The sequence below is a fragment of the Thalia democratica genome, chromosome 5, assembly GCF_965202585.1.
Source record: "Thalia democratica chromosome 5, ktThaDemo2.hap1.1, whole genome shotgun sequence".
NCBI classification, from domain to species: Eukaryota; Metazoa; Chordata; class Thaliacea; order Salpida; family Salpidae; genus Thalia; species Thalia democratica.
In genome coordinates this window covers 72,506,642-72,650,820 of record NC_139169.1, presented here as the reverse complement: position 1 = coordinate 72,650,820, position 144,179 = coordinate 72,506,642, and the positions used below count along the sequence as shown (strand labels likewise).

The window sequence follows — 144,179 nt, the reverse complement described above, 5'->3', positions numbered from 1 at the left end:
ACTAGACCTGGGAAGTTTTTTGATTTTGGTATATTAGTTGTTGTTTCATCTTTTCCTGTATATATAATTACTATTCAAAAAGAACTTTAAAATTTTACTAATCTAGCTATAAAAAAGTTTGCTAACCACAAAAACATGCTACTGAATAAGATAAGTGTTTTTCATCTAGCTTATCAAAAAAGCCTACAGTAGAGTAGAGTCAACGTGAAGAACTGTGAATGGGTTTTTTTTTAGTTTTTCTTTTGTGATCTTCAATTGCTTTTCGTCGTGTGTAATTATGCGAAATGGTTTCGAACAAAACTCTTGAACAATACCATTTATAATCTATAAAATTTATTTAACCATAATACAACTATTTTTTACTTCAGGTTATTGACATATGTTTTATATTTTTACCTTACTGCTACTAATTCTAGGATCTTTCTCTAATTTTCTGATCTCTTGTTTGATTTTTTCTTCAAAACTTGGTTCATTTCTTTGTCTTCTTTTCTTTTCCTGGTACTTTTTGTTAACTATAGTCTTATGCTCAATAAATCCACTCATGTTTCCTATTTATTTAAAGTTACACCAACTAAAATTTTAATTAATAATTATTTTAATTTTCTGCAAAACTTTTGAACAAGGCCATATATGATCTATAACATTTTACTTACAATAGTACAACTAGTTCTATTATTTAGTTTGTTAATAGTTCTATTTTATATAAGTTGTTATTGAACTGAATTTTTGAGATATAATGATTAGAATAAGAACCTGATTTTAGTTTTCTACTGTCATAACTTTGTGACATTTGTATTGCAACATAATCAACATTGGCATTCTTGTCTAGTAGTTGAACAATTTGATCTAAAAAATTATTAATATGAATTAAGCCTAAGTACTTAAAATGTTAAAACAGTCAAAGCTTAATAATCATTACTCATATAACCTGCTTCCTTGCTAGTCAGTTTGTTTCGTTCTTTCATTCTAGTTTCTTTTTCATGGGTTGGTGAGTTAATTCGCTTTAGATGAATTCTTTTTTCATAAATGGTAAGTTTCCAGTGACACTTACAACTTCTTGAAACGGCACAAATAAGTGTCACTTTCAAACACTTTTGTTTAAAGTTATAATAAGTATTTCGTAAACGAAATACAAAACAGTTTTTTATTTTTCCATCTAATAATCTTCTTATAACCTAAAATAATAAAAAAACTCAGTACTAAAATTACAAACTTTTATTTTATAACAAATATGTATAGCATGCAAGTAGTCTACCTATTTTAAAGTTGAATCAGACAGCTGTTGATAGTTTGAAAAAAAAATAAAACTATTAAAAGAAGTGTCTTAACTCTTTCAAACAAATAAACAACAAGAGATATTTCATTTACTAAAAATAAAAAAATGTTTTGAATTATGCTAGAAACTACTTAAGAATAAGTAAATAGATATAAAAAAGTACAAATTGTGAAAATAAAGCAAACTTAGTAAACCAAAACATTTGATTAAAATGTATTTAATTCATTAAATTTTTTTTTTGAAAAAGCATAAGATTAATTGGTGCATAAATAATTTAAGTAGAATAATTTCCTACCTCTTCATATCCGACCATAGTCATTTTATGAGTGTTTCTCAGTTGTATATTGCTTACATTAACTATCTTGTTATATACATCTTCGTCAATACTGAAATTAATATCTGTTGTTTCTTCTACGTTTTTAATAAAGTTTAAACTGTTGTTTTCTTCTAACTGCTTTTTACTATTTTGACTAGGCTCAGCTTCTTTCGTCTGATTTTTTTAGACATAAAGTAATTAAAATTCTTTTTATGTAGTATATTTTAAAGAAATATATGAATAAAAGACTAACTGTTATGTTGCTTGTTATAGTTTCCTCGTGTTGAAGCAGCATAAAATCGTCTTCAGTATTGTTGAGTTCTTGTATCTGTCTTTTATTAATGCTACTTTCACCTTGCCTTGCTTAATTCATTTGAAGTTCTTCCTAAACAATGTAGTTTATTTAATAATTTATTAATGTTTTACATTAATAAGTAAATTAAGGCCATAGGGGGGTGGGGAAGGGGGGGGGAGAAAGTCATGTTTTTTACAAATTGATTTATAAAAGAAATTTTATAGAATTTTTTCTAAGCTTTAAGATGCTATTTATAGTTATAAAAAATTCAAATTAATTTATAAGATATGACCAGTCAAAGTCGGGTCGCATAATAGGTTCCCTATGGGAAGGGAAATCTAAAATAGCAAAAAAAGACTATTTTGTTTAAAATCTATATCCTCCTACATTTTTTAAGCAATCTTCTTCAAGCTTTCACAGTCTAATCTTTATACAATAACAAAAAAAACGTTACCTGTGAATTTAAAAGATTTTAGGTACAAATTTTGTTAAAAAAAAAAAAAAAAAAACTTTTTTTTTATTTTTTGTCATAACTTTTTTTAATTATAAAAATTTATAAGTAATGTTTTTTATCCATGATGTAAGGAACATTTCCTGAAAATTTAAAGAAGATTGCTTAAAAAATGAAGGAGGAGATAGATTATTATTAAAAAAGTGTTTACCCGCCTATGGCCTTAATTACTAACTGTTATGCTTGGTATAGTTTTCTTGTGCTGAGGTAGCATAAAATCATCTTCAAGAAAGTTGTCTTCTTGCAGCTGTCTTTCGTTAATGCTACTTTCACCATGTCCAGCTTCATTCATCAAAAGTTCTTCCTAAAAAGTAATAGTTTAAATAAGACAATGTTTCAGATTAATAAATTAATTAATTACTAACTGTTATGCTTGGTATAGTTTTCTTGTGCTGAGGTAGCATAAAATCATCTTCAAGAAAGTTGTCTTCTTGCAGCTGTCTTTCGTTAATGCTACTTTCACCATGTCCAGCTTCATTCATCAAAAGTTCTTCCTAAAAAGTAATAGTTTAAATAAAACAATGTTTCAGATTAACAAATTAATTAATTACTAACTGTTATGCTTGGTATAGTTTTCTTGTGCTGAGGTAGCATAAAATCATCTTCAAGAAAGTTGTCTTCTTGCAGCTGTCTTTCGTTAATGCTACTTTCACCATGTCCAGCTTCATTCATCAAAAATTCTTCCTAAAAAGTAATAGTTTAAATAAAACAATGTTTCAGATTAACAAATTAATTAATTACTAACTGTTATGCTTGGTATAGTTTTCTTGTGCTGAGGTAGCATAAAATCATCTTCAAGAAAGTTGTCTTCTTGCAGCTGTCTTTCGTTAATGCTACTTTCACCATGTCCAGCTTCATTCATCAAAAATTCTTCCTAAAAAGTAATAGTTTAAATAAAACAATGTTTCAGATTAATAAATTAATTAATTACTAACTGTTATACATGATGTAGTTTTCTTGTGTTTAGGTAGTATAAAATCATCTTCACTGTTGTACTCCTCAATCCCATCTGCTATAGCTATTCCTAAATCTCTTGTCCAATCTTGCTGTTCTTGCTCTCCACTACTAAAAGCTTGCTGAGTTGAAGAACAAGGACTATTGATGTTTACATCTAACAAGCTGTTTTTATACCTATAGGCAACTTTAATAAACTCTTCTTTTATTGAACTATAAGTCTTGTAAGTAAATTTTTTTTTCTTTAAAACCTTAATCATGAAGTTTTTAACTGTAAAAAATGTAGATTTTTCTAAATTTTCATAGAATTTCTGAACATCTTTGATGTTCTCTTTAAAAATTGTTGGGCTTATGAAAGCTTGTTCGATTTGCTCAATTTGATACTTTCGGCTGCTTTTTCTTATTCCACTCATACTTCTATTATATACTTCTGTAGATGGCGATTGATACATAAAAGACTAATTTTTAAATTAAAAATATTAGACAAATTGTAAAGTATACTTAAGGCTAATTTTAATCAAAATAAAAACACACTATACAAACATCTTAAACTATTTTTAGACTGTTTAACTAAAAAAAATATTAAAGTAAGATTCATAAAATTTGGGACACTTTTACTACAACTTCAATTTTTAGTAGACTAAATAGCTGTATACAAAGGCATTCTTAGTGAATATTACTAACACCAAAAGTCGTTTAGCATAAGTATAATCTGGTTTTAAGAAATGATTTTGTTTCCAGTTTATGACTTACTAAATAATCATATGATCAACTTCTTGTATGATTTTGAACTTTATTTCATGTTTTTTTAGTTGTTTAGTTGTTGTAATATAAACTACAGATTTATTATTGAATAGCTAAACTTCATGTGTAACTTGTTTTGGATTAAACTAAATTTTACAGTGTATGTTATTTCATTTTAAGTTAAGTTTATTACACTGAGAAAACTATGTTACTAACTAAGATTTTTTAAATAAGCGAAGTTACATTTGAAAACGCTGTGACTTAATTTTTTGGAAATAGAGACAAAAAATTAAAAATAAATTTTTATATATATTACAAGATTATGCTTGCAAAGTTTTATAGGTTTTTAAGCTTAATTGTAGAAGATAAGTGAAAAACAAGAATATTGATTACTTCTAAAACATTAAAAGCTAAGAAAACTGTGTTTTAAGCTAAGTTTTTTAGGTAAGCAAAGTTATATTTGAAAACGCTGTAACTTAATTTGTTTTCGAGAAAGAGACATAATATTTAAAATGAAGTTTAATATATGATTCAAGATTATGCTTGCAAAGTTTTATAGGTTTTTAAGCTTAATTGTAGAAGATAAGTGAAAAACAAGAACAACGATTACTTCTAAAACAGTAAAAGTTAAGAAAACTGTGTTTTGAACTAAGTTTTCTAGGTAAGCAAAGTTATATTTGAAAACTACTGTAACTTGATTTGTTTACGAGATAGAGACATAATATTTAAAATGAAGTTTAATATATGATTCAAGATTATGCTTGCAAAGTTTTATAGGTTTTTAAGCTTAATTGTAGAAGATAAGTGAAAAACAAGAACAACGATTACTTCTAAAACAGTAAAAGTTAAGAAAACTGTGTTTTGAACTAAGTTTTCTAGGTAAGCAAAGTTATATTTGAAAACTACTGTAACTTGATTTGTTTACGAGATAGAGACATAATATTTAAAATGAAGTTTAATATATGATTAAAGATTATGCTTGCAAAGTTTTATAGGTTTTTAAGCTGAATTGTAGAAGATAAGTGAAAAACAAGAACAACGATTACTTCTAAAACAGTTTTAAGCTAAGTGTTTTAAGCTAAGTTTTCTAGGTAAGCAAAGTTATATTTGAAAACTACTGTAACTTGATTTGTTTACGAGATAGAGACATAATATTTAAAATAAAGTTTAATATATGATTAAAGATTATGCTTGCAAAGTTTTATAGGTTTTTAAGCTGAATTGTAGAAGATAAGTGAAAAACAAGAATATTGATTACTTCTAAAACATTAAAAGCTAAGAAAACTGTGTTTTAAGCTAAGTTTTTTAGGTAAGCAAAGTTATATTTGAAAACGCTGTAACTTAATTTGTTTTCGAGAAAGAGACATAATATTTAAAATGAAGTTTAATATATGATTCAAGATTATGCTTGCAAAGTTTTATAGGTTTTTAAGCTTAATTGTAGAAGATAAGTGAAAAACAAGAACAACGATTACTTCTAAAACAGTAAAAGTTAAGAAAACTGTGTTTTGAACTAAGTTTTCTAGGTAAGCAAAGTTATATTTGAAAACTACTGTAACTTGATTTGTTTACGAGATAGAGACATAATATTTAAAATGAAGTTTAATATATGATTAAAGATTATGCTTGCAAAGTTTTATAGGTTTTTAAGCTGAATTGTAGAAGATAAGTGAAAAACAAGAACAACGATTACTTCTAAAACAGTAAAAGTTAAGAAAACTGTGTTTTGAACTAAGTTTTCTAGGTAAGCAAAGTTATATTTGAAAACTACTGTAACTTGATTTGTTTACGAGATAGAGACATAATATTTAAAATGAAGTTTAATATATGATTAAAGATTATGCTTGCAAAGTTTTATAGGTTTTTAAGCTGAATTGTAGAAGATAAGTGAAAAACAAGAACAACGATTACTTCTAAAACAGTTTTAAGCTAAGTGTTTTAAGCTAAGTTTTCTAGGTAAGCAAAGTTATATTTGAAAACTACTGTAACTTGATTTGTTTACGAGATAGAGACATAATATTTAAAATAAAGTTTAATATATGATTAAAGATTATGCTTGCAAAGTTTTATAGGTTTTTAAGCTGAATTGTAGAAGATAAGTGAAAAACAAGAATATTGATTACTTCTAAAACATTAAAAGCTAAGAAAACTGTGTTTTAAGCTAAGTTTTTTAGGTAAGCAAAGTTATATTTGAAAACGCTGTAACTTAATTTGTTTTCGAGAAAGAGACATAATATTTAAAATGAAGTTTAATATATGATTAAAGATTATGCTTGCAAAGTTTTATAGGTTTTTAAGCTTAATTGTAGAAGATAAGTGAAAAACAAGAACAACGATTACTTCTAAAACAGTAAAAGTTAAGAAAACTGTGTTTTGAACTAAGTTTTCTAGGTAAGCAAAGTTATATTTGAAAACTACTGTAACTTGATTTGTTTACGAGATAGAGACATAATATTTAAAATGAAGTTTAATATATGATTCAAGATTATGCTTGCAAAGTTTTATAGGTTTTTAAGCTGAATTGTAGAAGATAAGTGAAAAACAAGAACAACGATTACTTCTAAAACAGTAAAAGTTAAGAAAACTGTGTTTTGAACTAAGTTTTCTAGGTAAGCAAAGTTATATTTGAAAACTACTGTAACTTGATTTGTTTACGAGATAGAGACATAATATTTAAAATGAAGTTTAATATATGATTAAAGATTATGCTTGCAAAGTTTTATAGGTTTTTAAGCTGAATTGTAGAAGATAAGTGAAAAACAAGAACAACGATTACTTCTAAAACAGTTTTAAGCTAAGTGTTTTAAGCTAAGTTTTCTAGGTAAGCAAAGTTATATTTGAAAACTACTGTAACTTGATTTGTTTACGAGATAGAGACATAATATTTAAAATAAAGTTTAATATATGATTAAAGATTATGCTTGCAAAGTTTTATAGGTTTTTAAGCTGAATTGTAGAAGATAAGTGAAAAACAAGAATATTGATTACTTCTAAAACATTAAAAGCTAAGAAAACTGTGTTTTAAGCTAAGTTTTTTAGGTAAGCAAAGTTATATTTGAAAACGCTGTAACTTAATTTGTTTTCGAGAAAGAGACATAATATTTAAAATGAAGTTTAATATATGATTCAAGATTATGCTTGCAAAGTTTTATAGGTTTTTAAGCTTAATTGTAGAAGATAAGTGAAAAACAAGAACAACGATTACTTCTAAAACAGTAAAAGTTAAGAAAACTGTGTTTTGAACTAAGTTTTCTAGGTAAGCAAAGTTATATTTGAAAACTACTGTAACTTGATTTGTTTACGAGATAGAGACATAATATTTAAAATGAAGTTTAATATATGATTCAAGATTATGCTTGCAAAGTTTTATAGGTTTTTAAGCTGAATTGTAGAAGATAAGTGAAAAACAAGAACAACGATTACTTCTAAAACAGTTTTAAGCTAAGTGTTTTAAGCTAAGTTTTCTAGGTAAGCAAAGTTATATTTGAAAACTACTGTAACTTGATTTGTTTACGAGATAGAGACATAATATTTAAAATGAAGTTTAATATATGATTAAAGATTATGCTTGCAAAGTTTTATAGGTTTTTAAGCTGAATTGTAGAAGATAAGTGAAAAACAAGAACAACGATTACTTCTAAAACAGTTTTAAGCTAAGTGTTTTAAGCTAAGTTTTCTAGGTAAGCAAAGTTTTATTTGAAAACGCTGTAACTTGATTTGTTTACAAGATAGAGACATAATATTTAACATGAAGTTTAATATATGATTCAAGATTATGCTTGCAAAGTTTTATAGGTTTTTAAGCTGAATTGTAGAAGATAAGTGAAAAACAAGAACATTGATTACTTCTAAAACAGTAAAAGTTAAGAAAACTGTATTTTAAGCTAATTTTTTTTAGGTTAGCAAAATTATATTTGAAAACTACTGTAACTTGATTTATTTACGAGATAGAGACATAATATTTAAAATGAAGTTTAATATATGATTCAAGATTATGCTTGCAAAGTTTTATAGGTTTTTAAGCTTAATTGTAGAAGATAAGTGAAAAACAAGAACAACGATTACTTCTAAAACAGTAAAAGTTAAGAAAACTGTGTTTTGAACTAAGTTTTCTAGGTAAGCAAAGTTATATTTGAAAACTACTGTAACTTGATTTGTTTACGAGATAGAGACATAATATTTAAAATGAAGTTTAATATATGATTAAAGATTATGCTTGCAAAGTTTTATAGGTTTTTAAGCTGAATTGTAGAAGATAAGTGAAAAGCAAGAACAACGATTACTTCTAAAACAGTTTTAAGCTAAGTGTTTTAAGCTAAGTTTTCTAGGTAAGCAAAGTTATATTTGAAAACTACTGTAACTTGATTTGTTTACGAGATAGAGACATAATATTTAAAATAAAGTTTAATATATGATTAAAGATTATGCTTGCAAAGTTTTATAGGTTTTTAAGCTTAATTGTAGAAGATAAGTGAAAAACAAGAATATTGATTACTTCTAAAACATTAAAAGCTAAGAAAACTGTGTTTTAAGCTAAGTTTTTTAGGTAAGCAAAGTTATATTTGAAAACGCTGTAACTTAATTTGTTTTCGAGAAAGAGACATAATATTTAAAATGAAGTTTAATATATGATTCAAGATTATGCTTGCAAAGTTTTATAGGTTTTTAAGCTTAATTGTAGAAGATAAGCGAAAAACAAGAACAACGATTACTTCTAAAACAGTAAAAGTTAAGAAAACTGTGTTTTGAACTAAGTTTTCTAGGTAAGCAAAGTTATATTTGAAAACTACTGTAACTTGATTTGTTTACGAGATAGAGACATAATATTTAAAATGAAGTTTAATATATGATTCAAAATTATGCTTGCAAAGTTTTATAGGTTTTTAAGCTGAATTGTAGAAGATAAGTGAAAAACAAGAACAACGATAACTTCTAAAACAGTAAAAGTTAAGAAAACTGTGTTTTGAGCTAAGTTTTTAAGGTAAGTAAAGTTATATTTGAAAACGCTGTAACTTAATTTGTTTTCGAGATAGAGACATAATATTTAAAATAAAGTTTAATATATGATATAAGATTATGCTTGCAAAGTTTTATAGGTTTTTAAGCTGAATTGTAGAAGATAAGTGAAAAACAAGAACAACGATTACTTCTAAAACAGTTTTAAGCTAAGTGTTTTAAGCTAAGTTTTCTAGGTAAGCAAAGTTTTATTTGAAAACGCTGTAACTTGATTTGTTTACGAGATAGAGACATAATATTTAAAATAAAGTTTAATATATGATTAAAGATTATGCTTGCAAAGTTTTATAGGTTTTTAAGCTGAATTGTAGAAGATAAGTGAAAAACAAGAACAACGATTACTTCTAAAACAGTAAAAGTTAAGAAAACTGTATTTTAAGCTAATTTTTTTAGGTTAGCAAAATTATATTTGAAAACTACTGTAACTTGATTTATTTACGAGATAGAGACATAATATTTAAAATGAAGTTTAATATATGATTCAAGATTATGCTTGCAAAGTTTTATAGGTTTTTAAGCTTAATTGTAGAAGATAAGTGAAAAACAAGAACAACGATTACTTCTAAAACAGTTTTAAGCTAAGTGTTTTAAGCTAAGTTTTCTAGGTAAGCAAAGTTTTATTTGAAAACGCTGTAACTTGATTTGTTTACGAGATAGAGACATAATATTTAAAATGAAGTTTAATATATGATTTAAGATTATGCTCGCAAAGTTTTATAGGTTTTTAAGCTTAATTCTAGAAGATAAGTGAAAATTTAGGACAACACTTACTTTTAAAAGCAAACATTTTGAAGAAGTTTCGTAAAACTATGATAGACTGTAACTTGTGTAACTTTCGAAAGTAAGATATAATTTTAGTTATGATTATTAATAAACTATTAAAGGTTATGTTTTAAAAGTTATAGAGTTATTGAAGCGAAATTTCAGAAGATATGTTAAAAACAAAGTTACCCTTTTTTTATATGCAAATATATTAACGAGTTTCCGTAAAGTATGACAAACTATAACTTTTTTTTTTTAGATTTTGACGCAATAGCAATTGAGGTACTTAATGTATAATTCAAGATTAGCGCAAACAAATCCTTTTTTTAATTTTAAAGAATATGAAAGCTAGATTTGCGGAAACTTATTATAATTTATACTATAACTTTTTTATGCTAAGCTTGTAAAAAAGTTTATATTTTGTTTGTTTATTATTAATGGACTACATTTTTATTAATTTATACTTTAGCCAACTTTAGCCAACATTAGCCAAGTTTAACTTTAGCCAGCTACTGTTATTGTAGTTACTCATGCGGAAATTATAGGACTTTTTTTACTTTAGCCAACTTTAGCCAGTTAAGATCACAATGTTTTATGTTATACAAAATCTAACAATTATATCACATGGTGTACTATTTAAAATGAGATAAAAATTTTCTTACTTTAATAACTAATAAAAATTGTTATCATTGTAAAACTAAATAACATTTCTTCATATGTTTTCCTGTATATACTTAACATTTAAGCATCAAACAAAATACTTTTTTTCAGAGGGCAGTTACAGAAAAAAATAAAAAGCTTATATTAAACAAATTTGCCGCAAAAAGTTACTTAAGATAGCTTATGTTTAGCTTAAGACATTTATAAAAACTTTTTTTAATTTAAAGTCAATCCATTCAGAAATTATGACTCAACAATAAATTTATTTGTTAGTCAAGAACAATGGTCGTTTTAATGCTGGACAAAATCTGACTGGACAAAAATTTTCAGCTTGATATTCGACTAAAATTACAAACTTGCTAAAACTTGAACTGGACAATTCCTAACTTAGTAAAAGCTGACTTTTAAAAAAATTTAACTTCCAATTTTAAACTTATAAAAGTAAGTATAATACTTAACAATATTGTAATATAATTAAATATATATAATTAAATACACTTATAACATATTAAAATAATACTAATATATAATGACTTATAAAAATAATTGACAATATTATAACAAAAAATAATAATAAGATATTCTTTTAAACTTAAAAAAACAATTAACAACATTATAACAAAAAATAATAATAACACTGTATAAAATAAATACTAACTAATACTATAACAAAAAAAATTGTTAACACTATATAAATATACTAATTAATATTTGTAAACATTTAAAAGTTTTTTTATAAAATATAATGAGAAAAAAAAAAATTCTCGAAAAGAAATATAAAATCAATTGTGAAAAAATATTTAAAACTAGAAAATATAAAACAAAATATTAAAAAAATTAACAAAAATAAATTATTTGATACAGAGTGATATAAAAGTTTGTCACCATTCTCTTATGAGTTTAGGTTATAGACCTCTTTTTATCAAACTATAATTTATTTACTGTTTCTTCGAAATAAAAATTTTAATCAAAAACTTTAAATATTAAGTACTTGTTTTAGTTATGTTTAAATAAAGCAAAGTTTAAATTATTAAAACGCCTGTTTTGACTTTTAAAACTAACAATTTTAGGTATTGTATTAAAATTTTTACGATCTTCTAAACTTTACCTTAAAAAACACGTACTTTCGCCTTTTCAAACTATATGCCATTACAAAAAACATTTTAACACAAAAAGTTGTTTACAAAATTTGTTGAAAATTTGTACAATTGTTGTTAAATGCATAGTCTAGTAGTTAATTTATTTTTAGTGTTTTAACTTATGTATTAAAAGTTTTACGATCTTCTGAACTTCACCTCTAAAAAACACCTACTTTTGCTTTTTTCGAATATAAGCCATCACTAAAAGCATTTTTAACCAAAAAATTCTTTACAAAAATTGTTTAAATTTCGCACAAATTAATTTAAAGGTATATTCTAGTATATAAATGATTTTTGTTGTTTTTATCTATGTAGTGAAAATTTTACCATCGTCTAAACTTAATCTTCACGAAAACACCTTTACTATTTTATAAACACCTACATTTGCTTTTTTAAACTATATGCCTTTACAAAAAACATTTTAACACAAAAAGTTGTTTACAAAATTTGTTGAAAATTTGTACAATTGTTGTTAAATGCATAGTCTAGTAGTTAATTTTTTTTTAGTGTTTTAACTTTTGTATTAAAAGTTTTACGATCTTCTGAACTTCACCTCTAAAAAACACCTACTTTTGATTTTTTCGATCATAAGCCATCACTAAAAGCATATTTAACCAGAACAATCTTTACAAAAATCGTTCAAATTTCGCACAAAGTTATTTAAAGGTATATTCTAGTATATAAAAGCTTGCTGTAGCAAGAGAAAATCTTCGATTAGATCCACTCACATGTCTGCATGTAGATATTACTGGAAACCTGGTCAACAAGTGGAACGGAAAAGAAGTTTTTAATACTGCATGCATATTTAGAGGAAATGATGAACGGTCAAGAAAGTTCTCTAAAAAGTCAAGTAATCACCCACCCTTGGTGGTCGGAGAAATGATGGGCGTTAGGACAAACAGAGTTACTCTTTGTCATTTTTTAACAAAAATGAATGAATATTTGCTACAAATATCACATTGATCAGCGGTGATAAGACATGTAGAGTGTGACTATAGCCTTCCACTATTAGGAGCAGTTTGTCAAACATTTGACGAAATAAGTCTTAGTTTATACAGAAAAGTTTGCTACGAAGCAATTAATAATAGAGAGCGATGTAATTCAATGAAGGTATTGAATAATTCTATAAAGGCAGTTGTTCCCATTTGTAACAACCACAATCTTCATTCATGGAAGCGATTTTTCGAAAGAAAAGAAGCATCATATTTATTAAAAAATTATTTTATGGGAGCAATGTGCCGCATGATGATGGCCCGGGATTACGAACTAATAAAGAAAACTTTCTACAACTTGGCTGTTATTTCATTAAACCCTAAGTTGACAAAAGCAGTTCAAAAAAGTATTGGTTATATCACTGAAATATGTGAAATAGATGCCGATGCACTTACACTAGTTAATGAAGCCTTAGATAGAGGCCAAGCTACAGAATTTCTAAGTGAAGAAAATATCTGTGATGAGCTTAGCAGTGCAAAATCACCGTTTTTAGAAGATGTTAGGAATATTTACTTACAAGTAAAAAAGGAAATGATTGAAAATACAGAAAAATCGAATGTTAAAAATAAAATGCACTTCGTGATCTATTTCACATATTTCAGTGATATAACCAATACTTTTTTGAACTGCTTTTGTCAACTTAGGGTTTAATGAAATAACAGCCAAGTTGTAGAAAGTTTTCTTTATTAGTTCGTAATCCCGGGCCATCATCATGCGGCACATTGCTCCCATAAAATAATTTTTATTAAGTCACACTCTACATGTCTTATCACCGCTGATCAATGTGATATTTGTAGCAAAACTTCGTTCATTTTTGTTAAAAAATGACAAAGAGTAACTCTGTTTGTCCTAACGCTCATCATTTCTCCGACCACCAAGGGTGGGTGATTACTTGACTTTTTAGAGAACTTTCTTGACCGTTCATCATTTCCTCTAAATATGCATGCAGTATTAAAAACTTCTTTTCCGTTCCACTTGTTGACCAGGTTTCCAGTAATATCTACATGCAGACATGTAATTGGATCAAATCGAAGTTTTTCTCTTGCTACAGCAAGCTTTTATATACTAGAATATACATTAAATTAATTTGTGCGAAATATAAACGATTTTTGTAAAGATTTTTTTGGTTAAATATGTTTTTAGTGATGGCTTATATTCGAAAAAAGCAAAAGTAGGTGTATTTTGGAGGTGAAGTTCAGAAGATCGTAAAACTTTTAATACATAAGTTAAAACACTAAAAAAAAATTAACTACTAGACTATGCATTTAACAACAATTGTACAAATTTTCAACAAATTTTGTAAACAACTTTTTGTGTTAAAATGTTTTTGTAAAGGCATATAGTTTAAAAAAGCAAATGTAGGTGTTTATAAAGTAGTAAAGGTGTTTTCTTGAAGATTAAGTTTAGACAATAGTAAAATTTTTACTACATTGATAAAAACAACAAAAATCATTTATACACTAAAATATACCTTTAAATCAATTTGTGCGAAATTTGAACGATTGTTGTAAAAATTTTTTTGGTTAAATATGCTTTTAGTGATGGCTTTTATACGAAAAAAGCAAAATTAGGTGTTTTTTAGAGGTGAAGTTCAGAAGATCGTAAAACTTTTAATACAAAAGTTAAAACACTAAAAAAAAATTAACTACTAGACTATGCATTTAACAACAATTGTACAAATATTCAACAAATTTTGTAAACAACTTTTTGTGTTGAAATGTTTTTTGTAAAGGCATATAGTTTAAAAAGCAAATGTAGGTGTTTATGAAATAGTAAAGGTGTTTTCGTGAAGATCAAGTTTAGACGATGGTAAAATTTTCACTACATAGATAAAAACAACGAAAATCATTTATATACTAGAATATACCTTTAAATTAATTTTTGCGAAATTTAAACGATTTTTGTAAAGATTTTACTGGTTAAATATGCTTTTAGTGATGGCTTATATTCGAAAAAAGCAAAAGTAGGTGTTTTTTAGAGGTGAAGTTCAGAAGATCGTAAAACTTTTAATACATAAGTTAAAACACTAAAAAAAAATTAACTACTAGACTATGCATTTAACAACAATTGTACAAATTTTCAACAAATTTTGTCAACAACTTTTTGTGTTAAAATGGTTTTTGTAAAGGCATATAGTTTAAAAAAGCAAATGTAGGTGTTTATAAAATAGTAAAGGTGTTTTCGTGAAGATTAAGTTTAGACGATGGTAAAATTTTCACTACATAGATAAAAACAACAAAAATCATTTATATACTAGAATATAACTTTAAATTAATTTGTGCGAAATTTAAACGATTTTTGTAAAGAATTTTTTGGTTAAAAATGCTTTTAGTGATGGCTTATATTCGAAAAAAGTAAAAGTAGGTGGTTTTTAGAGGTGAAGCTCAGAAGATCGTAAAACTTTTAATACATAAGTTAAAACATTAAAAAAAAATTACTACTAGACTATGCATTTAACAACAATTGTACAAATTTTCAACAAATTTTGTAAACAACTTTTTGTGTTAAAATGTTTTTTGTAATGGCATATAGTTTGAAAAGGCGAAAGTACGTGTTTTTTAAGGTAAAGTTTAGAAGATCGTAAAAATTTTAATACAATACCTAAAATTGTTAGTTTTAAAAGTAAAAACAGGCGTTTTAATAATTTAAACTTTGTTTTTTTTAAACATAACTAAAACAAGTACTTAATATTTAAAGTTTTTGATTAAAATTTTTATTTCGAAGAAACAGTAAATAAATTATAGTTTGATAAAAAGAGGTCTATAACCAAAACTCATAAGAGAATGGTGACAAACTTTTATATCACTCTGTATCAAATAATTTATGTTTGTTAATTTTTTTAATCTTTTGTTTTATATTTTCTAGTTTTAAATATTTTTTCACAATTGATTTTATATTTCTTTTCGAGAAAAATATTTTTTCTCATTATATTTTATAAAAAAAACTTTTAAATGTAAACAAATATTAATTAGTATATTTATATAGTGTTAACAATTTTTTTGTTATAGTATTAGTTAGTATTTATTTTATACAGTGTTATTATTATTTTTTGTTATAATGTTGTTAAATATCTTTTTGAATTTAAAAGAATATCTTATTATTATTTTTTGTTATATTATTGTTAATTATTTTTATAAGTTTAAAATAATATTTTATTTTTATATTCTTCATTATATATTAGTATTATTTTAATATGTTATAAGTGTATTTAATTATATATATTTAATTATATTACAATATTGTTAAGTATTATACTTACTTTTATAAGTTTAAAAGAATATTTTTTTATTCTTTATTATATATTAGTATTATACATTATAAATGTATTTTATTATATACATTTAATTATATTTATAATATTATATAAGTTTAAAAGGATAATTTTGGAAGTTAAATTTTTTTAAAAGTCAGCTTTTACTAAGTTAGGAATTGTCCAGTTCAAGTTTTAGCAAGTTTGTAATTTTAGTCGAATATCAAGCTGAAAATTTTTGTCCAGTCAGATTTTGTCCAGCATTAAAACGACCATGATACTTTTTTATATAGTTTTTACTCAGCTACAAAATTCTTTTTACAGATTTAAAAAACTCAAAATAATTTTTGAGATATAGCCGATCAAAGTTGGAGGCAACAATAGGTTCCTTAAGGGAGGCGCAAACTAAATGGGCAAAAATAGACTATTTACCTAAAAATTCTGTCCAAATAAATTTAAAAAATTAAAAATTTTATAACAAAAAACAAAAAAAACTGTTTTTTTTGTTCATTTTTTGTATATATTTTAGTTTTTAAATTTTTTAAAATTTTATTCTGATAGAATTTTCTAAATATATCAAGTAACATTTCCTAAAAATTTGAGGTAGTTATCTCAAAAAACGTAGGATAACATAAATTTTTAGTGATTTCTAGTTATTTGCTGTTTTAGTTTGCGCCTCCTAAGGAACCTATTGTTGCCTCCAATTTTGACCGGCTATATCTCAAAAATTGTTTTGAATTTTAAAACTTTATTTTAAGGGCCCCCACTACAAAAGTAAAACCCCAATCGTATAAAATTAACTGTGAAAAGCAAAGCAAAAGAATGTTCTTTAGAATAAAAAAGTTTCAAGCTAGCATTAAAAAAATTTGAAATGTTAGGTTTTAAAGATATTTCTATAGTTAGCTAAATATTTGCAACCTTAAATTCATATTTATATCCTAAAGCACCAAACCTTAAATTGAGCTTGTATAATTTTAATACTTTATATATGTGTTCTTGTAAGTCGTCTAAACCTTAACTTGAAATTAAAAAAAAAAAAGCATTTCTGAAGTCATAATTGACACTTGAAGACAAAAAAACCGTAAAAACTGTATATCCTAGGGCACCAAACCTTAAATTGAGGTTGTATAGTTTTAATACTTTCTATATGTGTTCTTGTAAGTCGTCTAAAACTTAACTTGAAATTTAAAAAAAAAAAGCATTTCTGACGTCATAATCAACACTTTAAGACAAAAAACCCATAAAAATTGTCCAGTTACGTATATCCTAGGGCACCAAACCTTAAATTGAGGTAGTATAGTTTTAATACTTTATATATGTGTTCTTGTAAGTTGTCTAAACCTTAACTTGAAATTGAAAAAAAAAACAAAAACATTTATGATGTCTAATTGACACTTGAAGACAAAAAACTTGTAAAAACCATCTAGTTACGTATATCTAACAATATTTAAATAAATGAAACTAATATTTTACTGTTCAAAAATAATAATACTATTATTTATATTATACTTATTTAGGTATAATCTAATACAAAAATCAACAACATTTTAAATGTTTGTATACAGCGCTTTTTATATATAAATGTACAGTATATTTTATATTTCTATTTAAACACCAACAAATACACCATAGAAATGCTGAAATAGAAGTTTTATTGTTGTTTAAATAAAAATAAGATAAAAACATGCAACTCTAATACAAAGTAACATTCATGTATTTAGTAACTTTGTGGAAAGACTTAAAACTAGTGTTTTTATGTCCAAAATAACCACAATTTAACAATGTTAAAAGTTGGTTACGCAAATGTGCAATGATAAAAACACCAATGTTTAGTAAAAATTAGTATAAAGTTGATTAAACTTATGGAAAAGACGTTAAAAGGTATCCGTGATATGCCACACAATAACCAAAAGGTTTGTCGTACACCAGGTCCTAGGACCAAATATTTTGAGTGTCTTTTTTTTTTCTTTAAAGATGTTTTTTACAACTCAAACATTTTGAATTATTATGTTAGTTGTTTGTAATATGACAGGTTGTACTTTTTTGTCAAAGTTATGACAGATTATGACATCAGAAATTTTTTTTTAAATTTCAATTTCAAGTTAAGGTTTAGACGACTTACAAGAACACATATATAAAGTATTAAAATTATACAAGCTCAATTTAAGGTTTGGTGCCTTAGGATATAAATATGAATTTAAGGTTGCAAATATTCAGCTAACTATAGAAACGAGTATATATTTATAATTCTATTTAAAGTATAGTTTAAAAAAAAATTGCAAAAAATTCTATGCCAGCTAAGGTAATGCTCGTTGTACAACCCAGTTGTCATCAACCTATTCAAAAGCTGTGCATTATGGTGCATCTGTTGCCCGGACCTTGAAATTTTGCTCAGTAAAGTTGTGTGACGTTGGGAAACCACATGTTTGGAAAGCACAAAAAACTAATTGAAGTCTTTTCAGCTTCAAAAATGCAAATTTTTCACAACTTTTTCGTATGATTTTAGATTTGAAATAAATTAATATAACAATAAAAAAATAACTGAAATTTTTGTGTTAGTTTTAAATAAAATTTTTATTTTTATATATTTTTTAAACTTTGTTTATGCAGAATTTTCTAAATATGGCAAGGTACATTCTCTTTTCATTTCATGTAATTAAAAACTTAAGAAAAATTTTTTTTGTGAAATAGTCTTTTTTCCTTTTATTAAATATACTGATATAAAGCAAAAATTTTATAAGTATTTTGCTCCAACAGGCTTAAATTAGGAAGCTTTTTTTTTGCTGTCTACTTATGTGATTTCCCAACATCAAAAAATTTTACCCAGCGAAATTCCATAAGTTTCATTTTTGAGAGGCAACAGATGCACCCTAGTGAATATGCTAATAAGGGGAGTCTGAACTAATTTATTGAAAATTCAACTAAAAAAAAAAAGTTCAAGTATGATACAGATTTAATTTAAGTAAACTGTGGTACTAATATATGACTATATTTTTTAACTTTTGTGCCTGGAAAAATTTAAGAATACTTTAAAACTAATTTTTAAAATTAAGTTACCCGCTAAAGTCTGTGATAAATATAGCTTGCTTTATGTACAAAAGGTTGCCACATCTAAATCACCCACTAGAGAAATTATCTTATTGTATTTTAAAACATTGAAAAAAAATATCTTAAAATAATAAATCATTATAATCTAATGTAATAAAGATAAAACAGGCAAAAACTAATATTGGTATGTCATAGAAAAATTGCAATACTTTTATTAACATTTTTTTACTTATCCATTTATCCTTTGATCTTTATACTTTGATATTTTTATTTGAAACTGATTTAACTTCTAATGCAAAAGGCATAAATGTTTATGAATTTTTGTTAACTTTACACTTACATTAAAGCAAGTTTCTAAAAGTATCTAACAGTGTCTTTTTTTTTGTGCTTCATGGTTCACTTTTAATGAAACTTATTCTTATAAATATAATGCGTTTGTTTTTATAGATATAACGTTTTTTTTATAAAAAAATATTATTATCTGTTGAATCGAATGGATCCAGATTGTTTTAAAATCAAGTAACAACCAGATACCTGGATTCTGTAGAACTCTACTTATAGTTTCTAACTCAAGCTTACATTCATGAGCTAATGTAAATTTAAGGTTAATTTATTTTAATAAATTAATACCCTCTGATATTTATATATATATATTTATGTAATTACCTCTTAACCCATTTTATAGAAACGTATTGTTTTGTTTGTTGTTTTAATTGTTTTTTTTTTTGCTACTTGACATTAAACATCTAGTGTTAAATAAAAAGAAATACTTCAGTTACTTTCTACTAATAATAAGATTAATTGCTTTTTCAACTAGTTAAAAGCTTGTATATACGTAACAGGTCAATAAAGTACAACCTGATAGTCTAGTTATTTACATAGATTAGTATTTCTTGATGGTAGGTAAAACTATCTTTTTACTTTTTGCAGAATCAGTCACTACACAAGAAGATGTCATTTTATGAGTTATGCAGCTGCCAATTTTGTGCAAAGCATCAAAGCATAAATATACACCTTGCAGGCTTTTCATTCTGAAAAATTAAGATGATTGCATGATAATTGCAGTGGGAACAAAGTATCTTACCAATGGTAAGTTGCATTTAATTTGGATTCTCATTTTTTCAGATAAAAGTTGATTACACTAGACAAAAATTAGTTTTTTAACTATCTTATTAGTTCATATGGACAATGGGGAGGTTAAAAGATTTAAATGAAATAGAAAAATATTGGTCCCTTTTTAAAAGCTTAACAGTATAAGTTAGCACACAGTTAGATTTACCTTTTATAAAAAGTATGATTTGTTTACTTTTGAAATACAGTCAGTTTTGTGAAAATTAAAAAAAAATATATTTGCAGGCGTTTTTGAAACTAGTTTTCTCAAAATTCTAGAATTTCCTTTAGTTTTAAAACTAATAAATGTAAACTCTAAGGAAAATTTTTTTTTAGAGTTTAAAAAAATTTCTTAAAAGAAAATAAAAAAGAATGAATAAAACACTCTAAAACATCTCTAAGAGATTTATTTACTTGAGATTAATAAGTTAACTAAAATTTAACTGAATATTGTAAAAATTGTAAAAACTGTGGGAGTAGGTAGATTTTGATAAAATTGTCATTTTTGCTGCCTAAGATTTTTTTTAAACATACTTTCATCATATATCTCTAAGTTTTAAACGAGGGTGACCACTTAACCTGTAATCCTGTAAAAACCTGAAATTTGATAATTCAGGCTACAAAAACCTGGAATTTTAAATAACTTTAACATGTTAAGTAAAAGATTTTGATTTGACACAAAAATCTATCATATAGATAAACAAATTATTCATTATCAATTTCTTTTTTTTTATAAAAAACACATTTTAAGTAGCTTACTCTTTTCTATTTTGTTATACTGTATAATGTAGTTTTATACCTTAAAGTTAGTTTTAAACTTAAATTAGACCCAATAACATGTACTTTGAAAAACATAGATGAGATTTTTCTAAATTATATATATCTTGAAACGTAATTGAAATGTAAATAATAATAAAAAGTTAGCTTGTTTAAATTCTGAAAAACAAGAAAAAATGTACAAATCTGCCTCACCCAGTATAGCTTTAAACATATTCAGTAATTGTTTTACCAAATATGAGGGTATTATTATTATGATTGAAACAAAATGTGGAATTTTTTTTATTATAAATAAGTGAATTATTGATTCCCTTTTCCTTCTATTTATCCCTAGATTTAGATTATTTTCTGAAGTTTTAGTTGAAACCCTGTGGGTTTATTTGGGATGGCTGATATTTACAGTAGTATTAATATTATAAAATAAACTGTATTAGCTTTAATAACTTCAGTATTTAGTTTCGCAACTTTATCTGAACACAACCTAGAACAATCTAACAGTTTTTATTGAATATGTCTTAAAACATTCATACATTTGTCTTGTTCATTTATGATGTACAGTTTATATTAAGAAGACTTAAGGCCATAGAGAGAGGGTCCAACACTTTTTTAACAAAAAATAATTTTAGTATTTTTATGAAAAAGTACAAGCTAAAAGAACTTGGTTCTTTAAGATTTAAAAAATATTAATTAATTTCTGAGATATGTTATTTATTGTAAAAAGTTTCCAATACAAATGTATGGACTGGAAAATTTTTGGTGTCAATTTTCTTGGAAGGTTTAAAAATCATTAAAAATTGTTCCATCATTTTTCAAGTGATCTTCTTCAAATTTTCAAATTTTTCTTACATTATAAGAAAAAAAATGTTACTTATTAATTTTAATTGTTTTAAAAAATAAAGTTTTATGATACAAATTAAAAAAAGAAGACTTTTTTTTAAAGGTATTTTTACTTAAAATATTTTAAAGTCCAAAATGTTGTTTATTTGTTTTTGTATAAAGATTATACTATGAAAGTTTGGAGGAGATTGCTGGAAAAATGTAGGAGATAGATTTTAAATAAAATAGTCTTTATTTGCTGGTTTAGTTTTCCCTTCTCATAGGGAATATTTTATACGGCACCACTTTGACTGGTCATAACTCAAAAACTAGTTTGATTTTCTTAAAACGGTAAAAAGAAAATTGAAGCTTAGTAAATACTCTATAAAATAGAATCATCTTGTAAAAAACATGGCTTTATAAAACAGAATTAAGTATTATAAAAACTGGTTTAAAAAATTTCCTATGTACTTCTCACACCCATTCACCGTCAGAAGTTTTTTGTAAGTAGTTTACAGTAAGTTTATTTTGAACCAAATAATTATAAATTTTCTATGCATACCAATTACTAGTACAGGGTTACCTGCAATGGTCCATATAGCCTCCTTGGGTTCAATATTGGTAAGTCAGGGGGCAATAAGCTGCAAGGGGTCCAAGGGGAACATGATTATCAAAAGGGCTGTAAATGGGTCTTAGGTAGGCTTCATAATAAATTCAGAACTTAAAATAAATGTTGTGTTGTTAGTTGTGAGTAGAGGCAATATACTTTTTAATTTTCTTCAATACATTCTAATTTTTGTTCATGTTTTTTGAAATTAAATCTATGTTTTTAAAAAAGTTTACTTTCCCTTAATAGATAATTAGTATAAATATACCATAAATGTATTGTTACTAATTCACACCATAAAGCTAAGTTTAAATATTTAGTACTACTTTAGAAGTAAATAATTTGACACCAAAGTTAATTTCAAAATTTATTTATTTTGCGATGCTTCTTCAAAGAAAATGAAAAAATTTCAAAAATACAATATAATTTCCTACAATTGCACAATAAAGGATAACTAATTTTATTCACAGCCTAAAATAAGAAAAAGATAAAATGTAAACATATTAATTTAAAAATTAATACTAAGCTGTAAATTACTAAGTTCAAAACATTTGCTTTTATGAACTTGTTGCAAAAAAAATATGAGCTACTGCGCTAACACCTTAACGCTTCACCACTGAAGCTGTTTTCAGCAATGTGGCAATGAACTTCCTTCTCAGCTCCAAGGCGTCCTTGTAGAACATGAACAGCTTCTCTTGAACATCAGCATGGTCTTCAAGCATTTGTTCTGCAAACTCCATGCAGTACACGCTGCTGTTAGTTCCTTCATCTTGATCATTTATGTTTATGGGCTCCACGCATTGCACTGTCCAGTTGAACCGCTGGAAATCCCAACTTTTAAGCTGGCCAGCTTCTCCCGCCTTTTTCTCGCCAACTTTGCTGTTTGGACCGTGGTGAACCTCAGTGAACCACTGCAGAAGGTTTTCTCCAATTTCTCTCCTGTGTCCGTTCAGCACAGGATCCGCGTCCATACTCCGGTCAACTTTGCCAAGGTCTTTTTCAACTTGGTTGCGCAAAGAATCAGCCAGGTACAAGGTCCTTTTCTTTTTGCACAACATGAAAAGTATGCAGTGGTTTCTTTTGTTGTATTTGTGTTGGTACACCCCGATCGCACATTCTTTGTCTTCTTCAAATGGCTCAATATGTTGTCCGCTTTTTGCTTTTTTAACATACTGGACAGGTAAATCTTTGCATCTGAGGCTGATTATGTAGTCCAAAATTTTTGGAGCGACTACCTTTTTTGGAATAGCCAAACTCCTGAAATCATTGCCAGTGAAGCAGATTTTTTTGTTTGAAAGATTGCATTGGAACATGCGTTTACTGTCAAAAAGCCTTTTAGGATTTATTTCAATGAATTCACTCCAAAATTTTTGCTGACTTTTATCTAAATACTTGTTGTATTTTATGCTGTTAAGAGTGCAATTGTACAGCCAATACTTTAATGTATCATCAAAATAATCAAACGTAACAACAGTTTTATTTGGTATTTTTTCAGGTTGCCTGGATTGGTGCACCCCTTCAATTGTTGCACAATGCTTTTTTCGTCGTCGAGCTGTTTGAATTTTCTTTTCTTTAACTACAAATCTGTTGTCTTCAGTAGTTAGGTTTGTCTTCATGGACGCTGTACATTTGTTTTTGAGCAGTTTAAATGGTTTCTTCACTTTGAATACAAAACTGTTGTTTTTAGTAGTTAGGTTTGTTTTCATAGGCGCTATACAATTGTTGTTGAGCAGTTTGGTTGGTTTCTTTTCTTTAAGTAGAAAACTGTTGTTTTGAGTATTTAGGTTTGTCTTCATAGACACTGTACAATTGTTGTTGAGCAGTTTGGATAGTTTCTTTTCTTTAACTACAAAGCTGTTGTCTGGAGTAGTTAGGTTTGCCTTCATTGCCTCTGTACAATTGTTGTTGAGCAGTTTGAATGATTTCTTTACTTTAAATACAAATCTGTTGTTTTGAGTAGTTAAGTTTGTCTTCATAGTCTCTGTACAATTGTTGTTGAGCAGCTTGGATGGTTTCTTTTCTACAACTACAAAGCTGCTGTCTGGAGTAGTTAGGTTTGTCTTCATAGACACTATACAATTGTTGTTGAGCAGTTTGGATGGTTTCTTTTCTTTAAGTAAAAAACAGTTATTTTGAGTATTTAGGTTTGTCCTAATATTCGCTGTACAATTGTTGTTGAGCAGTTTGGCTGGTTTCTTTTCTTTAACTACAAAGCTGTTGTCTGGAGTAGTTAGGTTTGTCTTGATAGACACTGTACAATTGTTCTTGAGCAGTTTGGATAGTTTCTTTTCTTTGAATACAAATCTGTTGTTTTGAGTAGTTAAGTTTGTCTTCATAATCTCTGTACAATTGTTGTTGAGCAGTTTGGTTGGTTTTATTTCTTTAACTACAAAGCTGTTGTCTGGAGTAGTTAGGTTTGTCTCCATAGCCTCTGTACAATTGTTGTTGAGCAGTTTGGATGGTTTCTTTATGAACGGTACAAAAAGCATTTGTTTCCTGAGCAGACTAGGCGGTATTTTAATGACTCTCACAGTTGGTGTTTTATTCTTGAGTAGTTTGTTTGGTGGCTCTACATTATTTCTACCAATCTCTATGTTTTTTTGTTGAGCAGCTTGATCTGCTACTTTTTCTGTTGTAAAAGCATTGTTTTCAGCTTTTCTCTTCAAAGAGTAGGTTAAGTTTGTAGGGGTCATCATTTTATATTTACTCTAAATCTCCTGTAAATTTTATTTTATCAATCAGAAGTTTCCAGTTCTTAATAAGTATGGGTACAGTAAATTACTAATAAAACTTCTTAGCACACCAGGTTATTTAGTAAACAATTTTATATTTATAACTACAACTAACTATATAACTTTTTAGTTTCAAGGTAATGATGTTGATACACTCAATTCAGTGGTACTACTATGCATAATTATACACTACCTTATTTGATTACAATTTTATTAGTAATAGATTGTATTTGAGACAACTTTATATAAATCAGAAAGAAAGTTTGAACAATGTATCTGTTATATAAAAGAACCACAGAACCACAAAGATATAATTAACTTTATACTTAAAAATAACTTGGAATTTTAAACAATTTTTATATGTTAAGTACTAAAATTGACACAAAAAATTGATCATATAGATCAGTGCTTCTGAATTGGGATTCCGCGGAACCCTAGGGTTCCGCGACGCCTCTCAGGGGTTCCGCGAAGCCTTTTGAAATTTAAAAAAGAACAAATTTTTATGTAAAATTAAAATTAGGGGTTTCGCGGGAAAGTTGAACTTTGGAAAAGGGTTCTGCCATTAGAAAAAGGTTCAGAAGCACTGATATAGATAAAAAATTTCAATAGTACAATAGGTTCTTATTGGTATTTTGTTCATAATTTTTTTTCAACTTTGTTAAAATGTTATATATTTTTTAAAAGCCAGCTTATATTAATATTTGATTCAAAAAAATATAAAACTTTACTACCATCTGGCCTAATAAATTTATTTTTTTAATATAAATTAAAGTTATTTGGGGAGTCCAACATTTTTTTACAAAAATTTACATTGGCTCTTATTTCAAAGTTTATAGTAAAAAGTATAAGATAATTTTCATAGAACAACATAATCTTAATTAACTTTTAAAATATCACCTGTTTTGAAATAAAAACAATATAACGGTAGGAAGAAAAAACAAGTTTTAAAATTTATTTGTCAATTTTCTTTAAACTCAGGGTTGCCACACACTCAGGGAAACTCAGGGAATTTTAAAGTTATAGAAAATCTCAGGGAAACTTCGGGAATTTTGATTCTCTTTTTTTAATTCAGGGAAACTCAAGGCAAATTTTGTTTTTTCTAAAAATTTCAGGGAAATTTTAAGATTTTTAAAAAAATCTCAGGGAATTTTTTTCTAGATTTAGAATGAGATTTAGTTAATCCAGTTTCAATATTTTGTTCATAAAAGTTTATTTTATTCATTTTTAGGTGCTTATTTAAAAATTTTTAGCCTTGCGGCAAGTTCTTCAATATTCTTAGAATAAAAATGGTAATTTTTTAATAAATAAAAGTAATTTAAAGGGTTTGAAAAAAACTCAGGGAAGTTTCTGGTCACTCAGGGAAGATTTTTTGACTCAAAGAGTGGCAAATTAACACGAAAAATTAACTAAAAAATTATCTTGTCCTTTAATTTTAAAGCAAATACTTGAAACTTTTTGGAAATGTTTCTTTTATATTACAAAAAGCTTATAAGAGGAGAATTAAAAAAAGTCAGGCTTAGTAATCTTTTTTACAATTAAAAACAACAGATTTAATATGTTAATTATTTGTTATTATACAGTAAGAAATTATAAAAAATAAAATTTTCACAGTAGAACTGTTTATTGTTTAGTTAAAACTACACTTGATATAATATTTTTTTTATCTTTTTAATTTGTCTATTAACTATAGTCCCACACTTATTTTCAAAAGAACTAAATTCAGCTTGATATTCACATTTGGTATCTCACAAAAATTTCAGCTTGAAATTCGGCAAAATATTTAATTGTTAAATTTATATAAAGTTTTAAGATAAATAACAATTAAAGGTCTCCACTTATTGCTAAAGAGAATGATATAGCCTTAATTATTTTAATATTTTGTTTTCAAAACAATCTTTCACTCCAAAAAATAGAACATCAAATAAAATAAAATTTTATTAATAATCAAATAAGACTTTATTATTAACATATTTTTCCTTTAAAACATTGTTTTGAAAATAAAATATTAAAATGTTTAAAGATATAACATATATGTCATAAATTAAAATTACCACTTAAACAAATAATAAGATATTAATATAAAAGTATATAGCTAAAAGTATGCAAGCATCTACTTTAATGCTACATATTTAAATTGCATTCTTTTTCTTTGTTTAAAAAACTGACTTTTATATCAAAAATCTCAAAAAAAAAACAACCTTATTATAACTGAGATTTCTTATTTCAACTAACAGGCTCTCCAAAAAAACCACAATAACATGATAAATTTTTTAAAGATTAGGAAAAAAATAAAATATGTAAATCCTATAATCCTTGTCACTTTTGAAACAATAAAATGAATAATCAGTAACATTTAAATGGAGACTGAAAACCCTATTAACCTAACAAAAGATATTTTAAATCAGGGTTTCCCAAACTTTTTTTTCAAGTTGCCCCTTTGAAGAAATTAAAACCTTAGTAGAGATGTATAGAAAAAAAATCCAGGTTAGTTCTGAGCTATGCATGTAAGATTTCACTAAACTGAGGTGGTTTGAGGAAAGCCTAACTAAAATAAAATAATTACCTACAAGTATATTTATTTTTTATATTCTCGTAAAAGAAAAGCCAAAATGTTATTTGAACCTACAAGTATATTTATTTTTTATATTCTCGTAGGAGAAAAGCCAAAATGTTATTTGAACCTACAAGTATATTTATTTTTTATATTCTCGTAGGAGAAAAGCCAAAATATTATTTGAACCTACAAGTACATTTATTTTTTATATTCTCGTAGGAGAAAAGCCAAAATGTTATTTGAACCAAAACTTTTCACAATTTTTTGCATTGTAATTTTTCATAATTGTTAATTAAATAAATATCTGATAATGAAGTTAATTATGTACCTGTTTTTAAAAAATAACAATTAAAACAAAAGTATTAAATTAAAAAAATCATGCAACATTAATATTAAAGATTGCTACTTGCCACTTACTGCTAGTAAACCTGAACAAAGTTTATAAAGGTCAAAAATTTGATAAACTACAAACAACTTAGCAGAATTTATATGTTTTAAGCCAAAAAAATAATTTTGACATGTTTTGCACAAAAGGGTTATACTTATAAAATTTTTTGTCCAAATTTAAGTTATTACGAGTGGTGTTTTTATACGTTTAAGTGTTAAAAATATAATAAATCTCTTGATATTTTTAAACGCAATTTGAAATTAAAATAAATTTTTTTTTCTAATTCAATACACCAGCGTAAACGATAACATTTAACTTAAATAATAAAGTTATGAATAATAAATTTAATGTCCTGCATAACTATGAATCGCAAATAATTTTATGTAGGCAGCACTTGCTTATCAACATATAATTAGTTTTGTATAATCGTCCATTTTCTTATTTCGTATTGTTTTAGAGAAGTTGAATAAGTATTTTTAGATACCTGTAACATACATAAGTAATACCAATAGTAATTATACAATATTTTATTAGGTACGCTACAAAGGAGTCGGTTTGTAGTGCGTTATAATCAGCGCTGGAATAATTTATACAAACAAATTGGTGAGTACGGACCTGTGCGGTGTGGATTAGATCATCAAGAACGCAACAACCTACAAAACATGGCCATAAAACAAAGTGCGTAATGCTTTTCAACCAAGTAAGTTTGTTTTTAATGTTTTTTCAGCTTAATGTTCTGTTATGTTTTAGTTGATTAATTTATATTTTAAACAATTTTTTTTTTGTCGAAACAGTTTGTTATTCAAGTCTAGTTTTTGAAACTTAACCAAGTACGTTGGTTATGTTCTACAAATTTGTGAACTAAATATTCTAAAATTGTTCCCATATTGGTGTTTGGTTTATTTGGTTTATACAGCTTCAATAAAAACTTTTGTTTCCTAAGTTTAAAAACGTTTGACCATTTATCATAAGGATCATGGAATATTAAAATTTAGGAAAAAAACCTCTAATTGACACTTTAAGAAAATAGATTTTAACTAATATATAGTCTAAGAAAATTTAAAGCGATAAAGTCTCAATTTTCTAACAAATTTTCTCTCTAACAAACCGAATAGCATTGAGTATTTTATTTTTATGTGACGTATAAATTAGTTTACATGAATTAAATTCTTGTTTTAAAGTTTAATGGAGTTTGTTTTGTTTATTAGCGTTTATTGATAGTTTACTGTCTTTGCATAAATGTTTAATTTTTAACGTTTGTTATTAGTATGAGTTTTTTTAAAGACACTAGTCTCAAACACAGCTTTAGATTAAAGCTTATGCTTTAATACTTTATACTAGTTTAGATATATATAGTTATATTAAAAATATATATGTTATATAGTTAAATTTTTTATAGGATATATATTTTTATGATGTATCAATAAAAAACCTGAGCTTGGGTATTTTAATATTAAAATTTTTAAAAGTTTGAAAATATATACAACAATACCTCATACAAAATAAAGCTTTAGCAATTCATATACAAAGTCTTTGTTTTACTTTATTTTCTATAGGAAAGACTACAGAATTTATTATTCTGACATACATAAGCTTACTTAAACATATTGAAAAATTACTGCATGTATCTTTGAAAGGTTTTACAAGCTTTATTTGATTTAAAAAAATTTAAATATAAGTTTTATGTGTTGATATTTCTTATGAATCCAAAATATTGTGAAATTAGTGTGCAGTACAAAATTAATAAACAAGTGTTATATAAATTTTACTTTCAACTAATACTCAAAAAACTGTAATAAAATTGTTTGATTTTTATTAATCAAACCCTTTCTGTTCTTATAGAAAATAAGGTTCAAAAGTGCAAATTTATATAAAAAACTTAAGAACATTGTCACGTCTCATCAATATGTTAACTTTATAAACAGTAAAAGTTGCTTTTCGCCAGCGGTCTTCGTGGCGCAATCGGTAAGCGCGTTCGACTGTCAATCGAAAGGTTGGTGGTTCAAGCCCACCCGAGGACGTTTTTTTCAGTGTAGTGGTTCATAAATTTTATTAATTTCTTGGTATTTTACGCCTTAAAGAGTGCGTTTCATAGATTTAATACCATATGTTATAAATAGCATACAAATAAAAAATTGATTGAAAATTAAACTTTGTTAATTATATAAGTTTATAAATAAGTTAATTTAGTACATGAAATAAAACGTACAAGTATTGAAACCTTATTTCTCTTAAAATTTAAAAATTTTATTAAAACTTACCAAAAAACAAGTTGTTCGACTGATGTATTAATTAAAGTTTTAAAAGCAATTATTTTGAACTCATGCGTTAAACAACATGTTAAGAAATTTTTTTAAACGTTAATTGAAATTTAACTTAAAGTTAGTTTTGAGTTTTTTCTAACAGCTTTACACACTTACTTAAATGTTTTCACTTAAAAATTTTTAAATTTATTTACTTTATTGCTTTTCAAATAAGTTCGTATTTATTTTATAGATGTTTAAACTTTATAATTCGAACACAAAACAAACTTATTATCTATTGAATTATTTATCAAGCAAAATAAACACAATTAATAGATTATTATACGTAATTCTAATAGTAAAATTTTGAGTTTTCTTCAGAGTTTTTTTTCTTAATTTAAATTGAAGCAAGCTGATATAGTTTTTGTATGAGTAAATTTTACTTGGATATGTTATTTTTGAAAACTTGAATCTATAATAATCACTTTATATGCATTATAAATTGTACTTATTTTTATTATAAGTTTTATTCTATTTCAGTGAGGTTTTTTATTTTGATTTTTTTATTAGTAAAGTTTTTTAATAGTAGGTTTTAATTACTAATTAGCTATTTTTACTAATATAGTCGTACTTTTATTGTGCATTTAAAGTGTAAGAATTTTTCAACGATAATATAGTTTTGTAAAATTTTTTAATAATTTTTTTACGAATAATTCTAAAAAAGCTTACACAGAGTAATAAGTTTCACAATAATCTAGAAAGCAACTTGTTTATTTCAAATGCGTTGTAAGTAACATACTGACGTGGTATGTTAAATTCCGAACAATTTTTCAAACATAGTTTTTACATTTCGTAGTCGTAAAGTATTAAGCAACCCTCCTTATCCATATTTACATTGACATCTGTAATTTGAATTTGAAGCGCAATTAAATTTGTGCCGTTTTTAACATTTAATTATTTGTGAAGCTTGAATTTAGTATGCCACTTGAGTTGTAGTACTGATTAAAATAATTTTCCATCAAATAATGTTTTGTAAAACAATCCTTAGTTTAAAGTATAAGACCGTTTTACTTACTTGTAAATTTCGTTGAGTTTTTGTGTTGTTTTAAGCAACGATTAGTTGTTGCATGATTTTAAAATAAAAGCTTAGTTTTGTTGTTTTTTTTTCTATTGAGATTTTACAATTAAAAGTTGTAATTTATAGTGAAATTTTACAATGTATTTTTTTTCTGTTTCATAACATTTAAAAACATTGAAGTTTTCAATTAGAAATATTTGTAAGCAATTTTTTTTATTATATTGTATTTACCACTGTTGAGTTTCAAGCAGTATTATTTATATAAAACGTTAAAATTTAATTTTTTTTCATAACTTTAAAAAAAGAGTCATTCTGTTAACTCAAGCTTTTGTATCAATTAAAATATTATAATTTTTGCAATCTTACTGCTTCCCAAGCACTGTGAAGCGCTTTATGACGTCACTGGTTAAACTTTCATCAAATTTGTTTTGTCAACACAAATAATAAACAAGTAGTTATGATTAAATACATCTCCATCTTCTCCGTATATTCCATTCAAATTTTGAATATTTTAAGCAGCGATAATTCGTTGCAATATTTGTAAGTTTATATTGTACATATTGAAAATGAATTTACACATAATAAATAAAAAAATTTAAATTGTTGCGAATTGTATAATTATATTGTAAAATGTTTTAAAATTTTACTTTTGATATTAACTTAAATAAAGTTTGCTTGGTTTACATAACATTATAGCTTTAAATATCGCCCAAGGAGCTGTTTGTTTAAAACGGTGCAGTGTAGAACGCATTGTGACGCAGTAAGTAGAGTTTACATTGATTATTTTAGCAAGCACCATTTATAACAAGGTAGTTTTTGTTTGAAAATTGCTTTGGTATTCGCCGTTTAAATTTGAATAATTTGAGGCAACATACATAAGTTGCTTATACTATTTTTTTTACTTAGCAAATTATAATTTTGGTGTTTGAACAAGGTTGTTACATTTTTATACTGCTTTTAATAAATTTAAAATTAATATCAATGTAAAACTCTCAATTAAACAAAATGTTTTAATTTTTTATTTATCAAGCTTCAAATTTTAGTATGGTAACCTTCAAACTAGTTTATTTAAAAGCTATAGTTTGATTTATTTTATATTAACATATATAGTTAGTTTTAAAGTTTTTATAAAATGTATCAGTGTGGTTTTAAAATATAAAATTACAGTAATTTTTACAGTTTTATGTCCCGGAGTCTTTTGTAAAAATTTAAATTAAATTCGTATTATTTGTTTTATTGTTCTGCTGCTTACTTAGTTTATGCCTTTTTGATTTTGAATTTTATAAATTGGTAATGTTAATTTGAATTTTTGAATTTTATTTTGAATGGTTTATTGATTTCTAATATTGTTAAAATTTTAGTATTTAACTACCATTTTGTAATTTATAAGCATTTAAACATAATGAATTCTTTTAATGAAATTAGATTAATTTATAAATTTTGTAAAAATTTTTTTTGTTACAAGTTATATTGTTGAGAGTTTCTTAAATATTTTTTATTGCGCAAGTTATCATTTGAAGTATTAATTCTTTTTGTGTTTAATGTGATAGTTTCTGTTTTATTTTTAAATTATCTAAAGCTGAATTCAATTAAAATAATTTCAAATCAATTTAATGAGTGGCCATGAGGTTATTTTTTGATTTAAATATTAAGTATTGGATGTTATTTCATATAGTTTTATTATATGAAGTAGTTTCATTATATATTTAACTAAATTTAAAAAGTTTATAATTTTAGGTTAAGCTATAGGCCTTAATATTATATAGAAGTATTTGGAAGTTTCAATTTATTACAAGTAAACATGTTACATTATTATTATTTAAAAATAACTATACTACTAAACTTTACCATTTTTTTGTTTTGGTATGCCTTTACTTACAATAATTCATATTACTTGATATGTTTTTTAATATATTTTTTTAAACAGAAAATAAAATATAGTTGCCATTCATTTCAGATTTATGAACTTTTTAAACACTCGCGAGATTTTAACTATATGAATTTAAAAGTTCATTGTAAACTAAAGATATATTTTATTATGTCAATTTAAGTTGTAACATTTTGAAACCATTATTTTTATTGTGAGTAAACGGTTGAAAATGCCACTTTCATATAGGTTATACTTTTGCTAAATTCAAAGTTAAATCATAAATTAGGCTAACTAATTAACTTAAATTTAGCAATAAATAAAGTATTTCGGTCAACAGCTTAAATACATTAATTAAAAAGCATGGAAAACTAAATCAAGATTCATCCTTAATTTATGTTTAATTTTTTGTAAAGATTTTTATAATAAATAGCTTCAACAAAGTGTAAAAATAATTTTTACATTGCCAAAAAACAAGTAGTTTTATAAAAATACATTGTAAATTACTTACAAAGTTATACATAAGTATTAGTGAGGCCATAACGGGGGCCTAACATAGTTAATAAAAAAAAAACATTGATATTTATTTGTAAGCTCAAATTATACAGTATAATTTTCTTTTTGTATAACAAGAAAATTGTAATTAAATTTTGAGGTATAGTCAGTTTAGTAAAAGTTTTGATACTAAAAAAATTCTTCAAATTTTGAAAAATGCTATTCTTTTCATTGATGTTCACATTAACAAAATTATGTTAATTTTCTTATCTAATATAGAAGTGTTAAGAATGTTGAAAATTCTTAAAAATTATTACGAAACTAGCTTCTTAAAACTATGCATTAAACTTAGAACAAACAGTTTTTAATTAATAGTTTACCTTTAAAAAAATTTACAATAAGTATGCTCTATCTATAACAACTATTTATACTTTCGAAGTTTTTAATTTTTTGGTGTCATTCAAATTTAAGACAATTCAAAATCTTAAAAAAATATTTAAGAGGCTATGTCTCAAAAAGTTATATATAATTCATAAAAATTAAAATGCAGTTGTAGGTCTAATTAATACGTACAAACTTTTTTTTTACAAAGATTTCGATTTTTTTTAGATGTTGCTAAAATAAGATTAAAAATGTAGTAATTTTAAAAATTCTTTTTTAATAAACTTTTCAATTTATCTGTACTATCATATTCTTATTAATTTGACCTTCTACACGTTTTATTTTTAATTTTTTTCAAATATCTAGCACTTTTTGAGACATGAACTTTTTTTTATTAAGAACTTTTATTGTCTAAGTTTGATTTTTCATTTAATCTTCCGTGATGTAATTTTTATTTTTTTAGCAGTGAAAGCTGTAAGTAATTAAAGTAGTTGCGCACGAATCAGTTGTTTTAGTTTTGAAGATTAAACGCCTTTTTACGTTGTAACTCGTACTATTTGCAGGTTTTCAGAGACCTGAACCCTGCCTACGTGAGGAAACTTTCCTGAACTTCCAAAGCACAGGGATTTTCACGTTGCGACTTCTACTGGTAGTACTTGAACAAGGAGATTGAATAAAATCTGGACAACTCAAACAAGCGCCTTGTCACAAGTGAAACAAGATTTGACCACATTTACAATTTCGACTTCAGTCATGTTGTAAAACAAGCCATGATATTTCGAGTTGAAGATTCTTGTTGAAAGTACAGCATGAAACCTTTTTTTCTTATGTTTTTAAAGTTTGATTTACTGTAAATTTAATCAAAATTTTAGCGAAGTAAGCTGAAACGTAAACTAGTTTTATTATATTTACAAATACTTTTTGATGCTTTTAAATGGAATTATAAACGAACTGTGTTTTTTATTTATTTAGAATCTAAAACAAAACAAGTGTATTTTAAGGTTTTGTTTTAAATCAATTGAATTTTTAAACTCATTATTTATTAAGTTTGTTGTTCGCAAATCAATTGAAAAATATTAACAGTAAAATTTTGCTGTTTGTGTGCTTAGTTTTTTAATTATGTTTTCAAAAAAAAATTATGCTTGGAAAAAGCAAGTTAAATACCAATAAATATTATTTTTATAATTATTTTGGATAATAAATCAAAGTTTAAGTGTGCATTGGAATAGTGGAATTTATACCTTAGAATGTTCAAATTTTTGACAGGATTAATTTTCTTAAAATTACTTAAATTTGTAGAAAAATGTGATCGCTTTTGAATTGGAAGAAAGTTAAATCTTCAGTTAAGACTTTAAAATAAATTTTCAAAATAAGTTTTCTTGGTATACATTTTTTTGATTTTTTATTATAAATTTTGAAAGTTGATTACGGTAGTAGCATTAACAAATTTATTATTTTTTATAAAGTCTGTTTATATGTAGTTCAAATCTCATTAATCAATATAATTCACAAATAACAAAAACAACACGTAAAGATTGAATTAAAGTACTAATTTTATACATCCCTTACTTATATTGCACGCGTTGCCATATTATTACTTTGAAGTAATTTTGTGTAACATTTTTGGCTAATGACAAACAAAACTTAGTATTAATATTATTTCAAAACAACGTAGACCTTTATAGGTTCAAACTCAAATACGATAACCATAATTTATTATTAGATAAAAAAGCTAAGTTAAAATATGTTTAATCGTGTAACTGATAAGAAGTTCTTCTTAGATATTTTAAGCTTAAAGTTTCTTTGATATTTATCACACATTAGTCTACTAAGAAATGTTTTAACTGTATATTCAGTTGTAAAAACTATTTAAAATTTTTTAAACTTAAATGTAGATTCTAAAAGTGGTATTAAAATAATCACATTAATAAAATCAAAAGAGAAAATGCAACTAAATAGGAAATAAACTCGAATCATTAATCAACTTAATAACGCAGTAAATTTAATTGAAACTAACCAATGCGAAGCCACAATATAAAGCAAACAAAAACTGTGATCACTGAGAAGCTACTCAAGTTTTAGTTGGTACCTTTTGGAACATTTGGTTTTAACTCCGATCCGTTAAGCTTCATTGAATTCAATCAAACCTCTGACTCTAGTATTGTTAGTGGTCGCATTCGAGTATCTGATGTAATTTTCCACACATTTGACATCGTACGTCGGAAACTTCCCTTCAAAAGTTTCCAAAATCCTAACTAAAACTACCCAACTAAAAACAACCCAGGCTACAGGCAGCAGTACTCCTTCCAAGAAGAAATAATAAAGTAGTTTGTGGCAGTGAAAAAGCTCCCCTTCATCGTTGATGGCAGAACAACAGGAAAATAGCCATTGAGGTAAACACGACAACCATTAAGTACAGGTTGCTTCCAAGCCACGTGCCATTGGTCCGATTCGTACTGGAAAGTGACGACCAGAACAAGTATCACAACAATCAGAATGTTGGCGAACAAGCCGGAAAATTCTGTAAACTAGTTCATATGACAATAAGTAACATTATTCGCATTATTAGTTTTGTAAAAAATTCAATGCCATTTCATAAGTAACTTAATCAAATGAACATATTTTATAGATAGTAAAAATTCTGCGAACTTGATTTACTAGTTTGATTTAACCAAACTTATTATCGAAGTAGCTAAATTAGTTTTTTAATTTATTAAAACTAAATCATAGTTTTGAAATAAAACAAACATTACACTGTACCTGAACTAATTATGCTACACTACTTTAACAAGTAAGACTGTGTTCATGAACAACTTTTAGTTTGAGTTTTGTTTTTGTTGTAAAACCTTAGAACATTGCAAGATTACTTAAATTATTAATTTTTGTTGCTATATTAATACCATTACTACTGAAACAAAGAAGAAACTTGATTAAAACTTTTGAGTAAAAAGCATTTTTTTATTGACACCAACCCAGCTATGTAAACTATTGGTTTATGGTTAATATTGTTCATTTTTAGTAACTATGATTGCTAGTAAGTTTTTTAACTTTTATAGTTTAAAGTTTATGCTCTTCAATAAAATTATTTCTGTATAAGATTTTATCGAAACTAGTAAATACTAACTTAAAATATATAAAGAATCTTAAGCTCAAAAAAAAGTAGTATGCTTTTAATTTAATAGCCTTAAAAAAAATTACATAAAAAAAGTTAATAAATTTTTATTACATTTGCACATTTGCAAGTATTTAAAATTTACATTAATGAAACAACTGTTTGTTAATGATACTTGTTTATTAATTATATTTAATAAACGCATTATAAATCTATCATACCTGTTTAAAATATTTAACTTTAAATAAAAACAAATTTACTTTTTAGTTCACTAGGACGTTTCTTATAAAATTCTTCATTAAGTTGTCTGAATAAAATATTTTTGTTTTTAACATACTTAGCTACATAAAACTAACAATAATAAATGATACATAAAAACGAAAAATAATGAGACATTATATACTAGAAATCCAAACAAACAAATTCCGTTGGAAAGTAGAACAACCTATTTTGTACGAAAAGGTTGATCATACCAATTTGATCATCAGGTTTTTGACCTGCAAGTTTTTCGGTTGTGACTGACTAATGAGCCCTAATAAGGTCGAGACCGGTCTCAGTCTACCAAAGCTTGTGGTCTGATGATCTAATTGGTATGATCAACCCTTTTGTTAAACTTGAGCTTGTCTCACGGCATACGAAAGTCCAGACTTCTGCTCTGTAGACTTTCGCCGATGGTTTTTGTACGCAAATACTTTATTAGACGAACAACATTTTGGCGGTCATGAAGTTATTGTATTTTATGATTTATACTATAAATATGAATTTTCTTTCTTTGTACATTACAGGGCCATGCAACAAACATGTGTTTATGTGTTACACATATTTATTATAGCGATTAGTACGTTTGTTGAAAAAAACGAATATACTCAAAAATAATTTTTTTCTAAGGGTCTGGGTGTACGAAAAAACCTTTCGGTCATTGAGTCGTACAATTAAAATAAACATACGCTTTTAATTACAAACAAAAAAGAGAAGTAAAAACTTTGTTCCATATTTAAGTAATAGCTTTTTAAAACAATATTTGACATCGAAAATCAAATGTTAAAAAAAAAACATAAAAAAGTTCATAGCTATTTGGTTAAAAATAACTTTAAAATATCTTTACGATGTTGAGTACTACAAGAGAAGTATAGTTTTTATTCTATAAAGTTTCACAAACCATGTGCAATTTGTGTGGTCGTCTTTTTCAACTTCATTCAATTACGATCCACGTGTGAACTGCTTTTTTGCGAAAATTTCTGGCCATTCGGATTCACTGTCGCATAAAAGAGGAAGAAACTCTAACTTTACACAAATTGAAGTGTTAAACTGATTATTGTTTTTTATTTATACTTTTTTTTAGTTTTAACATATAAACTTTTTTTTTTAATTTATCATTTTGAAACGTTTTGCAATGAACATACGGAAAACAATTAGGATTTTTACTAATTTTTATTGAATAATTTAATGATTTCGTTCAAAACTCACAAAGTTCGTCTTTTACAATTTCATGAACTTCGTTTCTTTGATAACAGTTCGAACTGAAAGATGAGTTTAAAGTGGCAAGGCCAACTAGTTATATAAAATAAAAAAAACAGATTTGCTTTACATAAAAAAAAAACGTATTTATAATATATAAAAATACCAACACCATTTCGATACTACTCTTTTTTACAACTGTTAGTTTTTATAATTTACTAAAAATTGCTTGTGTGATCTCAACTGCTAATAATTATAGACTTTACTAGCTTTAACTTTTTCCTTAATATTGAAGTTTTAACTTTCCTCAAATTGATATTTTTAGCTAATAAAATTATGCAGTTTGAGGATTAAGTCTTTCTTTAATAAATAAACGACGGAATGTTCATTTTTTCAGGGTTAACGCAGGCTCAAAGAAACCACTCTAGACTAGAGTATACTTTGATATAAACTAAGACTTATCAAGTTATTCAAAAAGAAGGCTATAAGAAAAAAAAATACACATATCGTTTTCTGTTTGTATAAGTTTGTAATAAAAATGGGAGCCGATCATTTCTAACCCGCTATCATTTCTAACCCGATCACTTCTACCCCGATCATTTCTAACCCGATCATTTCTAACCCGATCATTTCTAACCCGATCACTTCTAACCCGATCACTTCTAACCCGATCACTTCTAAAACGATCTTTTCTAACCCGATCATTTCTAACCCGATCACTTCTAACCCGATCATTTCTAACCCGATCACTTCTAACCCGATCACTTCTAACACGATCATTTCTAACCCGATCAATTCTAACCCGATCACTTCTAACCCGATCACTTCTAACACGACCATTTCTAACCCGATCACTTCTAACACGATCATTTCTAACCCGATCATTTCTAACCCGATCACTTCTAACCCGATCATTTCTAACAAGATCACTTCTAACCCGATTATTTCTAACCCAGTTTAGCCAGATCATTTCTAACCCGATCATTTCTAACCCGATCATTTCTAACCCGATCACTTCTAACCCGATCACTTCTAACCTGATAACTTCTAGCCTAATCGTTTCTAGTCCGATCGTTTCTAACCTATTTTACTTGTTTATTTACATTTCTTTGTTTTAAGGATTTAATGCAAAAACCAACAAATCTTAATAAAGTAATTAAACCAATAAAAAAATTTCAATTTTTAATTTTTATAACATAATGATTTAATATGTTACGTAAAAAATAATTTTTGTATAATTTTTTATTTTAGTATTAACTTAACATAATATTAATTTACTTTGTTTACCTCATTTTTTGAGTTGTATAAACGAATCTATTAACTTATATTTATAATTAATACATAATGATCGCTAAATAATATACAGTTTTTGTGTTTTTGTAAATCTGTAAAATAATAACTTTTAAGACATATTAAAAAAAATATTAAAGAAGTTTTTACTATTAATCGTGTAAAATTATTTTCGGAATTTTAAATTTCTAAAACTTTTAAATTTTTATTAAAAATGTATATTTATTTTGCTCTATATACAACATATTTTTAAAGAAATATGAAAAATTCAAAATATTAAGTTTTCGACACTTAACTTTTATGTTTAAGTTTATTTTATAATATTTCTTATTTAATCTTTAGATATAATTTACCATTGGCTAAAAGAAAGAAAATTTAATTTAAGTTCTAGTAAATGACAGGGTCTATTTATAAACAAAAAAACGTTTACCTCTACTTTTTACTTTGTGCTATACAGTATACACTTTCGTTTTAAGAACTTATGATTTAATGATAATAATTTTTAATTAAATTACCATACTAATTATGATTACTAAATTTTTTTAACTGTATTATTTTAAGTTTCATATATACTCATACTAATACTCTTAAAAAATGGTATTTCGTTTAAATTTGCCCTAAATTTGAATGCAACTTGCCAGTCTGGTCTCCATACTTAAAATTTATACTAACCATATAGAATCTCTTCAAGAAAAAGTAAAGAATAGTCTTTAACCACTGCAATGCTCATTATATTTCTTACATTGACGACTATCAAAACTTAATATTTAATCTTAAGAATTCAGAAGACTTCTACTTTTCCTAATGCTTTTAAAACTAAAAACTACAGTTAATTTATAATCAGTTTTTGAACTCTATTAAAATAATTAATTACCACGAAAATTACCACAAAGTCATAAATATTTTTCAGTTTAAATGTGGACTTAGCTTTTAAACAAAACTAATCTTTACATAAAGTTGAACAAATTTGATTAAAATAAGATAATTTATATTAAAAACTATCAGTAATTTAACAAATTTTGTACTTCTGAACCATTGATTTAATATGTAGGATTTTGTTCATTCTATAGTTTGATTTTTATTGTAATTGCCTTTCCTATGTAAATAATAGATAATTTTCTAATGTTTCCGATAAATGTTTATTTAAACTTTATTATTAATGTGCTTTGGACTTAAGGTTTTAAATTTAGTGGTTAGTCAATGTATTTAAATTTTTCGATTATGCTTTGGTAAAGCTACAAAAAATGATAAAAAAACAATGAAATACCAAACGGTTGCACAAATGAGCAGAACCTAACTCTAAAAGTTAGGATGTGAAAATCTGGTAGATGTATAAACTAGAATAAGTTTTATTCATAAGTTTTTGTAGTTTGTTTAAATTCTGACACTGTTGTATATTCTAAATGAATTTCATAAACGTAATACTGAACCTTATTTCAATGTAGAAGTGCTTGATTAAGACTACTTTGCTGATTTCTGAACTAAATTCATAGAATAAATTTACTAAATTGTCTCAATATGTATTGCTGAATTTTACAGAGAAGGTTGTTTGTTGAAAAGAAATTAAAGTTAATTCTAAAATGAAAGGTTAAGCAGCTGTGTTTTGTTTTATTGCAACTTACTGATCGTTGAAAAAGTTGATACTTAAGTTGCTTATTATAAAATAAAAACTGAGTTTGTTAAAAAATTTTTTCTTTGAATCATAAGTAACTTAATTAGTCTTATACTAAGTGTTGATTTTTTTTTTGCTGTTAAAAAAAAACTGTAGTTTTTGGTTTTAAAATATATATAAATTTTTGTCTCTTTGTTATGTGTTATTTAGTTTAAGCTGCCCAGATTATTATGTGTGGATCTAGCGTAGGAAAAAATAAACTTCCAATAACAATAAATATCAAAAATAGAATTTTATTAAAGCTATCTAAACATTAAGTTTACTTTAAACAAAATATACTAAATTTCGATAAAAAAAAAACAACTTAGTTGAGATTTTTTTGTTTTTAAAACAAATCTTTAATTTACTTCAATAATACATAAACATATTAAAACAGATCGAATTAATAATAGTCGGGTTAGAAACGATCAAGTTAGAAATGATCGGGTTAGAAATGATCGGGTTAGATATGATCGGGTTAGAAATGATCGGGTTAGAAATGATAGTGTTTAATCGGGTTAGAAGTAATCGGGTTAGAAATGATCGGGTTAGAAATGATCGAGTTAGAAGTGATTGGAATAGAAATGATCGGGTTAGAAGTGATCGGGTTAGAAGTGATCGGGTTAGAAGTGATCGTGTTAGAAGTGATCGGGTTAGAAATGATCAGGTTAGAAGTAATCGGGTTAGAAGTGATCGTGTTAGAAGTGATCGGGTTAGAAATGATCAGGTTAGAAGTAATCGGGTTAGAAGTGATCGGGTTACAAGTGATTGGGTTAGAAGTGATCGGGTTAGAAATGATCGGGTTAGAAGTGATTGGGTTAGAAATGATCAGGTTAGAAATGATCGGGTTAGAAATGATCGGGTTAGAAGTGATCGGGTTAGAAATGATCGGGTTAGAAATGATAGCAAGTTAGAAATGATAGTAAACCAATAAAAATATATAGAAAATATTTATTAAATATGTAGAAACTTTACTAATGTCTAACACAGACCGTTACTTTTGTGTCTAGTCAAGTCTTTAAACTAATCAAACTTCAACTTTAACTTAAAAGCTTATATGCATACCGTGTTTTCTAGAGAGTAAAAAAAACAGTTTTATTTTCACCAGCTGACGTACTAAAAAACTGGTATTTTTTAAACATTTAGAAAACCTCTTAAATAGACTATAAAAGTAAGATATTATTTATAGGTATAGTTTTAATGCTGAATAAACAAAGTATGATATGAGCATCTTAAAAACACAATCAAGAAAATACCGCAAAAATGAACTGCTTCTATAAACTTTAAAATTAAAAATTTTTAGGGTAGACCTAACTTTTTTTTCAAAACTTTAGGGTTGGCTGCAGATTTATTAAAATTCTAAAGTGGTTGTGGTAGTTAAACACTGGATTCGTTTGGCTTACATAAAATCTTTACGCTTAAATTAATATAGCAGTTCTTTTTCAGATGTAGGATGGGCGGATTTTCAGTTTTAAGAACTAACTTAGGGTATTCACCTAAAAATAAATTCCAATATCTAATTCTTAAAGCTATAATCCTTAGATAAGCTTGTGATAACTACAAACATTCACCTAATTTTCTTAAAAATAAAAAGCATGACAATTTTCTTTTGATGAGTGGTTATATCTAAGCTACTGTGATTCACTGATCTATTGGTAGTTGCAAACTCTCCCCAATAATTTTAAATTGTTTAAGTTGAAAATATCAATCTCATTCTTTCCTCTACAACAACCATAGGGTATTTCTAAACAGTAGTCTAACTTTAATTTTTTACTTTTTAGTTATTAATACAGTCATAAACAAAGTATATCTTACTTAATCTGATATCCACATAATGCAGAAAAAACAGGAATTATAAAACATACAACAAGAAAAGTTTTGAATTAACATTTTGTAGGAATTTTGTATGACACTTATACAGAAGTATTTAATGTTACATATTTTTAAGTATATGAAATCTTCTATAAGTAGACAAAATTTATAGCTATTTAGGCTAAGTCTTACCCTAGCTCTTTAAACTAAAAATTAAAAGAATTTTTGTAAACTTTTTGATCTGTAAATTAACATAACTGTAAATCTATAGTTGTCAGTTTTAAATCCTCTTTAAGTGGTTTATAGTGTTTTACAAACTTGCAATTTAGAAGCATCAGTTTAATTTAGCCTATGATTTTTATAAATGTAAGGTTTTTTTGAGTCAAAGCAAGTATATCATATGTTCTAATTTGCACAAACATTTTTTCAAATAGCAGTCAGTAGCACTAGCCCAAACTGATAAGCATTGTTGATTATGTGAATTATACAAACTATAGTAAACTGTTTTAAATGTGCTTCTGTCTAAAAATGTTTCAGTTTCAGCTTTTAAACAACTGCAACTTGAGAGATCTTAAATTTGTCATCCAAATCAACATCCAAAACTATACTTAAGTGTTATATAATAACCACTTTGAAAATGTTGTATGTTTTGTTAAAAGTACGTTTGATCAAAGGGAAAACTTTTATTTTTAAACCTAAAAAGTATACAATTCATTTAAAAAGATTTAGAAAGCCTGCTTTATAACTTACTGTTATTTAAATAAACTTCTGAAATATTTTTTAATATGTATTTGATAATTGAACTAAAAACTTTAATTTAAGAAATCATTAGTGTGCTTTTTGACAAAATAGACAATATTAGAACAAAAACTACCATTTGCCTTTGACCTGCTTATTTGAATGTCATTTAAAAACTAAGTAATCTGTTCTTGTTAACATAATATTAAACTTTTTTTTTTCAATTTAAAACTCTTAATATAAGTATGCAATTAAATAAGTACACAGTATATAATAGATAATTTTAGAAGAGCAAAAATAAAAAAAATAATTAAAAACTTTGATGCTTACTAGATTTAGTAATAATTTATGACAATGCCTTATCTTCCTTAAAATAACTTGTGTGATATAAACACTAAACACTACAGACACTGTTTATTTAATTTACTGCTTTATTAAATTAAAAAAGCTTACTTAGAGGCATTTAGATTTTTTCAAGTTTTATTTTTTTACAGGAAATTGTCTACATACTAGTGTTTATTATTTGTTTGAATATAATTTAGCAAAATAAAAAGGAAATGGTAAATTTTTTTTTAGGTTGTCAAAACTTTACATTTTTTAAAGCATAAAATTCTTTAATATCATGGCTCCTAAAATAACATTTGAATTGAATAATGGACAAACAATGTTTTATGCCGGTTCAGTTGTTGCTGGATTTGTCACAATCGAATTGTTTGAAGACTTGTCTAATGTCTCAGGTTTTATATATACATATATTTTTAAATTTTTAAATTAATATTTTACTAAATTTATTGTTATTTTATATTATTCTACAATTTGAAGAAGTCCTAGTAAATATTATGCAGTAGTTTTAAATGAGTGAAGTTATAAATACAAACAAACTTAAGTTAATTTATTTCAAACTGTAAATTAATACAGTAAAGTGCTTCCTTGCTTATCTGGTCCCTCACTTATCCTGCCGGTTTCAGTTGAGAAGTAGATTTAATTAATTCAACTAAATCAATGTTTTACTACAAACGCATGTCTGATAAAATTTTCACAATTGAGCAAACATTTACTTACAAATAGTTATGTCATGATTATATTGTTTCTTTTAATTTGATGTTATAAATAATATAAAGTTTTTTGTGCTTAGTAAATAAAAACGTGTTTTATTAATCATTTTAAACTTTTCTGCTTTCGCTAAGTAAGTTACATACTTTTGACACAGTCAACACAAATGGTTTAAAAAATTGTTAAGACAGCAAACTTTTGTTATGTTTATTTTTTCTGTTTTAATTTTTTGGTTTGTTGAAGAAAACTAAATAATGTAGATCAAAAAAAAAGTAAAAATTCAATTTCAAAAACATGCATAGCATAAAAGATATAGATTATTTTGTAAAGATTGTAATTTTGTTGTTATCTAGCTAAAGACTAATTAATTTAAAGCTTGCCCAACATGACCGGTTAAGGGAAAAAGCACTGTAATTACTTGGTACCTTTTGAAACTTTTTGTATGTATACTTTACTTGAAGTTTTAAATCAATAAACATTGTTAATAATTTGTACTATTACTTTTTAAGTTATGAAACACTTTTGAAGCATGTTTTTTTAAAGAACTAAGTTAAGGAATAAAAATATCTTGTTTTTAAAACTGAATTGTACTTGACAGAAGTGATTGTTCAAATATCTGGAAAAGCCTATCTGCGGTGGTCAGAAAGAAGAAACAAACGCACTTATAATTATTCCAACAAAGAGAATTACTTCAAATCTCCTGTGACTCTGCTACAAAGTACTTTTAGCGATTTCAAAACTTTAGAATTTTAGTATTTTGATGTTATATGTTTTACAGATTTACAAGATGACAAACTGAGAAGAGGCCAGCACAAATTTCCATTTTCATTCATGATACCCCCTAACATACCAGCTTCTTTTTATTGTTAGTTTTTTTTTTTGTGAATTCATCTTTTAATTCTTATGATACTTTGTAGCTATTTTGATTTTATTACGTTTAATCAGGTTGAACAGTTAAAATTTGCAAAAAATTTAAAAATTTTTAAGTATTAATATGCTTAGCTTAGTACTTTCTGTTTATTAACAGTGATCAAAATTTTGATGCTTCAAATCTTATTTTATAGACAGTTTGTATACACAAAATAGAATGTTTAATAAATATCTTTAAAATTTTTGATACTAACTAAGTAACAATTTTGTAAATTCTAATTGCTTTCTTGGTATTGGTTTAAAGTTTAATGATTAAATTATATGACAAATGTATAGTTTTATTAATAAAAAAAAGTTAATTAAAATATAGTAATAACTCAATTTATTTTAAACTTAAATAACTGTAAATTGCTGTTAAAATACATCACACAATTTTACTTAGTATTGAAATGGGTTGCATGTTTTCTGTGTATTTTTTATTTTGAATATATCATTTTAATAAGTTTGTTTACAACTTGTTATGGCCAAACATTTTATATTAAAAAATGTTTTTCGCGCCAAATGTATGGAATCACTGCCAATATTAGCTACACTTGTTACATTTATTTAGTCTCAAAAAAACAAAAATTTGTAGTAGTTAAAAGGCTCAGAGTTTATTAAACTTATTTAGTTTGAGTGAAAGACCAAACTTTGAAAATAAAAATTAAGTATAGTTTAAAAACTTGAAAATAAATTGTGCAAAATAAAGAAAAACAAAAAAAATTACCTATAATAAATAAAATAGTTAAAAGTGAATTTTAAAGAAAACAAATACTTAATGTTATTTAAATACTATTGAGTTCATATATAAAAAGTAAATTATAGCTAGTACTTGTGTTAAGTTTTACGATCTAGTTTTTTTATAGATTTTTATTTCATATTATATTAAAAAAGGTTGGAATTTTTTTTCAATAGTGTAATGAATTTGTTTTTAAGATTTTCTTCCAAGTTAAAAGTAGTTTTCAACAATAAGTAATGATACTAGTTTAAAGGTAATTATTGAAAGTTACTAGAAAACGTTAAGTATTATCAACTTTAAATCGAAAATTGCTATGATAAATTATAGATAATATTTTAAGTAGTTAAAGTTTATATTTTCATGCATAAGTAAGTTTTAAATAACATTAATGATAAGCAACATTGTTCAGTACAGTTAACTTTTTTATTAATGTTTGACAAAGTTGGATTTTTTTCCTCCAAAACCTGATAATAAATAAAATAGTTAATCTCTATTTAGTTATTATTCGAATTTTAAACTGTTATATATTAAAAGTTGTCATATTTTTTAAAAAATGGTTTTTATTACAAACGTGTTTTAATAAAATTTACTAGTTGTGTTTAATGTTGTTATTTTTAACAACTGTTTATTATATTTTTTTGAGTGTATTAGGTAAATAAGTCTGGTTTTAACAGCTTGTCTTAGTATTTTGTCCACAATAATGTAAGAATTAGAAAAAATGTATTTACTTATGTGTTATAGATAAAGCACTACAGTTTATTTCATATTTATTTATACATTTATATGTACATAAAATGATTAAAGAAAACAAAAGTTTATTTTTTTAATTAATAGCTATATATATTATGTTGCTTTACTTAACAAAAAAGTAGCTAAATTTATAATTAAATTTTTCCTTTTATTTAATACAATTGTAGCGTTGCTTTTTCGTTTAGTTTATTACATTTCAAAGCCAAGTGTGTTTTACAATATTTAGTAATTTATGCTGTATTATAGTTTAGAACAGTGTTTCCCAAGCTATGCTGAGTGACCCCCTTGGGGGCCATTACAGAAGTTTAGGAGGCCATGAGCAGTAAAGGGGCCACAGTGGGTCATGAGTTCATAAATTAGTAATTGATGATGAAGAGTAAAATAAAGAAGGTCATAGGCGTTTTTTGTAGTAGTTTTAAAGCTTTTACTAGATGTTATAAAAAAAGTTTAGGAGGACATATGCCATTAAAGGAGCCAGTAGCTTTTTGAGAAATTTTGCTGGAGAAGGCCACAGCTATTTTAATTTCTTTAAGAGGGCCTTTTGAAAAAAAGTTTTTAAAACCCTGCAGTAGACAGTTTGTAGTATAATTTGTTCAAAGTATCTAATTTTAATAATTTTTTTTACTAATTTTTTAAGCATAAAACTTTTTATTGCTTATTTACAGCTTTGTTTGTCAAGTACATGTTGTTTGCAAGCCTTCATAACATTCATCATTGTAAACAATTTCCTTTTTATTATTTCTTGATACCTTTAATACAAAAATACTTTAAAAATAGCATGAGTTTTTGTTTTCATCTAATGAGCTAATGTATGTTTTTTATTAATAAATAATATATAAAGTTTTTATATTAATTATAAGTTAAGTTTATTTTTGAGTTTTATAAGTTTATTTATTTATAATAGATATTATGTAACTGTCATTCTAGTTGTATTGAAAAAATTGTCTAAAGTAATTTATTTATTGCTTTAATTTACAGTTTACTAATTGACCATGACAGCAAAACTTGATTTATATGTTTTAAAATATAGTAATAAAATGTTTGAATTTTTTTCTTTAATATCCATTCATTATTCAAGTTTTGTTAATATATTTAATAGATTATAGTAAGTTTCCATGTTATATGGAGCAAAAACCAAAAGTATTATAATAATTTATATACCATTTGCAACTTAATATTAACAGATTACTCATTTTGTTTTGTACTTTATTTCACAAAGCTTTTCAAAACTATACTAGTTCCATTTTCAAGTGGTAAATGTTAAATGAATTTGAAAAAATCTTTTGGTTAGTAAACAGTTGAAAAATTACTTTAAATTATGGCGTATTAATAAATTCAAATAAATACAAACTTTAGAGATTTAGCAAGTAAAACTAAAGTAAAGATATGTTTATTAATTATATCTTATTAATTATGTTAATATTTTTGCTTTTCCATTTAATGCTATTTGCGTGTTTAGGTCTCTCTTCTTCAATCCATATTGATTCCAGGCTGTAGAGTTCACTTTGTTTACATCTTTTTAAAACTTTAAAATCTGGAATAATATTGATTCAAGAAGAGCGACCTAAGTTAATTACGCAAATGGCATTAAATTGAAAAGCAAAGTTACTAACAATTTATCAATAAACATATTTTTACTTTAGTTTTACTTGCTAAATCTCTGAAGTTTGTATTTATTTGAATTAATTCATACGTCATAATTTAGTTAAGTTAATTGTTTTTCTATAAAGTTTCAAGTTTTTCTATGAAATATCAGTTCGGTTAAAATATCGTTTTCAAAATTTAACCTGTTTTATAAATAGCTGTAAATCAGAAGTATTATAAAGCTTTTCTTCAATTACTTAATTTGGTCTTTTTATTTAAAGTTTCAAATCATTGCACTGCATATGTGTACTACGGTTTGTCAGCAAAGATCAAGCGTCACGGTCTGCACTTCAATGTGAAGGAAAAACACCAGATCACTGTTCTCGGTAACACACCACTGTCTGACTGCCCCACAAATCCTATGGTTTGTTTTTTAAGTACTTTTTTCATCTAAATTCAAAAAGTTTTTTTTTTTGTTTCTGTAGTTCCTTTTTTGTATTACTTTTATTTGTACCATATGAATATGTTTTTTTAAGTTATTTTAATCATATTTTCTCTTATTAGTTATATTATACCCTTTTTTTGATAAAAAAAAATGTTTATAAAAAATAAGGTTTTTTCAAAAGTACAGTTTTATAGAAGCAAATTTGTCTAACAGAAAATATTTTTCTAACGGTAATTTAAAAAATTAAATCTTTTTAGCTGAACTGTTAGAAAAATAAAGTGTTACGTTCAAAAGATTTTTCATGAGTGTTGAAATTTAATTTACATAGCTCGTAAAAAGTTTGTAATATAATGTAACAATTTCAAGATTAACTATTTGTAGGCGTATACAGTAATGCTTTAGGCAAGTACATTTCTTTTGTTACTTACTTACAAGTTTTTTACATTTTTTAGATCGTTTGATGGTCATATTAACGTAAAACCGCAAATTATATACGCTCGTGCATTCCAATACAATTAAGTTGTTTAAACAGTTTAATATTTCTAAACCTTATTTCCTTAATATTTTCTAAAAGTTACTTTGCATGTAAGATGTAAAATTTTTGATAAACATTATGCATTTTTTTTCATTGTTTTTAGAAAAATAACTAAAATAATAATAAAACATTCTATAAATATTTTATACATGCTTCAAAATACGGATTTAATAAGTCAAAAACAAATTTGTAAACTGATTTATCTTTATTTAAAATATAGATATAGTTTAAAAAAATCCCTTTCGTACCAAATAAATAGTTGAAAAACACAGAGTAATAACCATTTTTACTTTACTTAAAATAGCAATAAATTAGCAACTTCATCAAAATCTTTCAATCATAAATTTTTAAATTTAGTTTGCATACTACATAAATTTTATTTGAAGAATATTAGAATTTAGTCATTTAATTTCTAAAGGCGTGACAGAGTGCTTTAGGCAAAAATTTTGAATTTTTTAAATTTTCCGCGTTCCCAAATACAATCTATGGTCATCTTAAGGTCAGACCACAAATATATACGCTCAATTTAATAGAATCAACAAAAAATATCGGCGAAAGTCTGCAGAACTGAAGTCCGGACTTTCGTTTGCCGTGAGACAAGCTCAACTTTAACAAAAGGGTTGATCATGCCAATTCGAATTGGCATGATCAACCCTTTTGCTCAATTTAATAGTTGATTACTTTTAATAAATGTGTTCTTTTACTTATTGATTCATAAATAAGTAGTTAAGCTATTACAAGTTTTATTTAAAGCTGTTTTATAGCTGAAAGTTTTTCTAATAAGACAATAATAAATATTTTAGATTTATACTTAAAATGTTTTAATTAAATTACAACATAGGAACCAGTAGTTGCCAGGGAAACGAAGTTTATATGTTGTTGGTGCTGCAAAACTGGACCAATCACCGCTGAGATACAACTCAATAAAACTGGATTCGTTCCCGGTGAAACGGTGTACTGCAATATCAACATCGAAAATTTGAGGTTTTTTTCAAAAAATTGTTTTTGGCTCCTTCTGACATTTGTACAGGCTCAAAAACTTTGTATTTAAGTTTTCTAAAGCTCAAATAATAAATTTAAAACTCCAATAGCTTTTCAAAGGCTGGTTTGTTTATTTTCTTTCAACTTGCAAGCTTTAAATATTCATGAAGTTCATTTCTGCTCTATTAGTGTTTTTGGTATTGTTATTTATAAAAAAAGTTTGTGTTTAGTACGCGAAATTTTTTACCACTTTGGTATTTTTAAAACAACGAATGTTAATTTTTTGGATTTAAATTTCAATAAAATTAAAATTTCCATACCACTAATTTTAAATTGGGTCATACTCAATACATCATAGAGCGAGTTTTATTTTCACCATACTAGTTTTGTCTTTAAACAAACAAACATGTATTTATGTAATCACAGCACCACAGAACTGATTGTTACCAGGCTAAATCTGAAGAGAAGCGTATTTCTTCAGTCCCATACAAAAGGCAGGACTTGGAGTGACATCCCTGTTAAACTGGATCAACCCGGATGTAAGAGCAGAAAGACCCTGGTGCTAAACAACGTCCCTTTTCAGGTTGGTTATTATAGTTAATGTTATTATCATTTCATGTACATGTATATTATAAATCATGTTATTATCATTATCATCTTATATTACTATCATTTCATGAATATTATAAGTCATATATGTGTTTTAATAGTTTTAAATGCTATAATTTAAGTTCTATGTTTTTTATTTTAACTTTCAAAAATAGTTCACATTTAAAGTAAGTTGAAAAATGTATAAATTTCATTTACGATATCGGATAATTTAAAGAAGTAACAAAATTTTAAAGAATTTTTTTTTTTTGATATTTTTTTTCAGTTTTTACATTTTGAATACGATTTTTTAAGTAGTTATAATCTTATGCATTCTAATAAATGACAATAGTTTAGAATAAAGTTTATTTTTTTTTTTAAACTGCTACTTGCTTTGTAAATTATTTGACCAAATTTTAAACTTTTTTTTATGTTTAAGAACTTTAAATCTATTTATAAACTTATTTTAAATATATAATTTGGTTTAAAAGCTATAAATTTAATTAACTGGAATAAAGTATTTTAGCAAATACTACTAATTATTAATATAAGTTTGTTTAGCAATATATAAATATCAATAGCAGATTTTCACAAAGCTTTCTTGTAAGTTTAAGTTCTTTAACACATAATCAAGTAAATAGAGTAGGGGTGGGCAACGTACGGACCGGAGTCAAAATGACCGGCCCCCAAACCTTTTATAAATTTAAATGGAATCCGGCCCGCGGACAAAATTCATCCGGCCCGCGAGTGGATGATCCGGCCCGCTAGGCATTTTCAAAATTTATATGAAATTCTACAAGCCAATGTAAATATTACAAAATTTGTACAAAACCTTTTTTAAATTATTTTCACTAAATAAACTGAAAGACTTTAACCTGAAAACGTTTTTAAAAATGGCTTTTAATTTTTGTAGTAATAAAAACACTATTTTGTTATAGTACCTTGTTCTGTTTCAAGTCAATTGAATTAATTCTTTCTCAAATTATCCAAAAAAAATTTTGCTGAACTAACTTTGATGATCTTACCTTTCATAATGATTTTCATAAAAAATGACATGTAAAAAATTAATGTCTTTCCCAGATGTAGAGTGAGTTGTTTTTATAAATGTTAAGAAAAGTAGTTTTTAATAACATTGACACCTATTTTAAGTAAAACTGCTTAACTTTACATTTTAGTAGAATATTCCAAGTTGAGACTACAGTTTGCACTTATTTCTGCTATTGATATTTCAACTAAGAATTTTTGATTAATTAAATGGTTAAGTTTAATGATTACCAACTAATGACAATATTTCCAAACTATATGTCATTAACTTGAAGTATGATTTGTTTAGGAAATTTAATTGTGTATCTTTGTAATACCAGTTTACAATCTAACAAAATTTTAATGAATCTTTGTAAGCTTTTTTAAAATAAAAGATAGTAGTTTGATAATGTGATGATTTAACTTCTGAATAATATTATTAATGTAGCCTCGAGCCAAGGATTACCAAAACTAGATAATTTTGAGTAGTTAAACATTTTTAATATTTTAGTTTGAAATCTTAGACTCGAGTAACTTTTAGTAAGTAAATTATTGTTTTTATAAAACTAACTTGTATTAATTCGGTTGTAATAAATATAGAATTATTAGTACTTAATAAAAATTAACTTAACATTTTATACTTAAGAACCTTAGTAATTAATAAATTGATTATTCAAAAGATTCAAAATTTTAAAACACCAGATCAATTAACATCCAGCCGGATCCAAGTCTTTTGAAATTAGTTCTATTCGGATTCGAAACCTTGTCTAAAATTAACATTTAGCCGGATCCGGACAATATTTTTGAATAAAGATCCAGATCTAAAAAAGGATCCAACTGAATCCGTTAGATCACTTACTCGAAATGCTCCGGCCCGCTGAGGACTATTTTATTTTGGATCCGGCCCGTTAATTGTTTACGTTGCCCACCCCTAAAATAGAGTCTACTTAGATCTTGAACATGTATTTTACAAAAAATTAAAATACACTATTTACAGTTATTTAGTTTACTTAATTGATCTTTATTGTCCGTACCTCAGTATTTGTGATTTTACACACTTCTGTAACAAAGTAATAAATTATTTAACATAGTTTTTTTGGTCAAAGTAGAATTATGTAATAAGTTAAAACTTATATTTACTTAAATAAACTTTTAAAGCACAAAAAAGCAACAAAAAATTTTTTTGACTCAATGTTTGTGGGCATTTTTGTGATTAATGATGAAAGCATTCAAAGGTTAAACTTTTTTTTAATTTATACTTGACACATTTTGTTTTTGTTAATTATAAAAAAATAGCAAAACATTATTGTTAATTTATCAACTAAATAAAGTATATGTGTAAAAATTATCAGACTAAGTTTTGAATCATATAGGTTTTTTAAAATTTTCTAAGCTAAAAGTAGAAAGTTTTACTTGTTTTTCTCTTATTTTTTATACTCTAATGTTTTATAAAACTGAAATATTTTTTTACCATATACTAATAACGAGTTAAAAAAAAAACAATTTTCTTATCTTACTTATATGAACATTGGTAGCTAAACCATTCTGTTGTACCTTTTAAAACAGTAAGTGTAAGTTAGAGTAGTGATTTTAAACTAAATGAATATAAAGGTAGGAAAAATATTTAACTAATTATTGTAGTTTTAAACTGAATAAAAGTCAATGCTTAAGGTAGACTTGAATTCATATCGAATGCAGGTTTTGATTTTTTACTTTAGTTAATTTTCTTTCGTAAATTGTTATCTAACCTTTTTGTTAGTTATTGCACCTTAATAAAAATTAAAGTAGTTTTTGAAATAAACTGGGTTAGCGTTGCAAACTTCAATAGTTTCTCTATGTGAAGTGCAAAATAAAAAGGAGAAAAAAGAACACATAATTAAAAATTTATATCCTATAGTTATTAAACAGTTTTTTTTTTCCTAAAAATATTTAAGTGTTTAACTAGTTTTTAAATCACTTCGTCTATCAAACTTTTTAGAAATAAAATGTACCTGTTTTTGAAGATTTGGCTAAGTTTTTTTTAATTTCTCTGCTTCTTTCATGTAGATTCTAAAGCTATTTAAACAAAAATATTTCCATAACATTTAATGACCCTAGATAAGTTTAAAAATAGTTTAAAATTGTAGAGATAAATTTTAGTAGGTTATAAGTATATATACTGCATATGTAATTGATATATATAATTTATTACATAATATTTAAAGAATTTGTATTATTAAAAAATTCAATTGTGGTTAATAAAATAGATTTCATAAAACAGCCAATATTATTCCTGAAAAAAAGTTACTTGTTTTTTTTTTTCACTTACTAAATGTTTAAAACTAATGGTGTTTATAGTTAACTTTGATCTTTTTATATGGATTTTATAGTGCATAAATCATTCAAATCTTTTAACAAAATAATGACTAAAAAAAACTTATAACATTTAATATTCTCCAACTTACATTTAATCAGACAACAAGTTACACTATTACTTATAAAAAAAATTGTACAAAGACTTAGGTAAAACTTTCAGTAATTTTTTTAATTTAAATTAACATCAGTTTCATAACCTGTTTATTACAGATTACTGTTACAAGTTTTATAATTTTTTATCTAAAGTATATACAATTTTTAAATAGCTGCATACAGATTAAAGTAAAAAAATAAGTTAAAGTTTATATTTAATAGTTATGTCAAGCTGAATAACGTGATTTACATATTACGATATCATTTTATTATATATACAGGGTTGCCACTTTACCTAGAATTCTGGAAAAACCTGGAATTTGGAAAATTTTGAAAAAAAAAACCTAGAAAAACCTAGAATTTGAACGAAATCACTAAAAAAACTGGAAAAACCTGGAATTCTAACAGTTTTCACATGTTCAATAGTAAAATATCGGTTTGACTCAAAAAATCAATCATAAAATTTAAAAAATTTTGTCATCATAATTTTTTTTAATTAAAATGCATATTTAAAGTAGCTATACAGTATCTTTTTAATGTTTATATACTATTTAACACCGTTTCTAACCTTAAACTTAACTTTTAAACTAAAAATTGAACCAAAAGTGTGTACTTTTAAAAACCCGGAAGAAATTTGGAAAACCTGGAAAAAAAATAAAAAAAAGCGAGTGGCAACCCTGTTTATAGTAGATATAATAAAGTAATAAACTTAGATAAATAGTACAGAGTTTTTAATCAGATAGCCTGTCACATAGTGAATTTGGTATATGAAATATTTCTCTGTTTAGTATTATAAAATTCAATAAATAATTGCAGTTACCAGTAGATCTTGCTCCTTCAATGCTTCCATTTTGTGGTATAATAAAACCGAACTATTTCCTTGAGGTTAGATTGAAATATATATAATTTATCTTATATGCTTTGTCATTTCAAGGTCTTTTAATGAATGTATGTTTACTGGAGCTAAAAAATTAGTTAATATTTTTCCAGTTAACATTTCGTTTAAAGAAGAAAAAAATATCAATAAAATTAATATAACATCATAAAGTTGACACATTTTAATACTTTTAACATTTTTTGTTGTTATATTCTGTTTAAAACTTTAACTTTTTAAATCTTAAAAGTTTCAAGTCAAGTTGTTTATGTTTTTTAGTACAGGTTAATAATATTAATAACTCTTCATATAAAAAGAAATTATAACAAAAACTTAGTAAATTGTTACAATTTCACAGAACTATCGCATTGTTTTTTTAATTTAGCGTATATTTTTTTAAAGATTCATAATACTTTTCCAAACTTGAATCAAAACTATTATTAAACTTTATTTCATTATTACTATAGATTTTTGAAATGCTTTACTGCTAATTTATTTTTTTTAATAATTTAAGTTTTAGTTATGTTATAGATTAAAACTATCATTTCCAAAAAATGTTTAGATTCATTAAATTTAGATCAAAATAAACTTACTTATATGTTAGTTTATTATATTTTTAACATGAACTGATATTTAATAATACTTATCATTTGATACTAACCAATAAAGTTGTTCTTTCTAAGTTGAATTTTTCTTTAAATACTGACATTAATTTTAAAACAAATTATGTATAAAAAACGTGTTTCAACTGTTTATATACAAACATATCACAAATAACCTATTGTTATTGTGATGTAGTCAAAACATATTCACAAATAGCTTATTGTTATTGTGATGTAGTCAAAACATATTCACAAATAGCTTATTGTTGTTGTGATGTAGAAAAAACACATTCACAAGCAAATCCTTTAAAATACTTTTTGTATCATAAAGTGTTTTCATAGTTAGTTTAAGCTCTTTGAATTGAAGGCCTTTGTTTAAATCTATATAGTGGCAACTGTAGTATTTTATTAAATTACTTTGATAAGACAAACATTTCTGGTATATGCAGTTCCTTTTATCTTATAATGTTGTCTTTTCGCGTTTTTTTAAACTACAACATGTTTTTATTGATTGATATAAAATTTCATCCAGCATTTTCCATTTAGAGTTATAATGTTTAGTTGTTGCTTTTAGATCATAAAGCAACAATATAGAGTTGTTATGTTACTTTTAGATCATGTTCTGTAATGTATCGTTTTAGTTTGCTATTGATTTTTGTTTTGTTATTTCTGTATTTTTATAAGTGTTTATTGATCCGACGAGTGTTTTTGATCTGCAGTTTTAGCTGTTGTTTTGTAAACTAATTAGATGCTAAGATTTTTTTTTCCTTTGATGGACGTGATCTTGATTTAGATTTTTTATTTTAAAAAGATAAAGCATATTTTGTAAAATTCTTAGTCCTAAAGTAAGAAATCAACTAAAATATTTAATTTACTAAAAAATACTATAACAATTTTTAGTACTTAACTGTTTTCTTAACTTGGTAATAAGTAAAAGGGTTTTTTAGATTTATATTACAATAACTTTTAATTGATTTAAGATTCATATTTTATCTCATAATTATCAGAAAGTTGTTTAGATTTTTGTATTAATTGATTTTGTTAGGTATAATTGTTTAAAATATTAAAACTAGATGTATACTGTTGTGGTTATGGAAATATAGATAAATATTATCAATAATCCTTCAATTATTTATTTATAAATTTTCCTACAGTTTATTGTTCACAAAATTTTCTAATAGTTTTGTTTTTTTTACTAATAAGGGGTTGTTAATTTGACTGCAATTTCAGTCATAAGATAATTATAAACAAAAAATCAGTTGGAAAATCACTCTTGAAATTTTATTAGTTATGTTCTTACATATAAAGCAATGTTATTTAATACAGTAAGTTTAAATTTGTTTGGAGACTAATTTGTTGGGCTTTTGAAAAACTTCGAGCTAAATAATATCAGAGCTATTTTTTTGGAAAAACAAGTTTAAGTGGTTTAAGTTTGTATAAATAAAAGTTCTGTTAATCTTAATACTTATGTGGTTTGTTTTTGTAACTTATTAAGTCTAGCTTTTGTTTTAAACTCCTTTATGTGTTTTAAGCTTAAATAAGACTGGTTAACCAAAAAAAACGTACTGGTCAGTACCTGCCTACAAATAAATTTGTTATTTACTTCTTTAACTAAACATTATATTAAAAATAATAAATAAACAAATATACAGCTGGAGGGAGAAATAGACGGTTGTCACATCAACTTGAGGGCTCCTTGTCAATTGTTTGTTGCTGGTGTAGCGCCTACTGGACGTTAGTTGTTTTGTACTGGAATTTGTTATCATTTTATTTAAATTTGTTAATATTTGTATCTGGAAAGTAAAAAATAAGACTAATAGGTTTAATTATCAATTAGCTATCTGTTGGCTAGCTATTTTGCATTTGTTAAGTTTCAACTTTAAAAAACTTTGATACTTTATTTTACTTAACACTAGCTAAAATTACTAATGACTATAATTGTTAATTAAAAGTTATTTTTTATAACGTTTTTTAGGCTGTTTATTACCTTTATCTCTAAATTTAATCTAGTTTTTTAATACTTATAGCAACCAGCAAAAAAAAGACAGATTTACAAGTTTTTCGAAACCACAAAAAATTTTAAACACCATTTGTTTCACAGCTGGTTATGCGCAACCAGTAGCAAGCGACCAACCACCAAACTACCAACCATTAGCTCAACCATCTGCACCAGGTTACCAACCAACTGGTTACCAACCAACTGCACCACCAACCAATGGTGGCTATTACGACTGGAACAAGCCACCTCAGCCCAATTAGAATTTAATGTAAATATTTATTTGTTTGATCAATTTGAACTCGTTAACGTCTTTTTCTTTTTGTTTGTAAAATACTAACTGCCTCTAAACTTAAAGAGTAAGTTACATCTGTTTGAATATTGTTAAAATTTCATTAGGATAATAATAATTGCACTTTTTACACCGCTCTATCAAGTGTTTGTGTCTTTAAAAAAATTATTACGTCGTTTTGCGTAAATGAATTACACGTGAATAAATTGTGTAAAATTATTAGAAATCAAGAATTTTATTAATTGTTTTGTCAAGTTCATGGTTCGTTTTTGATCAAAAATCGCTTTTTTGTTTCAGAGATACTTGTACAGTACACATGTTGTATATACTATCTTTCAAAAATTTCAAACGCTTAATTTTCAGTTTCTTTTTAAAACTAACCAAAGTGTTTAATTTATTTAAATTTAAGTTCTTAATTTTCCAACATTTAAAAAACTAACCAAAATATTAAGTTACTAAATTTAGGTTTTCTTATTTTTTTTAGGTGTACTAAAATTAAAGTTTTTACGTTTTGTTTTGTAAGATACTTTCTAGGAACTTTTATTTTATTATTCTTACACAAACAAGTTTTAAGATTGCCATAAACCGTAAGGTTTATTGTTTTGTTTTAAGTTGCTGATGAATAAAAAGAAAAGGTAATTTTGTTGTCTAAAATGTTATTACTTACATAAAATATATCATGAAAAGTTTTTTTTTTTGGTTTAATTCAGATTTTTTTTTCTTATAAACTCTTAAAGTAGCATTACAGTATAATTTTAATATATAATATCAAAGTTAGTTTCTTTTGCTTTAAATTTATACTAAAAATTGACAAAAATAGTTTGAACTTTTAAAATTTTGAATAAACTCAGAAAAAATTTAAAAAGCTACAAAATTCCTTTGCCAACTCTAATCAAAATAACATATAAAACTTAATTAAAAACTAAAACTGTTTTAAAACTGCTACAGACTTATTACGGTAACCTTCCTCTGAGTAAGCACTTTTTTAAACAACATTTATTTTTGTTCAAAATGCAATTTTTGGTTTACACTGGTTCTTGCTAGCAGTGGTGTCAGAATTTAATGAGCTTACTTACATACACTGCATTTTTTATATTGAAAAGATTAAACATATTTTGAGATAGTTTAAGCTGCTCGCACCACCTATGGCGTCATAATGCGTCGCCCACTTTTTGAATATATTATATTTAACTTTAATACGTATCTACAGCCTTTGAAAAAGACTTGATGGTTAAATATAGTGGAACAAACATGGAAATTTTTAAGATATGGTTGCAAAACTACGGCCCGATTGAAATTTTGCCCACCAAATAAAAACCTCAAATCTTCGGCATTTTTTATTTATTTAGATTGACTTGTGCTGCGAACTTAACCAATACCTATTTCGGCCGTCATCAACAGAGTTGAGATGTTTTAAAACTGATCAAACGAGCATAGACTATAATCTCATACATAAGCTGACAATGCCTGAGACGTTATGCTGTGAATGATTTAGATGTGTCAATTTTTTCAACTTAACTCACAAACGGTCGCTTCAGTGCTACGTACTTAAGCCCGCTTGGTTAATATCACAACAGCGATTTCTCGCGACTATGCCTCCCTGATGACTCCCAATAAGAATGGACCCGGTCGTAGGTTGTCTCGGATGTCGTTGTTTGTTGTGTGAAGTTCATTATTTATCGTGCAAATTTAGAAAGACTCAGCTTTTTTTGAAGTTTTTATTTTAAAATTTATTAATCATGTTCCAGAAAAAGTATGTGATTTGTCGTTGCCCTCATTTTTGATAGATTTATGCTATAATTTTTAATTAGGTTGTATTTCACTAAATCAATTTCATTAATTTTTTTTAATAAATAAATTATTATCTAAAATATATACTTTTACCTACGGGCTGGCAAGCGGTCATTGATCATCTTAGTGATTGAAAATCAAACCAATTATTTTATTTTTTATTTTAAAAACTGTATTTGGTTCTATTTTGCTTTAAATATACTAACAATTACGTAAGCTTAACTTTAGCAAATTTTTGCTGTTTCGAAGTTAAAAAATAGCTCGAAAAAAGCTAAAATTTATTTCAAAATTAAGGCCTACAGCAACTGCTAATCAGTACTATTAAAGCATTTATACAATTAACTTTTTTATGTTATTTTTTTTGGTTTAGTGTTACTTAAAAAAACTCAAAATTATTTAAGTATTAAAAACATATTATTTCCCTTAAAAAAAGTTGCTATTCCATCCGAATTTCCTCAGGTGTTTTTCAGGTAACATAAAGTAGTTTAAAGGAATAAATTATTAAAAACACTCGTCACAGACAACTCTGAATTTTATTAGGTTTTATAAACTATAAAAAGGAGTTTATATAAAAACTGACAAATATGTTTCTTAATTGGAATATAACTGTTTCTAGGTAATTTTGCAAGTAAACATGACTTTAGTGAGTTAGTCAATTCTTTTTTTTTCTAATCTTAGTCGTAAAGTTTCATTAAAATAAAATTTTTGAAATAAAAACTAACCATATTCTATTTGTAACACTAAGTGTAACTTAAAGTTGCATGATAGTGGTTTTTGTGACAGTTTTATGTCAACGGCCGCTTAAACCAAACTTTTTTTATAAATTGCTAGTAAATATTATTTGTTAATATATAAGTCTTAAGTAGTTGTCCATTCACAAAATGGATTAAGGTTAACAAACTTAAAAAAACAAAAATCTTATTTTCTCATTTTTTTAACATTGAATTATCATTACTTAAGCTAAAACATTTGAAACTAAATACTAAAACATTAAATTGACTTAACATCTTAGATTTAAAACAACGTAAAATATTACATTCATTAAGCAGAAAAAATTATCAACAGTAAAGTAGACGTGAAAAAAATCTTCATTCAACCGATATAGTATTCTACTTACTCATGCGAACATTTCTTGTCTGCTTGTATTTTCTTCTTGTTTCTAAAAAACAATATAGTTTTAAGTTTTTCATTGTAGTAAGCTACTGCAATTCGTTTAAGTGGCTAGATGTTTTTCAATTTGGTTGTTGATTTCTACATCAAATACATTTTTCTATAAAAAAAACAAAAAAAGTAGGACAAGCTATCAATTATTACATGTAACTATATAAGTTTAAGCGTTTGCTAATAAAGATAATACCTAGATAACACGTTAACACAGAAACATGTGTTTGTTTAGTTAAGAAAAAAATACTGTTTAAATTTGTTATTATTAAGTAAATGTATTGATTATATCCTTATTGCTTAGAATCTATGTTCTAATTTATTGTATAATTAGTTCCCAGATCCATTTTGTTAGGTTTTAATCAGCTTACACACTGGAAATATAGTTATTGAGAAATTATACAAATTTTATCTAAATTTAAAACTTACTAGTTTGTACTGACATTTTATTTAGAATTCAAAGTATTTTAACTGAAGTAAGATAGTAAGATATTTAGTCAAACAATCTCAAATAATTAAATTATAACAAGAGTTTTCTTTGGAGTAATACATACAAATAAGTTGAAAAGTTCGTGTGAGACAACAAAGTATATACAAACTACTAGTTGCGACGTGAGGTATTTTTATAGGGGATGCAGAAATTTTACAATTAACAAAAACTTATTACCTATTTAGTAAGACAAAACAACACTACAATCAGAAAAGAACTTGTGCAAAAAAAAGTTCATTTAAAAGGAATATTTTTAACAGTTATATAAATCTATAGTAGTATTTTTATTTTTTTAGGCGAACATCTGTTTTAATGCTCCATCCCACGCGACGCTATTGCAAGTTACTTGTAATTGTAAATAGCAGGTGAAACTATTTCACCATACTACGTTTATTTATTTTTATCATTCACCTTTTAATATTAAAATACTTTTTTTTGTGTGTAAAAAGAAATGTTTCTTACTATTTAAATTTCTATTTACAAAAAGTTTTGTAGAAAGTTGACAACTAATATGTTTTTTAATTATTTACGTGATAAATACTAAAATAAAAATAAATTCTACTATATTGTCCTATTTACTTTCTAAATGGTAGATAACACTGCTTTTATTTATAAAATATTGAAGTTTTTTAATAAAAAATGTAGTTTTTTTAACAATTTTTTTGGTTTTTTAATAAACTAACGATCTATTGTTTTTATTGTAGCCTAATAAGTTTTAGTAATTTGCACAAACTCAACAACTGCCTTCATAACTTTAAGGTCAAGTACTAATGATGTACATCTTGTAAGTTTACAATTTAAGATTTTTGAAATAAGTAAAAAGCTAATTTGTATACAAAATTAAAGTTTTTTATTAAAATATAGAAATTAAAAAATTATTGATTATAAAGCGATCAAGTTTAGTATGACCCAGTTTAAAATGACAGAGTTTAATATAATCGAGTTTAAAATGGTCAAGTTAAAGATATGGTTTAAAATTACAAAGTTTAAAATGACCGTAAGAACTGATCAGCTTCTTCAATATGTAGTTAATTCTAAAAGTTTTTAAAACGCCATAAAAATCCAAAAAACTTGCTTTCAATTTTAATAAAGATGTTGCTAGACAAGCAATCCAAGCAAAGAAATAAATATTAAAAATTAAAACTGATTTAACAAAGGTATGTATATATAGTATCCAACATTTATATAAAATATTTTCTACATATTTATATGTATTTTTATAAATTTTACAATATGTTTATCAATTTTTGCAAGGCTTGTCATTTTTTTATATGTTTTTTGATAATCTGGTAACTGTCTAAATTTGTAACAAACATATTTTAGAAAATAGTTACATTCTATGTTTTGAATTACAAAACTGGTTATCCAGTATAAAAATTTCATCCAAAATAAAGATAAACTATTACTTACAGTGTTACAAAAAAAGTTACATACTTTTTTATATTTGATAACTTAAAAACTAACTTAGTTTAACTAGTTTCACTTGCTTGGGGAGTTGAACTTCATAGTTTTTCAACATTTTGTGGTTTTTATTGTTTATATTATAGCCTTATAAGTCTTCTTCAAATTGTGTTTCACCAAGTTTGTTGTTTAAAAGATTTTTTTTTTGCTTGATTAAAAGTGAAATATTAGTGGGACAGGTAAACTTACACAAAATTTAACACACTTACTTATCCCCAGAAAACGTTTATAGTTAAAAGGGCTATAGTTTTTGACTGATGATTTTATGGTTTTTCATCATAAAAAAGCTATTAAGGCAATAGGGAATTGAAAAAAAAATAAAGAAATTAATATTATACCTTCTAAAAGCTCAAGTTATAATGCACATCTTATCAAGGGATAGTTAGAGGATAAATAAAGGATAGTTCTGAATAATACGTGTTGCGTAGCAACACGTATTATTTAGACACAACTTTTTTGTACAATTTTTTGAAACAAATAATTAGTGGAAATTTACACAAAAAAACGAGAGAATACAAAAAAGTTTTCCAAAACGAGAGAGACTACTAAAAATTACTTTTTATAAGCAATTTTAACTCATATTTTCTCTTAACTTACTAATTAAATAGTATATTGTTGAATGTAAATGTAAATTTTAACTTAGAAAAAACAGATTTTTACTTAAATAAATTTTAATTTTATATACAACATTCAAAGCAATATTAAATTTTTATTTAAAATAACTATATTAAATATTACAACATTATTACATTCAAATATTTGAATAATTTTACACACTGTATAACAAAAAAAATTAATCTAACTATCAAAATAAAATAAAAAAGTACTAATTATTAGAAATTTTTTAGTTACTTTTAATAAAACATAATAATACTTCCATCCATCTTATTTTTAGCAGAGTAAGATTAAGGTAGATTTTTTCAGCTGCTCTTTACACATTAAGACTTTTTTTTTCTTAGATTGGTTGTCTTCAGACCTTGAAATGGTTGGTTCTTTCTTGTAAGATTCCAAGAAATCAACTTCTAGCCATTTAGTATCATATATCATCTGTAATAATGTTTACATGTTTGGCTTGTAAACATTAGATTTAAAGACTTAGAAACACTATAAAACATTTCAAAAACAGTTTAAAACCACGGAGTAAAACAATACCAGGGACAAATTATGAAACGTTAAAAAGATGTTTTTATGATTGCATATAATAATAATGATAATAATAATAATAATAATAATAATAATAATAATAATAATAATAATAATAATAATAATAATAATAATAATAATAATAATAATAATAATAATAATAATAATAATAATAATAATAATAATAATAATAATAATAATAATATGAATAATATTAATAATAATAATAATAATAATAATAATAATAATAATAATAATAATAATAATAATAATAATAATAATAATAATAATAATAATAATAATAATAATAATAATTTTTAATAACAACGATAAAGTTAATGTTAAATAATAATATTATCGACAAATATTTTAATAGCAACGTTTATTATCAAAAATAAAAAGTAAAACGATTTTTAAGTAATGATAATAAAAGTTTTAAAACAAAAATAAAAATTATTATCAGAAAAAACATAAGAAACTTAAAATGCAAATAATAATATATAAATAGTAATAAAATAACAATAGTAATTACTGTAAAAATAATAGTGTCGATATTATTATTCCTAATCACTAGTGTTTGTTTTTCTACTATCGTCAATTTCGAAAACAAAAACTATTTTTTTATTATTATTAGTTTTAACTAAAGCGGACTTTAAAAAAAATACATACTAAAATTATAAAAACGAATAGTCAGCCTGTTTTTTCCGATATTCGTAATAAAAACTTTAATTGTAGTAAAATATTGCTAATTATAGATATAGTTATATATATAGTAATATATAAAATGATTTTTTGCTATTCCTTTTAGATAATGAAAATACTAATAATAAAAATGTTATAAATGAACGACAAAGACGATATCGCAGTTATAGTAGTTATATTGCTTAACATTATAATTGTCGGCAATTTTTCTATTACTATCGTTAATTCGATAAAAAGAACAAAATTTCTAATTGCGATAGAATTCATAATAGTTGATTTAAATGTAATAAAAGAAAGTTAAAAACGATATCGCAGTTATAAAAAAAATGTGTAAGATTTAAATTATCGGCTTTTTTTTCTTTTACTATCGTTAATTCGATAAACAGAACACAAAATCTATCAGCAACAAATTCATAATAGCCGATTCAAAAGAATAATTCTATTTTTTTTTTATAACAGTTATATTAAACTATTAACAAAAATCTTAATATACGTAAGAATAAATTTTAAACTACGTAAGAGTTAAGTTATCGACATTTTTTCTTCTATTATCTATAATTCGATACTAAAAACTTAATTTTTATTAGTTATTAGTTAATAGACATGTGTTAACATTGCTTAAATTCTAAATGGTTCCTTCATAAAATATTTAGAGCGCTGTTTTTAACGTTCAATAAATAATACTAAATTTGATTTACGAAATTCTTCTAAACGTTTGAACAAAAATAGTTTAAACCAAAGTTTAAGATAATATAGTTACAGTCTTAATGTTACTTTGATTCTGTTAAAAAAGCGATTATTATGTGACGTCATAATTACTTAACGGATCGCCTTAAAAAATTTTCTTAGAAATATTTAGGTCGTCATTAGTAAGTGTACGAATTTTCATTTCCATACATGCAGTAACTTCGTCACACGAACTTCATTCTGCTTAAAACGCAATTTCGGTGTGACGTCATAGTTACTCAACGGATCGCCTTAAAAAAAATTAATTTACAGATTTAGGTCATCATTAGTAAGTGTACGAAATTTCATTTCCATACATGCAGTAACTTCGTCACACGAACTTTATGGTCAACTATCCTTTGATAAGAGATCCATTCAAGTTATATACTATAACATACTTTCTATAAAAAATTAAAATGTAATTTTATTTTAAGATATGATTTTCCAATTAGTAAAATAAATCCAAAATATATATATTGAGTAGAAATTATTTTTTGCTATTTATTTAAATTTTGCAAAACTGATGGCATGTGGTCTAATGGTGTAGGGGTCCTAATAACAGCTTTAAAAACTCACTGAGTTAAACGTTACAAGATCAAAACCAAGTGGTTGACACATATAAAAAAATACCAAAAGTCTTTTAACCTTAAACATTCAAGAAAAGTTCCTTGCATTATAAGAATAAATGTAAAGTAACAAATCTTATAAAATAAATATGCATTTTATGACTTAAGTAAAGATATATATTTTTTTAATTTACTCAAAAATATTCTGTATCTTTATTTTTTATTATTATTCTAAGATTAGACTGTTAAAGTTTTAGAATAGGTGGTTAAAAACCATAGGAAATGATGTATTTTTAATGTGACAGTCTTTTTTATTTTATCTTTCAATAAAAAATCTATTAAACTCTACCTTTGTACTCTTTTATGTCTAAAACTAATTAAAAAAAACTGTATTAATATTTGTTTTTTAAGTCAATCTTTAAAGTGAGGTCAACATCAATTTGTTGTAAAAAAATTACCCCTTGTTGTATTAGTTAAAATAAATTTACTTTTTTAGAAAACATTGTTTTCAGTGCAATAACATAGTTTTGTATTTTCATAAGGTTTACAGGTTAAACAATGACTATTTTTATTAAAAAAAAAGATTATTGTTCAAGATGTAATTTTATCTGAATTTTTTTTCAAACATATAGAAATTTTTAAAAACTACTGGTTTTTCCATGGTTTTTCTTAAAAATTCTAGATTTTTTGCCTAAACTTTCAAAATCTTGTATTTTCCAGATGTTTCTCAGTTTATGATAAAGTGGCTACTGTGTAATTAGTTTTTGTCATTATACACAGTTAAATGTTTGAGTTTCAAAACATTTTTTATACGTTTAGGTAAGAGCTTTTTAATTATTAGTTTCATGCTTTATACTTTTTTATAAGATTTCAAGTTACTTTACATATTAAGTTATTGTTGTATGATAAATGTCTACAACATTAAATAACTTCTTTAGAAAATTTATTATAGTTGAACTTTATTATTGCTAGTACTATTTTTACCAACTATTGAAAACTAATTTAGTGTAAAATGTGAACTACTAAATGACTAAAACAAAAACTACCACTTGCTTTAGACCTGCTTATTTGAATGTTACTTAAAAACTAAGCAATGTGCTGAGAGCATAATTTTTTTTTTTTTAATAAACAGTAAATATATCTGTTTATATGATTAAGCAATTAAACAAGCACACAAGATAAAAATAAAATAAAAAACAAGAAAAAAAAAGCTCAGATTCAAAGTTTAAATGCTTTCTAAAATTTAGTAATAATTTAGGGCATTGCCTTTTTTTTCTAAAAGTAATTTGATATGAAGTAAATACTAACTACTATAGACAGTCTTTAAACTTTATAAAAAATCTTAAATAATCAAGAAATAGTAATGTTTACTTAAAGGCATTGAAGTATTGCCAAGTTAGATTTTTTACAAGATCTTGTCTACATCCCAATATGTATTTGTAGTTTTAATATTATTTAGCAAAAAAAAAATTATATAATTTCATCAGATTTTGAATACTTAATATTTTTTAAAGCAAAAACAACTTTACTATCATGGCTCCTAAAATAAAATTTGAACTGAATAATGGACAAACAATGTTTTATGCTGGTTCTGTTGTTGCTGGATTTGTCACAATCGAATTGCTTGAAGACTTGTCTAATGTCTTAGGTTACTTTTTAAATATTTTTAACAAATTTAAGATCTAGTGAAATTTATTTTTTCATATACTTTATAGTAACTATTGTGCAGTATTTTTCAATGAGTAAAGCTATTTAAAAAACATACATTACAAAACTTAAGTTAGTTTATTTTTAACTTTACTAGATAAATTAATAGAATTAGTATTTTTTGAAAGTTTTGTGTGTATAATTTACTGAAAGTTTATACTATTAAATATTAATACTATTTTTCCTATTGCTTTATTAGTTATGAAATATGTTTCACCAAATTTTTCTAATGAACTTTGTTAAGAAAACATTATACTTAGTGTTTTAAGCTTAGTTGCATTTAACAGCAGTGACTGTTGAAATATATGGAAAAGCTTATCTACGCTGGATAGAGAAAAGAACCAGTTCTTCAAATAAATATAGTAGTCCTACCTACGAAATAAATTTTATTTCAATAAGGAGAATTACTACAAACCACTTGTTACTCTATTACCAAGTACATTAGGTATACAAGACAACAAATTGAGAGAAGGCAAACACAAATTTCCATTTTCGTTCATGATACCCCCTAACATACCAGCTTCTTTTTGTTGTTAGTTGTTTTATAAAGTTTTGAGTAAATTCTAATGATACTTTGTAGATATTATTATTTTATTACAGGTTGAAATTTACAAAACATTAAAACAGTTTTTAAGTATTAATATGATGAGCTAAGTACTTTCTGTTTTAAAACAGTGATCAATAGTTTAATATTGTAAATCTGGTTTTATAAATTAATGGTCTTTATACACGAAATAGAATATTTTGTAACTATCATTAAAATTTTTGATACTAACAAAGTACTAATTTTGTAAATTTTAATTGCCTAATTTGTATTGGTTTAAAGGTAAAAGATTAAATTATATGACTAAGGTATAGTTTTATTAATAAAAAAAAGTTTTTTGAAATATAGTAATAACTCAATTTATTTTAAACTTAGATAACTGTATACATTACAGTTAAAATACATCACACAATTTTACTTAGTATTGAAATAGGTTGCATGTTTTCTGTGTATTTTTTGTTTTAAATATATCATTTTAATAAGTTTGTTTACAGCTTGTTATGGCCAAAAACTTTTATATTAAAAAAAGTTTTTTGCGCCAAATGTATTTAATCACTGCCAATATTAGCTACACTTGCTACAAACATTTAGTCTCAAAGAAACAAATTTTATAGTAATTAAAAGGCTCAATGTTTATTAACTTAATTTAATTTGAGTGAAAGATAAAGTTGAGAAAATAAAAAGTAAGTGTAGTTTAAAAGCTTGAAAATAAATTATACAAAGCATTCAAAATCAGACAAAGTTTACCTAAACAAAAAAACATAGTTAAAAGTTGATTATAAAGAAAACGAATACAATATATTTTTTAAATACCATTGTGTTGATACATAAAATGTAAAATAGAGCTAGTACTTGTGTTAAGTTTTTCGATCTAACTTGTGCAGGTTTTTAAATTATATATTAATAAAAATTGATTGAAATATATTTCAATGGTATAGTGAATTGAATAAGTTTTTTATAATTCTCTACTAAGTTAAAAGTAGTTTGAAGCAATCAGTGGTCATAATTTATCATACCATGACAACAAAACTAGGTCTATATGTTTTAAAATATACTTTAAAAATGTTCTTAATTCTTCCTTTGATACTATTTTTATTATTCAAACATGGATTATATATTTTATTGAACATAGTTAGTTTTCATATTTTATGAAGCAAAAAGCAAAAATATTTTGATAATAATATATAACTTGCTAATTAAATTAATATATTTGTAATTATTCAAATGGATTATGTCTAGTCATTTTCATTTTAAAAAAGAACTGTTAGTGTCATAAGTTTCAAATATAATAAGATTAATTTTTCCCAAAATTTGCTCTATATTTGTTGTAAAACAGATAAAACTTTGTTTGTTGTTTTATTTTAATTAAAATATTCAATTAAATTTTTAAAAATGACGTTTTCAGAATTTAATTTGGTTTTTAGAGTTAAATACTACAATAACTATAATTAGTTAAAAGTACATAAAACATTTCTTTAAATAACTTTTTTTTTAAGTTGATTTTTTTTTCAAGTTTAAAAGGGAACTTTTTTTTTAGAAACTACCGTAAAATTATTTTTTGAAAACTCGGTTGACAATAATCAAAACAAAAAGTTTTTCAGTTAAAGTTTCAAATCATTGCACTGCATATGTGTACTACGGACTTTCAGCGAAGATCAAGATCAAGCGTCACGGTCTGCACTTCAATGTGAAGGAAAAACACCAGATCACTGTTCTCGGTAACACGCCACTGTCTGAATGTCCCACAAATCCTATGGTTTGTTTTTTAACTACCTTTTTTCATCTAAATTCAAGAAGTTTTTGTTTTCGTAATTCCTTTATTATAATACTTTTATTTGTACCATTTGATTATGTTTTTTTAACACATTTTAATCATATTTTCTCTTATTAGTTATATTATACCCTTTTTTTGATAAAAAAAAGTTGTTTATAAAAAATAAGCCTTTTCAAAAGTACAGTTTTATAAAAGCAAATTTGTCTAACAGAACATATTTTTCTAAAGGTAATTAAAAAAATTAAATCTTTTTTGCTGAACTTGTTAGAAAAATAAAGTGTTACGTTCAAAAGACTTTTCATGAGTGTTGAAATTTAATTTACATAGTTCGTAAAAAGTTGTAATATAATGTAACAATTTCAAGATTAACTATTTTTAGGCGTATACAGTAATGCTTTAGGCAAGTAAATTTCTTTTTCTTACTTACTTAATTTTTTTTACATTCTTTAGATCGTTTGATGGTCATATTAACGTAAAACCGCAAACTATATACGCTCGTGCATTCCAATACAATTAAGTTATTTAAACAGTTTAATATTTTTAAACCTTATTTCCTTAATATTTTCTAAAAGTTACTTTGCATGTAATATGTAAAATTGTTGATAAACATTATGCATTTGATTTTCATTGTTTTTAGAATTTAAATAAAATAATAATAAAACATTCTATAAATATTTTATACATGCTTCAAAATACGGATTTAATAAGTCAAAAACAAATTTGTAAACTGATTTATCTTTATTTAAAATATAAATATATTATAGTTATAAATTATATTATAAAATAAATATAGTTTAAAAAATCCCTTTCGTACCAAATAAATAGTTGAAAAACACAGAGTAATAACCATTTTTACTTTACTTAAAATAGTAATAAATTAGCAACTTCATCAAAATCTTTCCATCATAAATTTTTAGATTTAGTTTGCATACTACATAAATTTAATTTAAAGAATATTAGAATTTAGTCATTTAATATTAAAGGCGTGACAGAAAGTTTTAGGCAAAAAGCTTACGTTTCTTAAATTTTTCGCATTCCCAAATACTATCTATGGTCATCTTAAGGTCTGACCACAAATATATACGCTCAATTTAATAATTGATTACTTTTAATAAATGTGTTCTTTTACTTATTGATTCATAAATAAGTATTTAAGCTATTATAAGTTTTATTTAAAGTAGTTTTATAGCTGAAAGTTAATAAGACAAAAAAAAATGTTTTAGATTTATACTTAAAATGTTTTAATTAAATTACAACATAGGAACCAGTAGTTGCCAGGGAAACGAAGTTTATATGTTGTTGGTGCTGCAAAACTGGACCAATCACCGCTGAGATACAACTCAATAAAACTGGATTCGTTCCCGGTGAAACGGTGTACTGCAATATCAACATCGAAAATTTGAGGTTTTAATTTTTTTTTCAAAAGATTGTTTTTAGCTCCCTCTGACATTTGTTAAGGCTCAAAAACTTTGTATTTAAGTTTTCTAAAGCTTAAATAATAAATTTAAAACTTCAATAGCTTTTCAAAGACTGGTTTGTTTATTCTCTTTCAATTTCCAAGCTTTAAATATTTATGAAGTTCATTTCTGCTCTATTAGTGTTTTTGGTATTGTTACTTATAAAAAAAGTTTATGTTTAGTACGCGAAATTTTTTACCACTTTGGTGTTTTTAAAAACAACGAATGTTAATTTTTTGGATTTGAATTTCAATAAAATTAAAATTTCCATTACAGTAACTTTAAATTGGGTCATACTCAATACATCATAGAGCGAGTTTTATTTTCACCATACTAGTTTTGTCTTTAAACAAACTAACATGTATTTATAATCACAGCACCACGGAACTGATTGTAACGAGGCTGAATCTGAAGAGAAGCGTATTTCTTCAGTCCCATACGAAAGGCAGAACTTGGAGTGACATCCCTGTTTATCTGGACCAACCCGGATGTAAGAGCAGAAAGACCCTCGTGTTAAACAACGTCCCTTTTCAGGTTGGTTATTATTATTATAATTTCATGTACATGTATATTATAAATCATGTTATTATCATTATCATCTTATATTACTATCATTTCATGAATATTATAAGTCATATATGTATTTGAATAATTTTAGATGCTAAAATTTAAGTTCTATGTTTTTTATTGTAACTTTCAAAAAAAGTTCACATTTAGAATAACTTGAAAAATGTATAAATTTCATATACGGTACCGGATAATTTAAAGAAGCAACAAAATGTTAAAGATGAGGTTTTTTCTTTTGATATTTTTTTCAGTTTTTACATTTTGAATACGATTTCTTTAGTAATTATAATCTTACGCAAATAAAATAACAAAAGTTTAGAATAAAGTTTTTTATTTTTATTTTAAAACTACTACTTGCTTTATAAACTATTTGACCAAACTTTAAACTTTTTTATGTTTGAAAACTGTAGATCTGTTTATAAACTTGTTTTAAATATATAATTTGGTTTAAAATCTATAAATTTAATTAACTGTAATTAAATATTTTAGCAAATGAAACTAATCAATAACATAAATTTGTTTAGCAGTATATAAATATAAGTAACAGATTTTCACAAAGCTTTCTTGTAAATTTAATTTATTTTTCACATAATCAAGTAAATAGAGCCTACTTAGACCTTGAAGTCTGGCTACAAAAATTAAAATACACTGTTTACATTTATCTAATTTACTTAACAGTAAGAATATTTTAGTTTTAAGTGTCTCAAATCTTCCCTTGGTTGTGTGAAGTTCTTTGTGATTTTTTTGCCTTTATCGATCGTTTTAAATAAAAAAGTTATTTTTATTTAACAAAAAAAATCTACAAATTTATTAGTAAACGTTATATTGTCTAAAGTACTTTCAAAATCTTCTTCAGTAGACAATTAGAACTGATTAATTAATGATTAAGATTTTGAATTAATCAGTTCTAATTGTCTACTGAAGAAGATTTTGAAAGTACTTTAGACAATATAACGTTTACTAATAAATTTGTAGATTTTTTTGTTAAATAAAAATAACTTTTTTATTTAAAAATAATTTACTTAATTGATACCTTGGTAATGTTTGTTGTCCGTACCCTAGTATTTGTGATTTTATACTTTTCTGTAACATAGTAATAAACTATTTAACATAGTTTTTTTTTGGTCAAAATAAAATATTTATTAAGTTGAAGTTTGTATTTAGTGAAATAAATTTTTAAAACACAAAAAAGTTTTTATTTTTGTTTTAGATGTTTGTGGGCGATTAAAAGCATTCAAAGGTTGAACTTCTTTTTATTTATACTTGACGCATTTTGTTTTGTTAATTATAAAAAATAGCAAAACAGTATTGTTAATTTATCATTTTAATAAAGTATATGTGTTAAAATTAACAGACCAAGTTTTGAATCATTAAGTTTTATATATCTTTTAATTTTTAATTTGAAGTAGAAAGTTTTACTTGTTTTTCTATTTTTTTCATACTCTATTGTTTTATAAAACTAAAACATTTATTTTATAAAATACTAATAACAAATTAAAAAAGAAATAATTTTCTTATCTTACTTATATGAACATTGGTAGCTAAACCATTCTGTTGTACCTTTTAAAACAATTAGTGTAAGTTAGAGTAGTGATTTTAAACTTAATAAATATATAGGTGGGAAAAATATTTAACTAATTATTGTAGTTTTAAACTAAATAAAACTCAATGCATAAGGTATACTTGAATTCATATTGAATGCAGGTTTTGATTTTTTACTTAAGTTAATTTTCTTTCGTAAATTGTTATCTAACCTTTTTAATAGTTATTGAACCTTGATAAAAATTTGAGTAGCTTTTGAAATAAACTGGGCTAGTGTTGCAAAGTTCAATAGTTTCCCTATGTGAAGTGCAAAATAAAAAGGAGAAAAAAGAACACATAATTAAAAATTTATTACCTATAGTTTTTAAACAATATTTTTTTTACTAAATATATTTAAATGTTTAACTAGTTTTTAAATCACTTCGTCTATCAAAAATTTTAGAAATAATATGTTACTGTTTTTGAAGTTTTGGTTAAGCTTTTAAATCGCTTCGTCTATCAAACTTTTTAGAAACAAAAAGTTCCTGTTTTTGAAGTTTTATAATTTCTCTGCTTCTTTCATGTACATTCTAAAGCTATTTAATCAAAAATATTTCCATAACATTTAATGACCCTAGATAAGTTTAAAAGTAGTTTGAAATTTTGAGATAAATTTTAGTAGGTTTTAAGTATATATACTGCATATATAATTGATATATATATATCTAATTTATAAAATAATATTTAAAGAATTTGTATTATTAAAAAATTCAATTATAGTTTATAAAATAGATTTCATAAAACTGTCAATATTATTGCCGAAAAAAAATTACTTGTTTTTTTTTTCACTTACTAAATGTTTAATACTAATGGTGCTTATAATTAACTTTGATCTTTTTATATAGATTTTATAGTGCATAAATCATTTAAATCTTTTAACAAAATAATGACTATAAAAACTTATAACATTTAATATTCTCCAAATTACATTTAATCAGACAAAAAGTTACGCTATTACTTATAAAAAAGTTTGTACAAAGACTTAGGTAAAACTTTCAGTAATTTTTTAAACTTAAATTAACATCAGTTTCATAACCTGTTTGTTACAGATTACTGTTACAAGTTTTATAATTTTTAATCTAAAGTTTATACAATTTTCAAATAGCTGCATACAGATAAAAGAAAAAAAAATAAGTTAAAATTTATATTTAATAATTATGTCAAACTGAATAATGTGATTTATATATTACAACATAATTTTATTGTATATGCAGGGTTGCCACTTTACCTGGAATTCTGGAAAAACCTGGAATTTGACAATTTAGGCAAAAATAACTGGAAAAACCTGGAATTTGGGAAATTTAGAAAAAAAATCAAAAAAACCTGGAATTTTAACAATTATCACATGTTCAGTAGTAAAATTTTGATTTGACTCAAAAATTCCATCATATAAATAAACATTTTTTGTCATCATCACAATTTTTTTATTAAAAAACATTTTTAAAGTAGCTTTACAGTATCTTTTCAATGTTTTTATACTATTTAACACAGTTTATAACCTTAAACTTAACTTTAAACTAAAAATAGACCCAAAAGTGTGTACTTTTAAATCCTGGAAGAAATTTGGAAAACCTGGAAAAATTTTAAAAAAGCGAGTGGCAACCCTGTATATAGTTGATATAATAATGTAATAAACTTAGATAAATAGTACTGAGTTTTTTATCAGATACATTTGTGAAGACATAGTGAATTTGGTATATGAAATATGTTTTTGTTTAGTATTATAAAAAATAATTCAATAAATAATTGCAGTTACCTGTAGATCTTGCACCTTCGATGCTACCATTCTGTGGTATAATCAAACCGAACTATTTCCTTGAGGTTAGATTGAAATATATATAATTTATCTTATATGCTTTGTCATTTCAAGGTCTTTTAATGAATGTATGTTTACTGGAGCTAAAAAATTAGTTAATATTTTTCCAGTTAACATTTCGTTTAAACAAGAAAATTTATCAATGAAATTAGTATAACTTCATAAAGTTGATACAATTTAATACTTTTTAACATTTTTTGTTGTTATATTCTGTTTAAAACTTTAACTTTTTAAATCTTAAAAGTTTCAAGTCAAGTTGTTTATGTTTTTTAGTACAGGTTAATAATATTAATAACTCTTCATATAAAAAGAAATTATAACAAAAACTTAGTAAATTGTTACAATTTCACAGAACTATCGCATTGTTTTTTTAATTTAGCGTATATTTTTTTAAAGATTCATAATACTTTTCCAAACTTGAATCAAAACTATTATTAAACTTTATTTCATTATTACTATACATTTTTGAAATGCTTTACTGCTAATTTATTTTTTTAAATAATTTAAGTTTTAGTTATGTTATAGATTAAAACTATCATTTCCAAAAAATGTTTAGATTCATTAAATTTAGATCAAAATAAACTTACTTATAAGTTAGTTTATTATATTTTTAACATGAACTGATATTTAATAATACTTATCATTTGATACTAACGAATAAAGTTGTTCTTTCTAAGTTGAATTTTTCTTTAAATACTGACATTAATTTTAAAACAAATTATGTATAAAAAACGTGTTTCAACTGTTTATATACAAACATATCACAAATAACCTATTGTTATTGTGATGTAGTCAAAACATATTCACAAATAGCTTATTGTTATTGTGATGTAGTCAAAACATATTCACAAATAGCTTATTGTTGTTGTGATGTAGAAAAAACACATTCACAAGCAAACCCTTTAAAATACTTTTTGTATCATAAAGTGTTTTCATAGTTAGTTTAAGCTCTTTGAATTGAAGGCCTTTGTTTAAATCTATATAGTGGCAACTGTAGTATTTTATTAAATTACTTTGATAAGACAAACATTTCTGGTATATGTAGTTCCTTTTATCTTATAATGTTGTCTTTTTCGCGTTTTTTTAAACTACAACATGTTTTTATTGATTGATATAAAATTTCATCCAGCATTTTCCATTTAGAGTTATAATATTTAGTTGTTGCTTTTAGATCATAAAGCAACAATATAGAGTTGTTATGTTACTTTTAGATCATGTTCTGTAATGTATCGTTTTAGTTTGCTATTGATTTTTGTTTTGTTATTTCTGTATTTTTATAAGTGTTTATTGATCCGACGAGTGTTTTTGATCTGCAGTTTTAGCTGTTGTTTTGTAAACTATTTAGATGCTAAGAATTTTTTTCCTTTGATGGACGTGATCTTGATTTAGATTTTTTATTTTAAAAAGATAAAGCATATTTTGTAAAATTCTTAGTCCTAAAGTTAGAAATCAACTAAAATATTTAATTTACTAAAAAATACTATAACAATTTTTAGTACTTAACTGTTTTCTTAACTTGGTAATAAGTAAAAGGGTTTTTTAGATTTATATTACAATAACTTTTAATTGATTTAAGATTCATATTTTATCTCATAATTATCAGAAAGTTGTTTAGATTTTTGTATTGATTGATTTTGCTAGGTATAATTGTTTAAAATATTAAAACTAGATGTATACTGTTGTGGTTATGGAAATATAGATAAATATTATCAATAATCCTTCAATTATTTATTTATAAATTTTCCTACAGTTTATTGTTCACAAAATTTTCTAATAGTTTTGTTTTTTTTACTAATAAGGGGTTGTTAATTTGACTGCAATTTCAGTCATAAGATAATTATAAACAAAAAATCAGTTGGAAAATCACTCTTGAAATTTTATTAGTTATGTTCTTACATATAAAGCAATGTTATTTAATACAGTAAGTTTAAATTTGTTTGGAGACTAATTTGTTGGGCTTTTGAAAAACTTCGAGCTAAATAATATCAGAGCTATTTTTTTGGAAAAACAAGTTTAAGTGGTTTAAGTTTGTATAAATAAAAGTTCTGTTAATCTTAATGCTTATGTGGTTTGTTTTTGTAACTTATTAAGTCTAGCTTTTGTTTTAAACTCCTTTATGTGTTTTAAGCTTAAATAAGACTGGTTAACCAAAAAAAAGTACTGGTCAGTACCTGCCTACAAACAAATTTGTTATTTACTTCTTTAACTAAACATTATATTAAAAGTAATAAACAAATATACAGCTGGAGGGAGAAATAGACGGTTGTCACATCAACTTGAGGGCTCCTTGTCAATTGTTTGTTGCTGGTGTAGCCCCTACTGGACGTTAGTTGTTTTATACTGGATTTTATTATCATTTTATTTAAATTTGTTAATATTTGTATCTAGAAATTAAAAAATAAGGAAAATAAGTTTAATTATCAATTTAGCAAGATATCTGTTGGCTAGTTATTTTGCATTTGTTAAGTTTCAACTTTAAAAAACTTTGTTACTTTATTTTACTTAACACTAATTATGATTAGTGAGTTGATGACAAAAATGAACGACTTTTCTTATATCTTTCGTATAATTATTGACTAAAAGTTGTTTTATATAACGTTTTTTAGGCTATTTATAACTTTTATCTCTAATTTTAATCTAGTTTTTTAATGCTCATTATATCCAGCAAAATAAATCAGATTAATGACTTTGATAATCAAATAATTATTTTTTAATTTTTTCAAAACCACAAAAAATTTTAAACACCATTTGTTTCATAGCTGGTTACGCGCAACCAGTAGCAAGCGACCAACCACCAAACTACCAACCATTAGCTCAACCATCTGCACCAGGTTACCAACCATCTGGTTACCAGCCATCTGGTTACCAACCAACTGCACCACCAACCAATGGTGGCTATTACGACTGGAACAAGCCACCTCAGCCCAATTAGAATTTAATGTAAATATTTATTTGTTTGATCAATTTGAACCTGTTAACGTCTTTTTCTTTTTGTTTGTAAAATACTAACTGCCTCTAAACTTAAAGATTAAGTTACATCTGTTTGATATTGTTAAATTGTCATTAGGATAATTAAAATTGCGCTTTTCACACCGCTCTATCAAGTGTTTGTGTCTTTAAAAAAAATTATTACGTCATATTGCGTAAATGAATTACACATCATCTAGTTTTTAATTGTGTGGAATATTTTTTAAATCAAGAATTTTAATAATTGTTTGTCATGTTCATGGTTCATTTTTGATCAAAAATCGCTTTTTTGTTTCAGTTTATTTTAGAGATACTTGTACAGTACATGTTGTATATACTGTCTTTCAAAAATATTTAAACGCTTAAGTTTCAGTATCTTTTTAAAACTCACCAAGCTGTTTAATTTGTTTAAATTTAAGTTTTTAATTTTCCCACATTCAAAATACTAACCAAAATATTAAGTTAACCAAATTAAAGTTTTTTTTTTAGTTGTACCAAAATTAAAGTTTCTTTGTTTTGTTTTGTAAGATACTTTCTAGGAACTTTTATTTTATTATTTTTACACAAACAGTTCTCAAAATTGCCATAAACCGTAAGGTTTATTGTTTTGTTTTTAGTTGCTGATGAATAAAAAGAAAAGGTAATTTTGTTGTCTAAAATGTTATTACTTACATAAAATATATCATGAAAAGTTTTTTTTTTTTGGTTTAATTCAGATTTTTTTTGTTATAAACTCTTAAAGTAGCATTACAGTGTAATTTTAATATATATATAGTATCAAAGTCAGTTTCTTTTGCTTTAAATTTATACTAAAAGTTGACAAAAATAGTTTGAACTTTTTAAAATTTTGAATAAACTCAGAAAAAATTTAAAAAGCTACAAAATTCCTTTGCCAACTCTAATCAAAATAACATATAAAACTTAATTAAAAACTAAAACTGTTTTAAAACTGCTACAGACTTATTACGGTAACCTTCCTCTGAGTAAGCACTTTTTTAAACAACATTTATTTTTGTTCAAAATGCAAGTTTTGGTTTACACTGGTCCTTGTTAGCAGTGGTGTCAGAATTTAGTTAGCTGACATACACTACATTTTTTATATTGAAAATATTAAATATCTTTTGAGATGGTTTAAGCTGCTCGCACCACCTATGACGCCACAATGCGTCGCCCACTTTTTGAATATATTATATTTAACTTTAATAAGTATCTACAGCCTATGAAAAAGACTTGATGGTTAAATATAGTTGAACAAACATGGAAATTTTTAAGATATGGTTGCAAAACTACGGCCCGATTGAAATTTTGCCAACCAAATAAAAACCTCAAATCTTCGGCATTTTTTTTATATTTATTTAGATTGACTTGTGCTGCGAACTTAACCAATATCTATTTCGGCCGTCATCAACAGAGTTGAGATGTTTTAAAACTGATCAAACGAGCACAGACTATAATCTCATACATAAGCTGACAATGCCTGAGACGTTATGCTGTGAATGATTTAGATGTGTCAATTTTTTCAACTTAATTTACAAACGGTCGCTTCAGTACTTTGTACTTAATTCCGCATGGTAAGATCTCAAGAACGGTTTCTCGCGACTATGCCTACCTGATGAGTCCTAATTAAGACGAAACCGGTCGTAGGTTGATTTGGATGCTGTTGTTGTTGGTTGTGTGAAGTTTATTATTTATCGTGCAAATTTAGAAAGACTCAGCTTTTTTATAAGTTTTTATTTTAAAATGTGTTAATCACGGTGAAAAAAATATATGTGGTTTGTCGTTGCCCTCATTAAAGATAGATTTATGCTATAATTTTCAATTAGTTTGTATTTCACTAGCATTAATCTCTTTAATAAATAAATTATTATTTAAAATTTATCCAATTAGCTACGGGCCGGCAAGCGGCCTTTGATCATTTTAGTGAATAAAAAAATCAAAGCAAATGTTTTATTTCATTTTTTAGAAATGGTTTTATTCTTTTAAAAACTGTGATTGCTTTAAATATGCCAAAAGCTACGTAAGCTTAAGTTTAGCAGTTTGTTTCTTAATTGGAATATAACTTGTTTAGGTAATTTTGCGAGTATTCACGACTTTCATGAGTTAGTCAATTTATTTTTTCTCATCTTAGTCGTAAAGTTTCATTTAAGTTTAAAACATTGTTATTTTTGAAATAACAACAAACCATATTCTATTTGTAACACTAAGTGTAACTTAAATTGCATGATAGTGGTTTTTGTGACGGTTGTATGTCAACGGCCGCTTAACCCCCTTTTCATCTCCCTGTGCGAATGTTTTTTTTTAATTGCCCGAAAGGTTCTTTTTCAAAATATAAATTTTAAGTAGTTATCCACTCACTTGGTTTACTAAATTAAAAAAAAAAGCTTGTTTTTTAACGTTAAATTATTGTTACCCAAGCTAAAAAACTTGAAACAAAAACAAATTAAATTAATATGTTTAATTTAAAAAACGTAATTAAGCAGGAAAAAATTATCAACAGAAAAGTAGTTGTACGAAAAATTTCATCATTCAACCGATATATATAGTCTTCTACCAACTTATGCGAACATTGCTTGGTCTGCTTGATTTTTTTCTTGTTTTTTTTTTTAATAATATAGTTTTAAGTTTTTCAGTTTAATAAGCTACTGTAATTCATTTAAACATGATCGTAATAAGGTACTGCAAACACGATCAATCCTTTTGTTAAATTTGAACTTGTCTCACGGCAAACGAAAGTCCGGACTTCTGTTCTGCAGACTTTCACCGATGTTTTTTATTGGCAATTCATTTACGTGACTAGATGTTTTTCAATTTGTTTGTTGATATCGATATCAAATACACTTTTCTATAAAAAAATAAAAAAGAAGGAAGTACCATTAATAATACATGTAACTATTCAATATATAAGTTTAAGAAAATAACTTTTGCTATTAAAGATCCGAGCGAAACAAGTTCACTAGAATGTATTATTATAACAAATTTAAACAGTACTCTTTCTTTATTAAACTAACACATGTTTCTGTGTTTTAATAAGTTAACAAACTTCAACGGAGCTATGAAAGTTCAAGAAATTACTCTATAGCTCCTTTGAAGTTTGTTAACTTGTTAAAATGCAGAAATATGTGTAAGTTTAATAAAGGAAGAGTACTGTTTAAATGTGCTATAATGAAGCACATGTATTCTGTATATCCTAATTGTTTAGAACCTATGTCCTCCTTTATTGTATGTTAAGTTCCCAGATCTATTTTGTAAGGTTTTGATCAGCTAAAAAACAAACTAAAAACATTGTTTTTGAGGAATTATATAAATTTTATCTAAATTTAAAACTTACTATTTTGTGTTCACATTTTTATTAAAATTCAAGGTATTTTAGTTGTTTTAATAAAAAGCTTTAAATAGTATAAAAATTGATAAAACATAAATTTATTAGAAGAAGTGACTTGGAAGTCAACGCGAAAAAGCAGTAGAAAGTTGTTTTAAACTAGAGATATAAATAATATAATTAGTTAAGCTAAAAATAACTAAAATATAATTTTATATAATTTTAAGTACATAATTTTACATAATAAGCAATACCTCTCTTTTGACGATTTTAAAAAGTTAGTCATTAGGATAAGAAAGGTGTTATTAAATTCTTTTTTTAAGTAAAGTTTTACTAAACTTCTGTTTTTTCTTTAGAAGTAAGATAGTGAGATATTTAGTCAAACAAACTTAAGCAATTAAAATTATGGAAAGAGCTTTCTTTGGACTTTTGGAGTAAGACCTACATATAAGTTCAAAAGTTCGTATGAGACAACAAAATGTATACACACAAGCTACCAGTGGCGACGCGTGATATATTTGTTTGGAAATGCAGAAATTTTACAAGTAACCAAAAATATTTTAGTTCAATATCTTTTAAAGAAAAGCTGGTATGATAAAACAGTACTTTAATCAGAAAAACTTTTGCAAACAAAAATTCAGTTAAAAGTAATAATTTTATTAGATATATAGTTCTATAGTACTAATTTAGGCGAACACCTGTTTTAATGCTCCATCCCATGCGACGCTATTGCAAGCTATTTGTAATTGTAAATAGCAGGTGAAACTATTTCACCATACTGCATTTATTTATTTCTATCATTCAATTTTAAATATTAAACTACTTTTTTTGTGTTAAAAGAAAGTTTTCTTATTATTTCAATTTTTATTTACAAAAATTTTTGTAGAAATTATAATATGTTTTCTTATTACTTACGTGATAAATACTAAAATAGTAATAAATTTTATTACATTGTCCTATTTACTTTTTTGTGGTGAATAATACTGCTCTTCTTTTGATTTATTGAAGTTTTTTAACAAAAATAATAGTTGTTTTAACAAATTTTTGTTTTTAATAAACTAACGATCTATTGTTTTTATTGTAGCCTAATAAGGTTTAGTAATTTGCATAAACTCAACAACTGCCCAGCATAATTTTTTAGTCAGGTACTACTAATGTACATCTTATAAGGTTACAATTTAAGATTTTTGAAATAATTAAAAAATAAAAAGCTAATTTGTAAATGTAATCATAGTTTTTTATACAAATATAGAAAGTTAAAAATGGTTGATTTTAAAGCGATCAAGTTTAGTATGACCCAGTTTAAAGTTACCGAGTTTAATTTGGTTGAGTTTAATTTGGTTGAGTTTAATATGAGCGAGTTTAAAATAATGGTTTAAAATGACAAAGTTTAAAATGATAGCAAGAAATGATCGGCTTCTTTAATATATAGTTAATTCTTAAAGTTATTAAAACGCCATAAAAATCCAAAATAACTTGCTTTCAGTTTTAGTGAAGATGTTGCTAGTGAAGCAACCCAAGCAAAGACATAAATATTAAAAATGTGGTTAAAACTGATTTAACAAAATTATATATATATATAGTATCCAAAAATTAATATAATATTTTGTTCTATACATATATTTGTATGTTTATAAATTTAACAATATGTTTTATAGCTTGTCAGTTTCAAGGCTTGTCCTTTTATAACATTTTTTACAGAAACTTGTTTGATAATCTGGTTACTGTCTATATTTGTAACAAACATATTTCAAATAATAAATACATTTTTGTTACCAATTACAAAACAGGTTATCCAGTATAAAAATGACTATTCCAATAAAACAAAAGTATTACTTTAATTGTTACAAAAAAAGTAACATACTTTTATGATTTGAGTAACTTGCAAACTTACTTAGTCTAGCTAGTTTCACTTGCTTAAAGAGTTGAACTTCAATATTTTTCCACACTTTGTGGTTTTTATTGTTTATATTATAGCCTTATAAGTCTTCTACAAATGGTGTGTCACCAAGGTTTTTTTCTTTAAAAGATAGTTTTTTTATTTTGCTTGATTAAAAGTGAAATATTAATGGGACAGGTAAAGTTACACAGGTGTAACAAATTTACTTTTCCCCAGAAAACTTTTATAGTTGCAATGGGTAAAGTTTGTCACTGATGGTTTTATGGTTTTTCATCATAAAAAATTTTATTAAGGCAATAGAGAATTGCAACATTTTTTAAAAAGAAGTTAGCATTGACCCTTTTTTTAAAAGCTCAAATTGTATACTATTGCATACTTTCTATAAAAAATATTATTTTCCTATTAGTAAAAAAATTCCAAAATATACGTATTGAGTAGAAATTATTCTTTGCCATCATTTTTAGAAATTTGTAAAACTGATGGCATGTGGTCTGATGGTGTAAGCAGGGTTGCCAAAAAACCTTAAAACTTTTGTTTAAATAACCTGAAAAACCTGGAATTTTAAAAAAATGTTGATATGTTTAGTATTAAAATTTTGACTTGGCTCAAATAATCTATCTTTTCATCATCAATTTTTTTTTATTATAAAAAAAAACATTTAAAGTAGCTTTACAGTATCTTTTTAATGTTTTTATACTATTTAACACAGTTTTTACCTTAAGCTTAACATTAAAATAAAAATAGACCCAAAAATGTGTACTTTTAAAAACCTAGAAAAAAATATTTAAACCTGGAGAAAATTTGCCAAAAATGTATAGCAACCCTGTGTATGGGTCCTAATAACAGCTTTAAAACTCACTGAGTTAAACGTTGCAAGATCAAAACCCAATGGTTGACACATAAAAAAATACCAAAAGTCTTTTAACCTTAAACATTCAAGAAGTGTTCCTTGCATTATAAGAAAAAAGTGTAAAGTAAAAAATCTTACAAAATTGATAAATATGCATTTTATGACCTATGTTAAGATGTTTTTTTTTACTCAAAAAAATCCTACATCTTTATTTTCTAATATTATTTCAAAAACATTCTGGTGAAGTGAAAGAATAGTTGCTTAAAAACTATAACAAATGATATATTTTTTATTTAATTTTACTTTTATCCTTCAATAAAAAACTCTATGTTCATACTCTTGTATCTCAAAATCTAATTTCAATAGCCACAAGGATAAATATAGCTTTTTAAGTTAATCTTTAAAGTGAGGCCAACATCAATTTGTTAAAAAACATTACCCTTGTGGTATTAGTTGAAATAAGTTTACTTTTTTAAAGAATATTGTTTCCAGTGCAATAACATAGTTTTGTATTTTAATAAGGTTTACAGGTTAAAAAATTAGTATTTTAATACGAAAATTATTCCATTTCTAGATGTAATTTGATCTGAGTTTTGTATCAAACATAAAAAATTGTTATAAATTACAGGTTTTTCCATGATTTTTGTTAAAAATTCTAGATTTTTTGCTTAAACATTCAAAATTTTGTATTTTCCAGATATTTCTGAGTTTAAGATAAAGTGCATACTCTGTAGTTAGTTGTAGTCATTATATACAGTTAAATGTTCGAATTTCAAAAAAAAATAATACTTTAGTTAAGAGCTCTTTAATTATTAATTGTACACTTTATACATTTTTAAAAATTTCAATTTACTTAAAAAATTAAGTTATTGTTGTGTAATATATGTCTACAACCTTAAATAACTTTAAAAAATTTAAGTGCTTAAGTTGAACTTTGTTATTACTACTACTACTATTTCGACAAAGTATTGAAAACAATTTTAGTATACAATGTGAACTACTAAATGACTAAAACAAAAACTACCATTTGCTTTAGACCTGCTTATTTGAATGTTACTTAAAAAGTAAGTAATCTGCTGACAGCATAATTTGATATTTACTATTTTATTTCTAAATAGTGAATATATCTGTTTGTATGAGTAAGCAATTAAGCAAGCACACAAGATAAAAATTTGATAAAAAAACAACAAAAGCATAAACTTTGATTCGAAGTTTAAATGCTTACTAAAGTTTAGTAATAATTTAAGACATTGCCTTTTTTTCTAAAAGTAATTTGATGTGAAGTAAATACTAACTACTATAGACAGTTTTTAAACTTTATAAAAAATCTTAAATAATCAAGAAATAATAATGTTTACTTAAAGGCATTGAAGTATTGCCAAGTTAGATTTTTTACAAGATGTTGTCTACATCCCAATATATATATTTGTAGTTTTAATAATATTTAGCAAAAAAAAATTGTATAGTTTCATCAGATTTTGAATACTTAATATTTTTTAAAACAAAAACAGCTTTACTATCATGGCTCCTAAAATAAAATTTGAACTGAATAATGGACAAACAATGTTTTATACTGGTTCAGTTGTTGCTGGATTTGTCACAATCGAATTGTTTGAAGACTTGTCTAATGTCTCAGGTTACTTTTTAAATATTTTTAACAAACTTAAGATCTAGTTAAAATGTTTTTTTTTTTTCTATATTTTATTTTATTTAAAAGTATCTACTGTGCAGTATTTTTTAATGAGTAAAGTTATTTAAGAAAATAATCTGTAAAAAATTCAAGTTGTGTTATATTTAACTTTAGTTGATAAATTAATACAGTAACTACTTGTTATTAATTGGTATTTTTTGAAAGTTTTCTATGTATAATTTACTAAAAGTTTGTATCAATGATCATTAAAAACATTTCGTCCTATTGCTTTATGATTTATAGATACATTTGATTAACTTTTTTTATTAACTAAATTAATTATATATAATATTTTAAACCTAGTTGTATTTAACAGAAGTGACTGTTAAAATATCTGGAAATGCTTATCTGCGGTGGACAGAGACAAAAAGCAGTTCTTCAAATGGACATACTGGAAATACCTCACAACATAAAGTTTATTCCAATAAGGAAAAATACTTCAAAACACCTGTTACTCTATTACAAAGTACATAAAAGAATTCAGTTTTTTAGAACTTGTATTATAAAATAAAACAACTTGTAGATATACAAGACAACAAATTGAGAAAAGGCAAACACAAATTTCCATTTTCGTTCATGATACCCCCTAACATACCAGCTTCTTTTTATTGTTAGTTGTTTTATAAAGTTTTGAGTAAATTCTAATGAAACTTTGTAGATATTATTATTTTATTACAGGTTAAAATTTACAAAACATTAAAACAGTTTTTAAGTATTAATATGATGAGCTAAGTACTTTCTGTTTTAAAAAATAGATCAGTAGTTTAATATTGTCAATCTGGTTTTATAAATTAATGGTCTTTATACACGAAATAGAATATTTTGTAAATATCATTAAAATTTTTGATACTAAAAAGTACTAATTTTGTAAATTTTATTTGCTTTATTTGTATTGGTTTAAAGGTAAAAGATTAAATTATATGACAAAGGTATAGTTTCATTAATAAAAAAAAAGTTTGTTAAAATATAGTAATAACTCAATTTATTTTAAACTTAGATAACTATGTATACATTATAGTTAGAATACATCACACAATTTTACTTAGTATTGAAATAGGTTGCATGTTTTCTGTGTATTTTTTGTTTTAAATATATCATTTTAATAAGTTTGTTTACAACTTATTATGGCCAAACATTTTTATATTAAAAAAAGTTTTTTGCTTAAATGTATGTAATCACTGCCAATATTAGCTACACTTGTTACAAACATTTAGTCTCAAAGAAACAAAATGTATAGTAGTTAAAAGGCTCAATGTTTATTAACTTAATTTAATTTGAGTGAAAGATAAAGTTGAGAAAATAAAAACTAAGTGTAGTTTAAAAGCTTGAAAACAAATTATACAAAGCATTCAAAATCAGACAAAGTTTACCTAAACAAAAAAACATAGTTAAAAGTTGATTATAAAGAAAACGAATACAATATATTTTCTAAATACCATTGTGTTGATACATAAAATGTAAAATAGAGCTAGTACTTGTGTTAAGTTTTTCGATCTAACTTGTGCAGGTTTTTAAATTGTATATTAATAAAAATTGATTGAAGTATATTTCAATGGTATAGTGAATTGAATAAGTTTTTATAATTCTCTACTAAGTTAAAAGTAGTCTGAAGCAATAAGTGATCATACTTAATCATACCATGACAAAAAACTAGTTTTATATGTTTTAAAATATACTTTTAAAATATTCTTAATTCTTCCATTAATACTATTTTTGTTATTCAAATATTGTTTATATATTTTATGGAACATAGTAAGTTTTCATGTTTTATGGAGCAAAAAGCAAGTATGTTTTAACAATAATATTTAACTTGCTAACTAAATTAATATATTTGTAATTATTCAAATGGATTATATTTAGTCAGTTTCTTTTTAAAAAAGAATTGTTAGTGTCATAAGTTTCAAATATAATAAGATCTATTTTTTCTCAAAATTTGCTCTATACTGTTGTAAAAAAGATAAAATTTTGTTTGATGTTTTATTTTAATTAAAATATTCAATTAAATTTTTAAAGTTGACGTTTTCAAAATTTAATTTGGTTTTTTTTTAGAGTGAAATACTACAATAACTATAATTAATTAAAAGTACATAAAACATTTCTTTAAATACTTTTTTAATAAAGTTGATTTTTTTTTCAAGTTTAAAAGGGAACTTTTTTTTTGAAACTGTCTCGATAAGAGATGCCTTCGTGTTGTCTAATGTAACCAATCTATGTAATAAGGGTAATTAAATGGGGATAGATATTTTTAGATAAGATAAATACATCTAAGATACTTAAAAGTCAACAAAAGTTTATTTATAAATATAAAATAGTCACACGACACACTAACTAAAAATACAGTTGAACACAAGTAACAAGAAGTATCTTATACTAAAGAATATGAAGTATTTCAGACTTAAACTTAAACATTTTATAATACAACATTTCGAGCTTTACCAAACACCTGATACTGCTACTGCAAGTAAATGCAAGTAAAATTCCGTTTTATAAGCACTGAAATAAATGTAACTCCTTTAAGTAAACAATATTGTTTATTGTTTTAGAAAATTGTTTTAAGAGTTATAAAAATTGTTTTGGAAAAGCTTGTTTTGAAAATAATGAAAAATGTTTTGGAAAAGCTTTTATTGTTACAAAAAATTCCATATTTATTCACAAGCTTTAAAATACTAAAATGCAATGTTAGTTTCATTACAAAACTACCGTAAAGTTGTTTTTTGAATACTCCGTTGACAATAATCAAAACAAAAAGTTTTTCAGTTAAAGTTTCAAATGCTGCTCCCACTGTTTCGAATCATTGCACTGCATATGTGTACTACGGACTTTCAGCAAAGATCAAGCGTCACGGCCTGCACTTCAATGTGAAGGAAAAACACCAGATCACTGTTCTCGGTAATACACCTCTGTCTGACTGTCCCACAAATCCTTTGGTTTGTTTTTAGTTTAAATTTCACTGTTATTTTTACATTATATCTCAAGTAATTTTTAAAGCTTTATTCATTCAATACATTACCAATTTTTATTGAAAAACTGTTTTGGTAAATACTGCTTTGACTAAAAACAGTAAATCAAATACTTTTCAGCTCTAAAATGTTTTAGGCTTGATTTAAAGTACTGATTTAGTAAAATATTAAGTACGTTGATCGTAAATATTGATTAAAGAACTTTATCCACTACAGGGGTTGGCAGGTCGAAAAAGGAATAGCTTAAAAAATCATATTTAACTAACTTTTTTTAACGAAATAAGAATAATGCAATATATTGTTTCTTAAGATAACTTTTTTTTTATGTTTTAAAACAATACTACAGTTGCCTCTCGCGAATAACGCACATTGTGTCCACGGCAACAGTGCGTAAATAAACGGGAAATGTAACTAAATAAGAGGTAGTAAATCTACCTACTATAATGACTGTTTTTCTTATAATGCATTTGATTAATTTGGTTTAGAGACTTATTTTGTTTACAAACATGGTTTTCATTCAAGTTCTACAATGTATGTGAAAAGTTTTTAATAAATTTTTATGTGTGTACAAACTTTTTTTTTCTACTTTGTTTTTTACTTGCCTAAAAATGAACTCGTGTTGTGTAATATTAGAGAAATATTTTTCTCTAAAACCATGCAAGACAAGTTTAATCTTAGTTTGACAAGGAAAAAATTAGATAAAAATATGAGATTTATTGATTTAGAATAAAAGTTTATGCGTTTATTTCGATGAATTAAAAGTTGTACCTTGTTTGATTTAAAGGTATAAATGGGGACTAAGACACCTAAAATTTAAACAGCAAAGCCATAGAGCTCAATAGATGTCTTACAGAAGACACAAACTTAAAGTGCAAAAGTATCAATTTTATTAAAAACTATCTCTTCCAAGTTCCTATGTTTTTGAGCACAATTACTTTAAATTTTTTTAAAATGTTCTATTCATTGTTTTTTTCAAAAAACCTGAAATGCTATCAAACATTGGAAATGCCCTAAATTTAAAACAATATTAGTTAGTTTTCAAATTTTGTTTTGATAACTCTAAAATGCGTAACTAAATTAGAGTGGGTGGATTCGCTAGATATGACTATATAACAAATAGTTGAAACAAAGTTTTGTTTGTGGCGTGCAGGCCGCAGTTTGCCGACCGCTGATCCATAACAAATTTTATTTGAAAATATTTTGTGTCTAAAATTATTTTAAGTAGCATTAAATAACATGATTAAGTTATATTGTTCCTCAAACTAACCTAACAACGTAGGAACCACTGGTTGCCAGGGCAACGAAGTTCATATGTTGTTGGTGCTGCAAAACTGGACCAATCACCGCTGAGATACAACTCAATAAAACTGGATTTGTTGCTGGTGAAACGGTGTACTGCAATATCAACATCGAAAATTTGAGGTTTTTAAACTTTACATTTAGTTTATTTTTAATTTCAACAAAATGTTTCACTTATCAACTAAAATTTCACTGTACAAGCTACAAATCTTTAGAGTAGTGGTAAAAATATTTACGTATGTTTAATTTTTCAAAGATTTTCAGCAATTTGATCTGATTTTTATTTAAGCTTGAACTATATGTATATTGTATTCCTAACATGTAATTAAACATTTTAAATATGAATAGTTTTAAAAGTTAGTTTGTTTATTCTCTTTCAAATGGCAAAGTTAAATATTCATTAAGTTATTTTCTGTTTTTTGGTGTTCTCGCTATTCTTATTGACAAGAAACTATTCACAATTAATTCTTTAGAACTGTTATTTTTTAAAGACATAGCACCTTTGAGTGTAGTTTTTATTTTACATTAACTTTCAAGTAAAAACGAGTTTTCATTATAAATTAAATAAATTTATAATTACAGCACCACAAAACTGATTGTTACCAGGCTGAATCTGAAGAGGACTGTATTTCTTCAGTCCAAAACAAAAGGAAGAACTTGGAGTGACATCCCTGTTAAACTGGACCAACCCGGATGTAAGAGCAGAAAGACCCTGGTGCTAAACAATGTCCCTTTTCAGGTTGGTTGTTATAGTTTATATAGTAAATTAAATTAATATGTTTCAAATAACTTTATAGTTGAATATTATGTTATAAAAACAATATATATATATATATATATATATATATATATGTGTGTGTGTGTGTTTTGCATGCTCTTGAAAGCTGAATTTTATTTCAAATTAACCTTGTTACAAATGTTGAGTAACAGCTAAAGTTTTAGTTAGTTTTGAGAAAAAAATCTAAAAGTTAGGTTATTGATTTAAAATGTGTTCATTTTGTTTCATGTTTTAAAGTGATAAAGTTTTTTAAATTAATTAAATTTTGTTTTAAACTTATGAAAGTAAAATATTAACTTAATTTGCTCAAATTTTTTTTTTGAGCAAATACTTACTAAAGAATGATACAGACTTACTAAGGAAAATAAAACAAAAATGACAGGTTTTTACAACGCTGTATTATAACTAGTGATTTACCGGACTCACTATCCGGGTCCGGGTCCGGCCGGATATTGCCATTTTTGTCTGGTATCCGGATCCGGCCGGATTCTAATTTGAAAAAAAAGTCCGGATCCGGTTCCGGCCGGATTCTAATTTGAAAAAAAAGTCCGGGTCCGGTTCCGGCCGGATTCTAATTTGAAAAAAAAAGTCCGGATCCGGTTCCGGCCGGATCCTAACAGAGATCCGGCCGAACCCGGATATAGTTAGTAAAAAAAAGCATACTGAAAAGTATTTTTTTCAAAAACAAGCCCTGTGTAAATTGTTAAGAGTCATTTTCGTCAGTTAAAATTAAACACCCTACCGTGATTGGCTCATTTTGTACACGTGACTAATTTACATTTGTTTACATTTAAACAATGAAATAAACATTTTATGAAATACAACTCTTTACGTATGTTGTAAAATTGAAAACTTTGGAATGAATACTTGCATTATTTATTGTTTAAAGTTGAGCTCAGAGAATATTTAGAGTTAATACGGTTGAATGTACGAGCCAATGAGAATCATATGACGAAATGTTTCAAACTAAATACTGATGCAACAAAACATCAGAACATGACTGGCAATTTATATGTAAGCAGTTAGTTAGTTTGGTGTGTAGCTTGAAGCAACAAAATATCTTGAACGTTTTTGTGAATGCTTATTGTAAGTAGTGTTTTGTTTTAAAAGTGAATATTACAACAGGTGTTTAATTGTTTAAATATTTAAGCAAGGTTTTTAGTCTAATAGTTAATTAAAAATATTACAGTTTCTTGTTTACTAAAAGTTTTATTTAATTTTCAGGTTTTTGTTTTAAGTCTTTTGATATAGAATTAAACAGTTTCCAGTTTTTAAAATCTTACCAAAGTAATTAATAATTTTGTATATGCTAGTATTTCTTGTTGTGTTTTATATAAAAGATTCATCACTTAAAACTGTCGTGTCTGATTATAGAAAGTAGTCTCAGTTAGATTCGAGTATTTGTTAGATATTAATTAAATAAGGTAGGATTTAATTATGATGGTAGTACTAATAAGTTAAGTGCACCACAATCAGTCCACAACTTTACTACCAAATTGTCAACCTTTGCTAGCTGTTCTACTGATTATTAGATTAAAGAATTTTTTCAGTTTTTAAAAACCTCATTCTGACTCAGGCTTGTTTATACTCACTCTAGCTAGTTTTATTGACTTAAACAGTGGCAACCCTGCTAGTTTGAAAATTTTTGGGAATTTTAGAAAATTTTGAACTGCCTCAGGCTAGTTTAGTTTTTTATAAAAATTCAGGCTAGTTTTTTTAGACTTTGAATGAGTTTAAGCTGATCCAATTTTCAATATTTTGTAATTTTCTAGTGTATTTTGTTCAAGCACTTGATTTCAGATTTTTAATTGTAAATAACACATAAATTTGGAAACCTTGTGGCTAGCTGTTCTACTTATTATTAGATTAAAGTTCTTTTTTTTTTTCAGTTTTTAAAACCTCATTCTGACTCAGGCTAGTTTATTCTAGTGATGTACCGGACTCTCTATCCGGGTCCGGCCGGATATTGCCATTTTTGTCTAATATCCGGATCCGGCCGGATTCTAATTTGAAAAAAAAGTCCGGATCCGGTTCCGGCCGGACTCTAATTTGAAAAAAAAGTCCGGGTCCAGTTCCGGCCGGATTCTAATTTGAAAAAAAAGTCCGGATCCGGTTCCGGCCGGATTCTAATTTGAAAAATAAGTCCGGATCCGGGTCCGGCCAGACCCGAAATTGTGGGTCCGGTACATCACTAATTATAATTAGTTAAATTCCTTACATATTGTATTTCGAAAAAAAAGAAAAAAGTTGTCTTTTATGAAAATGAAAAGTTACCATTTAGATTTATACTACATTGAATAAGTTTTACTTTGTTAATCTCCGTCGCCTGTTATTTTTGACAACTTACTTTTTGTATAACATATTTATTAATAATCAAACAAAAAATTAAGTAGAATATTTAATGAGTTAAAGTTTATAGTTTTAAAAAGGAACAACGTTTATTAAAATTTATTACCATTAATAAAACTATTTTATAGACTTATATAACATATCATTTTATAGATTTTATGATTTTTGATATTTGTTTTTCAAAGCCGAAACCTCTTTAGCTGTTTTACTATATATTATTTATGGTATTTTTTTATAAAAAATAATTAAAAGTAGTACTGTCATTTAATATCATTTAAAAAGTTGTAAAAATTTTCAGACTAAATTTTAAATCATAAGTTTAACATACTTAATTTAATGGTAATTTAGAAGTTGCTAGGCTAAGTGTAGGATATTGTTCTAGTTTTTCTTTATTTCTTATAACTTGTCATACTATATATTTAATAAAATTATTTTTTTACTAGTGATAAATTCAAATAAAGTTATCTATTTTTTACCTAACTTGTATGTAACATTGATTGCCTAAACCATCAACTTTCATACTTTTCAAAACTGTTAATGTATAATTAATGATTGTAAATTCAAATTAAAGAAAATTTAATGCTTAAGGTAGGTTTAATGTGCTATTGGATGCAAATTTTGATTCTTTTTCAAATTAATTATGCCTTTTAGATTTTTATTGTATCATATTTAAACTTTTTAACCTTAGTGAGTTTTATATATGATTTGAGATTAACTGGGTAGTTTTGTAGTTTAAAAGATTGCCTATGTAACTTGTAATTTTTAGAATTTTTTTTTTGAAGTTTTGATTGGTTTTGTTTACTATTTATTTCCTAAGTTTTATTGTTTAAAAGTGTTGAGATGTTTTAAGTATATTACCTAAATATTTAAGGTTAGAAAGTTGTTTAAGTAATAGAATAGTTAAGCTTAGAAACTACTAGAAAGTTGTTTATGGAGATAAATTTTGGTAAAAGTTTAAATATTCTATAATTTTTTATTTGATATGTTGTTATAAAATAGCTTTGTAAAAAAAATATGACCAAAATCTACAATGAAATTAGTGATTCAATATAACTTATCAAATATCATTATATTTTGTAAAAATTTGTTCTTTAATTCACTAATCAAATGTTTTTATGTGTGCGAATTACTTTGATATAATTTTCATTATCCAAAAATCGTTCTTCAATGCTCAAACTAATAATAATATATTTATAAACTATAATTTTATGACTTGCAATTTATCAGACGAAAAGATTTATTTGATACTTAGATATATTTTTTTAGCTTCAACTAATATCATTGTAATAACCTTTTATTGCAGGTAACTGCTGATTTAAATTTTGATTTTAGCTAAAATATAAATAATATTTACATATACGCATACGGATAAAACAAACGATTTACATATTAGAATACGAAAAAAATTATACAAGGAAGTTAAAGTGAATTAACAATTTAATTTATATAAGTTAAATTAAATAGAAAAAGTGGTATTTAATATCATATATATAAAAGTTTGTTATAATTTGACTCTATGAAATATTCTTCTGTTTAGTGTTATTAGAAAATTAATAACATTAAAAAACAATAAAGGTATAAAGAATTTGTGTTGTTTAATAATTTAATTAAAGTTAATATTATAGATTTTATAAAACAGTCAATATTATTCTTCGAAAAAATTTACTTGTTTTAACTTAAAGTATTTTTTCACTTACTAAATGTTTTTTACTAATAGTGCGTATGAATCACTTCGAATTTTTGATATTTTTTATACTTCACTGATTCAAAATTTTTATCAAAATAATGATTAAAAAAACTGATAAAAGTTAATATTCTCTAACTTACATTTAATCAGACAAAAAGTTACATCGTTACACAAGAAAAACTTTTTATACAAAGACTTAGGTAAAAAAAATCAGTGACTTATAAAATTTTAATTAATATCAATGTAATAACCTATTTATTAAAGATTTATGCTAAAAGTGTTTTTAACTGTTCATAGAATAAAGATGATTTTTAATAAATTCATACAGATATAACAAAAGATTTACACATTAATCTAAAAAAAGTTTTTTTAACGAAACAAACTGAATTTTAGATGGTATAAAAAATATGAAGATATACAGAATTTTTATTTATATAAGTTTGTTATATAGTTAGTTTGACAGTATTAAACATTTTTATATCAATTGTTATGAAATATAACTGATAATTTAATAAATAATTACAGTTACCAGTTGATCTTGCACCTTCAACGCTACCATACTGTTCTATAATCAAACCGAACTATACTCTTGAGGTTAGATTGAAATATATACATAATTTATCTTATATGCTTTGTCATTTCAAGGTCTTTTAATGAATGTTATTATCGGAGCATGACAAGCGCAAAAACATGTTTTCTGTTAAATTGTGATTAAACTAAGAAAAACTAGTTTTTAATGAAGTTATTAAAACTTTATAGCTGGGTTTCCAAATTTTTTTTTTTAATTCAAAAGCCATGACACCCCCTCCAACAAGATTACTCAAAAAACCACCATAAAAAAACCTAAGAATTTTTTTGTTTTTTATGCTTTTATTCATCAACTCCAGAATATCTAGTGTAAGTTTCAAAACTACAATTAAAAACACCTGAGACCTTTTTGTTTTGCTCTTCATCAACAACTCCGGAATATCTAGTGTAATTTTCAAATTATGGCCTCATGGCCCCTGTGTTGGCTCCTTTGCTGCTCATGGCCCCCTAAGTTTCTGTCTTGGCCCATTTTGGGAAACCCTGCTTATAGTGATAAATATTTCTTTTTGTATAGTAGGACGTAATAGTACTTACAATTATTCATACTACATGTAACTGTAGCAAAAAAGATCAATATTTTTTTTATAACTTCTTACAGTATTAGTACACTCTAATGCATTTAAACATAACCTTTTGTAATGTTTGATAAAATATTTTTAATTGGAATTCAAGCTATTTTAATCATTATTGATACATTAAAAAAAATTGTCAAAAACTTTTACAGATAATTTAATTTTTATTTTATTTATAAAGTTAGATAATTTTAATTAATAAAACTATTACTTCAAAAACATGTTTAGATTTACATAAATTTAGAACGAAATAAAACTATATCTTAGTTATTTAATTAGAACATCAGAAGAAATAAATTACAGCTCTCATTTTCCACTGTTAAAATATAGTTAATTTGTCTACCTTGGGAAAAAATTTATTTTAACATTTACATGAATACTAAAACAAATTATGTAAAAAAAGGTGTATTTCTACAGTTTACAATCTTTTCATTGCTTTTGTAACTTATCAAAACAGTGATAAGTTCTTTACAGTAAAAAAATAAATAATGTGATCTATTGTTGTGCAGTAAAATAAAGTCTATACAATAATAGACGAAATGTTTTTGCAAGCACTCCTTTAAAACACACATTGTGTTATAGCCTGTTGTCATAGTTTTCTAAGTGGATAAAATTTTGTTTTTTTTTAAATATCTGTTACCTACTGTTACGTTTTATCAAAAGAAATGTTTTACTTTTGTTTCACTCTTTTGCACCTTATAAAAACAGTTCTTTAAAGTAATAAAACAAACAAACACAAAGTTTTTCTTGTTGTGATGTAGATAAATCATTTTCACAAGCCTTTTTAAAAATACACATAGTAAAATCATTATAATGTGTTTTCATAGTTAAAAAGTATATAACATAAAGGTTTTGTTTTTGAATATTTGTTAGCCACTATTACGTTTAATTTAAATGTTTTGCTTATACTAACAAGTATATTTGAGGGCTGCCAAAAACCTTGAATCTTGGAAAAACCTAGAATTTGAGAAATTTTGAACATAAACCACTATAACCTAGAATTTTAAACAATTTGAACATATGAAGTAATAAAATTTCGATTTGACACAATAAATCTGTCATATAGACTTTTTTGTTTTTATCAACTTTTTTATTATAAAATGTATTTAAAGTAGCTTTCAATGTTGTTTTACTAATTAAGAAAGTATTTTATCTTTAATTAAATTATACTAAAAATAGACCAAAAAACTTGTACTTTCGAAAATAATGGAAGAAATTTCTGAAAAACCTTTGGCAATCCTGATATTCTCTTTCTTTCCTTTTACTTAATTACTACTTGTTTTTATAATTTTATTTCAAGCTTTTCTAAACTGCAACATGTATTTATTGATAGGTTTAAAATTTCGTCCAGCAAAATATTTTTAATTTAGAATCGTAAGTTTTATTTGTTTTTTTTTAATTCACATGCATTGTTAAGTATGAAACAGTATATTAAATACTGTTTCGTTTTAGTTTATATTGGTTTTCGTTTTGTTATTTTTCTGTCTTTCTCATAAGTGTTGTTCCTACATATTTCTTTAAGTGATTTGCTTATTGATTCGGTGTATGTTTTTTATTTCCATTTTTCACTGTTGTAATGTAAATTACTTAAAGGCTTAAATTTTTTCTTTAGTTGAATTTTAAGTTTTAAAAGTTAAATCATATTTTGAAATTTTTTTACCTTAAAATTCTGAATGTATCAAAAAAACCTATTTAAAAATACATTATCTTTTATTACGTAACTGTATTCTTAACTTGTTAGTAGCTAATTTTTTTTTATTCTTAAAAAGCTTGACTTTTGTTGTTTTAAGATATATTTTTACAGTTATCCTCATTATTATCAGAAAAATATTCAATATTTTGTATTAGTTGATTGTATTAGGTATTAATATTCAATTTATAAATTGTAGATGTGTACTGTTGTGGCTATGGATATATAAATAAATATAAGCAATAATTCTTTAAATATTTTTTGTCTATAAGTAAATACATACTTGAACCGATGTCTCCTAAAGTGTTTACCAAAGTTTATTGTGCACAAAATTTTCTTTTCTCACAAATCAGGGTCTAAACTTCTTTTTGTAGTATAATCTCAAATACTGGTGTAACCTCAAGTAAACAAAACATCCTATAGACGACTTTATCAGTCCTGCCTACAAATAAACTTGTTACTTGATTTTAAAACTGAACATTTTATTAAAAATAATAAACAAATATACAGCTGGAGGGAGAAATAGACGGCTGTCACATCAACTTGAGGGCTTCTTGTCAATTATTTATTGCTGGTGTCGCGCCTACTGGACGTTAGTTGTTTTTTAATTATTGGAATTTATTATCATTTTATTTAAATTTGTTACAGTAACCTCTCGCTTATTTACGCACATTGTGTCCACAGAAAAAGTGCGTAAAGATACGAGAGATCGTAAAGATATGAGAGGTACCAAATATACTTACTATAATGGCTGTTTTTTGAAATTGCTTTTATTTAAAAGCAGACTGAGGACTTTTCCACTTTTAACAATTTGTTTACTTAATTTATAATTATGAAAACAAAAGATAAAACTGTACATATAAAAAAAGGATTTAATTTTATATAAAATATTAATAGTTGTAGAAAAATTTGATAATTTAATAATAAGTAGATCTTATCTTTGTCTTTACTTATATCTGATTTCTTTGATACTTAACATTTATATTCTATTCTATATAGAATATTGCTGTGCAAGGTAAGTGTTACAGAAGAAGAACTTAAACTAAACTAAACGTTAAATGAAAATTAGTTATATATTTACTAAAAAGAAACAATTGAGACCTGTGTTAAGTGTAAGCTCTATATTTATTAAGTATAACTGATACTTTTTGCTAAGAAGTTTCAATAGATTTCTTTTATAGATGTTTTTTCATATTTGTATTATCTATTTGTGTTACAAACTCTCATTATTTTATTATACTTTCATTATTTAACACAGTCATATTTCTTTCTGAATTTAAATTTAATCTGTTATTGTTAACAAAATTTCTGATATACTGAGGTATAACTTAATGTTTATCAATAAGTCAAGGAACATAAGTTTACAAAGTATAAAGATATAAAGAGGTGAGTTAGTATTTAGAAACATATTTTACATTAAAAGTATACAATAAACCTAATTCGTGCGATATCAAAGAAAACTAAAATTTTCATTGTTTTAATATTTTAGAATTCTAAACGAGAGTGCGTAAGGTCGTGAGTGCGTAAAGATGCGAGAGGTTACTGTAATATTTGTATCTAGAAAGTAAAAAACTAAGACTAGTAAGTTTAATAATAATTTTAGCTATCTGGCTTCTAGTTGTTTTGCATTTGTTTAGTTCTAACTTAAAAAAACTTTTATATTTTATTTTACTTAACACTAATTATAATTAGTGAATTGAAAACAAAAAAGAACTTTCTCTTATCTTTCGTATAATTTTTAACTATAAGTTTTTTTGTATAACATAATAAGGCTATTTAATACCTTATCTCTAAATTTAACCTAGTTTTTAATACTTGTAATTACCAGCACAGAAAAAAAAAAAATTAACGAGTTTGATAATATTATTTATTTTTTAAAGTTTTTCAAATCCACAAATTTTTAAACAACATTTGTTTCAACAGCTGGTTACGCGCAACCAGTAGCAAGCGACCAGCCACCAGACTACCAACCATTAGCTCAACCATCTGCACCAAATTATCAACCATCTGCACCAAATTACCAACCAACTGCACCAAATTATCAACCATCCGCACCAAACTACTGCACCAAATTATAAACCGTCTGCACCAAATTACCAACCAACTGAATCAGCTCCAGCGTACCAAGCATCGACACCAGAACCACTAACTAATGGTGGCTATTACGACTGGAACAAGCCACCACAGCCCAATTAAAGTTTAATGTAAAAGTATTTTTGATCAATTTTAACTCGTTAACGTGTCTTTTTTGTTTGTAAAATTTAAACTGCCTATAAAAAACTCTAAGAGTTACTTACATCTGTTTGAACACTGTTGAGATTCATTAGGATAAATAGAATTGCACTTTTTACACCGCTCTATCAAGTTTCTGTGTCTGTGAAGTAGATATAAAGTCATATGAAGTCAATGAATTACACGTCATTTAGTTTTTAATCGTGTGGAATTATTAGAAATCAAGATTTTTTAGAATATTTGTTTTGCAAAGTGTTTTATTAATTTTTGATCACGAATCGCTCTTTTGTTTTATTTTGTTTAAATCAACTAGTTGTACTGTATAGATATTGTATATAGTAATTATCAAAAATATCTTAATTCTTAAGTTTTAGTATCTTTTAAAAACAAACCAAAGTGTATTTATTTAGTCAACCAAAATATTAATTTTACTTGAATTAGGTATCTGATTTTTTTTTTCTTTAGTTTTACTAAATTAGAGTTTTTATGTTTTTTTTATTGTAAAATATTTTTAAGGAACTTAGTTTTTTTACAAAAACAAATCTAAAGATTGCAGTAAATCGTAAGGTTTATTGTTTTGTTTTAGTTGCATATAAATAAAAGTAATAGGAACTTTTGTTGTTTATTTACTGATAAAATGTAAAATTATAAAAATTGGTTTGTTCACAAACTTTATTTTTATAAAATATATAAATTTGTTTTGTTATTAAAATATAACAACTTATGCTATACGAACGTCTTACAATGTGTTATAAAATCTGATACAATATTTTAACAACAAATTACTTATTTTCAATTATGCTTACAGGTGTTCATGAATTAGTTCGGAAAGTTTCACAGTTTGGTTTATTTTAAAATTTATTTGAAGCTTCGGTTTAATATCTAGTAAAATTAATTAAAAAAACAGTAAAACTCTCATAGAAACAAAAAAAATTAATTAAAAAACCCAATAGTAAACTTTAAAGCAAAGGGTAATATAAAGTAGCTAAATAAATTAGACAGGTACTTATAAAATGGGTATAAAAACTGTATTTTGTACACAAATGTTTAAACAAATAACTTACATATGTGTAACAAAAATTACATTTTTATACTTCATTTCACTTTCAGTAAGTTGTTATAAAACGTTTGATATATTGTCAAAAAGAGCATTAAATCAGTAGAGATACTTCTAATAAAAATATCTAGCCTCAGAAACTTTTCTTTCCACCACCAACAGTGTCGGTTTTTCTAATTTTTGAAAATAATGAAAATTTCTAAGTTAAGGTCGCAAAACCAATTGCCAGCTTTCACTCATAAAAGTCTCAGGTCTGCTGCATTTTTTTCTGCTTGTAAAACTTTTACAAGTTTACAAGAGCTCTAAGCTTTGTTGTAACTTATGTTTTTAAATGTGCTTATCACGTCACAAGACTTTAAAAATATGTAGTTTGCCCAAATATATGAGTGATTTATGCTATAATTTTTATTAATTTATGTTGTAAGTAATGTTTTTTAACTATCATTAATCTATTATAGTAGAAAACTAATGTCTAAAATAGTGCTTCTGAAATGGGGTTCCACGAAACCCTCGGATTCCGCGACGCCTCTCAGGGGTTCCGCGAAGCCTTTCGAAATTTAAAAAAGAACATTTATTTAATTTAACATTTTATGTAAAATTAAAATTAGGGACTCCGCGGAAAAGTTGAACTTTAGAAAAGGGTTCCGCCACTAGAAAAAGGTTCAGAAGCACTGGTCTAAAACATTTACAATTAATTATGGGCTGTCAAGCGGCCATTCATCATTTTAGTTATTAAAAATCAAACCAATTATTTTATTTAACTTTTTCTTTTAAACTGTGTTTGCTTTTGTTCTGTTTTATTATATTAAAAGTTCGTAAGCTTAAGTGTAGCAAGTTTTTGAAATTTTAAAATAACTCGTAAAATCTAAAACTTCTCTAAAAGTTAAAACTAACAGCAATTGCTAAAAAGTACCTCAATAGCTTTAATACATATATATATTTACGTTTTTTGTTTTAACTTAATAAATAAAGTTCAAAACTCTTGAATATTTAAAAAGTAAATTATATTATTTTTTATTGAAAAACTGCTATTCTATTCGAAAACTTATTGTGTTTTTCGGGCAATTTAAGGTACTATAAAGAGTTAAATCTTTAAAAATACCCGTCACAGAAAACTCAGATTTTTTTTCGGTATTAGCAAATGTGACACTGAACCTATAAACAAATTAAATAAAAATTATCGGAATAAAGCTATTTTTAGGTTTAAGGTGTTTTGGGAGTAGATGTGACTCTTTTTAGTTAATAAACTTTTTTTTCTCTTTTTTTTTCTAAAGTTTAATCATAAATTAAAACTTTGAACATGAATATACAAACCATATAAAGCTTCATTCTGTTTGTAACACTAAGTGTAGGTTTAAATTTTTTTAATTGTGCCTTTTGTAAAAATTATAGGTCAACGGCTGCTTGACCTTCCTTCCCAGCGCACTGTGTTTTTTTTTTTCAAATTGCCATTAAAGTGCCAATTGTTGCTCTTTCCTCTTTAGTAATTGTGCATTCAATTGGTTAACCAATTCAAGAAAAAATATCTTGTTTTCTTACTTTTTTAACACTTAATTATTTTTATACAAGCTAAATCATTAAAAACTGAAATAACTCGACTAAATATGTTTAACTTTATAATGTATTAAGCGCGAAAAAGATTACCAACAGTAAAACAGATGTGTAAAAGTTTCTTTTTTTATGCAATATATTGTCCTTTACTTGCTCATGCAAACATTGCTTTTATTTTCTTCTTGTTTATAATTTTTAACCATAAAACTTTAATTTTTTGACGAAAAGTTATCAAATGCAAGGTGGATGTAGGAAAACTTTCTCCACTTAACTGATATATTGTCTTTTAATTGGTCATACTAACAATTCTTGACCTCCTTGTAATTTCTTCAAAAAAAAAACAATATAGTTTTATTGATAGAATGTAAAATTAATAGAACTTATGAGTTGGAAATCGAAATGAAAAAACAGGTATTAATCTAAATCAAAAACGTAAATAAATCACATGTAATATAAATAAAAAAGTTATAGATTGTTTTATATATATATACTGTTTATTAAACGACAAAAAAAAACGCTCAAATTATTTGGTTCTAGGACTTGGTGCACGAAAAAACATTTCGGTTATCAAGTCGCACACCACCGATTCATCCCGTCCAGGACTTACATACTCTTAAGTATATGATTTTACAAAGCAAGCAATCCCTTTGAACGGTTTTAGCCTGTCAGTAGGTAGAAACTGTTTATTACGATAACAAAGTTGTTATTAAATTCATAATTAATGACTATTTTATGTTGTTAAGCTTCTGTTTTTAATTTAAAATCATTAAATTAAAATTTTTAGTCGATTAAAGTTAAATAATTAAAAATAGTGCAAAAGTTTTTTCGAAAAATAGCGACAATGAGTTCAAAAACTCGTGTGAGACTACAAAAATAAATAAGCTAATTGTATTTGCAAACAACAGATAAAACTATTTTACTGTACTAAATTTATTTGTTTTGATCTACCAACTTTTAAATTTTAAATATAATTTTTTAAAAACTTAAAAATAGTTTTCTTATTAATTCAATTTTACTTTACAACATTTCAGTAGAAAAATTTTTATCAATAACTGACTTAAAAATTACTAAATGAAAAATGAAAAAATTGTAAAATATTGTAAGTACTTTTTTAAGTAATGTTGCTTTAAATTATAAAAGCCAAAATTTTCTTCTTTTCTTTGTGGCCTTAACAAAAAACCGACAAACCCTAAATAAAAAAGCATTACGTATTTTAGCAATAAAATTCTGTATAAAATAAAGCTTAATAAAACAAATGTTTAAGCACTGCTTTGGTTTATTACCGGTTTCGGTGGGCCTTAGCCGACCTTTTCAAATAATTTCAAAACAGTAAATAACATTTAGACATTGGCAGTAATGTGAATCTGAACTCATTGATGCGTAAAAAATAAATAAACATTAACTATTCAAATTTTAATGAAAAATGCATAATTAGGTGAACTAAATATTGGTATTAATTAATAAATAAAAATAAAAGAAATTAAAAAACTAAATGCAGTAATATAAACGAAAACACAACAAATTCTTAACAAAATTCTGAAAAAACTAACGGATGATTAAAATGCTAAAAATATTTAAATTATTAGGTTTTAGACTCATTCCAATAGAATAATAAAAATTTGTTTCTGTGCCTGCAAGAGCTCATTACTTCTGATCTTTTATTAATACAGTTCTTATCTGCTTGTAGGATCTTTAATGCTTCTTTCAAGCACAACCTGCATGTCTCGATTCTCGGTCTTGATTCATATTCTTTTTCCAGTATTGTCCAAGTCAATTCATAATTCTTATTTTCGTTCTTCAATGTGTGGATGTATTTTGATAGCTCAGTTGCTTGTTTGTATTGAATATAATTTCTATCTTCTGGGTTGCTATTTATTGTCGTTCTGTGGGTTGCCACTCTTTTTTTAAATTGGTTGGCGCTTAGACCAATATATGATTTAGTTGCATTGTCAGTTTTTACTGTGGCCTGGTATATGACATTTTTTGCCCTACAGTTACCGCCTTTCAAAGGACATTTCTCTTTGTTTCTACAGTTACATGTTTCATCTTCATCATTCTTGTTGCAGTTTGTGAGCTTCTTGTTATGATTCTTTATGATTGTCTCAATGTTTGGCAAACAGCTGTAACTTAATTTGATGTTGTTCTTATTCAAGTATTTTTTGAATTTACTGTCTACTCCGAAGTATTTGTTTATTATTTGGAGAAATTTCTTGCCAATGTTTGTTTTTATTGATTTGCAGTATGGTGGATTAAACCATATTATTTTTCTTTTTCTTTTTCTAGGCTGTTTCTTTTCATCATCTTCATCTTTGAACTTTATTTTGTAATTATAGCCACTTAACTTTATTGCGTCATTGTAATCTTTACTTATTTCATTGAATAGATTTTCATTGCTAGAATTTTTGGAAAGTCTTTCTTCTATCATTTTTGGGATTTGTTTCAGTATAGCTGGAGGGTGGTTGGACTTTGAATTAATATATATAATTTTGCTGTTTTCTTTTCTATATGGTTGGAATGTGTGGTTGTATAGATTGAAGCTTAAGTCTAGATAGTTAATTTTACGTGAAGGATTTTCAATATCTAACTTTATTCCCATTTCTTTTGATATGTTGTGCATGGATTTTTTAATTTTCTCTATATCAACATTACTTTTGTTTTTTTCTATGACCATTAAGCCATCGTCGCGGTACAATCCTGTTGTTAGGTTTGGGAGCGCATTCCTGAGTTTATGTAGTATATAGAGACCTACTAGTTCGCATATTTCCGCTCCATGCTTACCTCCCATGGTGATGTCGAAAAGTTCATTCTCTTCTGTGTTACTCTTTCTTTTTACCCATACTTCTTCTTTATTATGTAATACAGATTTAGATGCGTTTAAGATGATCTTAATTTCTTGTTCGCTTACTTTTGTACTTTCTTTTGCAAAAGCTAAGGCTTTACTTAATAGTTTTTCTGATATAGATGGGTAAAACTCCACAATATCAAACTTCATGAACTTGTATTTGTGTTTTTTTAATTTTTTGTACCAGTTTAAGACTTCTTGGGAAATTAAAATAAAGCTTAAAAACAAAAATTGAAGAATTTGTTATGTGTTGAAGTTGTTAAGTCAATAAATTTCCCAATACTTTTTTTTATTTCAGAATTTTTGTCGTCATGTACATATTTTGAAAGTTAAACATTCAATATTTTAAAAATTAGTAAAAATAACAAGCAAATTAGTTAATATAGTTTTAGATATATTTTACAAAGGTAGTCTAAAATAAATGATCTAACTTTTATTAAATTTAATATGATCGATCTGGTGGTGTACGACTAGATAACCAAAAGGTCTTTTCGTACACCAGGTCCTTAGGCTTAGGCCAAACTTTTTGAGCGTTTTTTTATTGTTCAATAAACAAGTATGATCGAGTTTAGTATTATCGAGTTTAAAATGATGGAGTTTAATTTGGCCGAGTTTAATATAATCCAGTTTAATACGATTGAGTTCAATATACTCGATTTTGATATGATCGATTTTTAAATGATCAAGTTAGAAAAGTAAAAGTTTAAAATGATTGCGGGTTAAAAATTTAGAAATAATTGGTTTGGCTCCCATGATACTTAGTTTATTTTAAAGTTTTTAAAACGCCATAAAAATCCAAAATAACTTGCTTTCATTTTTAGTGAAGATGTTGCTAGTAAAGCTACCCAAGCAAAGAAATAAATATTAAAAAACTGGTTAAAACTGATTTAACAAAGGAATATATATAGTATTGAAAAGTTTTTACAACATTTTTGTTCTACACTTTTTTATTAGAAATTTAGCTATTATTGTATTTAATTCTTTCATAGCTTATCATTTTTTACAGAATTTCAGTTTGATTATCAGATGAAACTCGGTAAGTGTCTTCTAGTAACTGAAATTAAATATTTTCTAGTAATATTATTGTATATTGTATGTTACTGATTACAAAACTGGATTTTCAAGTCATAAACAATTATGCAAAACAATACAAGTATTACTATTAGAGTTACAAAAAAAAATAAATATGTTTTATGTTTAGTAACTTAAAAAATAACTTAGTTTAAGTAGTTCCACTTACTTGGGTATTTGAGCTTTATAATTTTCCCACACTTTATTGTTTTTTTTTTTATTTTAGCCTTGTCAGTGTTCTCCAAATGGCATGTAACCAAGGGTTTGTAAGTGTTTTTAAAATTGTTTACTTTTTTTGGTTAACTAAAACACTTTTTAATATTTCAAAATTTTTAAATACTTTTTAAAATTTCATCTTATTTTCTACATAATTCAATAAGCTAAGTGTTATTTACTACCGCTTGTTAGGGTTAAAAGTAATTTTTAGATGTAAACGACCAAAGTTAAAGAGCTCAATAGGTCTTTATGTGAGGTGCAAACTAAAAGGCCAGAAATAGACTATTTTACCAAAAATTTATCTTCATCAGTTTTTGAACAATTGTTTTAAACTTTCTCAGAGTAATCTTTATTAAATTTTAAATAAACAAAAAAATATTTTATTTATTTTTGGTCATAAATATTTTTATGTCATTTTTTCAAAAATCCACCTCCTACCACTGTTGTTGGTAATATTGAAAAGAAAATTTCCAGAAAATTAGAAATATTTTTTACAATGAAGGAGGAGATTGGTTTTAAAAAGCTTTTCATAATATGACAAAATTAGCCTTGATAATTTTTAATGCCATGCAGTAGTATCAGAATTTTTTTACAAAACTTGTTATATCTAAAAATTAAGTTCAGTTTTTTTTTGTTTTATGAAAATAATTATATCCTATGTTTTCTAAACTTTTTAATAAGAGAAAATGTTAATTTTTGTAAAAAAAATTTTGGACACCTCTATGCCCTTAAGTTACACTGTCTAATATGTATGTATAGCCTTATATGCCCAAAAAGAGGTGATTTCATCCTATTGGGAAACTCTTATTTACATACTAAATTATCATAAAGTATTATAACTTTGAAAATGTTAAAGAAAATGTAATGAGTTTTTAAAATAAAAATGGATGATATTTGGTCTACCACAGCAGAAGACAACATTTTGTTCAGTAAAATTGGAAACACTAAAAGGTACTCAGAAGAACAAGTAAAAAATGTTAGTTGTTTTTTTTTGATGTTGAATTAAGTCTTGTTTTTGCTCGGGTAGAGATGGATTTATGACTTATAATAGCATATTTCTTAAACTTAATTATTTCTTGATACCAAATAAAACAATTTTCCAGACTCTTTCCTAAGTTTCATAAATATGTGGAAATAAATAATATATACATATGCCTTGTTGTTTAAAAAGAGCAAGAAAATATTTTTTGTTCTCCTAAGTAAATGTCTAGAAAAGTACTGACTATAATTTAATGTACAATCACTAAATTAATTTAAACTCATTTCAAAAGTTTAAAGCGCCATAAGATGCAAAGAGGCCAAAAGTACTAAAAGGGTCATAGTGGGCCATGAGACCATAATTTAAAACTTACACCAGATATTCTAGAGTGAATGACAAAGAGCAAAAAGATAAAAGGGTCTTAGGCGTAGTTAAGGGTTTTGTTTTTTTGAGAAATCTTGCTGGAGAGGGCCATAACAAGTTTTATTTCTTTAAAAGTGGCCTTTATAATTTTTTTAGAAAACTCTGATTTAAACTGTTTATTTAGTCCATAAAATATTTTTTTTTAATGTAATTAAAAGTGTATGATTGGTTTAAACCAGGGTTTCTCAAAGTGGGAGGTACCGCCCCCCTGAGGGCCATTTTAGTAAGTTGGGGGGAAATAATTAGCAAAGAGGCAAAAAAAGGGGGGGGGGGAGGCAATTAATTTTAAAACTTACATTAAATATTCTTGAGTTGCAGATGAAGAGCAGAAAAAAAGTCTTAGGTGTTTTAAATGGTAGTCTTGTTGGAGGGGCAAAATTCTTTTTAATTTCTTCAAAGGGGGCAACTTGAAAAAAAAAGTTTGGGAAACCCTGGTCTAAACTTTATCAGCTTAGCTTTTAAATGTTGTTTTATTGTAGCATAAGCTTTAAAGTATGAGCTAAAATTTATACAAGATGAAAAGTAAAACATATAAAAATATATTTAGCAAATAAACATAAAAAAAAATTTTTTGTGTATACTTTTATTTAAAATGTAAACATTTATGCGTAAAAGATTCTCATTATTTTACAAAGATAAAACTGAAATAGCTTTAAAACTATTAATCTAAAAACTTTAGGAGGAGATAGACTTTTTATAAAATAGTCTTTTTTTTTGCTCTTTTGGTTTAAGCTTTTTATAACGAACCTATTGAACGCTAGTTATTTATGTCTCAAAAGTGAGTTTGAATTGAAAATAAAAATAAGTGGCAATCAGAAGCTTAGTTGATAAAGTTAAACATTAAGGCTAACTTAAAAAACTCTTCCAATGACCTTTTAAAAGTTTTTAGTAATATTTTAAACATCAACATGTTAATATAAATGTACTAGTTTGTTTGTAGTATACTCAGAATTTTCTTTCTAAATAAGATGTGAACAATTTAAAAAAATGATGGCTAAAAGTAAAAACAATATTTTATGATTAAAATGTATTAAAGTTTTAATCACAAAACTTACATTTAAATGTATAATAACATTATAACAGGCCCACTATCAGCCAAAATTAGCTATAATAAATGTACTCAAGTTGTACACACTACTAAAAAAATATATATAGAGTAATCTAATGAAATAACATATTAATTAGAAATAAATCAATTAAGTATTAAAGGGGAATCAAAATTAAGTTAACAAACATACAATAATTTTTAGGTATAATGTATAATAACGAGTTTAAAGTTTGTATAACCATAGCAAAAAAAAAATTGAACTGTAAATGTTTTAAATAAATTTTTTTTATAGTTTTTTCACTAGTATTTAGTTAAAATTAGTTAGTTAATAAAAATAAGTTCTGAATTTGTAAACAATGTATATTTTTTTAGGAAAAAACAGTGAACTTGACGGAAATATCTATGGTACAATTTCAAAGCAACAATAACAACTATGCTGTCAACTCTAACTTTTCAAACTCAGTAAGTATCAAAAAGTGTTAGTATTATATATTAGCTTTGTTTTAAAGTAATTAACTTTATTTTCTTCTAATCTAGCAAATAAGATTATTTAGGTATTGTTTATATATTAAGTATGAATAATCTGTTATAAGTTTCTTTTAGACAATTTTTTTGTTGAACAACAACAAAATAAATGCATGTAAATTTGTTTTAAGGACTAACAAAAAAAAACATTCAAAACATACATTAAGGGTAAAGTTTTATTGTCTTTTCCACGACATAATAATACATAACATAATGTGAAGCAAGTCAAAAGATAAAAAATAAGCTGAAATAGCAATATGTACTAAAAATTTTCAAACAAATGTTTTATGTAAAAGAAAAATAAAAAGGTAGAGTTATTTTTTTAAAATTAGATACACAATCTTAACAAAAAAATCTTTGGGCATAAGAGTTAAAATTGAAACAGCATTGCTACTTAGTAAGATAAAAAGCAGGCCATCTTGAAACACTTTTAGACCATTTTAAAATAATTTCAATTTTGAAAAATATTTAAATGTGAAGCTGTTTTGATTTTTTTGCTATAAATTGCTTACTTAAATTGCTACAAGCTACAGACAGCAATATTTTGCTTCATATTAAAAGATAATTTTACAAAGAAGTTTGAAATTAAGTTTCAAACAACCTTTGTTAAAAGAGTTTAACTCTCATAAAAACTTTAAAACTAGAGTATCTATTGCTTCAGAAGTTGGCAACTCATAGATAAAATTTTACAATTGATAAAGCTCTTCGCAAAATCTAGTTTTAAATTTTTAATTTTAAAAACATTTTTATTTAAACAGTTGTTGTAAAACTATTACACTTCTCACTTTTTGTGTCAAACATTAAATTGTTGCATTCAATCTTAAAAAATTTGTCATTAATAAGTTTAAAGTTAACTATTACTCACCAAAATTCTTAAGTTTCTTATGTTTTCTAGGTACTGAATTTCTAGGTATAATATTAAGATATATTAATGTTTTTATGAACAAAATTTTATTAAATTTTATTTAAAAACTTTTTTTTATTAGCAAAATTTAGTTAAGAATTCTAAAAATTGCATTGCTTTAATCAATGTGGAAAAAAAAGTTCTAAAAAAATGTGTTCGATTTAACCTATTTTTATATTCATTTAGGAAACTTTAGTAATTCTGTTTAATTGAGATGAAATTTTAGTTGTGAATATTTTTATAACATATTTTTTTACAAGGCTGATCTTAAATAGTCTATTTTTTTAATCAAAGTTTTGACAGTTTTATAATATTTGTGACAATAAGTTGTTTGAACAAAATTATATTTTCTATCAGCTAGTTAGAAAATTATCAGTTGAATTTTTGAATCAATAATTCGGAAGTGGTTGAAAAAAAATACTGTTTTACTCTTAAACAATGTAGGTACTAAATCATTTGATGTAATTTTTGTTTGTAATAAAAGTTAAAGTTTAAAAAAAATTCCAAACCATTGTAGCAACTTTATAAGCGAAAAAATAGTTTCCACTTAGGCAGGAAGCTCATAGCATTTCCTTTCATTCTTGACTAAGTGGTAATAAAATACGTACATAATGGATTTTTCTAGAAATGTTGGAATTTTTTTTTCTTCACCATAACTAACACTAAAACACATAGTAGCTTAAGTACTTGCAAATTTTAATTTTAGTTACAAAGTACAGTTTCAATTGACCATAAACAAGTCTCTTCGTTTTCTTGTTAGATCATAGTTTATTAACATTGACAATTTTTAGACATATCTTAATAAAATAAACAAATAAAACATATTAATATATCTTTATCGTTTTTTATATAATGCTTGATCAAAACCTATTTGAATAAAACATAAGAACTTTAAAGAAGCAATTTTTTTTAAACAGTATGTAAACTTTAATCTATTTACTGAATGTGTACTAAATACACACCTATAAAAAGAATAATAATTTATTACATATGAGTGTTCTTTTATTTGTTTCAAAAACTTTTGATTGTACTTAAATAATTTATAATGCCCAATTTATCCCACATTGCTCTGAATTTTTAAACAATTTTGCTAATATTACAAAACTATAACATAAGTAGGTTATTAAAAAGTATGGTTAAAAGTTTTTTGCCACAAAATTGCCTTTTCAAACTTATTTTTCAGAAACTATATATTTTTAAAACAATATTATAATAATCAAAAGTCATTTTTAATACACTTTTCTAACAGTATGTTTATCTATTTGTGTACAGTATGATATATCAGTTAAATTAGATTAGTTTGTTGCCTAAAACTTTTAAGATTTTCTAAAAATTCACAACTATATTTTTTGAAAAACTATTAACAAAAATACCCTAAAGTTATCTTACTGTATTAAGTTTATCAAGTTTTGAATAAAACTTACTAATGCTTAAAGGAAGCTAGTGTGATAATTATCATTGTTTTACTTTACAAACTGAAACTAAAATTATAATGTTAAGTTATTTGTGTCTAAAAATTAATATGAGATTATGTGTTTACATACAGAAACTATAAATTTATGATTTAAATTTTAACATAGAAATGCTACATAAAATTAAGATTATTGTTTTTTAATTGCAGAACAACAAGTGTATAGAAGGTAAAGAAGAGACCACTGAAATAGGTGAATTGATTATTTATGATATTAAGTTTTGTACTAGTTGTTTGTATTTTAAAGTATTATTGTAAGTGAAAATGCCTTGATTTTTTTGAGTAATCAAATTATCTTATATAGTTTCACTGCATTACCGGTTTTGTTACTAAAACAGTTTCAAGTTTTTAATAAAGTGTGTAGGCAGGTTTATGATAATTTATTGTCCGATTTTCAAAAGTTTTTTTTAACTTTTTACTAAGAAAAATTCAAAAAAAATAAGAAAGCTTACTGGTTTTTAATGTTAAACCAGAAAAATATATATTACCTTTGATTTAGAAAAATTTCAAACCAAAAGTATGATAAGTAAGTGAAAGTTATAAAAGTTTAAAGGTTTGTTACTTGATATTTTAGCTGTTATTAAATTTAACCTTAATTTTAAATATTTATAAAACCTAAAGCCATAGTCTATTTCTCGTAGAAATATCAAAAAAGAAAAGTTATGGAGTTGAGGAGCCCACTTGTGATATGGTGAAAGCAAATAAGTACAGAAAATACGCAATTGCTGTTTCATGGCTCTCCATACTCACCACACTGGCTGTTTGTGTGATTGAGTTCAGTTAGTAATTTCAAATGATTTTTTTATTAAGTATACGTACAAAGATGTGAAGTTTTGGCCAGTATTATTATTCATTTCTAAGTTGATGCTTTAATATTATTGATTACTTGCATAAAGTTTAATAGCATTGCATACAAGTCATATTAAGTAGTTTTTTGTGAAAAATATGTTTTTATGATTTTAGTTGTAAGTATCTTTAAAACTATTTGTTTTATCAAGAATATTTTTTGTTTATTTAATCAAAAAACTTCTTTTTGCTTATCATATATAAGCTAATGTTAGTTTCTTACAAACTTGAATAATTTTTTAATATTTTCAAATATTCAAAATGTAACATTTGAACCCGTTTTAATGGCAATTTAGTGCACTTTTGAAAAGCACTTAATAAATATTTATCTTTTGTTAAAGAACTTGTTTTTGAGAACACTTAAGTTAAGCCTATTAATATAAAAAACTTGTAACTAAGATTTTTTATTATATATATTAAAAGTTTTAAGTTGTTTTGGCGGAATAAAAATATAAGCATGCTAAATATTTCTATGCAAAAGTCGCTCACAAAGGAAGTGACAAAAAATAGTGTTTATTACATCACATTTTTAAAACACGTATTCATGAGTTTACCTACTTTTGATAAATGATAATAAACATTTTTGTTACTTTGATTGATAATAACATACACTTCTTTAAATTGATTTTTTAAACGTTCTACAAAAATTGGTCTGCAATTAATACTTTTTATCAAGTTCAATAAAAACCTTTGTTGGTTAATTTACACATGTAAAAATTTATAGCCTGCAGCAAGTTTCATCGTTTTAAAGCGTGTAAAATGCTAAATTTACATTAGCAGTTATTTTTTTTATCAAGAAACTAACTAGTTGTACAGCTTACAAAAATATTCAAACTTATTTCCTAAAAAATAGTTGTTGGTGTGTTTAATTAAATATGCTGTCTTATATACTATTTTAAGTAAACTATGTTATAAGTTTTATTGTTTTTTAAAACTCTCTAGTCATTTTTTTGCAAAGTTGACTCTAGAAACATTAATTATGTATATTGTATCCTACAGTATTTAATTTCTTATTATTATTTATAGTTTAAGTAATACATAATATTTAATATTATTTTATAGTTGTTGCCTGGTCAGAAAATAGTACTGCAGCATTTGGGTTAGCAGTAAGTTTGCTTGATTAACTTTCATTAAAAAAAATATACTTTTAAAAGTCTTTATATATCATAATTCATTTCCATTCAAGTAAGTTGTCATAAAAGTTTAGTTCATTATTAAAAAAATTGAATAATTTTACTAATTGGAAAATATCAGGTAGTTAAATACACGTGTAAGTTTCTGCGTAAAATTTATACATAACATGTTGTAAATACATTTGAATAAATCATGCACGTATTGTTTCTTGTAATATTCTTTTTAAATTTAAAAAATATATTTTTTGTTTTTTGTTGATTTGCAACTACCCTTAATTAGTCAAATACTGCTTTCTTTAGATTAAATTACTAGCAAAGAAATTTTTCTAATTATAACTAAAAATGTATTGCTAGATAGTAGATACTAAAGTCTATGTTGTAATGAGTTTAAAAAAAATTTAGTGATTGTTTTTTAACAATTTTAATCGTCTAAAACTCTTAAATATCTGTAAAGCATAAGTAATCTATTTTTATTGTATTAAATACTTAAAACTATATACTACTAAAATATGTTCTATTTACTTAGATAACTTTAATTATAGTCTGTATATTTTGCTAAAATTCAGTTATTGTTTTAATTACACACTTCATGACAGAAATTTCACAAGCTAGATATTCCATAACGTTTTTCTTCATATAAAAAACATGTTGTAATTGTTTTGCATAGTTTTAAATACTAATTGTTTCTCTTGTAATTATATAAACCTAAAATAATTAAGTTTTTACTTTTCTTAAAATCTGTTATAGTTTGTTTGATTGTCATTTGCTAGAAATAATTTGTAAATGTAGTGTTAACCTATATGAATACCTAAAAGATAAACTTAATTAAATCGAAAATCTACACCAGGTTAAATTTCAAAACGTTTATCTGAATAATTAACTTTATTTTTAAAAAAAATATTTTGAGAAAAGTTTTAATATATTTTATTTACAATATTTTTGAAGCACTTTTGTTTAACAGATTTATAGTTGTTATTCTTTTAAAACTCAAAACATGAGAAAATTTGTATGCTTTTATTTTAGATTTTTATAAAAAATAAATATTAACATGTGTTAATAAGGATTTTTTTTTTTTAATTAAAAACCAAAAAATATTTTATATAACACAACTAACTATAACAGTTTAGTGCAGTATTGGACATGGTCAGCTCAATTGTAGTGTTGTGGAGATTCTACAAAGCTTATGACACTTTTTCTGCACACAGGGAAGACATGTTTGTTTATTTCATATTGATATCCTTTTTAGTATTTAAGTGATTTTTTTTGAAATATATTTTATAATAAAATATATCATTTGAATTTTTCTTACTTCATTACTTTTACTAACAAATTTTAAAAGTATAACACTTTTTAATGTTTAAGATATTTTTTATCAGTATAAAAAATTGTGTTTACACTAGTCTACATAAAAGTAATTAACTAATTGAGTTTTATTTCATTTTTTAGATGCTTACTAACAAAAACGTTGATGTTTAAGTATTTCAGTTAAAAATAAGGTATTTCTTAAGTCAGGTAAACGCAAAGATTTTAAAAATAAGAAAAAATATAATATTAAAAACACAAGTTTAAAGTTTTGGTAGGTAGTTAGCATTAGTCATTCTTTATTTCCGCTATAAAATGTTTAATGTTATATTACAAAATATTTTCTATTACTCATTTTGTTATTTCTACTCTATGCTGTACATAACTCAAAAATAAAAATAAAAACCTTTAATGTTACAGTCACGAAAATGTTTTAACTAGAAAGATAAAAAACTTAAACTGGAAATAACATTATAAAGTTACTATTAGCAGTAAACAATTTTAATTGAATATATGATATAAGAAACTTGTTGCATAACATAAATTTTTTTAATAAATAAATTTCAGGGCTTCTGAGAAATAAAAAAGCTTTATGTTACGGTTACGAAAATATTTTTCTAACAAATAAAAAAGCTAATACTAGAAATAGCATTATAAAACCACTATTAACAGTAAGCAGTTTTAATTAAATTTGTGAAGTTCTTGTATAAAATCTTCTTTTTTTTTTCATTTAGCTTGTTATTATTTTATACTAATTTCAGGGCATGCGGTTTTCTAGGAACACTGTTTATAATATCAGCAATCACAATCGGAGTGAAAGCAGTTTACAACATTTACGATGGAAGCGAGCCGGATTATTCAGTTGGTGTTTGATTGTTAAATTAGTCAAAATTAAGTTCTGTTTGTATGTTGACAGTTTGTTTCTTCTTCTAAAATTTTGATTCAGACGCGTTTCGCATACTTCTAGCTAAATACTGAGGGCTTTAATTTTTTTTAAAGTTTTACTTTTAACTATCGATTGTTTTTTCTAATGTCAAGTTTTTTTATTTGGTAGACGGTTTGCATATTTTTATTCTATTTTAGAGTGATTAAGGTTCAAATATATTAATAATATATTAAGTTCGTCTACCTCTGAAGAGCAGAATAATTTTTTCATACTTCCAATTAAATATTAAGATTTAGAATTTTGTCTTGCATTTTTAGTGTTTACACTCATTTGATTTTTTAAATATCAAATGCTTTTTAATAGACTGACGGTTTACATAAGCTTCTGACTACTTCAATATTTTCGTCATTACTATGCTTTCTGCTTATGATCGTTAAAATTGCACTTTCAAGAAAACTGTCATCAAGGACACTTTTAACTGATGGTTGTTTTTGTTGTTTCATTTGCTCATAATATAATATTTTATTTATATTTTATATTTATATTATATATTTTTATTAATATATTAACTTAGAAATTTGACGTTTTCTAGCAAACTTGATAGACTTTGTGATAAGTATTTTACTATGAAAATTTTTACTGTAGGTTTATAAAACGATGAAATGATCAGGTGAAAATATATTAAGAGGCTGGGGATTTTTTCAATCACTTAGGCTATACTTGAGCGAGCATTGTATAGAAAACTTTATAAAGTTTATAGTAAAGTTTTTAAACACAAGATAAAAAACTGAAATAAGTATAACTTCTTATTATTTCTGTATTTTAGAAAGTTTTTATTTCACCTTTGAATTCATTTTTTGCATTGTTTCAGTCCTTGCAACCTTATACATCCATATCGAATATATATACAGGTTTGCCTAAAAACCTAAAAAATACCTGGAATTTGACAACTTGGGCAAAAAAAACTGAAAACACCGAAAATTTTGAATAATTTAACATTATTAACTTTATATGAGATACAAAAAATCTTTCAAACACAAGTTTTTTTTTGTATTGATCAGATTTTTTTGTTTAGAAACACATTTAAAGTAGTATTATAGTATTTTTTATATCATTTAAAACAGTTTTTACCTTAAATTTAATTGAATACTAAAAATTGACTAACAAATTGTATTTTCAAAAAACTTGGAAGAAATTCATAAAACCTGTATAAAATTTTCAAAAAATCTTGTATGTATATGAAGTTTTTATAAGATAAACGAATAAGCAAAAGATTTTTTGAGATCTAAAATAAATAACAGATAGTATTTATTTTATATTTATTCAAACTCTAATAAACATTTGCCGCAATAAACGAACAACATTTCTTAACGTTAAAATTATTATTATCATGTGTTAATCTTTTACAAATATTTCTAATAACATTTATAGAAAATATTTTGTTCTTACAACGCACATAAAACTTTCTACCCTTCCAAAAAGTTTTTTTTTTGCTCTCCTACACATCTGCAGAGTTTTTATTTTCAATTTTGTCCGCTCGTGCAATTTTGACACCAACCCATAAAAAATATATCTTTTTATAACAAAAACTTACATTTTACTATTCATTCTCCTAACTTCTACTTTAAAATCTATCTGTTTATCACATACTTTTATTTTCTCTTCCACACAGCAATGAACTCGTTAGCAGCTGCGGTGATCGCCATGTCGATAGTGGTAACAGCTGAGGTCAACAAGAAGACGCAAGACCTCTGGTTCCTCGACTCCGCGGTTGGTCTGGTCGTCAGCTTGTTCCTACTCGCCTATGGGGGATGGTTAGTTGGTTGTAAATTAAATTTTAATATTTGAAAACTACAAAGTATGCTTATCAAATCAACTTGTGTGAAATAAGTTTTACTTTTATTTGTCAGCTAAAATTTTAAGTTTTTAGTCTATGTATGTTTCGAAATACATGAATTTGTAAATATATATTATTTTGAATAAAGTTGTGTAAAAATTAGTATAGAGTTATAGAATTACTAACAAAAAAATGCATTGAAGAATTACTCGAAAATAATTGTAAGTAAATGTTTTTAAAGTACTTGTTCAGTTTTAAAATAAAATTATGTAATGATTTGTATAGAGTTATAAAATTACTATTGAAAAAATACATTAAAGAATTACTTGAAAAAATAAATATATATCTATGACAATTTTTTATTTATAGGTTACTTAAAAATCACTTGCCTGATCTAGTAAAGAAGCGTTGACAAAAATATCTGCAATATTTTGAGAGATTTTAGAAAAAGTAAAGCAATTTTTTATAATCAAAAAAAACAAATATATATATACATATTATATTATTAAAGACAAAAGTAGTACTTCTTTGTAAATTGTTTTATTGGAAATGTTTTAATTTTCATTTTTTTTTCATAATTTCCTAAATTTTACACCAAAGTTTTTTTCTTGCCATTACCTATCTTATACTTTGTAAACATTTTCTGTGAATTATATCATTAGTGTCTTATTCTATTACTGACCTAAAAAATTTCAATAAACTATCGTTTTTCATGCGTTTGCTCAATTAAAACTTTTTTCAAGATAAACTTACTGTGTGAAAATTTTAAAGTAGGCTTGCATAAAAAGATGCTCATTAATTATATTTTGGACCAAATATTTTGAGCGCTTTTTTTTTGCTCAATAAACTATGTATTTTAAGAATTTGAATTGTCCAAATTTGAATTCTTATGTAAATAACTTTTTTAAAGTTAAATAAATTCTTTAAGTTTTACGATTTTTTATACTTAATAATCTTAAAGCTTAAATAATCTTGTTTTTTTCTCTGTAGTAAATATCATTTTGTAAATTGGGGTCAAATTTTGTAACGACTTTCGAACAATGGGTAAAACATGAAAATAAGGTCAAGAACCGCAGCATTAGATGGTACCAACAAATTGTTTAATGTTAAACAAGTTTTTGTTATTGATTATAATTTTTTTGTCAAAAACAGTTATTTTATGCTTCAAGAATTAGTAGATTATGTTTAGTGAAGCATACTAGTATACAAAACTTTATTTGATTTTTAGTTATTACCTTTTTATCACCTTTTCAATTAAAATGTGAAGTAAAAATGTATATACCCTTAATTTTATTTAGTTTGTTAAACATTAAAAGTGTTGAGATCTTCCTTATATATTTCTTTATATATTCAAAGTTCGTTTCTGAAGTACTACGTTCAAACACCCTCTTAACTATCAATTTTTATCAAGCTGACTATATTTATCGTATTATTTTTCTTTATCATTTATTGTTCTTAAGTTTAGTATTTTACAAGTATTTATTTTTAAAGCGTAAAAAGCGCTCTAAACTACTTCAAAACCAACCTACGGAGCTTATTTTTTAGGCTAATTTTTAAGCTGAGTTTTTGTTTGTTGTTGACACCTTTATTTTAAATATTAGCAAGGAGTAAAGTTATAATGTTTAACACAAAAGTACAAATTACAATACGAGCTTTACAAAAACATATTTTTTAAAACTATAAATACTTAGCAAACTATTTTAAAATGTTTCATTTAAGTTTTTAACTATCAAAGATTGAATTTTTTTTAGTTATTGAATTTTTAAAATATAAATAATATGTATGGGAAATAGTATGTCTTTTATGAAACCTAAAAGTCATTAGGGTATTGTAAAATGTGCATTTGAAAATGTGGTAGAAAGTTATCTTGCATTTCTACGAAACATTGCTTATGTAGTTAACAAAAAAACTTACAAATGATGTAAAGAATGAAGAAAAGCATTTTGTCACTGTTAAAATGGAGCTTTCAATGTTTTTATATGATCACAAAAACTTCTACCAACTTAAATATGTCAATATTATGTCGGTAGAAGATTTTGTGAAACATTCATTAAAAGTAGGCAATTACGACGGTTGCAAACAAGTGATCGAAACTACTAATTGTAAAGCCTTTTACGAAAAGTTTATAAGATATAAAAAACTTGCAACAACTCAATGCGAAATTGACGCAGCAGAAAAGGGGTGGCTAAAAAAATCAGATCAAAAAAAGAAAATTGGTATTATCTAAGAAAGATTTTTAGATGACAATCGTTTAGTATGCAATGACAACATTGAAAGCTTGAATTATAATGATCTCCAAGTAACCGTTAAGAGTAGAATTGAAAAACATCTAAATGAAAAACATAAATACTCTTTTTATAACAGATGATGTCTTAGGTGTAGTTAAGAGTTACTTTTATTTTATAATGTGTATTTTATAAACAATCAGTGGAGCAGATTGTGATGTAGATAAGAAAAAAAGAAAGTTTAAGGCTGTCAAAAAAGAACTGTTTGACTTTTTATCGAATCACAGCAAATACTTTGACTTTAGTCCACTTTACTTTGTATCAAATGGTAGTCTAGTATTTACAATAGACATAAACATTCTAGATAATTTTGAAACTTTTCTAATTTTAGGAGAGGTCTCAAAGTTTGTTGACCTAGTAAAATGTAAACTAATGTGTCAAATAATGTCTTGTAAAATTGACTTGAAAGCAAACGAAGTTTTAAAGAAATTGAACGAGGGAAATCTACAATCACAAATGAAGACATACTGCAATTTTTAGTGAACAGTTTTCTAATCGATAAAACAGTGTTAAAAGTAAATGCAACAACTACAAACAGGTCAACGCCAACCTTGGAAATAGAACTGAAAGTTATAGAAAACAAGAAACTAGCATCGAGCTAATTGATCATTTAGCTTTCAGATTGCAAGAATTACCAAACGAGTTTACTGATGAGAAGTCTTGTGCAGTGTGCTTGGAGGATTATGAAGCAGGTCAAGAACTGTGTCCTTTACCATGCAACCACATGTGCTGTAGGTGTTGTACAGAAAAAATATTTGTAATTTCCGGACATGGCTCAACGGTGAGCGTCAAGTGTCCAGTTTGTTGTGATGACTGTACTAAGTTTTTTATATTGAAACTTCCAGAACAAGAACTAAGTTAAGGCTAAAATTTGTGTCGTTTTGTTCATTTTGAAAAGGTTTAACTTTTAAGGTATTTAAATAGCGTTTTATATACTAACTTGATTTTTTTTAATACTCATTATATGCTACTTAATAAGGTTTAGTACACGCATAGTCCACTCATTTGACAACTTAGTTAAAATAATTTAGATACCTAGTTTTTAAAGGTTTCACTGAAACCTACGGATGTTAATGGCTCTTTACATAAAGGTTCACTTTTTGTCTAATTGACTTTTTGAGACCAGATTTTCTCGAAAACCCTTTACCGTCTCTGTTGTAAATGGGTTGTCCAATTAGGGTGGGGACGGGCAACAACTTTAGTATGTGGGCTATACTTAGATAAATTTGGTCAAGGTTTGACGGGGTATCTAAAGTCCTTGAGATTCACAAAAATAACTTAAACTTCAAACTTTTAAGTTAGCGTTTGCTAATTTATGAATTCTATATTTCTGTCAATCCTGGTCACATTAAATTTTTTAACAGAAATCTTAGCACGCCACAGTATTTGCTTATATTAGTATAGTGAGATTTTAATTAAATGTTTACCAATACACAACAGCTAAAACTAATTATAAATTAAAAAAACTCCTTTTGGTTGTTTATAAAATTGTTTACAAACACCTAATTGTTCTTTTATAATAAGTTGTATGCTTTACAACTAGTAATTTGAAATCATCACATTTGCTTTTTTTACGAGTGTTTATATGTTTTTCGGAATAAATGGTTGAAATGGATTTGAAATAAGACCTACTTTTAATTTGATAAAATGTTTTATCATATAGGGCTGAAAATGTGATAATAAAAACATTGTTATACAAAGTAGCGCATACAGCTCAGATAGTTTTTAAAAATATTGCACACTATTTCATTTCTTACGCTAACAACATTTTGATTAATAATTTATTTCCTAAAAGTGAGTCAAATATAAACTAAGTTTCTTACTACACTAATGTTCCTAAATGATATGGTTTAACTTAACTCATTTTTTATATACAAGCTCATATATTTGCTTATTACTTCTAGTATTGTAAGATACTTTTACTCAGTGACTTAAAAGTCAAGTAAAGAAAAAAGTATACTAACTTTTTTTTTTTGAATTTTTGTTTAAAAACTTTTTATAACCACAATTATTTTTGACCAAAACTTTTCAACAACGGTTTCTACATCATGCTAAACAAACTTTTAGTTATATAAACTATTACTTATTCATAATCTATTTTTCAATTTCTACTCTAAAAGTTTTTTTCGGTTAAAATCATGCTTTAAAAGTTTTTTTATTTATATGAATATCAGTTATTAACTTAGTAAAAAATATAATAAAGCTTCTGATTAATTATTTTTTAAATATTAAATTCATGAAATAATTCTTAACACAAAAGTATAAGTAAAAAGATAGTTATTTAAAAAAAACTCTAGTTAAGTTTTTTAATAGATGAAACCTATCATAAAATTCAACTTTCTAGTTATAAAAGTATTTTTATGAAACGTTGTTGGTTTTGCTATTTTAAAAATTAATCTGTAGTCAACAAAAAGAAATAAACAAAAGTGTGAACGCTCACAAGTTAAGTAAATAAATTGGTTTGGATAAATCTTTTAGTCGTCGATATACGTTTATTATATACGATATACGATATATATTCTTGTAAACAATATTTCAGCTACTTCAATTTTTGCAGTAGTGAAATAAAACCTTAAATATTGAATTTAAAAAAAAAGCTATGATATATACCTTTTTTCAAATGTGTAGTAAAACTCAGAGGCGGTTAAAGTTTTCTAGTATTAGATACTTCTTTACAACTTTAATATAATGACTAAGAATAAAACTTTCTACGTTTTTGTTTTATAAAATTGAAGTAGTATACATTTACGTAAAATTTAAATAGCTTTTATCAATGACACTGACTGCAGTAATTGCTCTAATTGATGAATTAAGATTCATTTGTTAAAGGTTAATTTACCTACTTTATTAGAAATTCTTGTGTTGAAATATACTTCTAATCATACCCATAAGCCAAGTTAATAAAAAAAAATAATTATTTTCTTTAATTTTTACCGTAAGTTTTTGATAGAATTATATTTCTCATAAGCTTATTTGTCTATTTATACCTTAGAAACACTCTAGTTAAAAAATAGACTGTTTATATCTCAATGTTACATTAGCTTTTTGCTAATACAAGTTACTATTTGTTTAAAACTAAATAGTATAATTTAAAAAATATTTCAACATCTATAAGTATACACATGAGTACTATCATTAGAAAATATTTATACAGTTTTTTTGTGTGAAGTTTTTTAACTAAAGAAATCCATGGTACGTTTTTATTTTAATGGGCGAAAAAATAACAGACATAATTGCGAGCTCACAATCTCAAAAACATTTAAAACGTAAAAAAGTATGCGAAACAGAGAAAAAGTTTATTGCGTCTAACACAGCAGAAAGAAATGAAAATAGGCAACAAGAAACTACCACAAAAACAACCACTCGAACCAACCAACCACCAATTAGCCCGAGTGAAAAAACAACAACATAAATGGATGCGTAGACTCGACTTGTGTCTCTTCAAAACAGCATGCACGTTTTAGTGTTTCCAAACAAAATTCTCCAATTTTCACAAACAGTTTAACTGTCAGGGTAGACCATGAGGCTGGCCTCGCAGGTGGCCTCCCCTGTCGGGTTCTTGGCGATGCACCTGTACTTGCCGCAGTCCCTCGCCCTGCAGTTGTTGATGATGAGGGAGCACACTCCAAGCTCGTTCTTCATCGAGTACTTGTTGTTCGCCTTGATCTTGTTGTTGTCTGGATGAAAAATGTTAGTGTTTGTTCAAAATCAGACTGGGTTTGTTGAAACGAAAACTGTTATTTTGTTTAAACAAAGTTTGATAAGCCGTTAAAAAGCAGAAAAGGCTTGTAAATTTTTTCAAAAACAAATTTCTTTGAGTATGTATAAACCAAAAATTTACTAGATACATTTTAGAAAATTAGTTTGATACCATCAAAACTTAAGCTCATGACGTCAAAATTTGTGCGGTATATAATTTTTAACCTAACGAAAGTATAGACTTAAAAGTACTTTCAAAAAAGACTTATAACTAAATGTCCTAGTAAAAACTGCTTTAGCAGTGTTATGGATATTAGAAAAGAGCTTAGTCTTTCAAGCAACAAGCACTTTTCCAAAAACTCAGCAGCGAACTGACCTTTGAACCACTCGATTTCAGGCTCGGGCCTTCCGATGACCGCGCAAGTGAACTTGGCCGACCTTCTCTCCTTGATCTGGATCTGCTTCAGCATCAAGCTGAACCCGGCCGGCTTGCTCGTGTCCATGCGGTTCCATTTCGGACGTGATATGTACACAGGCTCTGAAATTTAATTTAGTTAATTAAAATAACTGTTGTTTTTTATAATTTTTTAAAAAGTAAAACACCTTTTAACAATACAGTCATTGAATTTGAAGTAGTTGTTTTTTATGAATGTGTAATTTTTTTTTTCCTAATAAGTTAGGTAAATTGTAACTTTTGCACTAAAATGACTCTGACATACGTTTTTTATTGTAAAATTATAGATTCTAAGATACAACCTTGTACAATTTTATTGAACAAAAAAACGGTAAAAAATTTGTTGTAAAACTTCCAAACATCTTATCTTTTAAACTAAAGCTACGTTTTATGTTTTTGAAAAAAAAACAAGCCGTAGTTAAACAATATGTCTGCGCACACAACTTTTCGTAATTAAGTGTTACTACTGCAAAAAACAAAGTGTGCACATCTCACCGCATTTTTGCACGACAGTCAGCAGATTGGACTGGGCGTACTCCCCTCTGCCATGCTCGTTTTCAGCGTACACCCTGAAGTAGTACGTCGCTCCCGGTCGCAAGTCCTTCACCATGCACTGGTTCATCGCCGCCTTGTCTTGAACCGTTTGGAACTTCAAGTACGCATCGCTCATCTGATTGAATTAAAATTTAGAATTGCATTAGATTGAACACTTTTATTTATAAGTAAATTCGTGTAATTAATACAATTATTATTATTATTATTATTAAGTTTATTGTCCAACAAAGGATTATCTATGTTTATTTTTTTTTTTGGGTAACTAATATGTTCTTCTGTACAAATAACTTAAACAGTCAAAAATATTCTAACAGAAGTTTAATTTGTTCAGTAGTTTTGTTGAAATACTGGAGTCTTTAAGCGTAGTTTTTATCTGCTCAGTTGTTTTAGCAAGCAGAATTTTTTATTTTTATACAAGATTAAAATGCTTACCTGCACACAGTAGTGTTTCACAGGGGCTCCACCGTCGTTTGCTGGAGGATCCCATTTGAGGAGAAGGTTTCCATCCGAGTTCATGTCTCCCAACTGGATGTTGGATGGTGGGTCTGGAGTGTCTGTGAAATTGTTTAGCAATTTTAGTTTAAATTAGAGAGATTTTTGAGGTTTATACGTTTAATAAACTTTTAAATCAAGTTTTTATCAGTTTTATTTTAAATAACTTACGACAAAAAGTTTGAAACAATTCTATAACTGCTTTTTATTGACAGTTATTTTAAAATAGTCATCAAAGAAGTTCTTATCTCCTCTTAAACTAATAGCTTAGTAGTTGTTTTTCTTCAATTGCAATAAAAAACAAAGTTTTAAAACTTAAACTCTTCTTAAAACATAAGCAATTAACTTAATTTTATTCAACAGTGCTTCGCCTAAAAAACAAGGCTCACCAGAACTTACAAGCATATTGATACTAAATCGAGCAAACTAGTTCTCATAGCTTATTTTTAAATCGTAAACAAAATTACTTTCTGATTATCACCTTTGATAAACTTTTACATGATTATTTATTTTTTTACTCACGCAATACGTCACAAAAGAACAATCGAACCGTGCATTAATTGCACAAAAGATAAAGTTTTAAAACTTTAACTCTTCTTAAAACATAAGCAACTTACTTAATTTCATTAAACCTAAAAAACTTGGCTCACCAGAACTTACAAGCAGTATAATACTAAATTGAGCAAACTAGTTCTCATAGTTTGTTTTTGAATCATAAACAAAAATACTCTTGAATATCACCTTTGATAAACTTTTACATGGTTATTTATTTTTTTTAATTCGCGCAATACGTCACAAAAGAACAAACGAACCGTGCACGATGACCTTGATCTCCTTCCTGACCGTGCCGCTCTTGTTGGCGGCCGTGAGCACGAACGTTCCCGTATCCTCCTTGCTCAGGTACCGCACGTTGAGGTGGGCGATCCCGTCGGCGTACCTCGTCGCTCCCCTCCTCTCCTGGTCGATCTTGTCCTTCTTCCACTTGATCTGCGGCTGCGGCTTGCCCTGTGGAGAGCGGTTTGGAAAAAATAGTTTTAATGGAAGTTTTAGTAAAGTTATGATAAATATTATCTTTAAAACTAATTCGTATGCACTGAATGATTCTTAACATGCATTGAAATAAATGAAATAATAACAAAGTAATTGATGGCCGTAAAAAATCGTTTGTCTATGAAACCCTACAAATAATTTTAAGATTTTTTAGTGAAAAATAATTTCAAGCAGGTAAAAAGTATGCTAAATTTTTTGAACTAGTTTACTTAGTTATTTACAATAAAATTAATATACACGTTTAATCGCAAATAAATCGTTTTTTATGAAAATCAAATGATAACTCACTGAAACAAAAGCAGACAATCTAAGAGTTCCTCCGGCGCTGACATGAACAACTGGATCAGTTTTCAACTCAACAACAGGCATAACTGTATATTATATAAAAAAATAAGTTCTATTAAAGCCTATTGGTTTAAAATTTAAACTATTAGGTTTAGCTCCGTATCATATTTTTTACATATCAAAACATAAAATTGAATTTATATAATACAGTCTGGGTTGGTTTTTTTAATTAAAATGCACAACAAAAACTTATGTAAGAATGTATGTTCTTTAAACAGCATACTTATACCTTGATTTTAATTTTTTTTTTAAATACGTTAACTACCGTTGTTTTTTTAATCAAAATAACTCTAATATATAAATAAAAATTTTACTATCAATAAATACAATCTACTACCAATAATTATGGACGAACATTGTTTTTATTTTAAATACTAAAACACAGTTTGTTGTAAATAATATATTTTAAAGATATTGTGAAAAATTAAGTTGTTTTAAATAATCTAATTTAATAACAAAACAAACAGTGTTGCTGGCGAATTTCGACGAGGTCCGGAATTTCACAGAAACCTCCCAATCCTCCTTCGTTCAACGCTGAGATGCGGAACTTGAACTTTTCTCCTGTCCTGAACTCAGTCAACTGTGGCGAAGAATTAAAAAATATAAAAATTAGTTTAACAAAAAAAATTTATTTAGTGAAAAAAACTAGTGTTCAGGCTATAAAAATGTTTACTTTAACTAAAGTATTTTGATTAGTTTATTGTTCATGTTTACAACAGTTTTTTTAATTAACTTGGTTTTTTTTATAAAAATCTGTTTGATATACTTACTTTACAATGAGTAAAAGTATGGAAAAACTACATCTAACACTAAAATTATATGTTAGTTACTCTTACTTATAAAAACTAAAGTTTAAACTAACCCAAGCGCGATTGCCCCTGATTGGTACGCGGTTGCACGTGACCCACTTCTCCTCCCTTTCTCCCAACCTCTGGATGACGTATCCGTGGAGCTTGTCCCTCTCGAGACCTTCTCCGTCCTTCCACGTGAACGTGATCGTGCGGTCCGTGATGTCTTCGATCACGAAGTCGGTCGGCGTCGGTGCCGGAGCTGTAATGACAAACACAAGTTGTAAGATTGAAGTTATTTGACGTTTGGCTTTTTTTTAAGTTTTATTAAGGTATGTTTACACATATGTATCGCTCTATATATGTTTCAAGTTTATATTTTGACATCAAACTTTAAATTAATGTAAAGTAGTGTTTAAATTTATAATAAACATGTTTCGTTCGCTTAGTAGTTAAGCATCGAGTACTACAGTACCAAGTTTAACAAATATCATAAAAACTTTTACATAGTTCTTTATTTTGCTTTGTTTATATGATTCAAAAAGTTTTTTTTTATTTTTGACATTTATACCACAAATCTCACTTACGGATAGGCTCGAGCGCGATGATCACCCGGCTCTCTGCTCCGGGCCTCCCGAACCCAGCCTCGTTGGCGGCGATCACCCTGAACACGTACTCGACTCCCTTGTGCAGGTTCTTGATCATGCACTTGGTCACCTCCTCGACCAGCCTCCCGTTGAACTCCTTCACCCAGTTGCGCCTGCCCACCCTCTTCGACTCGACCATGTAACCTGGTTGTATGAATTATGTGTAAGAAACATAAGAGAAAAAAGTGGTGTAAATTTGAACGTTTTGACTGACTCGACCATGTAGTCGTAGAACATATAAATACATAAGGCACATCCGGTAAAACAGTAACGGACCTTGACCTTGAAGAACTTTTTTGAACAACTTTTTCGATTTAAAAATTTTTTTAATTTCATTGTAAACATATATTAAAAAGTTAAGTATATAGAAAGTTTTGTAGAATCTAACATTTTTTGTTTTAGTAGTTTTATTTTGTTCAAGTAGCACAAATGAAGAGTCTTAAAAACTGTTTTTTAACACACAGTACAAAAGTCTTATTTTAGAATAATTTTCTTACAAAAGTAAATTTAACTCCTTTAATAAAAAATATTTAATAAAAAATATACCATAGATAGGACTGCCGTTGTCGTTGGGATGAGTCCAGTTGAGCACGCAGGATTTGCTGGTAACTTCTGATACTTCCGGTGCTGCCGCTGCTGCTGGTGGCTCTGTTTAATTAAATTAATATCAAGCATCATAAAAAAATACAGCTAAGTTGTTTATTTTTAACTACTTTCAATACAGCTTACTGTAAGCTGGTCTTTAGTTTTTAAAGAATAATCAGGAGAAATGTCTAAGTCTAAAGAAACTAATTGTATATGTTTTGTTATTGTCTCTAAAATAAATTTCTAGTATAAAACCAACTGAATTTGTCGTCGGCAAGAATGGCTTCAGTGGTGGCAGCTGGTGATGTACCGAGCATGTTTATTGCGTAAACACGGAAGATGTACGAATTTCCCTTCTTCACATCGTACGAAGACTTCAGATCTTCACCCGGGAACACTTTGTTCAACTGTGTTATAAATGATATTCATCAAAAATTTTGTTAAAAAAGGTTATTTCATGTTTAAGCTTTTTAATTAATTCAATACTTATTTGTGTTGTACATGATATATTTTATTCTATAAAATGACTTCGTTTAACTAAACAATGACTTGGTTTAAGTCTTTTTTAAAACACGAAAAATTTAAACTTCTTTCAACTTTATGATAAATGTTTGAGTTAAAGTTTTCGTTAAAAAGCTACACTTTTTTTTAAGTTATTTGAACATTTATTTGCATTACACATGTTAATTTTTAGTGAGTAAACTGTACTTATTTTACTTGTTATAAGTGATAATTCAAGTTCTGTTTTATTTTTTAATGAAAATTTTTATAATCTTATATAAGTTCTCTATTCTAGTTTTTAATTACTGCAGTAAATTTTTTATTATAAATTTCACAAACTTTAATCCACTCATGGGCTTCATCTTGCACGCACTGAACTTCAATCGCATAAGCGGTGAGAGTAGATTCACCATCGTCCTTGGGTGGCTGCCATCCGACAGTTATGTTCTTGGACGATGTCTTGAAAGCCTTCAGTGACTGAACCTCGGTTGGAACATCTGTATTTTGGTTTAAAGATGTTCAAAATGGTTTTTATAAGTATGTTTTCAAGAACTGTTCGTACATAACTTGTGCAAATACAACTTTTTTTGTAGACAGAGGTATACGTATATCAGCTTTATATCAATCATTATTAATATCAAGGTTTAGATAACTGTTACCTCATATGAATCTTAGAAACTAAATATATAAAAGGTTAAACTTTAATAACCGAAAATGAAAAACAAAGTTTTAAAACAAGAACAATATTAAAAACAAATTATTATAAACTTTAAGCAAGTAATTACAAATAAATAAACTGTTATTTAACCTGTACGTGTTGAGAATTTAAAAAGGTAATACCAATAGATACAATTGACTGTTTTTTGTAAGTAAAAATTTATTATGACAAGTTTAAATACCTACAAGTTTTGGTTTACTAACACGCATCAAAAACTATTTCTTAAAGCTGTTTAGGCTTCAATTTTAGCTTTAAAAAAGGTTACAGACTTCTGAAACTCATTATCTAGGTAAATCAATACCCAAATGATCATTTTTTACTAACCAAGAACTTTAAGGTTGACACTCATTGTTTCTTTGCCTTCAGAGTTCTCGATAAGAACGTTGTAAGTTCCTGAGTCGCTCCTCTTCAGCTCCTCGAGCTTGAGCAACACGTATCCCTTTTCAGCTGAGGTAGATGCTCTTGCGTCTAAAATTTTAAAGTTATACTATCAAAATTAAACTTTTATAATTTAAATACTGGTATCTAATTTAAATATTTCTTAAAAGTAAAATTTATAAAATAAGTTGTATGTTTCTATAAAAGTTAAATACAAATATAAATATTTATACAAAAATTAAAGTTTCTGTTTCAGTTAATTTGCGAAACTCTAACTTATGGCTGTTTTTATTATGCACATCTTTTTAAATTAATATTTCTGCTAATTATAAAAACATTAATAATGTCATAAAATTACCAGTTATCTCGTCCTTTCCATATGTCCAGCTTGCGGTGGGTCTTGGGATACCAGTGCAGGGGAGTTTCAACACGAGGTCTTCCCCGGCGTTGAGACTGATCGGTTCGCTGTACTGAATTCGGCACTGGTTGTCAAGCACTGGTGGCTCTGTTGAAATATTATTATTCATGTTAATATTTTTATTAATTTTCTTTAAAATATTAAGTTTACATAAAAAAACTTTGACTTAAAAGTTAAAGTAGTAATATTGTTAGGACTTTTTACAAATTTTAAGAATGAGCTGCACTTAATCATACTAAAGACCATTAAACCAATTGCTAAAACTATTCTGACTATAAAGCTAAGAACTTAGTTAAACTCAGACCTTTTTGTCAAATTATATATATTTCCCTCTTTTTGAAGAAACCAATTCAAAAAAGTTTTCAACAAACAAACTAAAAATAGTAACCTAAATATGATTAACTTTAAAAATTATAAAATATAACACATAACTCGCAAATAAACTTTTGAACCGACAGTTTAAATTACAAACTATTTTAATTGAAACTGAGACCTTTAACTTTTACTATGCCTATCTGCCAAATCCAATTAACAATTTAAATTAATTAAGTGTTTTGACTTGGAAACTCATGAATTTTGAATTTGGTACAATAATTTCAGACTACTTGCAGGCGTGATTACGAAACAAAGTGCTGCAGTAATAATTGAGTTTAATAGCTTTAAAAACAATAAAACCAGATATGATTAAATTTATCACATTTTTCCTACTTTTCAGAACCGATTTTGAAACAAGTATACCTTAAGAAAAAAAACATTTAAGATGTATTTTTTAAAACCACAACAAAACCAAACCTGGTGCATCCATGGCCATGGTAGGAGCCGACTCGCAGTATTTTCCCTTACCAGCTGAGTTCTTGGCACAAACTCTGCACTCGTACACACTTTCCTCGTGAAGGTCTTTCAACGTGGCGGTGAGACCATCAATGTAGTCTTTCATGACCTAAAAAATGTGATAATTTAATGAAAGTAAATATAATTTTTGATAATTAAAGTTTTTCTTCTAAGTAAAACAATGGTTACAAATCATCTAATTTAATCATTCAATGAACAGGTAATATATAACGTTGTGTCAGAGCTTAAATGCTTCTTAAATATCATCATAAACAATCAAAAAAAGTTTAATTAATTTCAAATACCTGTACTAGAAAGATAAGAATGTATAATTTTCATTTTTAATAATAACTTATAAGACTCATGTAGCCAACTAATGTTTTTTAAGCTAATAGTTTTAAGCATAAAAGTGAACACAATTATGATGACAAAAATTTTTGAATTTTATGAGTGATCAATAACAGTGAAGTTTTTAACTTTCTCAGTAATCTGTTATAACCAATCAATTCGAAACAAACCAGCATCCAGTCTCCCTGGTTCTCGCGGTACTCCACACCGTAACCGGTGATCTCGTTTCCTCCGTCGTTCTCCGGCACCGTCCAGGTGAACTTCATCCCCTTCGAGGTGATGTCGGCTGCCTTGGGGGTTCCGCAAGGTCCCGGCGGTCCTATTTTGTTTTTTTGATAGTAAACTAATGTTTTGTCTGTTTTTTAAGTTTCAGGTTACATCATACAAACAGTAACAGATGATTCTGAGTTTAAAATGATTAATTAAATCTTAAGTTTTCTCAATAAAAAGCGTATGATTTGTTTCAAAACCTTTTGAATTACCAGTTTCAACGTACATGTTATATGTTAAATAAAGTGTTATATATAAAAGACATGCAAGTTTTAAAAAAAACTGTTTATAAACGTTTTCAAGTACAATTTTATCGTCTTACCGCTGGCGACGGTTGGTGAAGACGTCAGGGCCTTACTCTCACCTTCCTCGTTCACTGCTCTCACCCTGAACGAATACTTTCCTCCTTTCACGAGCTGAGGCACCGTGTAAGTTGTCACTTCTCCTTCAACCTGCGTGATGACTCAGTTATAACATGCATAGGAATTTATAAATAAAATTTAAATGTTTATCGAAAACTTATAAAGGTTTTCGTTTAGTAATTATACAATGCTAATGGGCTTAACTAATAAAAAGTTTACATTTATTTTTCTTTAGCAACTCCAATCCTTCTATTTTTTCTTTATGAATAACCGCAGTTTTAGATTAATTTTTATTAGTTAATTGTCTTTTTTTTTAAGTCTATTAATTTGATTCTGTTTACTCAAAAAATGAATTGTCTATGTGCTTATGTAAAATGCTATAAACTCATAACCAAGTTGCAAAAAAAAAAACACAAAACTTATTGGAAATAGTAAGTTATTTGAGTTTAAATCCAATTTGATTATTAGTTTTGTATTGCAGTTTGAAAATTAATATTTGCAAAACTTTCATCAGAAGGTTTTTAGAAGCATGTTAAGTAAAAATTATACTTAAAATGAATCTAGAAACCGCTAAGTGCAGTAAAAATACTTAAAACCTATGTCACCAAATCTCATAAATTAAACATTAATTATGCTACAAGCCAATATTTTAATAAAGGTTTTTCTAATAAATCAGCGCTTTTTTTGTTATTACGTCACTACAAAGTGCACGTGCAGTTTTTATTTTCTTAATTTGAAAACCGCTCTGTCCAGTTTATAATATTTCTTTCAAAGAAAGAAATAGCTTTAGTTTAAACAAGATATTTGTGTTTTGATTTTAAAGTAAGGTGCTAACATCACTTAGAGTGCTAAAACAAAAACAAACTTCAAAGCTTTTTAACTTTTGTTTTACATTCTTACTTTAGCAACTGGGCTCCAGTCCTTCTGCTTTTCTTCTTTCTTGTCGACGATGTACTGCACAATGGGCTTGCCACCGTCGTGTCTCGGCGGTTGCCACGTGATCGTCATCTCAGATCCTGAAATGTCAGAGATTTCCATCGGTCCTTGTGGCTGTCCGGGAACGTCTGCGAGACAAAATTCCATAGAAAGTGTTCAAACTTCGTAAACTATTTTATATCACTTGTTTTGTATTAAGATAACTTTAAGTGCTGGTCATTTTTCTACATTTTATGTAGAATCTAACTTTTTTTACTGAGTATATAACAAAATTATTTTTTACTTATATAAACTTGCTTAGATAAACCTCTGCGACACTTAAATTTGTTAAGTTAAAATTTTTGCTGATTTTCAATCAGCTGCTCACAAAGTACCTAGAAAAAAGATAAAAATAATATATGATAACATTAACTTTAAATTTCTGTAAACACTTTAAACAACATGGTTGTACTGCAATAAGTAATAAATCTTATAATAATAGGCCTAGAAATAATTTTGAAACGAAAAAGTCTTGCAATGTCTTCGTGACAAATTAAGACAGCTTTAAGATAAATCAGTAGTTATCTATCAGTAACAATACTCGATGAAACTGTGTATTAACAATTTTTCATAACTAATAAAAATTATTTATAATATAAAGTAAAATGGGTGTGTGCTAAACTTAATACGAACAGTTCAAATTTTATTCCAATATACACTGTACAGTTTACGCAAACTAAAAACTGAATAGTTGCACGTAATAGTGTGACACAGTAAAACAAACAAAACTTTATGTCATGACAACGTTTTCCGTTCGACTCACCGACGACGATGAGCTTGAAGGTGTGGCTGCTGGCCCCCTCCTTGTTCTTGAGGTTGAGCACGTACTCGCCGGAGTCCTCCCCCGTCAGCTTGGACACCTTGAACGCGGTCTCCTTCTCCGTCGTGTTCGCCTGGTACCTGCCCTTGATCGCCATCTTCTTGCCGTTCTTCGTCCACGCCGCCACCGGCTGCGGTGATCCTTTGAAGGGAATCTGTGAAAGAGGTTTTAAATTTATTTTCAAAATCTGAATTGTTTTTCTCAGAACTTTTACAGCTTAAAAGTAGTAAACAGTATTTAATAATAGTTTTATTTAAAACTGTTTGTAATGAAAACTGTATTTATATTGATAAATACACTACTTGATTTATGATCAAAAAACTTCGTTGTTGTTCCTTTTCTCTCCTTATGCTGTTTAGAACAATAATCCATAATGAGAGTTTGTTTATAATGTTTATGTGGTAAAAGCATACAGTTTTTCTTTTTTTGAAAACTTTTGTGATATTTTTATAATAATTTAAAAACCGCTGATCGAATACATAAAAAACGGAAAACTATCAAACAAAACATGTAAGGTTAATACTTAAATCATATTAAACATGTCATAAACACTCACCTTGAGGCTGAGTTCCTTTCCGGCCTTCAACCTGATCTCGTTTCCGATCTTCTTGAGAGCTGCCGCGTCCAGCACCGGGGGATCTCCCGCCTTCTGCACGGTGATCGATCGCGACTCCAATGCTTCCGACTCTCCCAGCTCGTTGATCGCCTTGATGCGGAACGTCAGCTTCTCGCCGGCTTTTAAGTTCTTGATCTGGACGGACTTGGCCTCGTCGGGCATGAAGAGGGCGCACTGTTGTTTCAGTTTATTTTGTTTAGAATTTGTTAGTTAGTGGAGGTCTGGTGCATAAACTTGGTTTTTATTTGCTATTTCTATATGAAGGTTTTTTTTTAATTTGAGATTGGTTTGTAAATTTTGCTTCAGTTTAATGTTTTAATCAACTTTTATCGTTTTGTAAGAGTTTTCAAACCTTTTTGCATCACACAGAAAACATGTAAGTTAATTTTGTTGGTTTAAAGAGTTTTTTATAGTTGATAAACGATCCTGCATACCTGCATCCAGCTGTCTTTACCGTCGTACTTCTTCTCAACGCAGTAGTTTTCCACTCCCTCGGGCGTGCCAGTCATCATGAGACCGATGCTGAACTTGTTCTCGGACATGCTGTTGAACTTGATGTTGCCAGCCGGTTTCGATGGTGGTTCAGTCACTGGAAATATATATTTTTTTATTTAAACTCTTCGACAACTAACTAAAAGTACGCTAGTTATTTTCACTGTTAAAAAGTATATGAGTTTAACCAACAAAGTTTAATACTTTTTTTATTGATAACTCGAACTGTTACTTCTTACAAGCGTTGAAAATTTCAACCTTGTTTTGTTTGAAACACTTTTTGTCAAATTTATTCATGTTTAATTTTAGTTTAAGTGTATCTATAAAAACTATTTTGAATGGTAAGGTTTAAAATTTTCCTAAAGAATAAGTTATACAGCTTTTTTAAACAGTTAAAACGCTTTATAGAATATTGTATAAAGAAAGATATGTAATAGTTTTTCTATTACAATGGTTTAAGAAAAGTTCAGCTGTTGACTAAAAACATTCTTTACCTTTCATTTCAACAGTGGTAGTTTTTTCAATAGTTTCTCCGGGTACCTAAAGAATAACTTTGTTTGATATTTATGTCATTGTAAAAAATGTGTTTTTCAATCAGATGTTTTTTTTTCTTAAAACTCTTATTTCACACATAAACAGCTTGAAAAATCTAACTATTTTTACTCAGTTTGCTTAAACTCCAATTGTTTTTAAAACTTAGTTAAGGCAAAAATATTTTTTTAGTTTTTGAATGTAAGAACCTGAACAACTTCATAGTTCACCTGAGAAGACTCGGAAAGGGAGACATCTACCGGAATTTTCAGGGTTCCGAACTCGTTTTGAAGGGTAACCTGTTGTAATTTACTTGTTGTAAACTTAAATTGAAAAACATATACTTTTGAGTTTGTTAGTTTATAACAATATAGTAATAAATTTATTTAAATGAAATAATTGTTGTAAATAAGAAGTAATTTAAACTTTTTTTTATTTTAAACTAACAGGAATATTGTTGAACAGTTATTCGTTCATAGTAATAAAAGTAATTTTTTATCAACTTAAAAGCTAGTTTTTCGTATAAATATCGAAATGCCGACAAGAAATAATACCTGCTCATATTTTCTTCTTACTTTAAAGTATAATTTAACAAACAAACGTTATGTAAACTTAGTGTAAGCACTAAATAACTTTTTTTTAATATAAGCACATTATGATAATATTTTTGCTTTAACCTCGACACAACTGACCTGATAACAACGATAAACAATTTTCATCAATACAACTGACCTCGAACTTTCCGCAGTCGGTGTTCTGAAAGTTGTCCACGACCAGAGTGGTCAGGGTTTCGGTTGATTCTATCTTGTAGTGGTCGCCGCTGCTTATCTCCGCGTCATTGAACTTCCACGTCACTGTGATCGGTGACGCGCCGCTGAACGGCACTTTCAACGTGGCTGGGCTTCCTTTACAATAGAATAAAAACGTTTATTAAAAAAAGTGTGATGCTATAACTTGTTAAATTACACTATTCATCACAATTCATTACAGTAGTTATAAATTAGAGCAAAAAGTTTTTGTTGACCTTAAATTTGTTGTGTAAGTTTATAAGCTTTGAATTAAAAAGATTTAATCCGATAGAAACATTTAGCAGTGTAAAGCGTAAACTTTCAAGCATGAAATAAGTTTTTTATCGTCTTAAAAAGTTAAAATGTATTTAAAGAATGTAATCTTCAACAAGTCAACAGAAAGTTTAAGATTAAAGTTTTTCTTAGATAACTTATAAATTTAAATCTTGATAGTTACAATATTAATGACATCATACTTCAACTACTAAAGCACAGTAAGAAGATTAGTGAGATTTTTAAATAATTAATAAACATTTTAGAAAGTTTAATTTAGGTAGAATTTAAAATACCAGTTACTAATTATTTAAATCATTTTAACATATAAATGTAAACTTTCTTTGACAAACTACATTTTGAATAATATAAGCTTTATAATTAGTAAACTATTAACAAACCGATTGCAATAGCTCCAAGTGATTTTCCACATTCTTCAAATTCAGCTGGGTCAACTGATGGTGGCTCTGTTGAATATTGTTTGTAAAATCTACTTGTAGTTTTAAGAAATCTATAGTAGTTATAAAGAAAAGTAATATGTATGAATAAATCACTAATTTACAAAACTAAAAGTTTTTATATAACTGTACGTTGATTTTCGCTTGTTCTAAACACAATAGTGTTCACTTAAAATTTTAAACTTGGTGAGGTGGTTCGTTTTAAGTGATAAAATTTAAACAAAACTTTTTTAATAATTAGTTTATTTTATCAATTTTTTTTAACTACGTCGAAATTGTTAAGAGTTTAAGTTTGAAGTCTCGATATTTAGAATGTTTAAAATGTCTTAATGATTTTTTTCTGTTAATCTGTATTAAAAAAAAAGTTATACACTTTAGTGTAACTTACAAGTGATACTTTTGGTTTAACACCTTAATTTCTCTTTAAAAGAGATGTTTTTACAAAACAAGTTGTTACATAAGCTTTATATAATAGTCATTCTACTTAGTTGAAATATTTTACCAGTAACTGTAAGAGTGAAGTCCAGCTCAAAATCTCCCTTGTCACTTTTGAACTTGATGACCCCCTCATCCGACTTCAGTGTAGTCTTCAGAACCAAGGTGTGTTCCTTGCCGTTTTGAGCAATTTCGATTCTATCGCTGTTAGCTAGCTCAGTTCCATTCTAACGAGTTTTGATAGTTAATAAAAACAAAACTACTTGTGTACATTACAGAGCTTAACAAAATTATGATAACTTATTAACCTTTCAAAACAACTGCTTGAAACCGATATACTTTAGTTTTATATAAACTTTAAACAGATAAAAAAACTAATAAATGTTTAATAGGAAAAATGTGCACTTTATTTTTCAATATTAGTCAAAGTCTAAAAAAACTAATTAAAAGACTTTGAAGTTGACTAAGAAACATACATTAGACGAATTTAATCAGTTTAAAAAGTACACTTAAAAAATAAAAAAGAAGTACTAAGCTTTTTTTGTTTTGAAATCGTAAATTAATCGAAACTATAACTTAAAGTTGTAAAGTATTGTAAATATGTTATGATAGTTCATATAATGAAATTGTAAACGTTAAAAATAAGACTGTCTCAAAAAAGTAATTTTCAAAGGTAATTAAATTTTATCTAAATTTTAAGTTATTAACTTTTAATACCTATACGAAAATTATACCAACCTGAATCCAGGTACCCTTGTAGGTGTCATCAGGCATCTCACAAGTGAGAGTGGCCTGGCCATTCTTGGCCACTGAGATCTCTGACATCAGACCTCCTTATATGGTGAGAGAATATTTACAAGAAAACTAATTGAACTTAAGCTACTTAGAAGTTATACAGCAGCCCTATAAAAAGTTATAACTAGTTTAGTACTGGTTTTAATAAATTTTGTTTTTAAAGTTTTTTTAATTTCAAACACTATTTTAATCTAAATACAATTATTATAAACTTTGATTGATAGTTTTTCACTTAATATAACTTAAACATACTGTATATTTATAAAACAATTAAACAACTTTTACTCGACTTTTTACTCAAAAGTAAAATTTGCTATTTCTTTAAATATGTGAACTGTTTAAATAACGTGTGTACATGTATTTAATATTTTGTGTATAGTTAACATGTCTTTAAAAGCTTATTTTTTTGTACTCCGTAACACTAAGTTTATTTTTAAAAGATTTCTTAATTTAATTAATAAACAATGAACTTCACCGCACGACCAACAACAACAGCATCCGAGACAACCTAAGACCGGTTTCGTCCTTTTTATTATTAATAATTAGATAATTTAGTTAGTGTATTAAACTGTTTTTTTTTGTGGTTAAACCGAAAAAAAACTTAAATATATAAAGTCTTAAAATAGATTGTTTTTAGTAGGTCAAAATAAAATTTTTGTAACACTTTTAATGATAAAACAAAATTTACTTAAATTGAAAAGAAAATAGAAATAAAATTATGTAGTTTAGTTTAAAATTTTGTTGTTATAATCGGACACTAGTTTATAAAGTACAAACAAATAAGATATAGTTTCTATCTATATTAGTTGCATAGTAGTTTCAAAAGTTATTAGTAATAGTTCACCTTAAATACATTAACCTAGCATGACTGTTTCACATTCGAATAAAATGCTTATTAAACAGTTAAGGTTTACATCATATGTATATATATAAACGTCCTTAGAACGTCAAGTTTTCGTTGAGGCTACAAGCTTAATCGTATAAATATTTTAAACTTTAAGACGCTAATAGTAAAGTTATACAATTTATGATAAAAACTTTATGACAACTATATTGAATAAAGATAAGTTATTAAAACTAAAAAAAAATTGGCTTAAGTTTTTAACACATTTACGAAAGATTTTAAAAAAACAAATACTTCTTTAATTAGAAGATATATAAAGAAGCTTTGTTTAGGTAACGGTCTTATATTTTTAAATACAAATGTATAGAATTAAATACATAAAACAAGAACTATTGTTTACAATTTCTATTAATAAATATATGCTTGTTTAAAGTACTAATACTTTAAATAAAGTATGTTTTATTATTAAAAAAAAATTTGACTAAAAGTTAAATAGAAACTAATTATTTAAAATAAGCTACATTAATTTCATAACTACATTATAGAAATTTCTTGCTTAAAATAATACTGCTACTTTAAATCTTTTGCTTGTTTGCTGTTTATTTTATTTCAACAAGTTTAATATTCAAATCACACTAATTAAAAACATAAATACAAACTCAACAATTCACAAGCTAAGGCTCATTAAAAGACCAAGCATTCGAAAAAAACTGCTTTTAAACTAATCTATAAACAAGAAACATTTAAGTTTATCTTCAATTAATACAAACTTCGATAAACAAGTGTACAAAAGTTAACAACTCTAACCCTGCCGATAAAATTAAGAAACATGATTAGCTTTGACATCACAAAACAACTAACAGCTGAAGTATTATTACGTCATAACTATTATAGTCTGCTAAGCTGCTAGATGCACTGTATTTCTATAAGCTAGCAACATACGTAAGTTTTTATACAAAGAAGTATCGTTATACTTTTTAAAATAGTTTATCCAATTTTTTTTACTGAAAAAACTTGACTAATTCTGATAATTTCAACAAAAACATTAGTTTTTTTTTTGTTATTGCAACTATTTCGTTTCGTGGTCCAGAAACGAGAACATTGCATAAATAACAAATATAGATTTAGGATATAAAAAGTTAGAGAGCCGAAAGAAGAAAAAGTTAAAGAACAATGCGGCGGTAAGGAATAGAAATATTAATTTGCAAAATAATCATTGATCATCTCAATATCTCTCAGTTACATCACAGTTGACATTTGTCTATAAAAGGGTCTCCAACCTATTCCCTGGAGAAATGCAAATAGTGTCGATGAGAAGACAAAATACTTGTAATTGCAGGCCTTTGAACAAAGAAATTATAACTTTTTTTACCATACTGATTTCAATAATGTTCTAAAAATAAATCAAGTAATTATAAGTACAAGCCGAATAAAAAATAAACATGTTAATTAAACATGACTTAAACTTTGAAAAAAAATTAACTATATACATAATAAAACAAGCAAAGAAACTTTTTTATTAGGTATGTATTTAAAAGTATATAAAAAAGAAATTTTAACTGACTGAACAAAAAAAATAGCTATATTACATACAGAAATCTTCCTTTTCTACGGTAAAGGTCTTTGTTAATTACCACCTCTACTCATTAGAACACATTAAAAGGCGAATATTTGTAGCATGCGTGTTATATAACATCATTAGGACGCCCCCTTTTGGTCAATATTGAGAAATGTTCAATTTAATGTTTCCGTATTCTGTTTCAAACACTTTTACACAAACTTTGGAAACTATAAAAGCTTCCAACATTTGTTATACATTTTATTTTTATTTTAAGAATCTAGTTTAAATTTAAGTATAGACAATGCCTTTTATACAGATTAATTTTTACAACAATCAAAAATGTATATATTGGTACAATTAATGAGATATTTCTCAGCCTAAAGTATAACTTAATTCAGTTATTAAATGTTTAAAAAGCATAAAATACATTTTTATTATTTTTGAATATTTTTCTGTAAATTCGTACTAGCTTTTAAAAAAAAAAAAAAGAGTTCTTTTTTAATACTTCAATTACAATTTTTCTGAAATTTAAAAGCTTTTACGCTTGAAGTTTTTCATCTTAAATAATCTATTTAAAAACGAATTTAAACAAAAAATTTGTGAATAAAAATCCAACAACCAAAACTTTAGTGTAACTGTATTTTATAAATTAATAACTTATTGTAGTTGATTTTAAAATTCGTAACCTAGTTTTAATAGCAGCATTTAAAGGTTTAAAAAAAGTTTAAACATAAACGCTTTAAAATAAATTTACTGTTCGGTGTTTGTTAAACTTTTTTTTTGTTGCAAGTGTTATCGAATATAATGTACTAGGAAGTATTCTAAACTTTAACACTGGTATCTAACAAAGTTTAAAGTTCTATGTGTTACAGTAGGTGTTGAAAACTTTTCTTGCCGGTCAAAGTTACCAGAGAAATACTTGAGGTCCGGACTTATAAAAAAAAAGCCTTACCAGGCCGTATAAATAAAGATAGTGGTACCAGCAAATTTAATTAAACTTAACATTATTTACTTTGGAATAATAACTTATCAAGCACTAATATTTCAAAAAAAAACAAAAAAAAAAAGGTTTTTTAAATTTTTTCTACTAAAAAGTCAAATGTTTTTAAAGTAAAAATGCGTCGCGGATTTCGCAGGACCGTACGTTGTTAACCCTGATTTTACAGTACATAAAGATCAGTAAAAATATGAAGCTACTTAAACTTAATATTTACTTTTTAGTTTTTAATATTTACTAGCAACAATTTTTTCATTACAATGAACATGTAAGCGTAAAAATAATCGTTGATCACAATTTTCAACTGTTAGAACATGTTTTAGTTCTTCATATAAATTGGCTCTTTTAAATTTATACTTTTATATTCTTTCTTTGCGTTTTTGTTTAACGCAAACTTTTTAAGCTTTAAAAGATTTCATATCTTATGTATATATCGTTAGTTTTAGCTATAATTTTTTTTTCAATATACTGCAGTAGGTAATTTATTTTAAATTATTGACTTACATTAGGCTTTAGAA

At 25.7% G+C, this 144,179-nt stretch overlaps 5 protein-coding genes and 1 non-coding gene across 7 annotated transcripts; 5 read left to right on the top strand and 1 right to left on the bottom strand.

Moving 5' to 3' along the window:
- Positions 1-29,895: 29,895 nt before the first annotated feature.
- Positions 29,896-29,969, top strand: Trnad-guc (transfer RNA aspartic acid (anticodon GUC)). The gene has a single exon. It is a non-coding gene; the product is annotated as a tRNA-Asp (tRNA).
- A 14,684-nt stretch (positions 29,970-44,653) lies between these two features.
- LOC145836025 (arrestin domain-containing protein 3-like) lies at positions 44,654-59,467 on the top strand. The gene is made up of 9 exons (XM_082943813.1): positions 44,654-44,810; positions 45,725-45,844; positions 45,905-45,991; positions 49,390-49,532; positions 50,930-51,072; positions 51,496-51,652; positions 55,945-56,013; positions 58,257-58,338; positions 58,706-59,467. The coding sequence occupies exons 1-9, from the start codon at positions 44,696-44,698 to the stop codon at positions 58,861-58,863; spliced, it is 1,074 nt and encodes a 357-aa protein (XP_082799939.1). The 5' UTR covers positions 44,654-44,695; the 3' UTR covers positions 58,864-59,467.
- Positions 59,468-68,465: 8,998 nt separating this feature from the next.
- Positions 68,466-79,701, top strand: LOC145836858 (arrestin domain-containing protein 17-like). The gene is made up of 7 exons (XM_082944632.1): positions 68,466-68,580; positions 70,785-70,939; positions 72,219-72,361; positions 72,792-72,948; positions 76,315-76,383; positions 78,622-78,703; positions 79,138-79,701. Exons 1-7 carry the CDS (start codon positions 68,466-68,468, stop codon positions 79,308-79,310), a joined length of 894 nt encoding a protein of 297 aa, XP_082800758.1. The 3' UTR covers positions 79,311-79,701.
- Positions 79,702-86,935: 7,234 nt separating this feature from the next.
- Positions 86,936-101,105, top strand: LOC145836857 (arrestin domain-containing protein 3-like). Its single transcript, XM_082944631.1, has 7 exons — positions 86,936-87,050; positions 89,862-90,031; positions 91,344-91,486; positions 91,946-92,102; positions 96,703-96,771; positions 99,538-99,619; positions 100,951-101,105. The coding sequence occupies exons 1-7, from the start codon at positions 86,936-86,938 to the stop codon at positions 101,103-101,105; spliced, it is 891 nt and encodes a 296-aa protein (XP_082800757.1).
- A 7,744-nt stretch (positions 101,106-108,849) lies between these two features.
- Positions 108,850-120,031, top strand: LOC145836186 (transmembrane protein 163a-like). Its single transcript, XM_082944002.1, has 10 exons — positions 108,850-108,972; positions 110,819-110,908; positions 113,497-113,539; positions 113,988-114,125; positions 115,255-115,298; positions 116,448-116,539; positions 117,389-117,488; positions 117,877-117,997; positions 119,186-119,327; positions 119,720-120,031. The coding sequence occupies exons 1-10, from the start codon at positions 108,880-108,882 to the stop codon at positions 119,760-119,762; spliced, it is 906 nt and encodes a 301-aa protein (XP_082800128.1). The 5' UTR covers positions 108,850-108,879; the 3' UTR covers positions 119,763-120,031.
- A 4,792-nt stretch (positions 120,032-124,823) lies between these two features.
- On the bottom strand, positions 124,824-140,363 carry LOC145837133 (twitchin-like). 2 transcript variants are annotated; one of them, XM_082944900.1, is made up of 27 exons: positions 140,203-140,363; positions 139,532-139,691; positions 138,973-139,038; positions 138,243-138,415; positions 137,720-137,809; positions 137,474-137,519; positions 136,922-137,076; positions 136,428-136,661; positions 135,815-136,025; positions 134,977-135,140; positions 134,037-134,166; positions 133,615-133,763; positions 133,058-133,205; positions 132,206-132,352; positions 131,794-131,937; positions 131,091-131,248; positions 130,510-130,657; positions 130,212-130,313; positions 129,606-129,809; positions 129,093-129,280; positions 128,696-128,810; positions 128,174-128,256; positions 127,648-127,840; positions 126,776-126,897; positions 126,284-126,458; positions 125,711-125,872; positions 124,824-125,312 (listed from the first exon to the last, which is right to left on the bottom strand). In XM_082944900.1, the coding sequence occupies exons 1-27, from the start codon at positions 140,287-140,289 to the stop codon at positions 125,137-125,139; spliced, it is 3,930 nt and encodes a 1,309-aa protein (XP_082801026.1). In that variant the 5' UTR covers positions 140,290-140,363; the 3' UTR covers positions 124,824-125,136. The 2 variants fall into 2 exon arrangements, with proteins under 2 accessions (XP_082801026.1, XP_082801027.1); XM_082944901.1 differs by having other exon boundaries at positions 137,741-137,809.
- Between the last annotated feature and the right edge of the window lie 3,816 nt (positions 140,364-144,179).

Coding starts and splice junctions, on each gene's coding strand:
- LOC145836025 (XM_082943813.1), top strand. CDS start 44,696: ATGGCTCCTAAAATAACATTTGAATTGAATAATGGACAAACAATGTTT. Junction 51,073..51,495: donor ATCAACATCGAAAATTTGAG/GTTTTTTTCAAA, acceptor ATGTAATCACAG/CACCACAGAACTGATTGTTA. Junction 51,653..55,944: donor TAAACAACGTCCCTTTTCAG/GTTGGTTATTAT, acceptor AAATAATTGCAG/TTACCAGTAGATCTTGCTCC.
- LOC145836858 (XM_082944632.1), top strand. CDS start 68,466: ATGGCTCCTAAAATAAAATTTGAACTGAATAATGGACAAACAATGTTT. Junction 72,949..76,314: donor TAAACAACGTCCCTTTTCAG/GTTGGTTATTAT, acceptor AAATAATTGCAG/TTACCTGTAGATCTTGCACC. Junction 76,384..78,621: donor AACCGAACTATTTCCTTGAG/GTTAGATTGAAA, acceptor ACAAATATACAG/CTGGAGGGAGAAATAGACGG.
- LOC145836857 (XM_082944631.1), top strand. CDS start 86,936: ATGGCTCCTAAAATAAAATTTGAACTGAATAATGGACAAACAATGTTT. Junction 90,032..91,343: donor ACTGTCCCACAAATCCTTTG/GTTTGTTTTTAG, acceptor CTAACAACGTAG/GAACCACTGGTTGCCAGGGC. Junction 99,620..100,950: donor TGGTGTCGCGCCTACTGGAC/GTTAGTTGTTTT, acceptor TTGTTTCAACAG/CTGGTTACGCGCAACCAGTA.
- LOC145836186 (XM_082944002.1), top strand. CDS start 108,880: ATGGATGATATTTGGTCTACCACAGCAGAAGACAACATTTTGTTCAGT. Junction 108,973..110,818: donor CAGAAGAACAAGTAAAAAAT/GTTAGTTGTTTT, acceptor ATATTTTTTTAG/GAAAAAACAGTGAACTTGAC. Junction 117,489..117,876: donor GAAGCGAGCCGGATTATTCA/GTTGGTGTTTGA, acceptor GCTTTTTAATAG/ACTGACGGTTTACATAAGCT.
- LOC145837133 (XM_082944900.1), bottom strand. CDS start 140,289: ATGTCAGAGATCTCAGTGGCCAAGAATGGCCAGGCCACTCTCACTTGT. Junction 130,658..131,090: donor AAGCCCATGAGTGGATTAAA/GTTTGTGAAATT, acceptor TTTATAACACAG/TTGAACAAAGTGTTCCCGGG. Junction 130,314..130,509: donor TCTTGCCGACGACAAATTCA/GTTGGTTTTATA, acceptor TTAATTAAACAG/AGCCACCAGCAGCAGCGGCA.